Below are 135417 nucleotides of genomic sequence, written 5' to 3'. Positions count from 1 at the left end.
AAAGATGTACCTAATTGAGCTTTATATTTGCAAATACGAGAGCTTGAACTGATTTGAGAAAGAGAACTTGAAAAATCACTTCTTAGTTAAAATGACTTGAATTGAGTTGTTTAGAGCAGGTTTTTGACTCAATTTAGTTTTTAACAAGTCTTAAATCTGCTCCAAACCACACACTTTTTTACTGATGGAGAATCGACTTTGACAATTGGGAATGACGGAATCTCGGTCTCAATTAAGGTTTGATTCATTACAGAGCCCTTAAAAGCCCTGCATCACCTCGTAAACGACTACGGCCAAAGATCTGCCACATTTTAGACGACTTTAACCACAGTTTTGATGTGGCTTAAACAAAAGAAGAGGAGTTTGACATACGCACATTGCACTTAACCACTCAGGAGTAAAGGGCATGATTTATATGGGTTTAGTACTGCAGTTAGACCTTAAAGTATTGCTTTTGTATCATCTGATGTTGCGGGCACGCTGCAGTATCGTCCGGGTTTAAGGTTTTACTATGAATATTTGCGTCGTTATGACATATTCATAAGTATTGTTGGTTTTATGTCCTTCTGTCATAATAAAGCCATGACGTGTCCCGTGGTACGTGCCATTGACTGGTGCAATCGACTGAAATGAGAGTATTGTTTGTAATGTTATTTATTTGTTTTTATAAATGTGATGTACTTGAAGCTGACGAGCCGGAGACTCTCTGGTAACAGGGTGACTTAACATGTGAAACACTACCAGCGTTTGACTCTTGTGGACGGATTATCGACCTCACGACGCTTGTATGCTACAGAAGACTTCAAACTGAAAATAAAAACAAAGAAAAGCCTAGATTTTGTGTTGTGGATGTGTGTTCTTTTTGCACAATCTGACAATTTGCTGAATGTCTGCTCTCACCCTCGTTACACTCTACTCTGTCCTGTCTAGAAAAGCCACAAAATCCTTTCAAATGTGTTGATTGTAGTTTATTTAAATGTAATAAAACCCCATTTCGTGCTTAAAACAAATCATTTGACTAGTTTTACCAGTCAAAAAATAGTATCAAACAATAGTTTTGGATTAGATTTGTATATTTGTCCTGCATAATCACTCCATCCATCCATCCATTTTCTACCGCTTGTTCCCTTTCGGGGTCGCGGGTGACTGGAGCCTATCCCAGTGACTTCGGGCCTTAGGCGGGGTACACCCTGGACAGTGGCCAACTTGTCGCAGTAATAATCACTCCATTGAGCCAAAATATAGCCAATTGGATATATTTCTGATAATATAGAGGTGTGCTGGAGAAAATGGTCTTCAAAATGTGCCACAAAAACTGCATTAAAGTTGAGGCGTTTACGTAAGTTGCAGCTTTTACTGGCTCTTCAACAATAACTACTGTATTATAATGTTACTGCAAATCCTGAGTCTATTGACCCCATTGTTGATGCCGTACGCCGTATACATATTATACCTTTTACTTCTCAAATGAAAACTGCCTCAGTCTTTCTGTAGTTTAATCCACGGCTCATCATCTGTGTTTTGATGTGTTTTCTTATGTGTCTCTGGTCCCTTTGATCCATCTCCTCCTCGTCAGAACCACATCTCACATTCAAATCGTGCTGCATTTATTTTTCCCCTTTCTTTTTTCTAATAGAAAACCATTCGTGCAGCACGTGGACAGCTTGTTTTGATCGAGGAGGTTACAACTGTTGTCAAAGTAGTGAAGCAACAGAACAGAGAAAGAATAAAAGCGGTGTGATTTTGACTTGTGAACTGTGAGCAACGAACAACAAACAATTCACAGCCGTTTAAAACAGGATTTATCCCTTTCCCGCTAAGAAGAAGAAGTAGAAGAACTAATCTCATAGTGTTACACATAGTTGATCAGCGGGACGCGGCACTCGTCAAAACCCCTCGTCGCCTCTGCACTTGCTCCCGTTTCACCCCGTTTCACCCCGAGGATGTGGAGTTCAAAGGGTCAAACTCACTCATGTCCAGGATGATGATATGGAATAAAGTTGTAAATAAGGCTCTGACCTGGTGTTAATTTGTTCAACAAATAATTTTATTTGCAAATATTTTAAGTGTTTAAAAGTTAATCTGTTAAAGTATTTTTTTAAATAGAATATTTACAAATACATTTGAAATAAATAATCTTGTTGGATCAATGGAAAATATTGATTGTTAGTCACTTTTGTATTTTGCTATCAAATTGCTATACAAATTTGAAAAAAAATGATGGATTGTTTTGCAACGCCGCTATACAAGTGAACATCCTTAATCTGAGCCCTGCATTTATTACGTTATTTAGTTTTTCAGGCATAAACATGTCAAGACATTGCTTCTGAGCAGTAGATTATTAGTGATCATTAGTTTGATCTGTTCAGTTATTAAACCTATGGATCCATAGTTTTACGCCTGCAGTTCGTTCACATCACCTACACGCGCTGATTGGTTCAGACGGTCACCGTTCTGACCAATCAGCGCACGAGCTGAGCTAGAGCTCACAGCTTAAAATGTGTTTTAAAGACAACTGAAGAATCTTAAAATTATCAAAAGTCAATGACCCAAAAATAGGTAAGAATTGCTGCTATATCCGACATTTCTGAAAGCTCAGGTGCTCTTTCAGCCGAACACCAGCAGTTTTTTGTTACATTGCTCTCTATGGGATAAAAAAATCTTTCTGGGCTGCGTCATTCCTTTGGCTGCAGTACCAATGGAGTGGCCACTGGGGGAGTCTGCATCATGCTAGCCACACCCTATCCAGATATTATAGATCCATGGCTGTGACATGATGCTGTTGTGGGCTCACTCTGGTCCCGGGTTAAATTCCTACAGTGTCCGATATGTTCATGACGTTCTTTTCATGTTTACATTTTTTAATGTGACACATGTCTTCATGGTCATGGAGATTGAATAATGTAATGTCACACTGTGGAACATTTCAGACAAAGCAATAACATCTTCACAGAGACAAACGGCTAGTGGACCCTCCACCCGAAAAGGTACATAGTACACCTTTGAAAACAATACCGCACCTTATCCTTTAGAGTAGACTATAGGTCAATATTTAAAAAGACTATAAAGGTTTAAGTTCATCCGAGACCTTACTCATTACTAACTCTTTCACTAAATTAGTTTAACAAACTCCAGTAAATGTAAATGTTCCCACCATGACCTGTGCTTCTTTTACTACTGTATTATGTGCTTTCCATTAAATGTAGTGTGGGAGAGTCTGAAAACAATTAAGCTATTCAAAAAATGTATTACAAATGACAACACATTTGTGCTTGTTGTATGAACATAACAGACATGATTTGAATCTTTATTCAGGTTTATCTTGGTCAATAAAAGCAATGATTTGATTTAACTTAAAGATGGGCTGCAAAGTTATTTGTAATTGTGCTTTCAAGTCGTTGTCGGCCTTTAGTATCCAAGTCTTAATAAAGTCAGTTACTCTGCTTAAAAAAATAAACTATTATTTTAAAGAATTATGCGCTTCAGCTGCTTCATGTTTTTGCCTTCACCTAAATGTGTCGTCACAGCGGGACATTAGACAACACTGAGGCTATTCACACTGAAGTGAAGCGAGAGCAGCAAAATACAAGTGAATCCTCGTCAAGTGAGCGGATTTCAACAGATGATGAACAGCACATTATGATGAACACGTCCTGCAGCTGCTCCTCATATATTTGAGCCTGAGCCTCGTCAGACCATGAAAATAGAGCGGATGAGAATGACGTTGATGAGGAGACGAGAACGTGTTGCTGCTCACCGATGTGGATGATGGAGCGCTTGCATCAGAATATCAGCCCGGTGTTCGCCGCACTGTGGATCCACAGGAGGACGTGCTGCGAAAGAGCCAAGTGTTCACAGCAACTTACTTTTTCACATATCCAAGTAGATACTTCGCGAGGTTTTGGAAATTGTCTTATGTGAAATGTCGGCAGCACTGGACCAGACTTTCCATACAATTGTGTCCAAAGACGTCCTCTACTCTTCGCTTTGGGGCCCTCAAAGAGCCCATCTCCCTCTTTAGAGCCGGACAGTGCTTCACATCTGTTATTGCAAGATTCATCGTGTAAAACGTAAAGTTCCGCTCTGTTTAGCACATTTCAGACGAGAACAACGAGGGTCGGCTACAGCGTGTTCCCGATGTGACGACACCGATTTTGCGACAGCTCTTAAAGCATTCGGTTACCAAGGCGGTTGCTATGGCGCGTTCTCGGGTTTGGACGAATGAACTCACTGAAATGTTCAAGTCATTTGTTAAAACTAACCGTCCAGACTTCGTTGTGAAAACATGATAGCTATATTCCACTTATTAAAAAACGTTGCAGTCCATCTTTAAAGATCAACTGGAGGCCACTTCACTAGAGTCTCTGTAAAAAACATTAATAAGGCTTAAACCATTTGGCTACTACTATAATCACTAGATTCTGATACATTTGAATAAAAGTAGATTATACTCCAGAAACTTAGCTGCATCACACATCTTTTCTAGCCACATATAGACATGGACCAAAAAACAAAACAAGTACAATCACGGCAAGTACAGTACTAACCCTAATTCACCCTGGAGAGACAAAGAGACCACGAGAATGGACTGTTTAGCAAGCTTTATTCGTGAGTTATTTGGCGCTCAGACCCCGGCGGAAGACGTTGCAATCATGGGCACTCCATGATCTATTTGTATTAGATGTCTCCCCCTGGAGCCTGGAGACTGGTGGTGGTAGATGTGAAGAGAAGGTAGAGGATGAGGGGAATGTAGAGGAGGAGCTGGGGAGGTGGTGGGTCGCAGTACGGTTTGAGCGGCCGAGCCATCTGCCTGAGGGCTTAAATCGACCGCCTGGTGCTGATTGGGAGCGGGGAGGAGTCACTTGAGAGCGTTGATTGGTGATGAGGAGCAGGTGCGAGGGCCATGGTGCAGACGCCCCCTGACCTTTCAGCCTCCTTCTTGGCCAGGAAAAACTGCATAACCTCTTTGGGATAAGCGCAGAAACCTGGGAGAGTCCATGGTGAAGTGAGGGATCTGACTCTCACAGACGGACAGGCGGGCGCCCGCTTGAGTGCGATGATGGCGCTGGGGAGAGGGGTCCTTCCATGGTGGCCTTGACGCAGATGGGTGGAGTTAGGTCTTCCAGGCTGAATTTACGCAGGCTTCATTACTATGTGGATAGAGTTATAATATACACACAGAGAACCTCACAAAGGACACAAAGAATTGCCCCGACTGCTGTATCTTCTAACTCTAGTGCCTCTTCATCCCTCTGTGGGCCTCGGGTGCTTGAGCCCTCTCGGGTGCTGTACAGATTATCTTAGAGAAAAAAGAGGAGAAAGAAAACAGCGTGAGAATAATAAAACTGCAGAAAACAATAAATACAGCACGTGAATGTGTGAGATGTGGTTCTGACGAGATGGATCAAAGGGACGAGAGACACATAAGAAAAACCTCCTAAAGCACAATGTTTGGAAAAGTGAGTGAAGTCGGGAACACATCAAAACACAGATAATGAGCCGTGGATTAAGCTACACAAAGACTGAGGCAGAAAAGTCAATAATGATATGCTATTTAAAGAATACATCCACATTTTAACTTTGCATGTTGACATTATTCTCACTAGATTCATACTTCATTCATTGGTGACACGTTTTCCACATTTGACTGTTTGAACCAACTTGGAAAAGGTCCTTCTGTCCAGAGTTTGGTCCACGTACTCTCCTCACTCTCCTCTCTCTCCTCTCTCCCCTCGCTCTCCACACTCTCCTCGCTCTCCTCACTCTCCTCGCTCTCCACACTCTCCTCTCTCACCACACTCTCCTCACTTTCCTTTCTCCTCGCTCTCCACACTCTCCTCTCCACACTCTCCTCTCTCGCCTCACTCTCCTCACTCTCCTCGCCCTCCTCTCTCTACTCTCTCTCTCCACTCTCCACATTCTCCACACTTTCCTCATTCTCCTCACTCTCCTCGCTCTCTTCACTCTCTTCTTCTTCTTCATCGTCATCTTCCTCATCACCCTCATCCTCCTCTTCCTCTTCTGAGCTTTCCTCTGGAGACTCCGTAGCCGTTTTACTGCATGAAGGTTGCTCAGACAGGGCACTTTTCCCCTTCTTATCTCTACTTCCTGTTAGTTTAAACGCTTCAGAAAAAGAGAGAAGACACACTTTAGGATTAAAACACATATTACCTGATTGTCGTCGTACAGAGGGGAGGAGCTCATCTGTGGGGGATCTAAAGGGTTGGCCTGGGCGCTGGTGGAGGGTGAGGTCTTAGGGAGACGAGGAGCGGTCTGGGGAACTAGTTCAGGCTCTGGGTCGGACTCTACACCGCTCAGAGACGTGTCGAGCTGCACAGAAGCTACAGGTACAAAAGGGAATTACAGCAAGAGGAGTAGACAGAAATATGGAAAAGACTGATCATGTTAGTACTTTTACTATCCATATAAGACAGTAGGTAATCCAATATTTTTACCAAACAACAGAATATCCTGACAGTTCAAACTGTGATTTAAGTTCTATTGTGATCCATTGTGTGATTTAAGTTCTATTGTGATCCATTGTGCAGGCCTTGTATGCATGTTAAATATCAGCAAAACTGCATGTTAGGGAAAGAACGGCTCTAAAAGCCATCGGAATCTCATGACCAAAATGTACTGATAACAACACAATTTATATGAAAGGTTTAATTATTTCTACCATAAACAAATACTGTACATCAACACATGCATGTACAGTATATTAATGTTACCATCCACCTATTCCCCATCCCTGTGCACAATGGTTGGACATACCCAAATGGCATTGCTTATTAAAAGAGGATCTTATGTTCCACCTGCAAGTGTGACGCATCATTAGAAAGCCTTCTAGTTTCTTCAGATGTGCACATGAACACTGTCAGGGCTTCAGAACTTACACTACAGAAGCCTAAACATAAACAAAACATCCTTTTTTTAGTCTCGCCTGAATATTGTTAATTTGTAATGGTCCTGAGCATGACATACTTCATTGTGTGCATATGCTGTTCACTGTACATGATGTTTATCTTGTTGACAACAACTGTGTAAGGTTTCAGATCTCTAGGAACAGGCATTTTGGTGCTGTTGACCTTTTTGTATCAAAAAGTATATTCGGAACAAGTGATCCAAATATGTGCCAACTGTGCCAAACTGTTTTATTACAATTTTAGCTCCTCTATGATCATAAAACATACATTTTAATGTTTTGTTGGCCACTAATACCTATTATAACTGCTAAATACAATGTATGTGAAAATGTGTAAATATGAGTCCATCCATCCATCCATCTTCTGCCGCTTTATCCGGGGCCGGGTCGCGGGGGCAGCAGTCTGAGCAGGGACTCCCAGACTTCCTTCTCCCCAGACACTTCCTCTAACTCCTCCGGGGGGATCCCGAGGCGTTCCCAGGCCAGCCGAGAGACATAGTCTCTCCAGCGTGTCCTGGGTCTTCCCCGGGGCCTCTTCCCGGTGGGACATGCCTGAAACACCTCCCGAGGGAGGCGACCAGGAGGCATCCGGAACAGATGCCCGAGCCACCTCAGCTGGCTCCTCTCGACGTGGAGGAGCAGCGGCTCTACTCCGAGCTCCCCCCGTGTGGCCGAGCTCCTCACCTTATCTCTAAGGGAGCGCCCAGCCACACGGCGGAGGAAACTCATTTCGACCGCTTGTATCCGCGATCTTGTTCTTTCGGTCACTACCCAAAGCTCATGACCATAGGTGAGGGTAGGAACGTAGACCGACCGGTAAATAGAGAGCTTTGCCTTTCGGCTCAGCTCCCCCTTTACCACAACGGTCCGATGCAGCGACTGCATCACTGCAGCCACTGCACCGATCCGCCTGTCGATCTCACGCTCCATCCTTCCCTCACTCGTGAACAAGACCCCGAGATACTTGAACTCCTCCACTTGGGGCAAGGACACCCCACCCACCTGGAGAGGGCAAGCCACCTTTTTCCGGTCGAGAACCATGGCCTCGGATTTGGAGGTGCTGATTCTCATCCCAGCCGCTTCACACTCGGCTGCAAACCGTCCCAGTGCATGTTGCAGGTCCGGGTTTGATGGAGCCATCAGGACAACATCGTCTGCAAACAGCAGAGATGAGATCCTGTGGTCCCCAAACCGGACACCCTCCGACCCCTGACTGCGCCTAGAAATTCTGTCCATAAAAATTATGAACAGAACCGGTGACAAAGGGCAGCCCTGGCGGAGTCCAACATGCACTGGGAACAGGTCTGACTTACTGCCGGCAATGCGAACACAGCTCCTGCTCCGGTCATACAGGGACCGGACAGCCCTGAGCAAAGGGCCCCGGACCCCGTACTCCCGGAGCACCCCCCAAAGGACACCCCGAGGGACACGGTCGAAAGCCTTCTCCAGATCCACAAAACACATATGGACTGGTTGGGCAAACTCCCATGAACCCTCGAGCACCCGATGGAGGGTATAGAGCTGGTCCAGTGTTCCACGACTGGGACGAAAACCACTCTGCTCCTCCTGAATCCGAGGTTCGACTATCGGTCGGATTCTCCTCTCCAGTACCTTGGAATAGACCTTACCCGGGAGGCTGAGGAGTGTGATCCCTCTGTAGTTGGAACACACCCTCCGGTCCCCCTTCTTGAACAGAGGGACCACCACCCCGGTCTGCCAGTCCAGAGGCACGGTCCCCGAACGCCACGCGATGTTGCAGAGACGTGTCAACCAAGACAGTCCTACAACATCCAGATACTTTAGGTACTCAGGGCGGATCTCATCCACCCCCGGAGCCCTGCCACCGAGGAGTTTGCGAACAACCTCAGTGACTTCAGCTTGGGTGATGGATGAGCCAGCCACCGAGTCCCTGGTCTCCACTTCCTCTTCGGAAGACGTGACTGAGGGATTAAGGAGATCCTCAAAGTATTCCTTCCACCGTCCGACGACATCCCCAGTTGAGGTCAGCAGGCCTCCACCCGCACCGTAAACGGTGTTGGTGAGACACTGCTTCCCCCTCCTGAGGCGCCGGACGGTTTGCCAGAATTTCTTTGGTGCCGACCGATAGTCCTCCTCCATGGCCTCCCCGAACTCCTCCCAGGCCCGGGTTTTTGCCTCTGCGACAGCACGAGCCGCGGCTCGCTTGGCCTGCCGATACCCGTCGATGACCTCCGGAGACCTACAAGCCAGAGTGGCCTGATAGGCCTCCTTCTTCAGTCTGACGGCATCCCTTACTTCCGGTGTCCACCACCGGGTTCGGGGGTTGCCGCCACGACAGGCACCGGAGACCTTGCGACCACAGCTCCGAGCAGCCGCATCAACAATGGAGGCGGAGAACATGGTCCACTCGGACTCAATGTCCCCAACCTCCCCCGGGACATGGGAGAAGCTCTCCCGGAGGTGCGAGTTGAATACCCTACTGACAGAGGGCTCCACTAGACGTTCCCAACAGACCCTCACAATGCGCTTGGGTCTGCCAAGTCCGTCCGGCTTCCTCCTCTGCCAGCGGATCCAACTCACCACCAGGTGGTGATCGGTTGACAACTCTGCCCCTCTCTTCACCCGAGTGTCCAAGACACGCGGCCGGATGTCAGATGACACGACAACAAAGTCGATCATTGACCTCCGGCCTAGGGTGTCCTGGTGCCATGTGCACTGATGGACACCCTTGTGCTTGAACATGGTGTTCGTTATGGACAATCCGTGGCTAGCACAGAAGTCCAATAACTGAACACCGCTCGGGTTCAGATCGGGGAAGCCGTTCTTCCCGATCACCCCTCTCCAGGTGTCACTGTCATTGCCCACGTGGGCGTTGAAGTCCCCCAGTAGAACAACGGAGTCCCCGGTCGGTGCACTGTCCAGTACCCCTCCCAAGGACTCCAAGAAGGCCGGGTACTCTGCACTGCTGTTCGGCCCGTAGGCCGCCACAACAGTGAGAGACCTGTCCCCCACCCGAAGGCGGAGGGACGCGACCCTCTCGTTCACCGGGGTAAACTCCAACACGTGGCGGCTGAGCTGAGGGGCTATCAGCAAGCCCACACCAGCCCGCCGCCTCTCCCCGCGGGCAACACCAGAGAAGTGGAGCGTCCAGCCCCTCTCGAGGAGATGGGTTCCAGAGCCCAAACTGTGCGTGGAGGTGAGGCCGACTATATCTAGTCGGTATCGCTCAACCTCCCGCACAAGCTCAGGCTCTTTCCCCCCCAGCGAGGTGACATTCCATGTCCCCAGAGTTAGTCTCTGTGTCTGGAGATCTGGTCGCCGAGGCCCCTGCCGTCGACTGCCGCCCAGATCTCTCTGCACCGGCCCCTTATGGATCCTCCTGCGGGTGGTGGGCCCACGGGAGGGCGGCCCCACGTCGCTCTTTTGGGCTGTGCCCGGCCGGGCCCCGTGGGGTAAGACCCGGCCACCAGGCGCTCGCCATGGAGCACCCATCCCAGGCCTGGCTCCAGGATGGGGCCCCGGTGACGCCGATCCGGGCGACGTAAACGGCCTTGTTCGTGTCGTCGTCATAAGAGGCTTCTGAACCGATCTTTGTCTGACCCGTCACCTAGGACCTGTTTGCCTTGAGTTTACCCATGAATTTCCAATATAGAGGTGAAAAAAAAAACAATGATAATATTTTTATTTTATTTTTGTATTGGTATAATAATTCATATATCTAACAAAATGCGCGGCCAAAAGGCTAATAAAATCAGAAAACGTGATGCGTAAAATCTAGTCCCTCCTGCCGAAAAATCTAGGCTCTTTACAGCCGTTATGCACGTGAATAGAGAGGATTCTGTGTGTGGGACCCCTAAGTCCCGCCCCGCATTCTAAAGCTGTTCTTATTGGCTAGAATAATATGTCAATCAAAGTTTGCTACGTGACGGCTTGCTAGCGCTAAGTGGATATCAACAACAAACCATGTGCGTTGGAAGCGGCGAATTTTTTTCGTCCGGAGACTGTAGAAAACAAACCCGTGGACAGACAAATTGGTGGATGGTCTCATTCTGTAGGTAACAGTCTGAAGAAAAGATCGATGCCAAACACCACCTCATAAGTCAAACTGGTCATTTGTTATGGACGGAGAAATGCGTCGGACAAGCCTTAATCCTGACTATTGTCAAAGAAGAAAACTTTGTTTACTTGACAATATCTCGAAATCGGATAACTTCAGGAAAAATACAAGTAGATATTGTTGTTCAATGGTTCCTTATGGACAGACTGAGTACAAGGATGTACAGAATTAAAGCCTTTTCGTCCGTCATAAACAGCAAACAGGACATGCGTTTGTAAAAGTTGACACTTTCTCACAAACTATTGGCAATTGCTTCTTGGGGCATATTATTCAATGTAAATCAATGACATATTCGTTTTGTTGAGAAAATAAGCTTTAAAATGATGTATTGGCCACGGAAATAAAAGTGATGATGTAAGATAATATTTGAGATATGGAAAATGCGCACTGGCGAGCAGGTGGATGGTAACAGTTAAGATATTGTGTGTCCACTACCTCCTCCCGCTTTAGATGCAAACATTTGCCTTAGGTTGTACTTCTTGGCTTTCTGAAGAACGCATTAAGAGAAGTGGTTAGGGCAGAAACAACACTGAAGCACACGCCAGTAACAAACGATCAGGACCGACCTTTTGAATCATGGGCGATTCGTCGTCATTATCTGAGGGCCAATCATCACCGCCACTTTTTGAAATCTTGAAAGAGAAGAGGAGAGTTTTTAGCTTGTGCAATCAATAATAGAGTACAAAAAAATTATAGCGCAAAGGAATAACTTACCGACATTGAATGGGAGTCGTCCTCAAGATCTATAAAAGCATGTGGAATTAGTGCTGAGTTTGTAAAAAACAAAAAAAGACAAAATGAAAATGCACTTTTATCTGATATTATGTATCTGATGTATTATGTTTTGAAGTCTTACAATTGGGAATGGATTTTTGTTTAAAATATAATATATGTTTGTTTACATGTTTGTGGAGGTCTAAACTACAACTATAACAGAATATTTTAATAAAAAACACAGGATATGTATTTCTTTGCAGAAGCCATTCCCTGAAGTAGTAGCAGCCTTTACGATTTGACCATTGCGCCTTCTCAAATTGCGATATCGATTCGATCACGACATATAGTGCGGCCCCAAATATCATGCTCTATGTGGGGTTGCCTAGTAACAGAACGTAACTTGGCTCCACACTGCGTCCGCTCACAAATCAAACACTTTGTGCACAAATTAGGCCAAATTTAGAGTTCATATTTGGTAAGTTGAGGGGAAAGGTAAGAAAAGTAGACACAAAACACTAAATGAAGGGAAGGAAACTCGCACACACCGCGCACATTTCGTGTATGTGTGCAGTTACGTGTGTATTGTACATATACAATATACACGTACATTGTAAACTTAATCACTGACCTGTTGATTGTCAAATTCACGCCATACACATTCACAGCGCTAAAGCTAAGTTCTTCTTCTCCTTCTCCTTCTCCTTCTCCTTCTCCTTCTCCTTCTCCTTCTCCTTCTTCTTCTCCTTCTCCTTCTTCTTCTTCTTCTTCTTCTTCTTCTTCTTCTTCTTCTTCTTCTTCTTCTTCTTCTTCTTCTTTTTCTTCTTCTTCTTTTTCTTTTTCTTCTTCTTCTTTTTCTTCTTCTTCTTCTTCTTCCTCTTCTTCTCCCTCTTCTTCTCCCTCTCCCTCTTCTTCTTCTTCTTCTTCTTCTTCTTCTTCTTCTTCTTCTTCTTCTTCTTCTTCTTCTTCTTCTTCTTCTTCTTCTTCTTCTCCTTCTCCTTCTCCTTCTCCTTCTCCTTCTTCTTCTCCTTCTTCTCCTTCTTCTCCTTCTTCTCCTTCTCCTTCTTCTCCTTCTCCTTCTTCTCCTCCTTCTCCTCCTTCTCCTCCTTCTCCTTCTTCTTCTTCTTCTTCTTCTTCTTCTTCTCCTTCTTCTTCTCCTTCTTCTTCTTCTTCTCCTTCTTCTTCTCCTTCTTCCACTTCTTCCTCTTCTTCTTCCACTTCTTCCACTTCTTCCACTTCTTCCTCTTCTTCTTCTTCTTCTTCTTCTTCTTCTTCTTCTTCTTCTTCTTCTTCTTCTTCATCTTCATCTTCATCTTCTTCCTCTTCTCCTTCTTCCTCTTCTTCTTCTTCTTCTTCTTCTTCTCCTTCTTCTTCTTCTCCTTCTCCTTCTCCTTCTCCTTCTCCTTCTCCTTCTCCTTCTCCTTCTCCTTCTTGCAGTGGGGATCCAAGTGTTACATTACCGCCAGACTTTATTCTTTAGACTTTATTCTTTTCTTTAGACTTCATCTTTCAGAGTCCGACTGACTTTATTCCAGAGCCGACTCTTCTTCATCTTCCACACCTTCTTTGGTGTTTGGACTTTGATATTTCCACTGATGTTGTTGCTTGGAAGCCATGCATCTACTAGATTGGACGCACCGCCACCCACTGTAGGTGTACGTTGTTGTTGTTGTTGTTGTTGTTTTATGGCGGTTGGCATCCAATTGTTACATTACCGCCAGACTTTATGACACTTTATTCCTTAGAGTCCTCAGACTCTGTCGTAGTCCGTAAAAGTACTCCTTCCATTGCTTTGGTGTTACAAAGCCCATGAGGTCATGATATGTCTTTGTGACTAGAATAGTTGTTGTTGTTTCAGAGACCAACCGGCTTTATGTGAAGCCCTGGACTAAAACTGTGAGGAGACCTTGCTCAACACCCGGTCTGGAGAGACGGGAGATGGCGGAGGAGAGTGGATCGGGGATGGAAGACGTTCTGGACGGCGTGGAGGAGCAGCCTTTTCTGCCTGCACGTGCCCGGAAACGTAAAAAGTCCCTTAGCTCGTCCGAGGGTTCTGGGAATGAGCAGCAGGATGAGGCTGAAGCTATTGATATCCGGGGTGAGAGCAGAGACTGTAAGGTGATCATAAAGCTTGCACAGGATAGTGCATCCTTTAAGGAGTGGAATTCAGTGGCATTGTCAAAGAGCCTAACTGTAGCTGTGGGAGTGATCAAGAGTGCGAGTGTCCTTAGAGATGGCTCGCTGCTGGTCGTGTGCAAGGACGCGGCTCAGCAACGGAAGGCGATTGGAACTAAACGTCTGGGTGGAAAGGACATTCTTGTGTCTGATGCTGAAAGAAACACGGTCAGAGGAGTTATCGTATCCCTACGTGTCCCTACGGCGACGTCTGTGGATGAAGTTAAGGAGAATTTGACTGGAGTTACGGTGGTGGACGCTAGGCGTTTGAAGGTGACCCGGTTTGGGGTAAGATGTGACAGCTTGTCGGTAATGGTAACACTTGAAGGGAGGTGCCTGCCTAGTAAGGTGTTCATTGGGTACATGTGCTATAGCGTCAGGCCATATGTTCCGCCGCCCCTGCGTTGCTTTAAGTGCCAGCGCTTTGGGCATATTGCAGCGGTCTGTAGAGGGAAGCAAAGATGTGGTAAATGTGCAGGAGATCATGAGTATGGGAAGTGTGACGTGGGTGCAAAACTGAAGTGCTGTAACTGTGGGGAAGAACATAGCTCTGCCTACGGGGGATGCAGGTTTAGCAAAAGAGCTGCTGAGGTGCAGAAAATAAAGGTCTCTCAAGATATATCCTATGCAGATGCAGTCAAGAAAGTTTCAAGTAACGAGTTTAGAGTAAATACAGAGAGAGGAGCCAGCGCTGCTCCCAGCCAGGGCGAAATGAGAAAGGCCAGCGTGGCTCCCAAGAAGTGTGAAGGTTTCAAGAGTGGAGGTCCCAAGTGTGCAGGTTCCAGAATTAATGAGAATACCCTGGTTGTGGATAGAGAGGATTTTGTACTCTTTATGGTGGATGTTGTAAACTGTGCTGCTCAGACTCAAAGCAGAACTGAAAGGATCAGGATCATTGCTAAAGCTGCAGGGAGATTCCTTGGAACAAAGGAGCTTGATTGGGCAGATATAGAAAACAGGCTAAAGGCGCTAAATGGGAGTCGGAGTGATGGGGGTCTGCTTTTGGGGAGTCAGAGTGATCAGAGTGACGAGATGGGGGTGGGGGTGGTCTCCTGTCCTCGTCCAGTCTCGTAGACGCACGGCTACCAAGCAGCGACATCAGTGGAAATATTAAAGCCTGTAGAATGAAGCCTAAAGAATAAAGCTGTACGGTGGAAGCACCGAACTTCAAAGAAGGAGAGGAAGATGAAGAAGAGTCTCCCTGGAATAAAGCCGGTTGTTGTCTGAAACAACAACAACTATTCTAGTCACAAAGACATATCATGACCTCATGGGCTTTGTAACACCAAAGCAATGGAAGGAGTACTTTTACGGACTACGACAGAGTCTGAGGACTACGACAAAGTCTGAGGAATAAAGTCTGGCGGTAATGCAACACTTGGATGCCAACCGCCATAACAACAACAACAACAACAACAACAACAACCGGCTTTATTCCAGGGAGACTCTTCTTCATCTTCCTCTCCTTCTTTGACGTTCGGTGCTTCCACCGTACAGCTTTATTCTTCAGGCTTCATTCTATAGGCTTTAATAGACTTAAGACTTTATCCTTTAGACTTTATTCTTTACCTTTTTTTCTTCAGAAGCGCACTTCAAAGCCCACGAGTTCCAAGGTCTCCTCTGAAACAACTATTCTAGTCACAAAGACATATCATGACCTCATGGGCTTTGTAACACCAAAGCAATGGAAGGAGTACTTTTACGGACTACGACAGTCTGAAGACTACGAAAAGTCTGAGGAATAAAGTCTGGCGGTAATGCAACACTTGGATGCCAACCGCCATAAAACAACAACAACAACAACAACAACAACAACAACATATGAGGTCTTCTTCTTCCTCCTCCTTGGCGCTCCACGGCAGCCGGCATCCTAGTGCCACGCCACCTCCACCCACCACAGTCGTGTAACACACCCTAACTCTATAATCTCCCGCTTAACCCTGTGTTGTATAAATAAGTTACTACAGCCTTACACAATCCCTGTGACTGGAATGTAAGAATGTTCCGCAGATTGAATTCCTGCCTCGTATTCTGAAACTATAAAGTCAACCCGGCCGTGCGTCAACTGTGTTGAGCGTGGACAGGAGACCAGCGACGCCCCTACCTCCATTTATTTACTCTGATTACTGAGACTTCCTTTACTCGAGCTCCCATTTAGCGCCTTTAGTGTGTTTTCTATTTCTGCCCATTCAAGCTCTTTTGTTCACAAGGTAGATTTACAAGAAACGGCAAAGAAAGCATGTAATGGCCCAAAAATAACACACGATGGTGCTCTCTCTCTCTCTCTCTCTCTCTCTCTCTCTCTCTCTCTCTCTCTCTCTCTCTTTCTCTCTCTCTCTCTCCCTCTCTCTTTCTCTCTATCTATCTCTCTCTCTCTTTCTTTCTTTCTTGTAATTTGTCTTTTTATGGTATAGTGTAAAACCATGCGTAAAAAAAATGCTTTGAAGATGTTCAACTACAGTTAGTGGCCAACTAGCCAACAGCGCACAATTGCAGCCCAATGTAGGTACATCAGAAAAAAAATTCAAAAGGGTCAGATTTACAATTCCATCAGAACGGTCATGTCAAGCAGAGTGTAATACTTTTGGAATGAGTCAATTATCCCAAAAAACAAGGGAGATATTCACGTTTTAAGAGTGTCAAAATGAGGCAAAAGTGTCTACGCATTTAAGCCAAAAAGCTGTGACCTCTGACCTCTGCTGGCCAGTGGTCAGTACTGCTGCTGTCACCTGTGTGTACACAACCACCACGGAAACACTCTGGATTCATGCATCTAACCACATCATATTTTCTGATAATATCATATTATGTCAAAAAGTGGTTTCATTAAATGCTGATATTCCAATAAATGTATTAATTAAGGTCATATATCTGAACTTTCTTGGCACGTGTTTTCACCACCTGTATAATTTCGTACAGTTAAGGCAAGACCTGGTTTATCCAAGCGATGGCAGAGTGCTCATCCAAGGAAGAATACTGTTGTTGTGCCCTTGGGCAAGACACTTAACCCGCTTTCCCCCCGAGGGTACGTGAACTCTAGTGTGTGAATGGGATGTAAAGTAGAAAAATGCCTGTCTGTTGTCGTGTTGTCATGGTTGTCCCTATTTGCGGCGTGCGTGGCTCGGGTGTAAAGGGTCGAACAAATTGCGCAGGACAAAGTGGAACAAACCCATATTTATTTGTCGTGCGCCGATATCTCCCGCGCTGTAAATTACCCGTCGCCGCCGCTTCTTGTCACGCCTGAATCTAAGCATGTTCAAATAACACACTTAAATTCAATTCACTCACTTCACCTGACAGCGCGTTTTATTTTCGGCTGTTTACTCTGCCTCCTCTCAGCGACTTCTAAGCAAAAATCGGCCTTCAGTCTCGGAGATGAAGAGAAATAAAGCCGCTTTCATGTCGTTTTATATGACAAATGGGAAAAAAGGCCGGGGGGAGGAGATGACAGCGTTGTGGCGCGCTCCGTTTCTCTGCAGAAAACGTCGAAAAGTCAAAGCAACGCTCTCGCAAAACATCAGAACTGAGCGTGCGAGACCTGCGTGCGCGAGGCTCCAAAGGTCAAAGGGTAACGTGTAAAACAAAAGGCTTTTTAAAGAAGGAAAAAAGTGCAACATTTTCAATAGAAACATGATATTACTTGTACTTTAAAACGGTCTACTCAGGAGTCTGTCCATCCAGATTGTCCACAGTAGTTTTGAGCCTGAAAACATAGGCTGAATAAATATAATATATGCATAATTTATGACATCCGGGTCCAATTTTACCTTCTTTTTAGTGTTTGTTCTGTAAGTTTTTTGGACAGGGCAATAGTGACAATGCAGCAGTGAATCGACTAATTGTAACGAGGCTACTATAGAAAATAATTGTAGTCGTGTAATTGTTTGATAATTGTTCTTGTTATATCGAGCAAATGACTCTAAAACACACATGAAAATACCTTTTTTTATAAGATAAGATATGATAAGATAAGATATTCCTTTATTGTCCACACATGGGGAAATTTCATTGTTGCAACACAGGTAGATACAGAGGAAAGGACAGATAACTTATAGGAAGTTTAAAAAACACTCTTGATAGAAGAACTCTTTTATTAATCTAACAAAACTCTTGTAAAAACACTCTTATAACAAAGACAGCGGAATTATTAAATCAAGAAAGTAAAGAATCAACACAATCTGATTTTTATATAGAACACACTTTATTCATAAATAATCTCTGTTCAGTCACCACAATTTCAACTTTTATTTGGTCAATAAAGCATTTAAAAAGTCTTAACATACAATAGAAAATACTTTCACGTGTCGACTAATCAATGAAATATCTACCGTATTTTCCTGACAATAAGTCGCATCTTTTTTCATAGTTTTGGCCAGGGTGCGACTTATACTTTTTTGTTTTGTTTTTGTTTTTCAGACTTCCTATAAGTGATCTGTTCTTCTGTATCTACCTCTGTATCTACCTGTGTTGCACCAATGAAATTTCCCCATGTGGGACAATAAAGGAATATCTTATATCTTACTTATATTTATACTTATATACATATACGTAGGAGTATAAGTCGCTGGTGCGACTTATACTCCGGTGTAACTTATAGTCCTGAAAATACGGTATTGTTATTGTAGCTATACAGGACAATAAAAGCACAATTGTTTTTACGTTTGTTTCTTGTTTTAAAAAAATAAAAAATCCCCAGTTTCCTCAGCTCCTGTGGCAGATCTGGCAACACTCGAGGCAGAACTCCAGGAACTCCACTGGCTCGCAGCACTGGACCACGACCGACTGACAGTGTGTGTGACAGCTCTGCTCCTCCTCCTCCTCCTCCGTGACGTCCCGTACCGAGGAGGAGGAGGAGGAGCAGCAGCACCCCTCCCCGCACCCGAAACAGAGGGCGGAGAACCCCGAGGAGCACAGGTCCAACAGGCCGAGGAGCAGAGCCGAGCAGTGGCAGAAGAGGCACGACAGCAGCAAGTCCAAACACACGTCTGAGGGACAAAATGTGGACAAAGATGACAAAAACAATGGACAAAATGGGACGATGATCTGATTCTTCATTTTCCTGATGCTGCTCCCTTATTCTCTATTTTTACTCATTTACTTGCCTTATGTTCTCCCTGTTTCAGCTTGTTTTTTGGGCTTTTTTCTGTTGTTATTGTGTTGTTGCTTTGTTTTTGTTGTTCTATGTTCCAATAAAAAGATTTTCCGCTATGGGTCCTTTCCTCTTAAATTGGCACTTTTCTGTCAATATTTTTAGGCCGATTTTGGGGCTGATTTCAATAATTTTCCCCGTAATAAATGATTTAGAATGAGTACTAACTTAAAGGCGGTATGGACGATTTTTGGGTGATTTGAGAACGCAGGTGGAAGTGCACATGCCACTCCCCGTGTGGACTGATACAACACACACGTGCGTTTGTTTATTAGCGCAACGGAGCGCAGCGCATCTCTCGTCTCCCGTAGATTTCTGTCCACTTCTGCGTCAGCTCGAACTGTCTTTCTCCGTCTTCATTTTGCCCCGTACACTGAGGGAACTATATTATGATAGATCCATGCGCTTAGGCACGCGGAAACGTGGGGACGAGCCTGACGCGGCTGCAGGTGAGCGGTAGGTGCGTTTTATGATTGATACGTGACAGGACAAATGATTTATCCACGCCACGAAGAAATATGATACAAAATTTGCTGAAAAAAATCGTCCATACCACCTTTAAATACTGTCTATGCTTTCAGCTGCTCTTCATAATCAGCGTGGGCCTTCGCAAATTGTTTCCATTCTACCGTATTTTCCGGACTATAAGTCGCACCGGGGTATAAGTCGCACGAGCCAAAAAATGCATATTTGAGAATAAAAAAAACATATAAGTTGCACTGGAGTATGAAATGCGGTTGCAAGTGTGAAAATAACAAATAATATCACATATAAGTCCCTCTGGAGTATAAGTATATAAGTATTAAATCGCATCCTGGCCAAAACTATGAAAAAAGGTGCGACTTATTTTGCGCAGTGATATTTGCATTGTGGTAATAAAAAGCTTTATGTCTTTCCTTTTAACAGCCCGTTATACTGTATGGACGAACCAATATCCGTCTATCTCTACGATTTATTATAATATTTTCTATAAAACCCCATCATCATTCCACAGTCAAGCCAAGTTACAGGTCAGATTTGTGGAGAGGCGACCCCGCTCACGCTTGGAATAATGCAGTGTTTTTTAGCCATACAACGCGTGTAATTGAGTGTAAAATCAAGGAGTTCAATGCCGTACCGTGGAACATTCAAGGCAAAACTATTTCCCTTTTAACTTGGAGGGTCCGCCACCTCCTAACCTGTTTTTTTTTGGACCTCTATAAATTCAGATTCCAGTCTCAATGGATCCTGGATGTGTTTAAAATAAGCACTCACAGGATCACAGAGCACAGAATCCTACTTTTAATACATAAAGCTGCAAATCTATTCGCAATAGCAGTACTTCAGTCAAAAAAGTTGCAATTTTTTGTTTTTGTGTTGTTTTTTCTAAAATTGTGCATCCCAAGTTTAAAATGTCAATGCAGATGTTTGGACATGGTTTGAAGTGCGTATGACAGGTTTTTTATTTTATTTTTTATGATGTTCTCATTTTGACTTTAATGTTGATGTATGAGTCAAGAAGCTATTTGCGGAAAAAAGTTGAAAAATCTGTAGAAAATTACAGGAAGTGACATCACACCAGGGACACTAGTTCCATCCAAAGTTTATGCAGATTTTACACAAAAAAAAGTCTACTGACCCTCTAAAGTAAAAGTAATTCACCGTAATAAAGGTGCTCTCGTGTATTTTTATTTGACAAAAAAAAAGTCCTTGTGTGATATCATCGATTACAAACAGGAAATAACATTATAAACTTAAAAAAAATGATTTTCTGGTTTAAAATGTGTTTAATTTCTAGCAAATTTTTAAATGTATTTATCTTAACTGCATTTTAATCCAATGAGTGGTCCATCCTGTCATATACAGGCAATTTAAGGCTAATATCTCATATATATATATATATATATATATATATATATATATATCATATATAATTAATGGGCCTATCCACAAGATAGGCCCATTAATCAGAGACCTTCTTCCTGAGATGTGACCTGTAACACAAATATGGCGACAAATACCTGTGTTTGTTTCACTATAACGAGATCTGAGCTTCCATCTCTCTCATGATGAAAACACTGTCAAAAAAACGCTTCAAACGCCGGATTAACAACGCGATTAACCCTAAATTAACCTCCCGCACCGCGCGTTTATTTGCGGTGCCGAAACCTAACAGAGCTTTGTCGTGTTGATCAAATGCAACGGTGTTTACTTAATCACGGCGTGTTCGTTCCTCGGGGAGCTTAAAAAGGTCCGCCGAGGCAAACAATGACGAAACAACATCTGGGGACGACGCTGTCAAGGCGATAATTGCACCGAATTAGTCGCACATGAAATTGCATACATTAACCCCGGTGCGATGCTAAAGTGCGCGCGTTACAATCGTGAGCGCCGCCTTGTTTTTTTCCCGGGTTTTTCATCCTCGCGTGGGACGGAAGCGTGTGGCGAGCGCATGCAAATGGGGCCGTTTTATCCTGTTTACTCCAAGAAAGTAAACGAAGGAAACGGCACTATCCCCCGGGGAGTGGGGTCCGGTGTATTCCGCCACCCACCCCCCGGTGCACATAACATATGCTAATGCCTTTGCGGTAGATGAAAACGGCGTTATTATTATGATATGATGCGTCTGTTTTTTATTTTCACGCCCAACTTCACAGGGATAACAACACGGACGCAGTGGTAAACAAGAAGCGGTCCTCACGCTTTGATCAAACTAGAACAAAAGTGCACGTTCAAAGTCTCCCCCCGATGGAAACTTTACAGAGACTGATTCACTTTCATTTGTGTTTGTTTTTACTTTTTATTTGGTCCGAACGACGACGCCGTGTTATACTGACCGTGGTTTGACAAAGAGCTGGAGAACAGGTCACAAGTTTGTCGTGAAACTGTCAAGAGCAGATGTTTGTGCCCAGTAATTAATTACCGTATTTTCCTGACTATAAGTTACACCTGTTTTCATGGTTTTGGCCGGGGTGCAACTTATACTTATAGTTATACTTATATACTTATACTTATACTCCGGAGAGACTTTTATGTGATATTATTTGTTATTTTCACACCGCATTTCATACTCCAGTGCAACTTATGTATGTATTTTCCTCTCTATTATGCATTTTTTTGGCTTCTTATACTCCGGCGACTTTATACTCCAAAATACGGTACTTCTACAAACCATAAAGTTAAACATCAGCCGTCGCAGTCAGCACAAGTTAAAGTGGGGTTATTTTTCACTAAAGTGTCAGTTATTCAACACTTTAAAGATGAGATTGTTGTTGGTCGGAAGCACTTTAAGATATGAGACTAATGTGGTACATTTGTGGAGCCGATTCCAAACAAGTAATGATAAGGTTAATTTGTAGATTGCTATTTTGGAAATGGATTTTAAAAAACTGTAAATAGAGTTATATATATAGAGCGAGAGAGTTGAAGTAACCGAACAAATTCAGAAATTGTAACCATATGGTCACTCTTGATGCTTTGTTCTTTACATTACAAAATTATTGAATGTGTTTTTTTTGTTTTTCTTTTGTAACGAGTCACTATTTTTCCAGTGTATTTTCCCTTTTATTTGATCTTTCATTGCTAACATGTTATGATGCCTTGTGGGTCCTGGAGCAGCACCTTTGTCCTCAAATAACAATCATAACTACACCTTAATTAGCCTTAATCAATCATGAACACTGATTTAATTCATAATGAGCAAATCATTTTCTTAAGGGATTAGTATTTAGTAGTTGCGTAGTTGTAATTATTTTTGATAAACTATTTGTTCATTGTGAATTACGGTACATCTTTGTTATTAGGGCTTTTAATGTTGTAGTTACTGTTTATGAGCGTTACCAAACGTATTACCATTAATATTCTGTTTTATAATAGAGGACTTGGCACGAAAATAACGTTCAATTAGCAGTGTAACTCGGAAAACTCGCTGCTTTGGTTTGAGGGAGCACATGTGTGGACATGTGTAGACACGCCGCTCAATGGGACAAGGATCTATGGGTTTTGGCTCTATCCCTCGACTGAAAAAGTGCTTCAAAAGGAGTTTTAATTGAGACTGCCTTAGCTTCCCTTACATCCTGCCATATTACAGTTGTATGAGTATGACAGGTTTTTCTTTATTTGGTGTGTTTATATCTGTTGTACATATGAATTATGTTTCACACCAATCAAGTAGGTTTTTGTAGAGAAAACGTAGAAAAATGACAGAAAGTGACATCACACTAGGAACACTCATTCCAATCCAAGTTTATGCATAATTTAAACAAAGAAACTACTTTTCTTATGCTCTAAACATCCATTCAACAAAATGAAGCTGCTTCTCATTGTTTTTATTTGTTGAATAAAAGAAATTGTGACATTAAATGAGTTTTTGCCCAGTGTTTTGCTGGGTAATTTCCTAATGTAATGTCATCAGAAAGTAAAATTACAAACCTTAAAATGTGCATTTCTGAGAGATTTTTTTAAATAATGTTTTAGCTAAATTAACCACCCGACCTACATTTATATTTAATTATTTCAATACACTCTCTTGTCAAGGTGAATCAAACTGAAAAATGTGTGACCTCTGGCTTTATAGACTAAGGTAAACGTACCACCGGGTGTGTCATCAGCAGGTTGGTCCAGAGTGGCCTTGCTGCCTCCTTTGCTCCGACTCTTCTGGCTGGTCCTGCTGTGGACAGACAGGCTGGAGCCCCCTGGTCCTCTCAGCTTCTGGGACTCTGGGATCTGCCGGCCACACTGGGGACAGCCAGGCCTCGTCTGGGACCTGGACTGGATTCTCTGGGGTCTCAATGGTCCCTCTGCAGCGGCCGGGACGGCAGCAGGTACAGGCTGGGCTGGAGACGAGGGCGCCAAGGAGTGAGTAAGTCATGGAATGTAAGTTTTGGCATGTTTCCAAAAGAGGGATTTATTTATTTTTATTTTTTTTTTATTTAGATTTAGTTAAAATAATCACAACATCAAATTATTTTTTTTCTGCAAACAGTTGCCAAAAATAGCCAACATTGTGCATAAATAGTCAGCCTTTGTCGCAATTTTAAACGCAGAAGACACTGTATAAATGGTTAAATGGATCTCCAAATAAGATCCATTTATATCTATTCCTTACTTAACACTGAGAGATTCTCTTTGCTAATGCTAACTAAAGTTTGCTAACTAATTCTCTCATGAGTGCGTAGCTATATGCTCCCAGTGCATGTGTTTTTATTTGATAGGAAATGGTCCATTGTCCAAAGGTACCTATGTTCCCCGGGGAGCTGCTGGGGAACATAGTAGATACCAAAAACAGGCCTTTATCAAACTAACTTAGCTGGTTGATTATAGAAAACAGCTTAAAAATCCATTGGCTATATAACTTACAATAAAATGATGAAAATTAGTAATAGTGACAATAACCTTATGCATAACCACTTGCCCACTACCAGTTAACCTTGTGGTCGTTTTAAAAGCCACTGAACATGAAACTTGGTCTTTATCATAATAATCCCCCTGTATAATGTCTTATCTGAGCCGTCATCACATTGAACTCACAGTTGATGAGGTCAGGGTCGATGGCATTTCCTCCACAAACAGGGACAGGCTGAGGAAGTCGCTCTGGCTTTAAACTCGAGCTCCCTTTAATCAAAAGAAATGTGCACTCACATTGATAAACAGACCACATCACAACTCTTTTTGTCTATAGTATCCCCTAACATTACATTAATCCCAAATACATTCATTTACTGCAGTAGAGAATGTCAGTTATTACTGTATTTTCTTGTTTTAATTATATTGATGTCCAAAACATCCTCCAAAACATTCTTAAGTCAAATACTGTTCATATTTATCATCTTTTTGAAATGTGAAGCTATTCCAAGTAAGCCCAGGAGTCCCCGTACCCCTGGTTGGGAAACACTGATTTAAGCTAGTTCAGATAAAGCTTGTTTAGGATATGACTCTTAAACACTGATATGCATTAATGCTACGAATGCTCACCTCTCAATAAAGAAGCACATTCATTTTATCATTTTATTTTTATTTATACATTAATTTTAAGCTAATTCTTTATTTAACTACAGGCTATAAATATATTTATTTACCACTGACTAATAAACCAGCATGTAAGTATATATTTGACTATTTCTGTTTTTCAAAATAAAGACGCTCTATAATATTGCATATGCATGTCTACTCGGTACGGATTTTGTGCTTTTAAGAAAAACCGTGCCAGCCAAAAAATGCATAATAGAGAAGAAAAAAACACATATGAGTTGCACTGGAGTATAAAATGCGGTTGCAAGTGTGAAAATAACAAATAATAAATAAATAAATAAAATAATCACATATAAGTCGCTCCGGAGTATAAGTATATAAGTATTAATATAAGTTTAAGTCTTTGTGATTTGAATGCATTTTTCCTGCTGTGAAGCACTTTGAATTGCCTTGTGTATGAAATGTGCTCTACAAATAAACTTGCCTTGCCTTGCCTAAGTCGCACCCCGGCCAAAACTTTGAAAAACGGTGCGACTTATAGTCCAGAAAATACGGTACATCTTTGCAAAATGAGACTCTAAACTATGACATTGAAATGAATTAGACTTCTTGGACTTGCCTTCAGTTTGGCCGATCTCCGCCCTCAGCCCGTGTGCCGGGAAACCTCGTCCTGGCACCATCTCTCAATCTCATATTCGTTACCTCGTTACCCAGGCGTTTCCAGTCACTCCTCTCTCTCTCCCTCTCTCTCTCTCTCCCTCTCTCCCTTTCTCTCTCTCATCGCCCCGGGACAGTGCACGGACACGGCGGCCGGGAAACCTCCGCCCCGCGACGCCCGTCCTCCTGAGTCACCGCTCTGCTGACCGCGCGCCGGACCTGGCTGCGTTGTTGTTGTTGTTGTTGTTGTTGTTGTTGTTTTATGGCGGTTGGCATCCGAGTGTTGCATTACCGCCAGACTTTATTCCTCAGACTTGTTGTTGTTGTTCAGACCATATGACTCCTGACACCTGGCTGCGTTGCGTCGTCCGGTGACTAAAATACCCCCGTGTCCCTCCCTCTTAAGAATGCCCCCCTGACACAGCACAGACACATGCCCCATCAGCGTGTGAGGGGAAGAGCGACGCACGCGGCCGCCGGCTTTAAAGGCACCGACAGTCTTTGAGGGGGGAATGAATGTGACAGAGAGCGCCACATCACATTTTGTATTTGTATTTGTATTTTTTTTATTTAGTTTTTTATTTTTTTATTTATTTTTATTTATTATGCAATTGCAAATATTTGACTGCCAATTCCAATCATTTGTCACAAGCACAATAGCAATAGTCTCATGATTGTGAGTAATTCATACATTTGGAGGAGCATTGATGAAACAGAGGAGGGAAAATCATTATTATTTTTTCTCTTTCTTTTTTTTTCATTTTGAATAATTTTCTGAGCGTCAGTTTGAAACTAGGAGATTTTAACCTCCCGAGTGACACACGCAACGCCACACAAAACACTTGAATCACACAACACACACACAGCACATACAACACTTGAATCACACACAACACACACACACACACACACACACACACACACACACACAGCACATACAACTCTTGAATCACACACACACACACAGCACATACAACTCCTGAATCACAACACACACACAGCACATACAACTCTTGAATCACACACAACACACACAACACATACAACTCTTGAATCACACACACACACAGCACATACAACTCTTGAATCACACACAACACACACAACACATACAACTCTTGAATCACACACACACACACATAGCACATACAACTCCTGAATCACAACACACACACAGCACATACAACTCTTGAATCACACACAACACACACAACACATACAACTCTTGAATCACACACAACACACACAGCACAAACAACACTTGAATCACATACAACACACACACAACACATACAACACTTGAATCACACACAACACACACACACACACACACAGCACATACAACTCCTGAATCACACACACACACACAGCACATACAACTCTTGAATCACACACAACACACACAACACATACAACTCTTGAATCACACACAACACACACAGCACAAACAACACTTGAATCACATACAACACACACACAACACATACAACACTTGAATCACACACAACACACACACACACACACAGCACATACAACTCCTGAATCACAACACACACACAACACATACAACACTTGAATCACACACAACACACACACACACACACAGCACATACAACTCCTGAATCACACACACACACACAGCACATACAACTCTTGAATCACAACACACACACAGCACATACAACTCTTGAATCACACACACACACACAGCACATACAACTCTTGAATCACAACACACACACAGCACATACAACTCTTGAATCACACACAACACACACAAGACAGAAAATAGGTTATAGACTATAGAGTAATTGAAAACAAAGCTGTTATTCAAGTTGCAAAGTTACAGGTAACAGCAGTTATTAAGCAGTAAAGTTGACTAGATTCTTGTCCATTCAAAATGTTTTGGGTCTCAATCTGTGTCAGTCCCTGTCGGTCCGTGTCGGTCCCTGTCGGTCCGTGTCGGTCCCTGTCGGTCCGTGTCGGTCCCTGTCGGTCCGTGTCGGTCCCTGTCGGTCCGTGTCGGTCCCTGTCGGTCCGTGTCGGTCAGTGTCGGTCAGTGTCAGTCCCTGTCGGTCCGTGTCGGTCAGTGTCGGTCCGTGTCAGTCCCTGTCTGTCTCTGTCGGTCCCTGTCGGTCCCTGTCGGTTCTTCTCGGTCTGTGTCGATCTGTGTCGGTCCGTGTCGGTCCCTGTCGGTCTGTCTCGGTCCGTGTCGGTCCCTGTTGGTCCGTGTCGGTCCCTGTCGGTTTGTGTCGGTCCGTGTTGGTCCCTGTTGGTCCGTGTCGGTCCCTGTCGGTTTGTGTCGGTCCGTGTTGGTCCCTGTCGGTCTGTCTCGGTCCGTGTCGGTCCCTGTTGGTCCGTGTCGGTCCCTGTCGGTTTGTGTCGGTCCGTGTTGGTCCCTGTTGGTCCGTGTCGGTCCCTGTCGGTTTGTGTCGGTCCGTGTTGGTCCCTGTCGGTCCGTGTCGGTCCCTGTTGGTCCGTGTCGGTCCCTGTCGGTTTGTGTCGGTCCGTGTTGGTCCCTGTCGGTCCGTGTCGGTCCCTGTCGGTTCTTCTCGGTCTGTGTCGGTCTCTGTCGGTCTGTGGGCTGCATGAGCTTCTGCAGGTGACGCCTCGTTTAGATCTATTTTATCCCTTATTTACACCAGCAGCAGTCTTTTGTTGTAGACCTGGTTTAGGTATTAAAGCAACTTTGCAATTATTTATTGAACATAGAGTTTTTGACAATTCTACACACTGTAACTGATTATAATACCCACTAAAAACTATATAAAGCATGTGATTGTCATTGAGGTCAACATTACTAATAAAATGCATAGATAATCAACGAATTTACATTAAAAAAAAGAAATGTAATGTAATTCTTATAATAGCTGATAATAAGGTAGAATTATTGTATCAGAGAACATGATTTCTGCAGTTCAGACATACTGCGATACAAAGGAACTACTCGAACCATTAAATGACAATGAAACTGCTCTTTATTTTGCGATTTGATCTCCTTGTTTGCCTCGCCGCAGACAGGAGGCCCTCTTTTACACACTGTTGACTGTCAAAATATCCACTTGAAGAGAGAACACGCCGTAAAGTACACTTCACTTCAAAGCCGAGCGTAAATGACTCGCGGGCTGATGTCGCCGAGCTCCGCGCCAAACTCGCTCGGTAAACAAGACAATCAGCAGAAGGCGTCGTCTAATGGCCTGACAGCGAATCAAAGCACGCCACCGGAGGCAGAGCTAAAGTCGTTATCAGCCGCGACAATGGCTGACATTAGTCAAAACAAGCATGGAGGAACTGGGCCCTTTGTTCTGCGTTTGAGAGAGACGCCCGAAGTAAGAGATCCACTTTGGGCTGTCTGTCAGAGCAGCCTGAGCTCGTGCCGGCGCTTTTAAAAATATTTATTTGTGAGAGTAAGAGTTGTATTTACATATACGGGAGACGGGGCAATGTGCGCTTTTTATTCCCGCAATCCATGGATTTCAGAATGAGAAGAAATAGCGCAAGGACAAGTTGAAAAAGGGGCTGAAAACACACAGTTGCTCTTCTTTCTGCTCCTTCTCAGTTCGTATACTGATATTAAATATTTTTGGGGATTTTTTTTTAAATCAAAGAACATGTAAAAACATGACTAAAGAGAAATCAGGATAAAAAAATAAAATAAATAATAATCAAATAAACAATACACATTAAATAAATACAAATAAAAGCATAAGACATCTAACAAATACCGTATTTTCCGGACTATAAGTTGCACCAGCCAAAAAATGCATAATGGAGAAGAAAAAAACATATGTAAGTTGCACTGGAGTATGAAATGCAGTTGCAAGTGTGAAAATAACAAATAATATCACATATAAGTCGCTCCGGAGTATAAGTATATAAGTTTAAATATAAGTATAAGTCGCACCCCGGCCAAAACTATGAAAAAAGGTGCGAGTTATAGTCCGGAAAATACGGTAAAAGGAAAAATTATCAATTTTTTTTTTATCATGGCCTAGAGAACCTTAAAAAAAAAAAGTCCCATTTTGCCCAAAGTCTGTCAAATTTGATAATTTTCAATTGAAGACTGATAATGTATTATGTCTGTTATGAGTGAAATAAACAAATAAATACAAAAATTATCAGAAATTAGGACTTCTACCACAGTGATTAACAATAACTATGTGACTATTAAAATAGCAGTTGACTATTTTCATTTGAACTATTTGGACTTTAGAGAGTCTAAAACACATGGCCAAAGACGTTTTTTACAAAGATTCGGCATTATCAAATCAAAATGTGACAAAAAAGAAGAAACAATATTTAATTTTCATAGATATTACACATTATTTCAAAGTATTCTCTCACTAAAAGCCTTCAGTTATTATGTATCTATCTGGTTGCAAATGCATATAGAACAATTAATATTTGACTGGTCGTCCTAATAGATTATACTTGAATATTTCCAAAACAACTACCGTATTTTCCGGACTATAAGTCGCACCTTTTTTCATAGTTTTGGCCGGGGTGCGACTTATACTTATATTTATACTTATATACTTATACTTATACTCTGGAGCGACTTATATGTGATATCATTTGTTATTTTCACACTTGCAACAGCATTTCATACTCTAGTGCAACTTACATATGTTTTTTTCTTCTCTATTATGCATTTTTTGGCTGGTGCGACTTATACTCCAGTGCAACTTATAGTCCGGAAAATACGGTACTGAGATATTGTTGTTTTTTTTCAATAGCTCCCACCTCTAATAATATAATCTACATACAACTAAATCTCCATTGGGTCTGTATAGGTCTGTAAAGCTTCTATTTACACCTGAAACATTCACCAAAACCGTGTTCAGTTTGAGTGGAAAGTTTTAATTGTGTCCATCGCTTGGTAACAATAGCAAAGTCACTCCAAATCATATTTTCCAGACCTACTTCTGTATCAGTTAAAACAGTGTCCTTCCTTTTCCTTCTGCAAATAGATGTCATAATAACAGGATCGGTGATTGTTCATTTCAGCCTCTTCATTGTCCCACATGGAAACAGGAATATCGTTTATAAAAGTGTAGGTTTAGGGTCCCGGCAGTTGACAGGGTTTTGGAGGCCTGGGATAAGAAGCCTTACATGAACATAAATATAATATCAACAATATAATATACCGTATTTTTCGGACTATAAGTCGCACCAGCCAAAAAATGCATAATAGAGAAGAAAAAAACATATATAAGTTGCACTGGAGTATGAAATGCAGTTGCAAGTGTGAAAATAACAAATAATATCACATATAAGTCGCTCCGGAGTATAAGTATATAAGTATAAATATAAGTACAAGTCGCACCCCGGCCAAAACTATGAAAAAAGGTGCGACTTATAGTTCAGAAAATATGTTAACATTTCTCCTAGGAGCGTGACCCGACCAAACTGGCTGCGAATACAACCAGGTTTCACAAACGATTCTCTTCCATTTAGTGTCATTATTTAAGTCACCTCTAATGAGATCAGTCAAACAAACAAACAAACAAACAAAACTTTTACTAACTACAATATACACAATTTCTATGATTAGACCAAATACAATACATTTTTTGATTTATTTGAGTTCAAACACAACTCTGAATGTGTTTTAATGCCATTTATTGTGACTTTTACATACAATGCAATGACACAAGTAAGAGAAGTACAATAAACGATTGATCTTTCTTTTATCTACACAGTCAGAAGTCTATGAACGCTGGGGTTCCTGAATGAAAGGAGGACGTTACCAGCAGCTCTAACGTGTCTCACACAACTCAAAGACAGGACGATGCAGGAGACAATAAACCTCTTATACACGTGAACAAAACATATGGCTTTTCTTCATACACGATACACTTAGTTCATGTGCACATTTTATGGAACCAATGTAGGCTTAACTCGGTACATATCATATTTGAACATAACACACTGTATGTCACTGTCAGATCACTGTAGGTCAACAAAGGAGTCGTCCATTTCAGTCGTGTGGAAATGTATTTCCGACAACAGGGAATTTGGATCTGTGGAACTGAGGCACCTGGAGATAAAGCATATCATAAATGGGAATGACAAGATTATTTGGTTTATTGAAGTTTTCTCGTGGAAAGTCTGTCACCGACTTTTCTCATGAATTTGTTGTTCCTTTACCTGGAATATTCCACAGTATAAACATAGCTTTATTTGATTTATTCAATTTCAGGTGTTTTTCTTGCCAAATACTGCTTGTTTCCATGGGTGGTTTTATTTCATCCCTTCTGTACTGAAACACTGAATGTTTCCTTCACACATGGAACACTCAGGAGGAGTCATAGCACCGTAGTTACGTACATAACTCTCATTTTACAGGTTTCTGATGCGCCACCTAAAAATTCTCCGTATAATATTAATCTATTGACAATTACTTCCAAAAAGTATACATATAAATACACATATCTTGCACCCGCTGAAGCCCCACATGAACAAACAACATTATAACTGACAATGGATCATTTTAATGTTTTAAAAATCATATATTTAACTCACTCTTGAACTTGTGCAGTTGGGTCTTGGTTTATTTTCTCCAATGCGCTTCCTAATTTTCTATTTGAGAATCCATGTTTCAGTCTTGCAGCTTCAGCCAGTGCCGTCTAAAATCAAATGAAATGTTGCATTCAGTGAGACATTTGTTTATTCATAGACGTGCTTTTGTGTATTGTAAAATAAAGTAAGTGCAGGCCTCACCTGCAGGCTGGAGGTCATATGAGCCCCAAATCCATTTTTTGTCACTGATGTACTGCAAAGTTAATAAAATACACAATTTTGCTTTACAACTAGTTGAGTGAATCAACCTTTGACAATATTGTAAACATCTTTAGTCAGAGTCAAGGATTTTGCCACAGAAAGGTAACAGTTCTACCATATTGTTAACAAATACAGTATTGGTCAACTCCATAATGCATTCATAAGGCTTTCTAAACTACCTTTGGATAAATTAACACAATTTTCCATCTCTCAAATATTTTTAAATGATAATATGAACACAAATCTAGAATGAAAAGATAAATTGGATATGTAATTGGAACGCTTGTTAGATAAATGGCAATTAGACATTATTCTAGAATGATTCAGCTCTAATATTAAGCTCATATATAGTCTCCATTCCCGTCTTTACCCTGGGACCTTCTGGGACCTCCTCCTCTGGTACTCGGCCTCGTCCACCGTCCACACTGCTCCTTTCACATTCTCAACTCGAACAAAACACTTGTGCAGGCTCAGGTTGTGCCGCACGGCGTTCTGAAACGGCACAAATAAAACCATGAGTAAATAAAACCGTACATCCACGCACTGATGAGTCAAATACCTTCCAAGTGGCCGCATTGCGTCTGAAATAAGCAAATGTTCGAGTGAACCAGTTGTAAATCTCATTCAGGGTGAGCTGCATGTCTGCCGCCTCCATGATGGCCTAAAGAAGGAGAAGGCCGACGCAAAGACATCAACGCACACGTTTTAGCCGCTCATTTACTGTAGTTTTAGTGTTTGATACCTGTCTGATGAGCGTGGCGTAGGTAAAAGGAGGTCTTATGTCCGTGTTCTTGTAGAGCTCATATTCTCTCTCTGAAGAAACAAGTAAGCGAAGAACAAATATCTGTTTAGTAAATGTGAGAAATAGGACTGAATTTGACACGTTTATTCTCAGCCAGGGCTACGAACGACTATCGCTGTCAACCACCCCCGAAATTCTAACGGACAGCTTTCTTCTGTTGCCATGGATCAAAATGACACAAGGAGAATAGGAGAAAGTGAAAGTAATCCGACCTGAAGGCAGAGAGTAGATCAGCGGGTGTTGAGGTGGTATTGCTCCGGTGCAGGTGATGTCGGTGGTCTCCTCCTCGCTGCTCTCAGATGAAACGCTCCCATGGTCCGGAGCCCGTGTCGGGTCCGGTGCCCGTGCCGGGTCCAGACTGACAGAGGTGAAGTTGTGTGTGACCAGCACTGAGCCGACCTGAGGTTGAGACAAAAAGAAAGGACATCCACATTAAGTGTGACGTAACACAACCACATTTCACATGCAGCTGGTAAACTGGGCAGTGCCTGGAGGGTTTGAACAGTTGCAAGTGAGTACAGGGCTGTGGGTGGGGGTAGGGGGTAGGGGGAAACAGACATTTCCTTAGTAGGCAAGGCAAGTTTATTTGTAGAGCACAATTTGTACACAAGGCATCTCATAGTGCTTCACACGACACACGACCCCAATCACAAAGACAGAAATCACAAATCCTTAAATTCTAGTCATTCAATTTAACAATTTTGTCTGACATTGCCAGCGTGATAGGCGTCTCTTAGATTGATTCTTTCCAATGTTTAACTGTCCCTAGACGTCAACGCGCTATCTCCCTCTGCACACGTCCATAGTGTACTCTAAGGTACCGTGGTTAAAAGTCTTAAAAGTCAACAAACATGTTTAAGCCCATCCGATGGAGTGGATTTAGTTGTGTCACTATTGCCCTCACTTGTTGTGTTACCGTGGGTTCTCCGGCTCCTCCCACCATCCAAAGACATGCATGTGTTAGGTAAGATTGGCGACTCTTAATTGGCCCTAGTGAATGAATGTGAGAGTGAACTGTCTGTAATGTCTATGTCTCTTGTGTTGGCCCTGTGACAAGTTGGCCACTGTCCAGGGTGTACCCCGCCTAAGGCCCGAAGTCACTGGGATAGGCTCCAGTCACCCGCGACCCCAAAAGGGAACAAGCGGTAGAAAATGGATGGATGGATGATTCTGATTTTGCCCATCTTCTGAGCCACTATTTCAGTTTCATCTCAAAATATCGCTCACCTCTAACAATTTACTCCTGTGTGTGTTTTGGTAAGTCTAATTTATACCTACGAAAAAGTTATTCATATTGCGTCAACTCGATATTAAATGCACTTATTCAAATGTTCAAATCTCATTGACTACAAAGCCCCAGACTTCAGCCTTGGACATTGAGTTGACATTCGATAATCCCGGACAAATGAGGACTTTTTCATTTAGCTTTGTTTAGTTCCCGTCAGCTACAATATTGAGTTGAAATAAACTATGGCGAGACGTATCAGACGACAAATGAACACATTAACAAAGGGCTCGCGATCCCCGACACTCAGACAGACGTATCGGACCGCATCAAAACGATCGGACTCGCTCTTCAAACGGCGAGCCCTCCGAATCACCAGGGGAAGAAGACAATTACGGCTAATTAAAGGGTGAAATTGTTTGCGGAGTGTCATGATTACGGAGCGGCATTCGCGGGATTTACTGCTGATTAGTTTGCATGTTAAACAGAGCGTGTCTCAGACTGAAAACATAATGGATCCATCTGCAGCCACACCTGGACCCGTGAGCGAGAAGGACCCAACGCACGAACGTCCACTCCCGATGTGCGAAGTTACTCATAGAACTGTGCGATTAATCAAAAGTGAGGTTAGTGTTGTCATGATACCGACTTTTCAAACTTGGCACTTGGGACGATGCACACAAACAAATACGCTTATAAAAAAGAAAATATGTCACGTGCGTGGTTTTAGAAAAAGAAAAGCTACCGTATTTTCCGGACTATAAGTCATAGTTTTGGCCGGGGTAAGACTAATACTTATACTCCGGAGCAACTTATATGTGATATTATTTGTTATTTTCACACTTGCAACTGCATTTTATACTCCAGTGCAACTTTTTTTTCTTCTCTATTATGCATTTTTTGGCTGGTGCAACTTATAGTCCGCAAAATACGGTAGTTTCCATCCGTTGTCCGTTGACAGGCTGAAGATAAAACAAACTTTATCATGTGTTTTCATGTGTCAAGACCATTAAAAAAAAAAAAAAAAAAAAATCAGGAAAGCCAACTTTTGTTCTTTTTATGCTAGCTCTTCTTTCTGTATAACTTTAAGATAGAAAGCCATATTTGTTTTTTTTAATACAAAAAAATAAATAAACATATCTTTGCTTGACCAGTATATCAGAAAACATTTGAAATAAAGATTCAGCCTTGTTTCTTTCACAATAGCTGCTTATGACCTGCTGTATTTTGTGTTTGGTCTGTACCTGTGGAGAGGGAGGGTCCAACAGAGTGGGAGGAGCCTCTAAAGGCGGCAAACGCAGGTGAGACATCATGGCCTGGAGACGCTTCTTCTCCTTACACAGCTGTGCAAACACAAGTCACAAGCACTGTCAACTGTACTGTTCAGTGTTCATCAATTAAAAGCATAAAGAATCTTAAAGTAATCGTGTGTTTCATTTTTGTCTTGTGATCTATATTGTATTTTTTTATGTATTTCTATCATTGTAAAGCACTTTCTCATCTATTCAATATATTGATTTTTAATTTTTTTTTTATTTTTTTGTGTGCAAAAGAGATCTAACTGTGATTTTTCTAACAAAATGTTTTAATAGTTGGATTATGTTAAAGTTTTTTTTTTTATCATTTTAAACAACTGAAAGAAGACAGAAATATAACCAAAATATAAAAACGTCTAAATTAATACAAGAATAACAGGCATTTCAGAACACGTTTGTGGAGATTTAACCACACCATTTGCAGGTTTTATACAGAATAAGACAGAGTATTTGTAAAGGACTTAAAGTTTAAGTCCTTAAGTTGTTTAAGTCTTAAACCACTGCAGTCTTTGACCGTTGGGCCTGTCGATATCACCTGGACGTGGAGCTGCTGCACCACCTGCCGCTGGACCCTGCACTGGGCCGTGCTTTTATCGTCCAGGTTGTGCTCGCTGTCCATGTGCCTGCGACAAAAGGCTCGGCGTGAGTGAGGAAACAAACACGGCGGCGAGTCGAGCTGAGACTTACTTGATGAACCGCCTGGAGTCGTCGCAGACGGCGTCGCAGCCGGGCCACAGACACACGCCGTGACTGAACAGTGTGTGCGCGGCGTCTGCTTTAGCGACACTGAGAACCACAAAACAACGGCACGTCATCCAAAAGTAGCGATCGAACATGGCACGCATTTTGGGAAGCTAATTACTTGTGATTTTGGGACGTGTACTTTTAGAGTTTAAAGGGCGAAACAAACAAAGCGTGTAATCCCCAGCGGGACGGCGCTACAAAGGACCGCGCGAGGCAAGAAATGTGTTTGATGCTTCCCAAAAATATTACAGCATGTTTTTGGTTTGCCGTTTCAGAGGGAAGTGTACCTTTTTGGATCAGGAGGGGGCGACATCTGCTCACCGCCCCGTTTCTCCGGTGAGACTTTAGGTTCCGTCAGTCCACTGAGAAGCTCCTTCCAAATGTGCTGAATTTCTGCAACAATAAAGATGCAGTTTGCCTTAACATCGCTGCAGGACTTTCATGTGAATAATGTTTAGCTGAGGCTTTGTTTGGGTGCGCACGAGTCCAGCAGGGGGCGCAAGTCAACCAGCTGCAGACGCGTCGAGGAGTAAAGCAGTTTTAATCTGGAAATGGTAAAGCTGCTGTATTATCACGGTTGAAAAGCATTTGTGGAAAAATAATTACAAATACTCACATTAGAGTAATTAAGTCGCTTTTCTGCATTTTTTTGTTGTTGTTATTGAGTAGATTTAAGTCATTTAAAGTTTTAAACACAAAAATAAAAGATAGAAATGATACTAAAATTATGTTAAGAGGTAGTTTTGAGTGGTTTTGTTTTTCATGTTTCTTTTTATTTAAGTACTATTTTGGCAGTTTTTCTTGCGGTAAGTACAATTTTGGCAGCAGTACTTGTATTGTAATTGAGTACATTTTAACCGTGTGACTACTTTTACAGAAGTACAAATATTCAGCACACGCACGTGATATGTTTTTGAGGGAACAACATTATAATTTGTGTCTTAACATGTGTCTAAACCAAAGGTAAGAGGTGTATCAGTGAGTGTAGTGTTTGTTTGAGCAGACAGTGGGAGTTCAGACCTTGAGGGAGCGCGGAGGAGGAAACTGGCCTCTGCACCTGGAGGAGCTGCTGCTGCTGGAGCTGAAGGAGCTGCTGGAAAACCCACTGCTGAGAACCGGGGCCCTGAGCGAGGGGACGCAGAGGGGCCGGTAAATGAGTCAGTGTGAGACGGTCGACAGTCGTGAGGCCCAGTGAGGCCTGGTGCAAATGGCTGCACGGGAAATGCTACCTTTTCCCTATTTTCACACATTTTCTGGTGAATCGTGTGTATTTTAGGCACAAATAAATTAATTTAAGTCTTAAATGACGTTGTTGACATAGTGTTACTACCTCCAGAAAAGTGGATTGTTCTACCACCTTATTTTCCTGATTAAAAGTCGCACCTTTTTTCATAGTTTTGTCCGGGGTGCGACATATACTCCAGTGTGACTTATATGTGATATTATTTGTGGGCGCTCTAAGCTCTAAGCGAAACAGAAGAAGAATCTGCACTTCCTCTACCTCTGGAGTTTGTGGAGTTGTTTAGAAGTGACACAGAGGAAGAAGAATTCAATGGATTTAGTGATTTGGGGTAAAACTGATGCTTTGGTAAACTTGTTAGCATGTTCTTTATGCTATAGTTATCTGAATAACTGTTAATATGTTACGTTAACATACCAGACACTTACCACAGTTCTGTCTGTGCCTCATGTAGCTGAAGGTGTTAGCGTTAGCATACGTACACCTATTCACCATGTTCTCTCATCTGTTATTATTTTAAGTTACATTTCAAAATGAAATGTACGTTCTTGGTCTTGGATTTTATAAAATAAATTTCCCCCAAACTTATACGACTTATTGTCCGGACAATACGGTAATGCGGGACTCCGTAAATGTATATAATTTTCTAAAGAGTAAAACTAAAAAGGACTCACATCTTTGAGTTTCCTCCCCTGATGCTGTTTGAGGAGCTGCAGGTGGATTTGCTGTTGTTGCTTCTTATAAAAGTCTTTGAGATGTTGCTGGTAAAAACAAGAAAAACAGAGGGATAAAGGTTTCAACGTGACGCCGTTTGACCTTGTGGTGATTCTTGTGGTGCATTAAAAGAATAAAACAAAGCATTATGATGTGCCAAACAAAGCTCTTATCAATCACCATTTTAGTTAAAAAAGTGTCCCCCAAATGGCCCAGGGCTGACACAACACTTAGAAGCCCTGTTTTATTGTCTATGATGAGAGAAATATCAAAAAGATGGAACACTCTAGAGATTAGAGATGATTTTGCACTGTTGTAGTACATCACACAGTTGTATCCATGGTTCACCTGCTGTAGTAGTAGCGCCTGCTGTTTGTGCTGGAGCAGAGCCTGGAGCTGGTTTGGGGTCAGAAGCTGCTGCGGCGACATCATGGCCATCACCAGCTGCAGGGAAACAAGAATAATCATCACGCAACAAACAAACAAACAAACAAAATTATACAAAAAGAAGACCTGATGAATTTGGATAATGGAATGATAATTATAATGATCATATGAAAGGCTGTGTTTATGTGACATCACAACATCAGAATATTTTGAATATTGCAGATTCACAAAGAAGATTTAAATGTATGAATTCAAATGTATTTTTTATTTTTTAATCAAATTAACAAAATAATGGAATAAAATAAGAAAACAGAAACAGTTATTACGACAGCAAACTAGTTTAAATAAAAACTAGGGCTGCACAATAATGGAAATTATATGACAATCGATATTATTTAAATATACTTTTTAACACAATATTTTTTTAACTTGTATTATTACAAATGAGTTGATGCCTCAATATATCAGACAAACAGTGTTGAAATAAAAACATAAAAACAAAACTAATAAAGCATAAATTAGCCTTGAATCCTTAAATCAAGGCTAATTTAGACTGAATAATTGAATTGTATAATGATTTATCTCTTTTATTTACACAAAACTGGTGAGTCTGGAATTCCCAAGCAAACTGAATTATGAAATGGATGGAGGGCCTTGGTGTTATATATTTAATGTGTTGATTATTGTGTCGTGCGCTGTGCCAATATTGCATTATATTAATAATTGTACGATATATTGTGCTGTTATAGACATAAATGAAAGCTGTCCTATTGTTCAGTAAACCTTAAGATACATCTGTGGATATTTAGTTGGTTATTTCTGTCAAAAACAGTCCATCTCCTGTAGTGTTCCACAGACCCTTGTCGTTCACATTCTACAACGGCGTAAGTGAAAATAAACGCGACAACGGGCGACGCGGGAGACAAGGTTAAACCACATCGATGGAAGCGTCCTGAGTCCAATCGCCTCAGTGTTCACCTCTGCAGAACATCTTCACCACGGATTGTGTCGTGACCCTGAGCCGGAGCCCACCACATAATTAGGAGCACAATTACACGCGTGTTGTGGCCCCTAATAGAAGTGTATGCGTATTAATAAAGTCAAACACTCGCTGAATAATAACACTGCCATTACCAGCCTTTGTTCGGAGCCGGCTTACATTTACAGGCAACAGACTTTACAGAAATATTTACAAAAAATCACGTCTTCATGTATTTATTTTTACTTTTTTTTTTTTACCTCAAATCTTAAATAAAAATGTAATTATTTTTTTATTTTTTATTTTATTTTTCTTTACTAGGTATGTGTGATTTTGTTTTCAGCCAATACCAATATTTGTCTTGGATGTTGTGACCAATAACCTATTTAATTATTAACCTATTTAATCACAAATTGATAATGAAGTTTAACAAAATGTATTTATCTTATATTATATGCTTGTTGTATTTTCTGTGATAATTGTGTAAACATTGACTCACTTCAACACAGTTATAATTGTCTCTGCTATTATTAATTAAGGTATTTTATTCATTTAGCATTTGTACAGTAGTATATTTACTTGCGTAGAAGTATCAGTACAACTCGGGATACAAAATTGTCAAACAATCAAGACTTTTTTTGGCTAATCAAAATGACATTCCTTTCTAAAACATAAGTTGTAAATAGAAGTTTAGGCACAATCAAACAAATGTGTGCGTTTGTTGTTCTTAATGGATAATAAATTAAGTTGTTTAAGCAGTTTAAGCCGCTCTAAAGCATTAAAAACATTAAAAACACAAGTGTCATCCTGGTGTAGGGCCTGCTAACTTGTCTCCATGGAGATGTGATTTCTTTGCAGGACGTTCCACAGCACTGTCTCCATGGATACAAACAGCTGTGCATACTGTGGAACATTAGAGGCAGCGCACAGTGCAGCACATGGCGGACCCCCTCACCAAAAAAGTGACATAGTGCACCTTTAAAAACATGTGAAAATGCACTAGAAACGTGTACCGTATTTTCGCATCTTTTTTCATAGTTTTGGCCGGGGTGCGACTTATACTTATATTTATACTTATATACTTATACTCCGGAACGACTTATATGTGATATTATTTGTTATTTTCACACTTGCAACTGCATTTCATACTCCAGTGCGACTTATATATGTTTTTTTCTTCTCTATTATGCATTTTTTGGCTGGTGCGACTTATACTCCGGTGCAACTCATAGTCCAGAAAATACGGTAATATTTGATAAAAACATTCAACGTGTTCAAGGTGTCATCGGTTTGCCTTGCATGTTGCATCGTATGGCATTAAACCGCTCTATAAAGCTTCTTACTGTGAGCGGGCTCGCCTCTCCACAGATCTGACCCGTAACTGGACCTGGTGACATTCTTCTGAGCAGTAAGCTTGTGATTGAGATTTAAGTTTGAATCAAATTTCTCTTGTTCAGTGTTTATTGTGTAAATGTTTTTATGACGGCCCAGGTCGCCCTTGAAGAAAAAGGTTATGATGTCATTTTTATTTTGTTTGTTTAGCTGGTTAAATAAAGGTTAATACAGTTTTAATCGCAGCGTTAACGTTTAGAGAAGACAGAAATATGAAAGGATAAACTAATGCAAAGAACAATCCAATGCATTTCATTTGATAAAAAGACAGAATATTTTGTTCTTTGCAGAGAACTTTTTGCTATATTTGCAGCCGGAGTGTGATATATTGAAGCCCTGATGGAGGTAGAGACGTTGCATGCCATATTGTTGTTTGTACTGTTGATATTTGGTGTATTTGAGGAAGGTCTACGGGAAATACAGCTGGACAAGAAGTGTAATTATCTGCTCTCTCCAAGAAAAAGGAAATAAAAAACATCCATCCAAACCATTTTTACACATTTTTAAAAATGTTTACAAATTTTTTACACATTTTTACAGGCCGTATCTGCCCCGTCCATTATCTGCTCCACGACTAAATAAGCAGGTAACCTTTTGTGTAAATGCAAAACGACATTACACAGGAGCTGCCGGTCTTTCATCACGAGAGAAAGCCTGCCTCTGCCGCCGCCGGACGTCTTCATTTCAAATACTTTTGGACTTTTCTGTGTGTTTTTTATATATATCTATGATTTTTTGGGAAGTTTGGAGAAGTCTCACATCACGAGCTGTAATTGTGTTTTTAGGTTGGAAACATCACACTCCTGGATTCGGTGGCGTTCTGACACTGACACTTCATTATAGACGCTGAGAAATGCCAGGGGCCTCAAAGAGAAGGGGCCGGATCTGCAGCCGCGATTTCTGTCTTCTGCAGAGTTTCAGCCGGGATTGAGGTATTCGTGCCGTGGTTTCAGTCACACACGCAACATGAGTACTTTTTCTTATTCAAAAGACGTGATATTTTTTGTTTTTAAATTGGTAATCGCCATGGCAACGGCCCCACTGTATGTTCTTATCCTTCTGAAAAACATGGGTAGCAGTTATTTAGATTTCACTGCGGCGTGTGAGTGATTGACATTTCGGCGTGTGAGTGATTGATAGCGTCTGCCTATGAAAATGTATGTTCCTTTGTATGTTAAAATTATCAATATGTGCTGTAAATGTTTGTTTGATTTTCCCCCCTCATCGTGAATTGTCTTGATTGGTGTTTGTCTTATTTAAAAAAAGAAAAAGTGTTAATTAGCTGAACATAAACTGGGGATGTCACAATATCAAATTTTAGCGGTACAATTATTGCAAGGAAAAACATCCAGAATTAATGATTATTGGCGATTATTGAGACTGTGACAGAGTGAAATCTTTTAAAAAAAAAAAAATTCGCGTGGCTTTTCCTCAAGTCAAGTTGTTTAATAACTTGAACTAAAAAGACGTACGTTTGCTTCTAAAACGTTTACGATCATTGTTTCTTTGTTCTTATCGTTGTATTGTGATGATTATCGTTTGAACAGAATAATCTTGACATCGCTATCAGTGCCATTTAAGATAAAAAAAAATACCGTATTTTCCGGACTATAAGTTGCACCTTTTTTCATAGTTTTGGCCGGGGTGCGACTTATACTTATATTTATACTTCTATACTTATACTACGGAGCGACTTATATGTGATATTATTTGTTATTTTCACACTTGCAACTGCATTTCATACTCCAGTGCAACTTATATATGTTTTTTTCGTCTCTATTATGCATTTTTTGGCTGGTGCGACTTATAGTCCGGAAAATACGGTAGTCATTTCACAAATTTCCTTTTACTGACATGACACAGTTGGCTGATAACGCTCTTGTAGTTTGAGAGTTTCAGCTCGTACGGGGGAGAGTAAGCTCTACACGGGGCTCACTGTCCGTTGACACGTTTTACATTTGTCGTTCATTTTGATCAGATTTGACAGTCGCGCTCTCGTAACTCAGAACAGACTTTACATAATCGTTTTCCGTGTCGCACACACACCGTTCGATGAAAAGCCGACTTCAGTTCTGATCTGATTTTTCTTGCCATGAAGAAGTGTCCGTTCAGCGCCGCTTTTGGAACATTTTTGTATGAGAAATGACTTCACAGTTATCAGAGTGACACCGTAAAGTCATTCAGGGATCACCAGTTTATTAAAAGCATATGTAACGATGAAATCCCTTATAGGTTTTCCCTTCTCCACCTCAAGCCTGAAGCATTTACCTCGATTTTAGTCCAGTTTTGTTTAGTCGAGTTTAACTTGGAAAAGAAAAACCCTCTAAATTAATCAGATTTTTCTTTTATTTATTTCAAGTATGTGACTTCTTTCGTTGCTACATCTTTTTTCCACACAAGATCTAATGCCATCAATTGCCAGGTTTCATTAGACAGCTCATACACTGGAAAAATACCATCTCAAATGAGACAATCATTTAAAAAGACGAAGTAGTATTTATGTTGTTTTGGGTATATTTATGACTATGTTAAAGCATAAAATATCAAGTTTTTCTCTTATTTTAAGCATTTTCTCACGTGAAATGAGAAAATATTTCTACTGCACTTGAAATAATGACATAAAATAAAGTACAAAAGTCAAAATATACTAAAATCAAGTAGTATATTAAATCTTAAATCGTAAATAAGACAATACATTAAAAAGTGATCAAGTTAAGTCATAACTTGATCACTTTTTAATGTATTGTCTTATTTAAGATTTTGCCAGTATAATAATAATTTGTCCAGGAAACATTTTTACAGAGCACAACGCATAAGAAAAATGTTAAGCGCAATAAACGATCACCAAAATGTGCTGTGTGTGTATTTTTAGTTTACCTCGTATGTTCATGAGGGATTTACGACTCAACTCGAGATAAACACCGCTTACCGTATTTTCCAGAATATAAATCGCACCTTTTTTCATAGTTGTGGCCGGGGTGCGACTTTGTACTTATATTTATACTTGTATACTTATACTCCGGAGAGACTTATATGTGATATTATTTGTTATTTTCACACTTACAACCGCATTTCATACTCCAGTGCAACTTATATATGCTTTTTTTCTTCTTTATTATGCCTTTTTTGGCTGGTGCGACTTATACTCCGGAAAATACTGTAATTAAAATGACATGGAACTCATTTGAGCTCGTGACTGTCGCCCCTCTGCTCCTGTGGGTCCGGGATGCTCACCTGTCTGTGCTGGACGCCGTGCCAGTCGTGAGCGCTGCTAGTTTGGCGGCGGGACGCCCCGTTAGCCGCGCTCCCGCTCGCCCCGGCGCGGGAGTGAGAGAGGAGCGAGCTGACGGAGCTTTGACGAGCTGCGGCGGGACTGAGCGGGGACTCGGGCATCGCTGGCACTCGCACCGCAAACTGCAAACACGCCAAATCCACGTCACTGCGAGGGGACGAGGTACTTATACATCAAAACTGAACCGTCTCATCATCAGTACATGTTTTTTTATCACTTACATCTTCAAATCAGAATCAGAAAGGGTTTATTGCCATTGTCATTGAGCAAAATTGACACACATAGAAACTTGTCTTGGCGATTCTGTGCATTTAAGTCTGCTATGGGATGAAGATAACAATAAGCTATCAGATAAAAAATAAGAATAAGAAACAGGCTTAATATGTACACAAATTTACAGTTGAGTTTACATATTTAGTGCAGAAAGTGAACAGTGCAGTGAGTGATTAAATGACTATGTAGTACCCATCACCATTGAATGTTAAAGACTGTTAAAAAGTATGTGTTCAGGTGTAAAGTGTTAAAAAGTATCACTTCTGAAAATGAGCAAAGATCGAATAAAACAGTGAACGCTGATTTATTTGTCTTTTCTGTAGTAGAAGTAGTAGTTCTAATGATGAAAATGATTGTAGTCTTTCAAAAATATTTATTAATTTAATTTTTTCTGTATAAGAAGTAAATGTATAGATATTTGTTTGGTATAAGCAAAAGACAAACAAACAAACAAACAAACAAACACTATATTGTAGCATCTCAGAACTTAAGCATTAGTGATATTTGTAGTTTTGTCACAATGATCTTACAATTAAAGGGTTGAATCTTTGGCATCTCATAATCTCAGAAGATTTAGCTAAAATATGTCTTCAAATGTATAAATTAAGGTTTAAGTATCAGACAAAAGTGAAAGATCTGTAAATTTACACCACAAAAAGTGCATAAATATTGCATTATAAGAGTATGAAGTGATCTTTATGTTTTTCAGAATATTTAGTATTTATTTTGATGACAAAAATGTTTCCATTTTTATTTTTAGTAAGCTCCTTTTGCAGCATTTTGAGGTAGTTATTTACTGATAATAAATTTTTTGCATTTCTTCAAAACAACATTCACAATTTAATCAATAATACAACATACTGTATCGCCCACTTTTTCAATCGATAACAGAACGTTTTCAACTCTTCACAAAACTTAAACTGAACAAAATATGCATAGAATTTCCAAATAACAAGCACATGTCATTATTTTTTGCTCCAGAGTAAAATGATAAGTTGGTTTATAGTGGTATTAATGGTGTTTCTTACCTGTAAATCTTGATGTGGTGCCGAGAGCAGAGCTGAAGTCTGAGTCGCTGGAGCGACGATCTGAAGACTCTTCTTTTACCTGAGGAGGAGGAGCCTCTGTCACTCACACACAGAAAACATCCCCCAATAATGACGTTTCCATGACGCTTGTGTGCCATTAATCAGATGACTTCACTCCAAAACACACGCCACCTCTTTCGTTACATGGCAGCGATTAAACGTCTGTGTTGTTTGTGTTCAGGAAGATGATTTTTAAAAGGCATTTTATGTGTATTTTATATTTTATATTGTTGGTGGTGGATTTGAGCCTTTGTGAATGTCGTGTGGGAGATTTGACTGAATGAAACAAGTTTGTCGAGTTTGGAAAAAAGGTAGAGAATTCAAAAAATGTACACAAGTAGAGTAACAATAATATTACAGTACAATGTGGTCCGAGAAATTACTCAAGTGAGGGTAATTGTGATGTATTTGGAAGGTAATTAATGCTCAAAACGTGATATTTTTAAAGGATATACCACAATATACACAATATACCACATTGGAAAGAGACACAAATGTTGTAATTGTAAGAGTATTATTACTTCAAACTAAATGTTACTTTAATAGGAGTGAAGTGTGGCGTCCGAGAACGATTAATGTACCATTTCTGCTAAAAAATTCTCTAGTAAATGTAACTTAGTGATGTAAAAAGTGCAAAAATGATTAAATGAAAGCTATTATTATCCGTCCTTTGTACCGTATTTTCCGCACTATAAGGCGCACCGGATTATAAGGCGCACCGTCAATGAATGGTCTATTTTCGATAATCTTTCATATATAAAGTGCGAAACAAAACGTGTACCACACAAAATCGCTTCGAGGTCAGTAATCACAACCAGAATTAATCCATATATAAGGCGCACCGGATTATAAGGCGCACTGTCGTTTTTTGAGAAGATTAAAGGCTTTTAAGTGCGTTTTATAGTGCACAAAATACAGTTAGTATTGCCTAATTTAATGAGCACAAGCAGTGATTAGCATAATGTGATATTTGTAGTTTTGTTTGAATTTATTTAGTTCGGGAATAGTGCAAAGAACTATATTAAGGGCTGTGCAATGTGGTTCAGATTTTGCAGAAATAACTTTTTTTGATTTTGTTTTAAATGGCATTGTCAGTGTTCATTATTTAAAGGGATAATAAATTATCTTTAATTATCAATACAAGGTCAAATATTTCACAGACTTTTTTGCTGGGTTTTTCAGTCTTTCCGCTTTATTTTGTGGCCGTGTATGAGACTTTATTTAGCGTTGCTGTATCTAAGAACAACAACAAAGCAGAATCAAAGTGCTATTTACGGCCCTGTCTTAAGTCTTATTTATCAGCCAAAACAAACACAAGGTTAAACGCTTGTGATGAACGCCGCAATCCAGATTATACAGATTTAACACCAGCAGAAATAGAGCAACTTTATTTTAGAGTAACTTTGTAGAGGACGTGTCAGCACTGTGGAGAGTTATTTTAATATTTAATTATTTAAGATCAGTTTGTTTGTTTTTTTTGTGGCAAATTTGAGACTTTTTGGGTTTGTTCACGTTTGTCCTGGTTTGATTCTATTCTAGTCTTGGTCAGTGGTGGAAAGTACACAAGTAAAAGTGCACTGTACTTTTGTAAAAATATTAGGTTTCTGCACTTTACGTGAGTACACTTTACAGTAGATCCTGTTTACCTTTACTTCACTACATTTCAGAGCAAGTATCTGTATTTCTACTCTACACTTCGAACTTGAGTGAAAAGTAAAAGTATATATTTTTTAAAGCTAAAATGGCTGAGTGGTTTATTTTTCAGCACATTTATGGGGACATCTTGCCTAGATGTATTTGAGTTCCCTTTGAGCAATTTTTTTTTTTTAAATTGGCTATATAGAGAAAAAAAAAATTGCAAAATTCTTTATCAATTTGATGCTTTAATAGTTCTCAAAATCCAAAACAGGTCATAAGTAAGTACATTTTTGCTCCTGTATCTGTACTTTAGTCAATTCCAGGTTTAGTTCCAGTTTAGGCCCAGTTTAGTCCCAGTTTAGTTCCAGTTAAATCCCGGTTTAGTCCCAGTTTATTCCCAGTTCAGGCCTAGTTTAGTCCCAGTTTAGTCCCAGTTTATTCCCAGTTTAGGCCCAGTTTAGGCCCAGTTTAGTTCCAGTTAAATCCCGGTTTAGTCCCAGTTTATTCCCAGTTTAGTCCAGGTTTAGTCCCAGTTTAGTCCCAGTTTAGTCCCAGTTTAGTCCCAGTTCAGGCCTAGTTTAGTCCCAGTTTAGTCCCAGTTTATTCCCAGTTTAGGCCCAGTTTAGGCCCAGTTTAGGCCTAGTTTTGCCCTAGTTTAGGCCCAGTTTAGGCCCAGTTTAGTCCCAGTTTATTCCCAGTTTAGGCCCAGTTAAGGCCTAGTTTAGGCCCAGTTTAGTCCCAGTTTAGTCCCAGTTAAATCCCAGTTAAGTCCTGGTTTATTCCCAGTTTAGTCCCAGTTTAGTCCCAGTTTATTTCTGTCTTATTATGTTTTAAGTTCCTGGTTCAAAACAAGCTCATCTACTTTATACTACTACTATACTACTATAAAATGTATTATTATTTATATTATTCGATTTTAATGGAGCTAAAGTCGTGATGTCTGATGTATGATTGTCGTGGCATTTGTTCTCATAAACACTGTGAATTATTTTTTTAAATATGACCCTATTATATCGTATATCGTATTTATGAAACTTTACAAACATAAATATAATGTAAATTACTTTTCAACTTTTTTGGGGGGGAGATTAAATATGATTGTTTTATCTACTAATAACTCACCAGCCTTAAAACTCTAGTATTTTATTTATCTTAAAATTGATGGGGAAACAAGATGAGAAAGAATGCTGCTTCCAAAACCAACATGCTGATTCACTTACTTCTCCTCCTCTTGTGCTTTTCAGTAACAGTTTGTCATTGTGGAAGGTCATAGGTCAAAGGTCAAATGGCAGTTCTGATCCTGGCATGTGGACTGGAACGCGATCTCTCTTTGTTCCAGCAGAGGGCGTCAAAAAATTCTTTATCAAGATTATTATTTGATGCTTTAATAGTTCTCAAAATCCAAAATAGGTCGTAAGTAAGTACATTTTTGCTCCTGTATCTGTACTTTAGTCAATTCCAGGTTTAGTCCTAATTTAGATCCAGTTTAGTCCCAGTTTGTTCCCAGTTTAGTCCCAGTTTGGTCCCAGTTTATTCCCAGTTCAGGCCCAGTTTAGTCCCAGTTTAGTTCCAGTTAGTTCCATACCTAAATATTTAGATTTCGATACGCAGATTGATATACTTCATGTGACCAACTCTGCTGTAAATTATTCAACTAAACTGTTATATACAAAGAACAAACATATCTACCGTATTTTCTGGACTATAAGTCGCACCAGCCAAAAAATGCATAATAGAGAAGAAAAAAACATATATAAGTCGGTCGCACTGTTTGAAATCCGGTTGCAAGTGTTAAAATAACAAAAATATCACATATAAGTCGCTTCGGAGTATAAGTATAAGTATATAAGTATAAATATGAGTACAAGTCGCACCCCGGCCACAACTATGAAAAAAGGTGCAACTTATAGTCCGGAAAATACGATATTTGCCTCTTGCATTTCGGTGCATGAATTTTCACCCAATCAGCTAGAAAGGACTCAAAATATAAACATGACTTATGAGTGCGATGGCAAAAACACAGAACCCGCTTGACTCTGTGTTGATTGAGAAACATAAATGGCCTTGTCACGTTCTGTTTCACCGCAAAGTTTTATGTGAACGATTGCGGCCCCAAAGCCACAGATTATAAATAACCTGCGTGGATCCCATGCTCTTGACATTTCAACTCATCTCTGAGGAATAATTCATTTAAAGACGTAACAGACCGGGGGCCAAAACAAATGCCTGTGGATTAGAATGATATTATAATTCGGTTTATTTGTATTTAACATGGGACAGAGTAAATGTGCCAGAGTGAGCCGTGCTGTGGTGAGTGATGGAGACAGAAAACAGGCACAAAACCTCTTTAGGATCCAAGTAAATGGTGTTTTAGGATTGTATTTCACACACTCAAATTGGGGCAGATCATTTGTGGACATTTCTGGTGCTTATCTATCTCCATGGAGACTAGCAGGTGACTCCACCAGCCCCAGTTCTAGATCAGTTGAAATGAGTTTAAGCCACAGCCTTAGGTCAAATATGGCATGTTTTTCGTGACCAACCCCTGATGAAAAATGATAATGGAAATATTTGGATTCTTCATTTCAATCATAAACAGTGAATTGTTCTTGGAGTTGTCGGCTCTCTGCCCTCCATCTGAAATGATGCCAACTTTACAGCACATTTACAACGGACACATACTGTATAATGCATCATTTCCTTCATCACAAACATACCTGGAGTTGTATTTAGCTTCATTCATGCTTGTTTCACACATCTGCAAGTCCTCTCCGTCTGAGCCTCAGGAAAAACTCTGAACGCTCCAGTTTTGTGACATCATAGGTAAAGCTCCAAAATCATCTGCTCTGTTTTAAAACTGAACCGTCGCCAGACTCGTTTTTGAGCATTTCTGCCGTCAAATCTCGTTCATTAGGCACGTCGGGGGCAAACTAGTCTAGTATAATTCCCCCTGCAGCCAGTAGATGGAGAGATAACTCAATTTCTGACGTGAGAAACGCCTGACTGATACGAAGTAAGCACGATTAAAGGACAATTACAACACAATTTAATGCAGAATACGTAAAAAATGCTTAAAAATCATGAGCCCAACCTATTGTCCCACTTTTTCTGGCCCGAATTCAAAGTAGGAGGAGCGACAGGGGGCATGATCTTTTCTGCTCCCGATTTGAGACGACGTTGTACATAGCTGAAGTCCTTTCCCGCCTATTTTTAGTCCTGGCCCTTGCAACAATGTCATCTGTAACTCTACTCCATCCGTTAAGTCGGTCCCAGCTTGTTGAATGTCAGTTGCATGAGACCGGAGTGAAGTTCTGGCCCGAGCTCACAGCCCGGAGAGGAGCAGCCGCATGGAGTTTGTGGGACGTCAAGGCTCCTCTGCCATGGCCGCCGGGCTCCTGGTGGTCCCCGGTCCGACCTACCCGGACTTCGACGTGGATCTGGACGACGACGATGACGAGGTCGTGTTTGGAATACGACCGAAATCTTCCCCGCAGCCCAGGAGGAAGACATCGGTCAGCGACGACGAGTCAGATATTTCGGAACCTCCCTCGTCGAGCGGGTCCCGCCGAGTGTCGTTCGCGGACGCCGTGGGCTTGAATCTGGTGCAAGTCAAGGAGTTCGACAAATGGGACCTGCCACAGCTGCCCGGCGCCCTGGACGACGCCAACGCGGACGGCGACGCGTATTTCATCTCGCCCGTCGGCTTTCCACTCTCGCTGCCGTCCGAGAAGATCTCCGCAAAGGTTTTGGATCAAAAGGTTGAGCTGGAAAGCGTCGAGCTGCTCCCCGGGACCACTATTTTGAGAGGCGTGATCCGCGTCCTCAACGTCTCCTTCACGAAAGCGGTCTACGTGCGCACCTCTCTGGACAACTGGGTCAGCCACTTTGACCTGCTCTCAGAATATGTCCCCGGAGCGAGCGAGGGGCATTTGGACAGGTTTGCGTTCAGGCTCACGTTGGTGCCTCCGTTCGCAGAGCAGGGGGCCCGAGTGGACTTTTGTCTGCGGTACGAGACGCCCAACGGAACGTTCTGGGACAACAATAGCGACAAGAACTACGTGCTGTTTTGTCATAAGAGGAAGGAGGTTCAGGACAAGTCGCAGAAGGAAAGCGCGAACAAGAAGAGCTGCCTCAAGAGTGTCAGGTGAGAATAATTAACAATGCATGTTTTAATGAATGGTTAATTCACTAAGTCATTCATTGTTATTGCCCTGGTTTTGGCAACTTTGCGAGGCTAAAGTGTGATCATGATCTGATTTCTGGAGTTGATGAATTATTTAATTGACATGCAAACAGTGAAAGGTGATTTTTGTTTTTTTTTCTGATTGTTCACATCTGAGCAGGTTTTGACAAGGAAAATATTTGCCAAAAAGTAATGTGGCAAAGACATAAATGAAAGTGTTTCAGATTTATTTTGTGCATGTAAATAAACACCTGGCTGACAATATATTGAAATTGAGATGATATCATTAATGTTGTTTTGAAAAGATGTGAAATTTGAATATCGAGTTCATTGTTTATAGAATCAAAATCAAATATTAATTTAAAAATGGCCACAAAAATGTACTATCTTTCTTTTGTAATCATTAACTGTGTTTTAATTGCTGTGTTTTAATGACAAAGTGCATCGGATTGTCTTGAATATTTGCACATAACTAAAACTAAACGTGGTTGTACAAATCCCTCATAACACTCTGACTAATTCACAGTCGGAGCTTCTTTGTGGAAGAAAGCATGTCTTCTCTGGAGCAAGAAAACCTTGCAGCAGGTGATTCTCCCATTTACACTGAATGTTACTGTAAAAGCTTCTGAGATGCAGAAATGTTAGATATACTGTGAAATAATGTAAACCCACTCGTCTTAGATTTGACACCGCAGCAGAACAACACCAATGGAACTCAGTGTAACCAAAGCGACGACGGCCCAGTGAAATGTGAAGAAGATGCAAACACATTACAGGTGAATGAAGCTGACGGTTTTGTATTTTTGTTTTATGCACGTCCAACGTATTAAAATTGACTTACTAACATCATTTACCTCAGTATATTTTAAAAGTGTTTTGTCTTTGAATCTACCGTATTTTCCGGAGTATAAGTCGCACCAGCCAAAACATGCATAATAGAGAAGAAGAAAACATATATAAGTCACATTGGAGTATGAAATGTGTTTGTGAAAATAACAAACAATATCACATATAAGTCGCTCCGGAGTATAAGTATAAGCATAAGTATATTATAAGTATAAGTATAAATATAAGTTGCACCCTGGCCAAAACTATGAAAAAAGGTGCGAGTTATAGTCCGGAAAATACGGTATATGAAATACATGCTGGTTTAATGGTTTTAACTGGTTTTAACCGGAGTTGAAGCAGCATTAAAAAGAGAAGAAAACAAACAAAAAAGCATTTACGTTTGAGATTTTTTACTTCTGAACATAATAAACACTGCATTAAATATGTAAATCTTTAAATTGTGCACGTTATAGCGTCACCAAGCACCAAACAGGCAAAAGAATAATATAAAGATACATATATATGAAACATAATCACTAAAAAATGTGTGAAACGGTCAATTATTTGTAAGATTTAGTTATGTACTCTCTAAAATCTTTATAGGAGGTACTAATTATATTTGATAGTATTGTTTTGTGACACATGCTCGATGATTTCAAAGCTATTGTTGATTAGACGAGTTGGTTTTGCTCTAGTTTTTAGGGACAGATCTAGTGTCTATCATGTCTTTCTCATTCACACCATTTTAATTGCTGGTTTGAGCAGTAATTGTGATTAAAATGTGATTGAATTGTAGATTGCAGAGGTAACATAGATCTCGCCTGACCCTGGTTGACACGTGACACCTGAGTCCAGTCACATCATGTCCTCAACAAACTCTGATCTGCACAGCCTCAGTTAGTCAGCTTTTTACTTCTGATCCGAAAATACTCCTGATTAAACCTACCATTTTATTACACATTTATCTTGCATTTAACACTGTAATACTATTTTGTACTTGTGAAGATACATAATCCATATGGTATGAACGTTATCCTTTGTTCTAACATATGCTAGGATTTTTTACTAAATAAGAGGAACAAATGCAGTGTCACAACAAATTATTCTAACAAAAAACAACCAAAAAGGAAAAATTGTTTTTGTTTAATAGCAGCAATTTAGTATGCGTATAAGGAACTATTTCTTGTTAATTGATTATATGAATAATTAAATATAAGCAAATGTATGTACTGAACAAGAGGGGTGTGTTAAAAGTTCATTTCAAATTACAATACAATTATTACAAGTAAATTAAATCAATAAAACACAAGTAATTGTGATCAAATATAATTAATATATTCATATAATATATGATTCATATAATCATATATATTATAATTGTGATCAAATATAATTCAAAAGACATGAGTGCTGATCAAAACCTTTCATCTGTCATATAGGCACAGCTAAACAAAACCTTTTTGAGGTGTTAATGTACAAAAAGATTCAGTTGTAGTCATTCTTCTGCTGATCTAGTCTGAGAACATGGATAGTTATCCTCCTCGGAGTAGGCCCCGCCCACAGGGCAGAGCCTCCTGATAATAACCTGTCATGTTTGTCTATTCTTAACCTAACCCTAACTGTTTTTAAGTTTCACCTGAAACTAATTTTCTTTGTGACCCCAACAGCCATGTAATGTGACATAGAAATCCTATTGTTAGCTGGCTTTAACTCCCTCATCACTGATGAGTACCTGATTAGCATCAGAATGGCCAGGGCTGATGATGCCTCATCGCTTCAAAATACCTAAAAACGTTTTGTTTTTCTACAATTGAAGACTCACACATAACGAATGAACTATTACACTGACTCTTTTCTATATGTTGTCATAATAACATTTTGTAAAATTGAAAAACCATCACATGTTAATAACCTTTGTTGTTTTGAACAATTGAACAGGTTGAGAACAGAAAAAACCGCAGTCGTCGTAATCGCAGAAAAGCTGCACGTATGGCCCAGGTCAGGGATCACTTCACTCAAAAGGACTTGACAACACAAGACAGTGACACTCAAGCATCTTCGGAAAAACACATCACAACAGCACAGCAGCAGAACCAAACAACAAACTATCCAAATCCTAAAGGAAGCGTTCAGTTAGAGGACTCTGCTAACGGCTCACTGTCAAAGGGCTCAAATAGCAAGACACATGAGAACTTCAATCCAGCTGATGCTGCAACTTTGGCAAATGATGGTCACGATGAGAGCAAAGACGTGCCAAGCGTCGCCACTGCACTGCTTCAGAATACCAACAACTTTGTCTCCAGCAGCGAGGCAGCAAGTCCGGAGGCGGCAAGTTACTGTGGCCGTCCTTCAGCGGAGAGAGGTGACAGCGAAAGGCTTGTTAGCGACTCCAGCGGCTTTGCATTCGGCACTGTGGTCGCGCCACTTTACCATGAGGTGTCCGGGAGACGAGTGGGGAGGCAGTCATGCAGTGAAATATGCAACTCTAGGTCAACGAAAGAAGAGCAAGAGACAGAGATGCGGAGAAGCAGTGCGGATGGAAATGTATGTGAAGATAGTAGATGTTGTTACAGTGACGGGACGGTTGAAGGTTGTGAACAAAGTGGGGCTGCTTCAAGCATTGATGAAACGCTGAAGGTCGATAATGCCTTTGAAAAGCGTATCACGGTTCAAGAGTTGACAGAGGTGCAAACAAATACAATATCAGATCCAGAATATCCAGTAGACAGTTTAGATTGCGATGTAGAGAATGCATCTGAGCAGATTTTGGACCACGAAAAAACAATCGGAAATAGCTATTTGAGTTTAGAGCGCCAAGAAACCCTTCCAAACGAATCTGTTCAGACTCAATTGTTGGAAAATGACGATTCAAACTGTTTGAAAATAAAAAGGCATGAAACAGTATTGACAACTGAAGACCAAGATTGTCAATTTGTAAAACGGCCCGGCCAGTCTAGCAGCATTACTGATATAGACGGGCCAGGTCTTGAAAATAGCACTACAAATTTAGCTTTGCCGCCGAGCAACGTATTGTTTCAAGGGGAAAATACACCTTTGTCTTTTGAACTTTCTCAAAATGAGTTGGCAAGCTTATGCGATGTTACAGTTGGGGCTGGTTTAGAAACAGTTGACGAAACATTGGATATAACATCAAAAGATTTCAAATGTGAAGAAAATGCATTGTCGCCATTTCAACCTTCACAAAATGAGGGTTTGGTTGACCAGTTTGCCAGAGTTAACGATATGACTGTTCTCCCAAGTTTAGACACTGAAGCCTGCAACACAACTGTGCCAAGCCACGTGTCCAAAACAGTTACAGAAAACTCACAACTTTTGATAGACTTTCCTACCAAAACTATGGGTGAAAGTAGTCTAGAATCTGAAGACCAAACTAGCGATGTATCACCAAAGCATGTGTCAGAAACACCCTTAGACGCAGATAAATCTTTAACGTTTGAGCAAACTTTGGCAGAACGTTTGTCCAACCAACCCACAAACACCAGTGATCTTATCAGTGAGCAAAGTCCAGACAGTAGTACAAGTATTTTAACGGAATCACCAATAACTGACGAAGAAAATGCACAATTGGGCTCTCAACTTTCGCAAAACGTTGATTGGTCATTGAGCGATCGTAACGAGGGCATCGTTTTTGAAGACCAAAGTATGGCCTTAACACCGACATGTACCTTTGAAAGTCCAGAGACAGAGAATGACTTTTTGGTAGACCAGCCCAATGAAACTCTTACCCTTGCAGATTTAACAGGTGAAGAAAGCCTTGACGATGAAGGTCCTCGAATCAAAGCAACCAATTTATCTGGGGATGAAAACCATGCTGATGTCACAGCGGCGACGGCACAAAACGCTGGAATACTTGACGGAGGAAATGTAACTTTATTACTCGAACAAAATTTGGGAAACAAGTCAAGCACAGAACATAACAACTCTACAACAACAACAACAACAACAACAACAACAACAAGAACAACAACAACAACAACAACAACTCCAAGACAAGAATCGGATGAAAACGTTGAAGAAAATGCATGTTGGTTACTGGAAAGGAATAGTTGCTCGCGAGATCGTTCAACTGACCACGGAAACCTTTTAGACAACAGATATGATGGCGAAGCTGGATCTGTGGCTGTAACATCAAGCCTTGTGTCGGAATTGCTTGAGGAAAATCCAGATGTGTCTCTTCAGTCATCTCAAAATGACCAGCTCAGCCGTCCAGATGAGCTTAACACCGAAAATGATGAGCAAACATTGGCGATATCGTCAAATCCTGAACTATCGAAAGGCGAAAATCTATGTCTGTCCATGCAACAAAACGACAATAGCGGTGACTCTGTAATTAATCTCGAACTAGATCACAAATTGAGCGAAACTGTGAATATATTGCCATGCCAAGACTCAGCCGTGGAGCATTTGCTTATTCAAGTTTCTAAATGCAACTCTATAGGTTTGGTTAATCAGCCGTCGCACGCTAATAGCCTTTTAGCTCAGTCAGGCTTGGCGCAGGATCTTACCAAAACTGTGGCTGTCTTAGAAACAGAAGATTCAAAATGTTGTACGGACGTTGAATTAGCTGGCCGTGAAGTCGTAGCACATTCTGGCATTTGTTTCGAAAAGCTGGAAGTGGCTAAAAGTTGTGAAAAGATTGAGCGAAAAGAAACAAGCGAGCGCAATGAAGAAGAATTAACCGAAGCCATTACTACAGGTCGTGTCGAGGATGCGGTTGAGTCCAAAACAAATATTGATTGTGATGAACCTGCCAGAATTTCAAGATCTGGAAATGTAGGGAATTTTGAAACGTTACCCCAGATTGAAACAATGGGTGTTACTTTGGAAGATTGCGTGAAAACCTGGGAAGTTATGGTTGATGAGGAGCAAGAAGACCTATGCATTCAAGCCACGAATCCAGATATTGCGGATGTTGCGTCAAATTTGGCGGAAAACGACAAATTGGAGAGTTTGGATTCCAAAATGGACGATGTTGAACTCGCAGAAATGGCAGGCTCACAAAGATTTGCTTTTGAATTTGTTAGAGAAGATATTGACAAGACACAGAACAAACTGGAAGAACTTTACCCAGTTGCACAAGTAAATGATGAAACATATTTTGCGCCTGTATTTGAAGACGGAATTCCAAATTTACACACTCGTTATGAGGAAAATGTGAAGGATTGCGCAAGTGTGAGTAGCAACGCAAATGAGAAACAAATGTATGATTGTATTGGAAGCAAAATAATGGATTCTGTGGACAAAATGCCAGGATGTAGAAACGCAGATGTTGACGAAATGGAAACGGTGAAAACGCAATTGAAAACGAATGAAGAGGAAAGGTTTAAAATACCTCCTCGCCGGGTCAAGAGTAGGTCATTTGCGCCAGTTGACAAGGTTCAAGAAGGCATTCAAAGTAGCCCGGACAAAATAGCGGAAGAAGCAACATCTATGCCAATGGAAATAGACAAAACAGATTCAAAAGACACCAACGATGACACTTTTGCAGGAGATTTGAAAAGCAGCGACAACGACGACGAAGAAGGCCGCTCCGAGTCAGAATCTGGTTCGGAGGACGAGATGGAGCTGTACATGCACTGTCTACGGGCGGTTTATGGGCAACAGAGCTCCCCAAAAGCCACGGAACCCGCACGGAACCGAGACGAAGGGTTCAAAAGGCTCCCCGCGACCAGGAGTAAACGCCTGTCAACGTCGCTGCCGTCCATCAGCGAATCTTTTGACGAGGAGCAGGTGACGGATGCGAGGCACGCACGGGAACAGGAAATCGAGACGGTTCAAGGCGTTGCTCCAGCTCTGCCTGATTCGAGTCTCGAAGAAGAAGAAGAAGAAGAAGAAGAAGAAGAAGAAGAAGAAGAAGAGCATCTGTGGTGGAAGCAGAGTTCTTCTTGCAGGAATATCCTAAAATCGCTGCTCTTCGCCACATTGGGAGTTATATTTTTGGCAGTGGCGTACCATTATGATTTTATAGCCTGCTTTGGGCTGTACATGATGTCATTGATCTGGCTCTTTTTTCAGAGGGATGGACAGGCAGGAAAAAACAAGAGTTAGTAGATTTATGATAAACGACTGGCAGAACATTTAGAGCGGTGAATAACTTATGTTCAACAAAATTGTGACTAAAGCTAAACTAGGTCTAGAACAGAGCCAAACCATGTAAATCGGGACATATATATGAACATGCAATTGGACTGAATTCACGTTGGTTTCGATTTGATCCCGGTCTCGTCTCGATGAAGGGAGTGTGACAAATGCGATCATCTCCAAAACTGCAGCTCTTGTTTCCCGGTCTGTGGAGGTCAATGTCTTTCAACTGTGGTTCCATGAAAAAATATAGTAAGCTGGTGATATAAGTGATCTGCTTCTTTTTTTCAAGGGGATAGAAAGACACATATAAAAAGAGTTAGCTGAATTATGATGAATGACAGAATAGTAAGACCAGTAAATAACACAATGCATTCACAAACAGTAAAAAAAAAACTGAACTAAACCAGGACAAATATGGACACACCCTTAAGACTGAATTCACATTGGCCTCAATTTGATCCCGGTTTTGTCCCGATGTAGAAGTCGCAGTATCGTTGCAGTTATAGTCCTGGTTTGGTTCCAGGAAGTTTACGCACAACCTTTATTGATCCAGAAGGGGAATTGCTAGTTCAATCGTGCAATAAATACATACGTAAGATGTCCACATGTAGTGAGTGGCATGGATTATTCAACAGATTTTGTTCAAGTCCGAGTGAGTCTGACAATGGACAGATTGTGATGTTAAGACAACTGGTTCCTGGTCTACAGTGTTCAGTGTTCAAAAGTGGTCCCACAAAGAAATATTTATGTTTAATTATCTAAAACTTTGGTTGTAATTGATCTTGATGCTATGCCCGGCTGTATTATTGCCTTTTTAATTCACTTTATGTCAGAGCTGTGATTACATGACAGATGTTTTCTGAAAGACCTTGTGTATTCCCTATGGGAGGAAGAGAGCTATTTTTGCATTCTTATAAATGTACTTTATGCCAGCAAACTATGGACCATGGCTGTAGTTTATAAAATATATGTTTTTTGAAATGTGGTGGTGATTGATAGTGTACTTTGTGAACCTAAACAACAAATAAAGAGTAATAATAAAATGGTCTCGTTTCAATTTTTTTGAAAGTTTAACATTAATTTGTTGGTGACATCTTGTGGCAATATTATAAAACTGCACCTTTCACTATTTAAAGGCAAAGTAGAAGACGGTAGAAGACTCAATTCTGTTTTGATAAAGTAGACACTTTCTGCAAAAGAAAATAATAACCAAACAAAAAAATATATACATTAGCTGATAACTACTTTATGTTTGAGTATGTTCATTCTTTTTATTCTATATGTGTCTTTTATAGTAATAGTTGTATCATAGTATAGACATGTTTTTATTTATTATTCATTATTATATTTATATATTTTTATTTATTAGATTCCAAATGCAGCACTGTTGAGTATAATTCTTATAATGGCATACATACATATACATACATACATACATACATAGATACATACATACAAACGAACAATAACAATTAAGTCATATATATAATACATTTATATATTATATCTTGCCATTACTTTTATGATTTTATTGGTCTTGTTGTGTCTGTTAAACGGTCGTATCCTGAGGCTCGTGGCAACAGAACCCCGTTTCCTGCGCTCTGATTGGCTACGGAGCTGTCACTTCCAGAACGTACTCGTCACCGCGGACCAATGAGCGTCCGCGTTGTTGCGCTTCACGCTCTTCTTTCGCCGGTGGCGGAGCAGCAGCGGCAGCGGCGGCGGCAGGGAGACGGAGAGAAGCGGCTCGAGCTGCTCCTGTCGGCGGCCTCGGTGCGATGGACCCCGGGGGCAACGTCGAGACCGGGGAGACGGAGTGGGACCACCGGGAGCTGTTCTACGTGCCCATCCCGCAGCCGGAGCCGTGCAAGCGGGAGCAGGAGAAGCTGTCCGGGCTGGTGAAAAATGTGCACCGCAAACTGCGTAGGAAATACAGAGAGGGTAAGAGCCGCGGCTGTGGGGGCCCCTCACTCCGCTCCCGCTGCACCGACGCCGAGTTAGCTTTAGCCAGACACTGTCACAAATGATTTAAATGTACATGCTAACCGTGCTAAAGCTGCAAATACACATGCTAACCGCGCTAAAGCTTCTGCACGGATGTTGTTTACTGCAGAGACGAAGCCTTCTTTACCGTTAAGCTTTATGTCCTGTTGATCGATCTCACTTTTGTCATGCGCCATAGTCCGTTTTCTTTGCCTTATTCTGACAAAAGTCTCACTCTAAATGCTTGAATCTGTCAACATGAAGTTCTTTAAGGCTTTTTATCTTGACAGTGGCTTGGATTGATAACACTTTTGTCATGCACCATAATCTTTACATTATTCCTTCATAAATCTCAATCTTAATGCTGGATTTTGCCACTTTTTAATGCAAACATGAAGTTCTTTAGGCTAAATAAGAAAACATCGATTCTTCTGCATTTTACCCTCATGAATAGAAGACTATTAATCTCAGTCTAGATGCTGAAATCTGACACTTTTATGTAAACATGAATTACTGCGTTTTAACTTTTCTATTTGCTGATGTGTGTGTTTGATTTAAAGACAATAAGCTGAACCTACACACTAGTGCTGCAAAGAAAATGGGAATCAAACTATAAAACGTCTCTAGTTTTGAAAGCTGAATCAAACGGAAGCTAACATTGAGCTCGGGAACTTGAAATGTTCCCAAATCTACGTCGAGAACATTCCTCGTTCTGCTTGTTGAACACTTAAAGCTTCATTATGTAACTCTGTAACTATGCAAATATTCACCATCCTTTAAAGCTCTGGAGCATCGCTGAACTATAGTGTTACAAAGGCATTTCTTCTTCTTTTTTTCACCAGGGAACTACTTATAGATTGTATTTTTACATCTGCACCTGCTGACAGTACTTCAATATATTTATATATATTTAAATTTAAATATCCATAATGTATAGGGTTGTAAAAGTGTTTTGATTTTGATACTTGGGAAACGGCTCGACACTCAATAACACAATGATGATAAAAGACATTAGAGATTTTTAGACATTTTTTAAACATCATTTTAAACTCAAAATAATAGTACCGTATTTTCTGGACTATAAGTCGCACACCGGAGTATAAGTCGCACACCGGAGTATAAGTCGCACACCGGAGTATAAGTCGCACACCGGAGTATAAGTCGCACACCGGAGTATAAGTCGCACACCGGAGTATAAGTCGCACACCGGAGTATAAGTCGCACACCGGAGTATAAGTCGCACACCGGAGTATAAGTCGCACACCGGAGTATAAGTCGCACACCGGAGTATAAGTTGCACCAGCCAAAAAATGCATAATAGACAAGAAAAAAACGTATATAAGTTGCACTGGAGTATGAAATGCGGTTGCAAGTGTAAAAATAACAACTCGTATCACATAAGTCGCTCCGGAGTATAAGTATAAATATAAGTATGAGTCTCACCCAGGCCAAAACTATGAAAAAAGGTGTGACTTATAGTCCAGAAAGATACATAATATTAATCGTCAAAAAGTACATCTGTTGAGTAAGATTATAAAACGTTACAAAGGATGAGACTTGACCGAACGCTTCATCTGCCTCTGTCGCTTCAGTGTTGTTGTGTACCGTCTTGAGTTGTGTTTGTGTCGGTAATCTTTTATATTATTTGTGTAAAACGTTACTTAAAGCACTGGCGATATTAAACCCAGACACAGGAAACGGGAGGACGAGAGGCTCAGGGTCTCGGGAGATGTTTGTGATGTTTAAATTTAATGATTAGAGTTACACTTGCCGAAGTCTGCACAAGGCCACAGTGGCTTCTTTGTGAGGACTGTTCTTGTTGTCATGGGAAAATCCCCTCTTCCTTCGAACAAACTGCAATAGTAAAAGTTTATGGCGCTGTTTTTTTCACACGGTACAAAAGAGAATTGAAAGTGCTTTACTGAGAAATGGACAAATGAGCACTGCATGTATGGTACATGTCATTTCAGTCAAATCGTGTCCGGCTTAACCAGACTTCTACTCCGTTTCAGAAGTAGGATTTTGTGAAGGCCTATTGCCTATAAAGCAGGAATAATTATTTGTATAAGTTGCACCAGCCAAAAAATGTGTGAAAATAACAAATAATATCACATAAGTCGCTCTGGAGTATAAGTATAAAAGTATAAGTATTAAGTTGCACCCCGGCCAAAACTATGAAAAAAGGTGCGAAAAAGTCCGGAAAATACAGTAACTATAAACCTATCTATCTTGCATTTATATTGCCACAAATTTTTAGGTCTATAGCAACATTCAGAAGATATTTTAACATGCATCAGACGTGTGCTAAACTGTGCCTGTGAATGTCTTTGTTGACGTTCAGGCATCGATTTTAAAACATAAATGGATCATAAAATCAACCACAAAATGGAAGACGTGTCACTTTATTCCCTTGTTTGGAAGATTACAGCAGATGTTTATTTTTGAAGTCATTTTTGATAGTTTTAATAATAGACGCTACACTCAACGTTCTGATTTTGCTCTATTTTTATTTATTTTATTTATTATTTATTGTATTGTATTTTATTTATTTAAGCTCCAGTCTCGGGCTGCAGCCAATTAATCGCAACTAATCGATTTACTAAATCAGAATAATCACATGATGGTTAACTTGTCTGTACATGTTCCAGAACATAAGGTCATAAGGTCGTGAGCTGAGAAAAGTAGTTTTGTGACTCAAATTGAGCTGTAATTCTGTGAAAACACAAATTTAGTCTATAAATGTGCTCTACCAGGATTCACTTCAGCGTCATCTGGGTCAAAGTTAGTCCACATATTTTCATTGCGTGACGTTTGCGCTCTAAACGACTAATACGTTAAATCAAGAGAATCATTGCTGGCGAAACCAAACACACATTAAACAAACAACAAGTTGCTATTGATGAGCTGTAGACAGTGAAAAACAGGAAGCTGACTGAAATGATTAGTTGTAGTTTTAAATGGTCAGTTTGTTTTTCCCAGACCAAAACATCTCGATTAGAAAGTGGATTCCTCCTCATGATTGGTTAATAGTTCAGGCATGATGTGGAGTTTGATTACTGGTCATGCTGCTCAGTTTCCGCTCGTCTGCCGCGCCTCCTCTCGTCTGCCGCGCCTCCTCTCGTCTGCCGGGCCTCCTCTCGTCTGCCGGGCCTCCTCTCGCCTGCCCTGCCTCCTCTCGCCTGCCCTGCCTCCTCTCGCCTGCCCTGCCTCCTCTCGCCTGCCCTGCCTCCTCTCGCCTGCCCTGCCTCCTCTCGCCTGCCGCGCCTCCCCTCGCCTGCCGCGCCTCCCCTCGTCTGCCGCGCCTCCCCTCGTCTGCCGCGCCTCCCCTCGTCTGCCGCGCCTCCCCTCGTCTGCCGCGCCTCCTCTCGCTAGCTGCGCCTCCTCTCGCTAGCCGCGCCTCCTCTCGCTAGCCGCGCCTCCTCTCGCTAGCCGCGCCTCCTCTCGTCTGCCCCGCCTCCCCTCGTCTGCCGCGCCTCCTCTCGTCTGCCGCGCCTCCTCTCGTCTGCCGCGCCTCCTCTCGCTAGCCGCGCCTCCTCTCGTCTGCCGCGCCTCCTCTCGCTAGCCGCGCCTCCTCTCGTCTGCCGCGCCTCCTCTCGCTAGCCGCGCCTCCTCTCGTCTGCCCCGCCTCCTCTCGTCTGCCCCGCCTCCTCTCGTCTACCCTCCTTTTCGTTTCTGCAAATCTGATATCCCGTTTGTTTTTTCTTTTTTTACATTGTTCATTCACGGTCATGGGATTGTGCTGTTGTTTTCGAGGAGTTTGCCTCTGGACCGTGAACGCCACGGCAACGAGGCGGAGCTGAACCCAGTTCAATGGGAACTGTGTTTGTTTTTGTAACTTTAGAAAGAGGAAGTCTGTTTTGCCTAGATCTGGTTTTGGATGAACAGCGTGAAAAAGTAGGTGCAGTAGATGTTTGTGATGGTTTTAGTATTTTATTGTAGTTTAGTATAATTTTATTGTTGTTTAGTATAATTTTATTGTTTAGTATAATTTGATTGTAGTTTATTATTTAATTGTTGTGCATTATTATTTTATTGTAGTCTTTGATGATACAAAGGTGTTATTTCTTTGGTAAGTTGTTTTCCATTGCAGTTTGTGAGTAATTGTTCAAAAGTTACTTGTATATTTGAATGTCTATTTTAGAAATACAATGGCTTTAAAAAGAAGACATTGCAACTTTTTGATTTGAACCTTTTGAGAGTTCCACAAATAATCAATTGAATATTAAATTATTGATGTTTTAAGGACGTTTAACCAGTTGAAACCACATTTTCTTCTTAAAGTTTGTAACTTTTCTGGTAAAGTGTCTGTCACCTGCTCGTCTCCACAGGCATTAAACTCGTCCTCTCCAGACAAGTTACAGTGTGTATTTTTAAACAATTACTGCAATATAGTTTCAAAGAAGGACAAAATAAGTTGATTTAAGACTGAAACGAGCCGAACAACAAAATGTCACTTGTTTCCTCCGTATTTATCAGTCTCGATTTGATTTAGGAACAAATACAAATAAAATATCCTGATATTTTACACCAAAAATAGTCAAAATCTCAATCAAAATTCCATCAAACGCACAGCTCTTCTTAAATACCGTATTTTCTGGACTATAAGACGCACCCTTTTTCATAGTTTTAGCCGGGGTGCGACTTATACTTATATTTATACTTGTATACTCCCTAGCAACTTATATGTGATATTATTTTTGGCTGGTGCGACTTATAGTCCGGAAAATACGGTAATGATGTTAAAGATCTGTCGCTGTAACTCTCCTCTCGAGGTAAATTGTCTGCAATACGATGTTTTTTCTGGTGTTTTTTTTTAGTGGGCGACTTCGATAAGATCTGGCGCGAGCACTGCGAGGACGAGCAGACGCTGAGCGAATACGCCAACGCCATGAAGAACCTCGCCGACCACCACTGGACCAAGAAGTGCGAAGGAGAAGGACGCATCGAGTGGTGCCGCAGGTGAAAACCCGCGTGTGGCGCTTTCGGACTGTGGGGGATTTTGTTTGTAGCGATGTCACCATTTCAGATTTGAGTCTTAACCGTTATTGTGAGGATAAACATCGCCATTATTCGCGATTAAGAACATCCAAATAAAGTCCCACATGTTCTTTCCTTCCTGTTTTCTGAACACATTACCGCTCATCACTGACCTGCGTTATGAAATCCAACTCTGAATGATTCATTTGACAAACGACACGATGAAAAAAGCACTATTTAAGGAAAGGCTTAAGTAAAAGACTTCAGACAAATTTAATTGAACTAAAAAATACTTAATTTAGTTTGAAAATTTACACTTTTCTATACATTGAATTAAAAAAAAACATATTTTTTCTTCTAAAAATGTCACAATTATGATTTTTTTATCATTTTATATATATATATAAAAATTTACCGAAATAATCACGATTATCCATTTAACCTAATAATCCTGACATCCCCAGTTTGTTGTTTCGGGCTGCATAATCAATATTGCGACAAACTGAATGTATGCAAATCAAATGTACTGTATTTAATATTCTATATTTGGCTCTGTAAAGTCTTTGTTTTTCTTTTGGCAGATTAAATACATTAAGGCCGGGACATTATAATATTGTGAATTGTTAATGCTTAAGAAAAAAAAGTGTTGGAAAAAAAAATAACTCAAACTTGCAGTGAAATCTTCAAAAATCTTAGAAACTCAAAACATATTAGAGCAATATTTCTGTGCAGTTACGGTTCATTTTTACCATTGTTTTTCTTTCTTTTTGTGTCATAATTCAACCTCAACCAAGACATTTACTGGCACAGTTCTGATTAATTGTAGAATTGTTTAATTACTTAGATAATAGATGTAAACAATTGAATCAAAGTTAGAGTTTTCAGAGTTTAAAATGTGATCATGTCTGTGAAAGCCTGTATTCCTTTGATTTTTATTAGAGCTGGGTTGAAATAATCTATTTTCCGATTTTTAATCGATTCGCATATTAATGACCGATTATCGATTCGTACGTCCAAAGATCGATTTTTTTTTTTTTTTTTTTTTTTTTTTTTATTTAAATTATTTTCTACATTTCCCTCAGTGAACTTCAATCTACCTTCTAGAAAGATAATTCAGGACTCCTGGATTATCTTTCTTGAAGGTAGATTGACCCTTAACTTTTTCATCAGTCTTCTATCAGTAACTACCAATACTTGTAAGATGTTGCTGTTTAATATTGATATAATACTAGTTTTAATATGTTGCTTATATGTTACGGTCATGAAGTGAAGGAAACGGTTCAAATACATTTTTAATAACATTAACCCCCGGATCGAATCGAAATCGGATTGAATCGGAAATCAGATCGAAATCAGAGCGAATCGGATGGGATCTGAGAAATCGAAAAAAAAAACGATTTTGAAACGTAAAAATCGGAATCGAATCGATTCTTGAAATTTGAATCGAAAAACACTTTCAGTAGAAGATCTCCTATAAATAAAAACTCCCATAGACAAATAAATAAATAAATGCATAAATACCATTGCATGTGATCACGACAGTAATTGCACATGAATAGGTGTCACGACGGCACATGGATTGCACATGAATTTCACAGTAATTGCACCTGAATTCCAACAGTAATTGCACATATGACGGAATTGCACATATGACAGAATTGCACATCAGTAATAGGTTAGGTCAGTATTGCGAGTGTTCAGGACTAACAGTGTTTGTTATAAAGTCTGACAGCAGCAGGAAGGAAAGACCTACGAAAACCTTGATTGAGCATCAAGAGTGTTAAAACACCTCTTATATATAATGTGTTTGTTTTGTGTGACTTGTTTTCCCTGCAGTGTGTGTCAGGAGTACTTTTTGGATGGAGGGATGAAAAGGATGATTGTGAAGGACGAGAAAAGTGCAGCTGCTTCTCTGGGACTGACCTCGGCGACGGACAACGCCCCGAGTCACAGCTCTGTCCCCAGGTACGAGTTATCATGCGTTATCATGCGTTATCATGCGTTATCATGCGTTATCATGCGTTATCATGCGTTATCATGCGTTATCATGCGTTATCATGCGTTATCATGCGTTATCATGCGTTATCATGCGTTATCATGCGTTTTCACACTTCAGGAGTTCCCGGGACTGTTCCTGGTTCTTAAAAGTCCTGGTTTAGTCCTCCTGGTTTGGTCCTGGTTTAGTCCTCCTGGTTTGGTTCTGGTTTAGTCATCCTGGTTTGGTTCTGGTTTAGTCCTCCTGGTTTGGTCCTGGTTTGGTCTTGGTTTGGTCCTGGTTTAGTCCTCCTGGTTTGGTCCTGGTTTGGTCTTGGTTTAGTCCTCCTGGTTTGGTCCTGGTTTAGTCCTCCTGGTTTGGTCTTGGTTTAGTCCTCCTGGTTTGGTCTTGGTTTAGTCCTCCTGGTTTGGTCTTGGTTTAGTCCTCCTGGTTTGGTCTTGGTTTAGTCCTCCTGGTTTGGTTCTGGTTTAGTCCTAGTTTAGTCCTCCTGGTTCGGTCCTGGTTTGGTCCTGGTTTAGTCCTCCTGGTTTGGTCCTGGTTTAGTCCTCCTGGTTTGGTCCTGGTTTAGTCCTCCTGGTTTGGTCCTGGTTTAGTCCTCCTGGTTTGGACCTGGTTTAGTCCTCCTGGTTTGGACCTGGTTTAGACCTGGTTTAGTCCTCCTGGTTTAGTCCTCCTGGTTTGGTCCTGGTTCAGTCCTCCTGCTTTAGTCCTTCTGGTTGGTCCTAGTTCTGTCCTAGTTCTGTCCTAGTTCTGTCCTAGTTCTGTCCTAGTTCTGTCCTAGGTCTGTCCTAGGTCTGTACTGGTTCGGTCCCGGTCTGGTCCTGGTCTGGTCCTGGTTTAGTCCTGGTTTAGTCCTGGTTTAGTCCTGGTTTAGTCCTGGTTTAGTCCTGGTTTAGTCCTGGTTTAGTCCTGGTTTAGTCCTGGTTTAGTCCTGGTTCAGTGTTCCTAGTTTAGTCGTCCTGGTTCTGTCCTAGTTCTGTCCTAGTTCTGTCCTGGTTGGGTCCTGGTTGGATCTACCAGGATCCTGGTTGGATCCTAGTTCTGTCCTGGTTGGGTCCTGGTTGGGTCCTGGTTGGGTCCTAGTTCTGTCCTGGTTGGGTCCTGGTTGGGTCCTGGTTGGGTCCTGGTTCGTTCATGGATCGTAGAGTTCATAGATTCACACGTGGGCTTAAGTGAATGATTTACAGTTTTGGTGTGTCCCGAGCAAAATTTTGCTCCAAAAAACACCATTGCCAAATTGCACAGACCGAGGCAGACGAGGCACGGACATTACTCTCCTCATTCAGTACCACATTCAGTACCACATCTTTAGGCGCTATGCATCTTAAACTTAAAAAGTGTGCCACGACTCAAAACAAGGGGAAAAAAACTGGAATAATCGATGTGGAAGTTAATAACACGTGATGGCGAATGAATAAAATACCCCTTTTATAAAGCTTGTGTGTTCAATGCATTGTCTTGGTTCTAAATGCCTTGTATTGTGTCCAGTCGAGCCGCTCCGATCGGGAGGATGCGCCTGCTGGACGTGGGCAGCTGCTTTAACCCTTTCCTCAAGTTTGACGAGTTCCTCACAGTCGGGATCGACATTGTGCCAGCCGTCGAGGTGCGTTTTTACATTCCTCATTATATTCATTAGATACTCATTTAAAACATTATACTATTAAGATGTTTTTTTCACATTCAAGAAACCTATCTGCCAATTTTACCAAACAATACAACTATACTACAACTTTTAACTTGAAGCGTTTTTTGCTGAAGTTGTTGATAGGGAGGTTTCCTGTGCAGCGGATGACTCTGTGCCTTTGAGCAAACACACGGTCGAGTGTGACTCACATGTGGGTGAAACCGCGTGGGGAAAAAAAGAGGATCAGAAAGTTTCAGTTTTGTGCAGCAGAGATTTAGAAACGCTGACTTGACGGCTTGTTTGGTTTACTGGGCGAGCATAACTGCATAATAAAACTGCTTCAAATAAAAAGAAGAAGAATACCCTTGTTTGAAAAGAATATTGCAGTGCTCCTTATGTTGTCTTCCTTACTCCGATATAAGAATTGGAATTATTTCTTATCCACTACATACATTTCTGCTCAGTTTAATTTAAACCGTACCGTAAAATTCGGACTATTGAGCGCACCTGAATATAAGCAGCAGGTACTTCTACAATCACAATTACTTTTATGTAGTACTTTTTATTTAGTTGTTTGGTTATTTGTGCTTCCCCCTTGAATATTTTAAACACAGCAGATGTAATGGCCTGTAATTTGGAGCGAGAGCGCGAGAGCTCGAGAGTCCTAATTACAGGCCATTACAGAGAGAGAGCGAGAGAGAGCGAGAGAGAGCGAGAGAGAGCACGAGAGAGCGAGAGAGAGCACGAGAGAGCGAGAGAGAGCGAGAGAGAGCACGAGAGAGCACGAGAGAGCACGAGAGAGCACGAGAGAGCACGAGAGAGCACGAGAGAGCACGAGAGAGCACGAGAGAGCACGAGAGAGCACGAGAGAGCACGAGAGAGCACGAGAGAGCACGAGAGAGCGAGAGAAAGAATATATATTATGGCACCTTTTATAAAGAAAATCAATAATTGAATTAATAAAATAAAAAAAGATTTAAAAATAATACGGACCTGTAGGACTAATGGAGTTCACACCAGTTGTGATTGTAGATTTAGTAAAGGTATATTACTTTCTCTCTTTCTCCAGAGCGTTCACAAGTGCGACTTCCTGAACCTCCAGCTGCAGCCTCCGCTGCAGTTGTCCCGGGACGCGGTGGAGGCGTTCCTGCGTCAGCTCCACAGCCCCATCGACTCGCTCCCCGCTCAGCTCTTCCACGTGGTCGTCTTCTCGCTGCTCCTGTCCTACTTCCCCTCGCCGTACCAGCGCTGGATCTGCTGCAAAAAGGCGCACGAGTTGCTGGAGCTGCACGGCCTCCTCCTGATCATCACGCCCGATTCGTCCCACCAAAACCGCCACGCGCTCATGATGCGGAGCTGGCGCGTCGCGGTCGAATCCCTCGGCTTCAAGCGCTACAAGTACGTCAAGTATTCGCACATGCACCTCATAGCGTTCCGGAAGGTCGCCGTCGCGACCACCAGCGATTTAGTGTCACGAAATTACCCGGAAATGCTCTACATCCCGCAAGACTTTAACGCGAACGAGGAGGAAGAAGGCTCTGACGTCCCCGTCTACGCTCGCTCCGAGTTCGAGGACGATCAGGTGGCGTGGGGATTTAGCGAACTGCCGGAGACGCCGTACGATTCGGACTCGGGGGAGAGCCAGAGCAGCTCCGTGCCCGGGTTTCACGAGTTCGAAGACCCGGTTTTGCTCCAAAGCTAAAGCGGATGCTGGCCGTTGTCTGTGCGTGAAGCTAAAGGCAGGTTTTCATTAGTCGAGATGGTACGGGTTGGGTCAACGAAGTAGGTTTTTATGTTTTTTTTTATAACCAACTAACCTTCGCACATATTCAACCAGTTTTGTTTGATAATTATTTATACTGGGCAAGTGAAAGTACTTATTTATTTTACAATGGAACATACTAAGTATAACTTGGGAAAACATGCTTGCTAAATTATTACGTTTGCCAAAAATGTAGTTGGAAAAGGGGAAAAAACATAAAATTGTGTTCTTCATGAGCAAATTTTATTCTCGCTTGCTTTCATTTGTCAGTTCATATTTCAGGCTTTTGGGCGATTCTCCTGGACACGTTTAAAATGCCAACTTTGAACAGAATCCTCATATCAAAACAAAAATAGAAAAATCACAATCAGACCCACATTTAGTTGCTTTATTGGAAAATCATTTGAACCTTTTACCTTTACAGAATGCCAGGGTTAAGATGTACTTAATTGATCCTGTTCCTGAATATTTTAATCACAACTTATTTCACAGTAAAACTCCCCGACTAAAACAACAGAACAATTACTGACAGAAAAAAAAGGTTTATTCATATTCTAAAACTTAACCTGTCGCAATAAGTACTTTATCGACTCATCGTTCAATAAATAATATCATATATTTTGGGGCCCAGTGTCTATCCCATGTACTTGGCAATAGTGGGGATTTCTTTGTGTTATTTTAATGTAGCCGCAAGGAAATGTGAGCAGATTATTAACGTCGGTGACAATTTTCAGATCCCAACTCGCGATTAAGCGTTTGACTCAACCATTTTGCGGCTTTAGAGTTCCTGAGTCGGTGGCGTAAAGTAGTTTAATCTTATCGTAGACTGTAATTATTTGATGGGGCCATATATGGACCACAAACTACACTTTTTTTTCCAACGGGACATTTCGTACCCTTCTACCCACGACCCGACCCGTGCCGTCCTGCACCAATGAAGAACCACCAAACTCTCGTCTGCTGCGCTGCCAAATCTACTGCTGCATCTATCCGACTGCTCCGGCTCCTAAACGCGATGCAGTTTGCACAAAGAAAAAAAAAAAAAAAGACATTTACAGTAGTTTTTCCTCATATCAAAAGCCCACACACGTCACCAAGCAGTTACCACTTAAGATGGATATATTTTGATAAATAACTAGTTTTTTGTAAAGAGTTTGGGGGGGGGGGGGGGGGACAAACGTCGTACACTCTGCTCTTAACGAAAGCCTGTCTACAATGTGTATTCAGATGATTTTAATATAAGCTAAAGTGACAGGCGCTCACTATAGGCCTTTTTAGTGTCTGTAAACAAAATGGCTGTGCACACCGACTGTTGGAATGAGGGCCAGATCACAACCCGAGGGGTTTTGTCGACCGATCGGATAAAGTTTATACCACAGCGGCGTTTCTCACAGGTTTGTACGAGGTTGAGTTAATACAATACTTACTGAATACAATTTTGGAAGTAAATATGTCACTTATTGCCTCGATTAATCACCAAAGGACTGATTTGACAAATTAAATGTTAAAAAGTTAAAAAACAATACTCGAGAGCACTTCAGGGTCCAGAAATCGTAAAAGATGCAACAAACACTTACTTTAAAATACCAAAAAACATCTTTCTCTGTTGTGTGTCAAAGAGGGTCTGATACAAATGAACATCCTTTATCTTTAATTTGCAAGGACTTTTAATTCAACCAGAATGCTTTAGATTCTACCCTCTTCTACACGCTACAACCGGCTGTTTACGGCGTATTAAATAAAGTAACTTCTTTTAATATTTATGATACTGTGTCAAGCAAAAAGCATGAATTGTAATAACGCTTTATTATTACTGTTTGTTTTAGTCTGTACAAGCTAAATTTAGGCTTTGGCGTCCACCGTTTTCCTCTGTTCATGGGAAACTATTGCATTAAACGTCTCCGTCTCGCATAGAAACGTAAAAGTACTAGCACGTGTCTTACTGTCGTCACGGAGATGTGAACGCTTAATGGCGAACGACACGAGGCGCAATGTTGGGTCCACAAGACTGGGAAACGTGATTTAACATCAGCGATCATTTGCAAAAACAAAAGGGCCACTGGGGGGGGGGGAATAAGCTTCTCTCAACTATTCTGTTAATTTATGTAGATGATGATGATGATGATGATGATGATGATGATGATGATGATGATGATGATGATGATGATGATGATGATGATGATGATGATATCAAAAGGAAAAACCTCAGCTTCGGTTTTGCCAATCAACTCCAACATCTGCGATTAGTTCAAAGTAAATGACCTTATTCCAGTCGTGTGCACAGCGTTTTGCGCGAGACTAAAAGGTCGTTAAAAGCCACATCTCGCTGGATTGCACTGGAGCAACTCGAATGAAACGCATTACTAGCTTCTTTCATGCAACTCCTCGACACCTCCTGAACTCTGGTCGTGCTTTGAGTTTACAAAGAAAAGCCTCTCTCTTTCTCTCTTTCTCTCTCCTTCTCTTTCCTCTGAAAAACGTAGTGTCGTCGGGTGTAGCCATTTGATCTCTTCGGCATCTTGATTGCTTTGTGCGTATTATTTTTGATCAGATTAACTGTGATGATTGTAGCATTTTCAGTAGAAGAAATACGACTTGTTTTTAAACATTACTAATTTGCGCATTGGTACAGTGTTGACTAGGTGTTGTTGTCTTTTCATATATTAAAACCTCAGCATTTTGAACTTTTTATCACGTATCTATCTCTCTATTCAACTTTTTTAAACTCTGATTCGCAGATATATTCATCATTTACACATTTGAAACTGTAAAAACACGATTGGTAAAACGTTTTTTAGGTAGAAGATATGATCCCTTGTAATCAAAGATGCACTATGTAACTTTTCTGGACGGTTTGGGGAAGGGGTGTCGAACTAATTTTGGGCCGCGGGCCGAACATAACGTAAAAAATAAAGCCATAAATAGCTTTATATAGCGTAGTAAAAGTTCTATGGACACTGTTGCACAAATCTGCAGCAAGTGAAAGTCCATATTCATGCATCCGCAGCAGGAATAGAAACATGGACTTGTGATATTATTTCTGATATGAAATGATAACACACACTATGAGCTCACTATTTTTTACAGTTTAAGCTTATCTTGGTGACAAATTATTCATGTAGTGAATGAAATGAGTGCTCACAGCAGCTTCACTCACTCTGTCATGGTCATACTTTATTACACTCTGACCTGTGTTTTTACCTGTGGCTCCGGATCTTTCCAAGTTTTGCACTGGTTTGGATGTTTGTTTGTTTCCTTGTTGTTAGCTTCACATTATCGCCACTTTTAGCGCTGCTCTAACATCCACAAAACCGTCTCCTTTCTTTCTTCCACTGTTTCCCAAAACCACACGTCTCTTTCCTCGCTCAGACCTCTGCACTTGCGCTGGGGGGGTGCTGCAATCCGGATGCTACAAAGCTGCTGCAAAAGATTGTGGGACTTGTAGTTTTAGCGATTAAAACTCGTATCTATAGGAAATTAATGAATATAAATAAGAAATGTTCGGCTGGCGGGATGCACATGTTTGACACCCCTGGTTTACTCGGTATGGCATTAAACTAATCTTATCTTACATTTATTTGGGTGTTTTTATTGGTCAAAAACACCTTGAAAAACCATGCATCTTAAAGTTTTTGTCAGTACATTTTATTAACGTAGCACTTTTCCCAGACTGAATTCACAAAGTTCGTCACAGGCTACGATTTAAAAACTGTACAAATATAACAAAATTACGTACGTAGGGCTGGGATGCTGTGAGCGTGGTTGCCTCTCCACAGATCTGACCTGTAACTTGGCCTAGCGGTGCCACCTGCTTGTCTCCAGAAAGGTTACATCATGCAACTTTAAGGAAATGCACTTTAAAAGTCATGTCGAAAGCAAAAGATGCACAATAACCCATGATTATTATTGTAAAAGAGCTCCATTTCTGACTGTGACATTCTTTGTAGGTGCTCTGCCTCCATTTAAATGATTTGGATGAACATCATTATTAACTATTAGGGGTAATATTGGGTATATTGTTGGGATTATGTCATAATAATGTAATAGGAATCTTGTTGCCTTTTAGTGGTTGATGGTCGGCATCGGTTTGTGTGCGTGCCAATGTCCGGATTAAGTTATCAAATGTATCAGTAATTTACACACACTAAAAATAACAACTACATGCCAACATTTTGAACTTTCCTTTTCTCCCCCTTTTGATGTAACCTCCCCAAACCAAAAATGCAATAAAAAGCTTATTCCAGCTTATTCACATTAGCAGCGGACCATAATCGGTGACATAACTGAATAAACAGTGCAAATGCGTGAAATAGTGCAGTCTTTTTCTTTTCTTTTTTTCTGAGTCTGATCATCTTCCATCTTCCTAAATTGTGCTGTGTTCCGGTCGTACTCGGAAACGCTGTTGATGGGGCGGGGGATACATTGAAGATGTCTTGAATTTTTAACCGTAACAACTCAATTTTGGTCAATCGAGATGGATCCTCTACAGTTCACGTCTCCTTTTTGCACAACTTTAGCTCAAAAAGTTATAGATTGCACGTTATAGTCTCCGGTGGTGCACGAAAACACAAATATTCACAGGTCCATTTCGCTTTTGTAATATACAGCCACATCAAAACAACCAAGACACAATAGTTCTCCACCTGGGCTATCCAGGGGAAGATGTTGTAGTGCTTTTTCAGGGGCGACTGTGTGGAAAGTGTCTTCATTCATTACATTTACATCGGCTTCTCTGACGATTTTACATTCAACCTGGGCAGAATCTACATGGAGAAGTACAGTCCACTCATTTTTCTCTCTCATTTTGCTGACTGAGCCTAGGAAGATGGTCCGTTCACTATTTTCGTTCTCTGTGACTTAATTCACTGACCTGCCCCTACGACACACTCTGGCCCAGTGTCTCATTTTGTGACAATTATGACATGTAGCATTTGAAGCTGGGCACATGTTTTAAGAGCCCACATGTGCCACACTTTTTGTCATTGGCCCATTTCCTTCCCACCTTTTGACTTGCCTTGTCTTTGTGCCGCGCCCCCTGTACAGCCGCTGCTGCGTCTCCTTGCAGGCTTACTTGAGCTGCGACCTCCTTCGACTGCCTCACATTTTGTATCGTGAGTGGTAATGTGAGGTCTGACTTCGGCTGCACTTCGCGTGAGATTTCTTTATCTAAAATTCCCGCCACGAGCTCGGAACACGCTGGTGAAAACACGCTCTCTCGTGTATCACTTTCCTCTGGGGGAAGAAGTACTCCTCAAACTTCGCCAATAGAATCTTAATGTCATCACGGTCCTCGTCTGCAGCGAACGTGAATGACTTGAAAATATTCTCTGCTTCAGCGCCCATGGCATAGATCAGGCCGCTCACCTGCACTGCTCCCTCTTCTTTATTAAGTTCAGTGGCGATCCTGTATCGCTCAAACCGCTGTTTCCAGTCCGGCCATTCCGTAGGCTTATCAAAGGAAAAGTTTGCGGGTGGATCAAACTTAGCCATGGCGCCGGATCCTCTTCAAACGTCTCGTTGCACGGCGATAGTCCGGGTCACTTCTGACACCATGTAGAATGACGAGCGGTAGTTTACTTTTATGAACGTGCCTTTATTCGGAATGCGTGCATGGACGAGGTAGTTGTTGTTACTGAGGCTATCACACTCCCGTACTACAGTGTGTCGCAATACATGAGCACATATGACAGACTCCCTTCCTGCTCTTTTTACATGTCTGCTCTCTCTTGACTGAAGACTTTTGCACCGGTGAATGTGTTTGTGACTAAAACGGTTGTAGATAACGTGAAGCATAGTGTGTTCAAAACGCAGGGGCTCTCAAACCGATCACGGCAAGTACTATCTTTTAAATGTACAGTATTATTGGGCTGTTTATAGACAAAAAACGCAGCACATTAACCAGGAATTTGCCAAGTAACGGACACACAGGAATCTGAATTTTGCCTAAACTAGGTCCAGACTTAAGCCGTGTTGTTCAAACTTGCGCCACATGTTTGACACCATCAAAACTGGGGCTGAATTTGTGATTAAACCCGGAAATAAACCAGGAACCGGGATCGAACCAAGTCTACACCAGGATTAAACTGGGCATAAAACACTGCGTGACTTCAATAAAGTTTAAAAAGAACTGAAACGGGATCAATTCAATGTACCGTCTATACAATTACATATATTTAATCAGTGCACTTAATCAAAGTTGTTATATTTTATGAAGACCAATCTCCAGATCTTGGTCTCAGCTTGGTCTGGACCTTAGCTGGAGGGAATAATGGCAAAATAACAAATTAGCAACCTCTAATAATAGTCCAATAAACTCAAACCGGGACTAAATTGGATTAAAGATCTAAAGCTGTGTTCAAAGAGCCCAGTTTGGTCCGTCTGTAAACCCGTTCTGAACATGTTCTGGTCCTGGTTTGGAGACGTGTCTAGGACTCAACCGGGTCTAAACCAATACGCGTCTTTCCGGACCGCTTGACCACACTTTCGACTACCGCAAGCTGTACTTGAGCCACAGTTTGAGAACCCCTGCAACATTGGGCATCCGCTCGAAAACAAAACAAAAACGCCGCCTGCCCAAACGATGTCGGCGTGTGAATCGGACCCGAGTGAGTGAAGGAAGACGGCACTTTAACCCGTCGATCCCAGATTGTTTTCTTACGTTGAAACGGTCGTACGAAGGTGCCTTGATAGTCGTACTCAATGTTGCTAACGGGCTTGTCACGTTTCAGTTCACGTACGGTGGCGGCGTGCTTTGGGCATCGCCAAGTTTAACTCGAGGCCATTTTGAAATGCACTGCCTTCCACTAATAACAGAGACTTTGGTACATTTTGTGGAGACTTTTAGATCCCGGAGACTGCGCCAAATTCTGTTCTCCATCAGCGATTCACACATTTTTGAACTACTCGCACAATCTTTCTAAATGTTTCTTTCGACGAGATATTGAAATGGGTTGTTTATATCTTATCTTATCTTATCTTTCCACACTTTTGCATTTCCTGTTTTTGTTTAACCATATTTAGCTTCTTACAGAAAGCATAAACATGATCTCAATTGTATCTCTTGTGAATTCATCGGGCGCTTGACATTATTTTCAGCAATATTCTTTGTTTGTGTTTAGGGTAAAACGTGTAAATGTATTTCTAGATAGTGCAATAGTAGTGAAAGGTGCTAGAAATATTAGCGTTTGGTCTTTATACCTCACAATGGGTCTCTTCAAACACTCCTGGTTCCACGTCACAAGATCTGATGACGATCTATAGCATCCTCTGTGATTCCCTGGCTCTGGTTTGTCTTACGGTAGCGACACAAAGCATTTCTTACTTGACGTTGCCATAGTACATTTCAATTCAAAGTGTTCAATTAGGTTTTTGGTGATCATCTGGTGCATTGTCTTCCACTGTTTCTTTAGTCCATGGCATGAAATGGTTTTGTCACTCACCAGCGCAGAACAATGTGTGCTTTTAGGATGGTTGTATTTCTCTATTTTATAAATGAATGTAATCAAAATCTTGTCTCTTGTGTGTTTTATTTAATGTATTATGACTGAACCAGCTGCTTTGGGGAAATGGCAGAGTCGACTTTCACTGACACTAACTGCCAGGAAGTGAAAGCCGCCTGCATAAGTATTAAATCTGTATTCATTTTCTAAACCGTATTTCCGTGTAGTGGAGCGGAGCACATAAAGGAGATACATCTTAATTCACTCTTAAATCTTCTTTAATTCTTTGCGCAGAAGAGATATGAAAAAAGGGCGGTGCCAATCCTGCCTGTATGTATGTGGTGCAGCCTCTCTTCTGTCAGTTTTACCCCAGGGCAGCTGTGGCTTCTGGCTACAGTGTGAAAGGTGGAGTGTCCAAAAAGTGCTACATAAATCCAATCTATTATTATGAATTGGTATATTGACAATGGGCTGGTAGTGTCTGTAGAAGAGAACTGCATTATGACATTAGATAACTTTGTACACATATTTAGCTCTTTTTTTTTTTTAAAGGCGCAATGGACGATTTTTCGGCAATTTGAGAACGCAGGCGGAAGTGCGCATGCGCACACCCCCGTGCGGACTGATACAACACACACGTGCGTTTGTTTAATAGCGCGACGGATCCATCGCATCTCTCGTCTCCCGTAGATTTCTGTCCACTTCTGCGTCAGCTCGAACTGTCTTTCTCCGTCTTCATTTTGTCCCGTACACTGAGGGAACTATATTATGATAGATCCATGCGCTTAGGCACGCAGAAACGTGGGGACGAACCGCACGCGGCTGCAGGTGAGCGGTAGGTGCGTTTTATGATTGATACGTGGCAGGACTAATGATTTATCCACGCCACGAGGAAATATGATAAAAAAAATTGCTGAAAAAATCGTCCATTCCACCTTTAATTATGTAAAAAGTCCGCATCCAAGTGCCACGCCACCGCCACCCACTCCTCCTTCCTCTTCGGTGCGGCCCCCCATGTCAGATCGTAGTGTAACAACCATTACCTTTTTAATTTTTTAATTTTTTTTATAGTCAAAAATCTTTAACAAGACATTTATAACAAACAAAACAGGTAAAGTAATGCCGGGGGGGGGGCATATTGCAATTATAATCACAGTTCATACATCAAAAACATTTAGAGACATACAATTTTCAGAAGTAAAAATGGCTTTTTGGTTTAAACTTTTGGAAATGGTGAGCAAATATGATTCGATTTGTTTAATAAGAAGGGGGGGAAAGGGATACTGATGGTGAAAATTTAAATTGACATTTTCTTACTATAGTCCACCTTTGTGTCATGAAAACCAAAAATGATATGTTCAAATTTTAACCTAAAGTTGGATTTGATACAATTATAAAATATTATTGAATTATTTCCAAAAGGTTTTTATAATAGTGCAATTCCAATCAAGATTACTAATTGTTAATCAGTTTATGCTAAGATATATCAAAACAATTGACCCTACTGTACTTTTTGTAAATACCCTGAAACCCACAATCCATGAACCTCGGCGCCTTCTGACGTCACCCGCACTCCGGCGCCTTCGCGTTTCCTCACCCATTTTTACCCTTCTCTCTCCCCGTAGACGCTCCGCCGGAAAACATGGCGCCGACATCTGCCTCAAAACTTTTATCAGGCGCAGTTTTCTGATTGATATGCAATTCCCGCCTCTGTCAGCGGGTCACGCGGCTTTAGGACGATCAATGCCAACACTTCCCATTGAACCGAGACGAAAAGAAGTCGAGGAACGACGCCAAAACATGTAACTCGAGCCGTGTTCCCCTGCGTTAGCCCACGGGAGCTAACGGCTAACCGCGTCAACAAGTGAGCGGCTTCACGCTTTCCAAACTAACGTCTACGGTGTCGATCGCGCCGTTATGTCGCCGCACGCCTTTCGCTTCCATCCCACTCGCATTTGTGCCTCTGCGGACACTGTTTAGACTCGTAAACCGTCTTTAAAAAATAGTTTCTAAAAATGTTGCGTTTTCTGCGTTACTGCGTGAGCCACTGCCTCCACGCCGCGATGACCCGGCTGGAGGAGGTCAACGCCGGGGAAGTGAGCGTCTGGTCCTCGGTCCGGTGCCTGGGCTATTTATCCGGGATCAACCTGCTCATCGCGCTGTTCCTGGGCCTCTACGTGCGATGGGAGACGACGGAGGGCTCCACGATACTCGCCGTTTTGATTTTGGCGCTGCTGGTGCTGGTGATCGCGTGTGTTTTGCACTATTTCTTCAACATGGAACGCATGAGCTTGAGCTTGTTGCATTTGTGGTTCGGGTTTTTGCTCGGGCTCCTCTGCTTTGTCAACCCTCCCGCCGCTGTGAGGACGGACGTGAAGGAGTTGGCGGTGAATTACATGATGCTGGCGAGTATGGCGCTGCGGACGCTGTGGGCACTGCTGGAGAGGATGTTCGGCCGCACCAGGCAAGTGTATTTACGTAGTTATGAAGTTGTATTACACGTTTATCTTCTTCTTTTGTGTTTTATGGCGGCTGGTATCCAAGTGTTAAGACTTTATTCTTTAGGCTTCACTCTTTTAGTTCCTGTGCTTTGTGTGTTTGTGGCAATGATTGAATGAGAGGTAAAGCTGATGATGATCTTTGTTTATTACAGTTGCACTATGTAACTATTATTGATTTGATTTGACTTTTTCATTTCAAAAACAAAACACAAATGGCTTTCAGTGTTGATTCCGCAACATAAAGACATACTTTCAGTCTGTGCCATTTAACAAAATAAATTACCCAATGTCTTTTTCCTCCGAAGTTCAAACTCTTCTCCAAACCACATGTTTTTGATTATAATCTGATTAATTTCCCAGTTCAACAATCAATTCAAAACTAAATGTATCTTTTGAATGGGGACAATTCCTCAACATTGCCTATAAACAAGAGCACTGCTTTGCCTATACTGTTCCAAAGAATGGCATTCATTTAATCAATCTCCAGTTAGACAAACATTATTTTAGTTTAAATGCAGCAAAAGAAATGGAGTCACCAAAAAGGAAGTTCAACTTAAAAAAATAAATCTTGAAATGTATGTCTTACGAGGTTTGCTACTTCTGGGCATGGAGACGAGCAGATGGCAAAACCTCGACCAGAAAAGTTACATAGTGCATCTTTAGGATTGATAGGATTAAGAATCAAATGGACAGTTCATGTAAAAATGTCCTTTAGAATCTTCCACTTCTTCTAACCACAACAATTAACTTTATGTTGATCTCCAAAATCCATGTTATTGTTGATTATTGTCAAATGAATTCCCTTTCGGTTTGTGGTATTTCAAATGTTTTAAACGCATGTCGCATTCTGCATGTACATTAGTGAAAGTATAATAGTCGTAAAACTGTCATTATGGTTTTTGTAGGAGCCGTTTTTAAATTTGTAATGGTAAAAGTAGATAATCTGTAGATGTAGAGGCTCAATGAAAAAACAACAACTAAGGCATTAGATAAAACTATATCTGCCAACTGTTTTGTGGGGTAAATATCCGTTTTGTTGCAGGTACCGCCCGGCCTTCCTGACCTCTGCCGAGCGCCTGGAGCTGGCGGGCTTCGCAGTGGCCAGTACGGCTCTGCTCATCCACAAGTCCCTCTCCGTCATGGTGCTGCTCGTCTCCCTGGGCACCGTCATGGTCGCCCTGAGAATGAAAGCTCTTCTGTCGCTGCCGAACCTCGTCTTCTTCGCCGTCGTCACCGAAGTGGCGTTTTTTCAGTCCCTCCATTTGGACATAAACGCGTTTGCGCTGGCCTGTTTCTTCTCTCAGCTCCTCTGTGACCCGCTGCTGGACCTGTACTTCAGCGGACTCTCCGTGACTGAGCGCTGGCAGCCGTTTCTGATCTGGAGAGGCCTGTGGAGGAGGCTGTCGCTGCTGCCTCTGCTGCTGGTAATGGGCTTTTCAGTACAAGTAAACATGCAGTATGTACATTTTCCTGCCACCGGAAGCCCGTTTCCTAAAAGTTAATTGCTTACGTAATAAACTTAACTAAAGCGGTTTTGGTGGAGGTGGGTGTATCTTAAAGGGGTTGTGGTGGAGATGAGCGTGTCTTAAAGGGGTTTTGGTGGAGATGGGCGTGTCCTAAAGGGGTTGTGGTGGAGATGGGCGTGTCTTAAAGGGGTTTTGGTGGAGATGGGCGTGTCCTAAAGGGGTTGTGGTGGAGATGGGCGTGTCTTAAAGGGGTTTTGGTGGAGATGGGCGTGTCTTAAAGGGGTTTGGTGGAGATGGGCGTATCTTAAAGGGGTTTTGATGGAGGTGGGCATGTCTTAAAGGGGTTTTGGTAGAGGACAGGGGTTTTGGTGGAGGTGGGCGTAGCTTAAAGGGGTTTTAGTGGAGGTGGGTGTGTCTTATAGAGGTCGGTCTGTATCTTTGCTCCTCGTGGCCGGTCAGAGCTGCTCTTATTACGTGAAACTGGGCTGAGTGCGGCTGATGAAACAGATTAAGACTGAACTCCTGTGTTTATGCTCGGTCAAGAGAGAAGTCCTGCAGAAAGTCTAGCTTTACTGAACGCGTTTTATGAAACAGCCCCTGCTTGTCTACAATTAGAAGAGATAAAAGAACCTTTCTTTGTCCCACGGTGGGGAAATTCCAGTGTTGGAAGAACAGTATAAATATAAAAAAGATGGACTTACAATAGACTTAAATCTAACCATTTAACTGAGCTAGAGGTGGGCAATGTATCAAAATGTAGATACTATTGTGAATGATCTTTTTAAAATCATGTAATATTTGTGTATAGGGTAAAATACTACAAAAAGAGCTGAATAAAAATCAAAGTTCTGTTATAAACTTTAAAATCATGGTATAAATTGTTATTTTAATTTCACATTTCACCGTCTGATGATTACTCCTCAACTAATACGTTTAAAGACAAGTTTTAACATATTTCTGTTGGATTTATAGAATATTGTCTGAATAACATGATCAAAATAATTTTTTTTTAGAATTCTGACATACATAATGAATACATATATAAAATAGAGTGACTTAAGTATATTGTACTGGTGGTGACTCGCATTATGATACAGTATTGCATTTATTACTGTAGAGAATATTCCACAGTATGGCATTAAACAAGTATGCAATAACGGTCAGAATACACGTTTTGACATGTATTTCTTTGCAATAAAACCACCTGTAACTAAAGATGCACTTGTTTAATGACACAAACACAAATGTTTTCAGTGTTTGACTTAAAATGGAAACCAAACTGAAATGGCAGTTTGGCTCCTGGACGTGAACGATCCTTTGCACGTTTCCAGAGGCGTAATGTCAGTATGCTGCTTTCATGTGTCGTCCTGAAAGTCTTAAGATCCCACATACGAAACCAGGAATAAACTAGACGCAGCTGTACTTTGTTCTGAACGCCCCGGTAGCTTCTTCACAGCTTTGGTCTGTGACTGTGACGCCCACCACACGTCTTTCACACGGTTCTGTCCGAGGTGTGGGAGAGCTGGAGGTCCTCGTGTCTTTCCTGCTCAGACAACAAGGACTCTGCTTCTGAAATTGTGTTATTCGTTTATACATTTCAGATACCGTATTTCCCGGACTATAAGTCGCACCGGGGTATAAGTCGCACCAGCCAAAAAATGCACAATAGAGAAGAAAAAACATATATAAGTTGCACTGGAGCATAAAATGCTGTTGCAAGTGTTGTCCATCCATCCATCCATTTTCTACCGCTTGTTCCCTTTCGGGGTCGCGGGTGACTGGAGCCTATCCCAGTGACTTCGGGCCTTAGGCGGGGTACATCCCGGACAGTGGCCAACTCATCGCAGGGCCAACACAGAGACATAGACATTACAGACATTACATCCACTCTCACATTCTGTTGCAAGTGTGAAAATAAAAAATAATATCACATATAAGTCGCTCCGGAGTATAAGTATATAAGTATGAGTCGCACCCCGGCCAAAACTATGAAAAAATGCGACTTATAGTCTGGAAAATACGGTATAAACAATGTGTTCATTGGTCAAAGTCCAAGCGCTATATTAGATTTTTGACCGTTTTCTTGGCTCCTCTGTGTATATAATTGGCACCTTTTTGTGGTGAATTGCATTGCACTTATCAAAGGTCTTTATTGTTTTTGTTCAGGAAATCTTGAAATGTTTTTTTATTTGTTTTCAATAATAAAAAAGTTAAATATTGCAGTTCATCAATCAAATGCAGTCGAACTTTTTCAAAACAGTCACGACTTTGCCGCTTCAACCTATTCAAGCCTGTCTTATCTTGCAGCTAATTGAGTGTTTATTTCCTCATCAGTGCGTTAGCCTTATTGTAGTTTGTTTGTTCGTAGTCGCTCAGGTTTAGTTGGTTTGCGTTCACTGGAGCGTGAACGGAGCGTAGGCCGTTTTCAATTTATGAACTACTAGAACAGTTGAGAGGAAAAATGTGGGCAAAGCAAGTTTTAGCTAATCATTAACTCCACGGTCTTTGTATTTGACATCTTGAGAGAGTCGCCTGAAGGGTTTATGTAACTGTACTCACAACCACACAGCTACAGAAAGTTCACCTCAGCTACAGGAACACTATGAAAAATAATATTCTTGAATAACAAATTACCGTATTTTTCGGACTATAAGTAGCATTTTTTTCTCATAGTTTTAGCCGGGGTGCGACTTATACTTATATACTTATACTCCGGAGCGACTTATATGTGATATTATCTGTTATTTTCACACTTGCAACCTTCATACTACCTTTCATACTCCAGTGCAATTTTTTCTTCTCTAGTATGCATTTTTTGGCTGGTGCGACTTATAGTCCGGAAAATACGGTAAAACATTTCTGTTGTTAGTTTATCATGTATAGTCTGTCATACGTGTTAATAATTCAATCCCACAGCTCAAATGTACCGTGTAAAGTTTATTCTTACAGTACAAAATGGAGCCAGACTTACTGTATTTTCTGGACTATAAGTTGCACCTTTTTTCACAGTTTTGGCCAGGGTGCGACTTATACTTATATTTATACTTATATACTTCGGAGCGACTTATATGTGATATTATTTGTTATTTTCACACTTGCAACCTTACTTCATACTCCAGTGCAACTTATATATGTTTTTTTCTTCTCTATTATGCGTTTTTTTGGCTGGTGCGACTTATACTCCAGTGCCACTTATACTTCGGAAAATATGGTACTGAAAATAAATTGTACAGAATCCCACTGTGACATGATAAGTCGAGTACCTCGGCTGTAATTGTTGGGACCGGCCTAAATCATCCTAAACTTATGAAATGTGAAGTCCCTGAGGTGGTTTCTCTCTGCGTCCAGGTGGAGGCGCTGTTCCTGGCTCTGTCGGCTCGTAAACTGCTGCACTTGGACTCGTGGTACCTCCTGGTCCCGGGCTTCATCGTGGCCTCCCTCTTCTGGAGCATCTCTCACCTGGTCTTCGTCGTGACCGTTTGGGGCTTTCACACCAAACTCAGCGACTGTCAGCGGCTCAGCTGGTCCCAGGGGCCCGACCTCAGCGGACTGGACAAGATCATGGCCTCCAAAGGGATGAGACACTTCTGCCTCATCTCGGAGCGCCTCCTGCTGTTCACACTGGGGTCCACGGTGGCGGTGGGGGCTCTGTGCTGGCAGGTCAGGCTCCACATGACATGGGTTTTAGGAGTATCACCGGGCTAAACTAGAGGGCTGTTTCATGTTTTTACGATTTTGACTGCTTTACAGTTCTAATCTACACATGTGAATCTTTATTTGCAGTTTTGAAACGGTTTGAGATCAATATTGCAATTCAAACCATCTCAGAGAACCTCACAACATGCTCTGAGTAGCCGCAGTCCGTGGGAACAAGCAGCTGATTAAAAAAAACTCACTTTTTACATCAAACGGAGACGTGCGGAGCAGTGAGGCTGTTTGGGGGATTGGAAAAACAACAAAAAGCTGTCTTGACTCGAGTAAAGTAAAGACTACTCAAGATCTCGCTCTAGATACAGCTTTGAGAGGGGAAATACTTCTACCTTTGAGGCACTTTTCCTTGTAAACTAAGCGCCCTGTGTTGTTACGGAAATTCAAGTTCTTAGCCGAGTCTGGACCAAGTTAACTCTGCTTATTTCTTACATTCAGGGAAATGAAAGGGCCTTAGTCTTGCCCTTGTGCAAATATATATTATAAAACCAGCTCTTGGGGTCAAAATGAGACCGCTGTAATTGTCTGCAATTAATACGCTTTAGAATACAGCTTTTTTTTTATCCTCTGTGAACCCAAAGGCAACACTGGTCCGCTGTTAGCATGCTAGATGTCGGAAGCAGTGGAAAACTCCGCTCTGGCCTCTAAAAGCTGTGTAATAGTTTGTAATAAATAACGATGATGAAGGATTAGGATGTTCTGGATCCGTTAGGAAGAAGTGAGGACTAAAAGTGTTCTCCTCGTTCCCTCAGAGCTCGAGCAGCCTGTTCCTGAGCGTGTTTGTCCTGGTTCTGCCGCTGGAGTCTCTGTTCCACGGGCTCTTTTACGAGCTGGGCCGCAGCCTCGGAGGAACCTGCGTGGGCTACGCCGTGGTCATCCCGACCAACTACTGCAGGTAACGCCACCACTCCGCCCGACACGCACTGAACCAGAACCTTCTCTCTCCAACACTTTAAGGAAACTAGAACTAAGCCGGCGCCGGAAGAACGTGCGAACGATCAACATTTCTGACTATTTCAACATGTTACGACAGTGTGCTCAGAAACAGCTTGAAGTGAAGATGAATGAGTAGCTTTTATGCAGTAATCTGGTGGTATAATTGGCAATAATGTCTTGTTTTAGCGGTATTATTGTTTATTGTCTCATAAGTTGTCTCAGAGTATGAAATGCGGTTGCAAGTGTGAAAATAACAAATAATATCACATATAAGTCACTCCGGAGTATAAGTATAAGTCGCACCCTGGCCAAAACCTATGGTGGCTTGATTGTGGAAAAAATAAAGATGAACTTTTAAGTAATAATTGAAATCACGGGTATTCAAACAGTCAGAGAGAAGGCGGGGCATCAGTGCGTCTGAAATGAGGTGAACAAACGGATACAAACGGAGATAAACTGCACTAAACTCTAGTAAAAGACAATGAAAACGCACATTGAAGACACTTAAAAGTTCATGTTAAGCATTTCTATTGTTTTACACCATTCTTTAATCGATTAGACCAATTGAGAATGGGACAGCCCCAACTAAAACAACGATATTTTCAGTCTCTCTCCTCGTCTCTTCAGTCCAGACGGACAGCCCACTCTGCTGCCTCCGGACGCCGTGCAGGACTTGAACCTCCGCTCGACCGCGATGCTGAACAACGTGCAGAGGTTCTTCGCCCATCACCTCATCGAGTCGTTCGGCTGCGACTACTCCACCAGCGGAGTCACCCTGGAGGCTCTTCAGGCCAAAGTCCGCTCCTTCTTAGACCTGAGGACCCCGGACGGACCCCGGCACGACACCTACATCATCTACTACAGCGGCCACACGCATCGCTCCGGGGACTGGGCTCTGTCCGGTAAAAGAGACCACTCAGATCATCCACCTCGAACACATGCCGCAGATGTACCGTATTTTCCGGACTATAAGTTGCAGCCGAGTATAAGTCGCACCAGCCAAAAAAATGCATAATAGAGAAGAAAAAAACCTATATAAGTCACACTGGAGTATGAAATGCAGTTGCAAGTGTGAAAATAACAAATAATATCACATATAAGTCGCTCCGGAGTTTACGTATATAAGTATAAGTCGCACCCCAGCCGAAACTATGGTGCAACTTATAGTCCGGAAAATACGGTAATAACATGTTTGATAAATCCAGTTGAGAAAAAAGTACACATTTTTCCCATTCACAAATGCACACATCGTTTCCCTCTGCACATTTAAAAAAAGAAAGAAAATTATCTGTATTTCCCGCTAAAATTGTGTTTCAACAAGTCCGTCGACGTCACCGTGTTTGTTTTGGCCGCTTCAGGCTCGGCAACAGCAGAAGCCTAATATTTTCAGCAGACGGTTAAATGTATTCTGTGGCTCCAAGTGCTGTAAACGAGTCCCATTTCCAGGTGGAGACACTCTCGGTCTGGAGCAGGTGGTGGACTGGTGGAGGGACAAGAACGGTGACTTTTGCTCTCGCCTGATCCTGGTGCTGGACTGCGAGGACTCGGGCCCCTGGGTGAGGGAGGTGCGGCGAGCGGAGGGCGTCTACGTGGCCGTGCAGGGGGCCACGCTGTCGAAAACCATGACGACAGCGGCACAAAAGGTGGGTTCAAATATGTGCGAGAGAACGAGCCGGACCAAACCGAGTATGAGTCCGAATCGCTTATCAATGATCAGCCTGGGGATTTTTAGACATGAACTCTGCGAATTTTCTCCTGGAGAGTCGGTTGCTCGTCGCCACGGAGATGTCGTTGCTTTGACCGAAATGTTCCACAGTAAAAGGCTTTAAAAGGATACATCAAAATACGCCTGAATATGGGATGTCACGATGTCAAGTTATAGTGCTAAAAAACGTCACGATTTAACGACTACCGTATTTTCGGGACTATAAGTGGCACCGGAGTATAAGTCGCACCAGCCAAAAAATGCATAATAGAGAAGAAAAAACATATAAGTCACACTGGAGTATGAAGTGCTGTTGCAAGTGTGAAAATAACAAATAATATCACATATAAGTCGCTCCGGGGTATAAGTATATAAGTATAAATATAAATATAAGTTGAAACCGGCCAAAACTATGAAAAAAGGTGCGACTTATAGTCCGGAAAATGCCGTATTCGCGATTTTGACTGTGTGACATCTCGTCCAACACGTTCATATTTCTCAAGTTTGTGAGCAGCTTTATGAGATGTAACAGTTTGAATGACAAAATACACTAAATGTGACAAAAAGATAAAAGTACTTTACTTTACTTTACTACACTTACTTTTGCTTCTAAAATTGTCACCATAATATTTTGTTGTTACGATTATGAGACCTGAATTATCACGTTTATGGATGATATAATATGAATACAACGCAGGTGATGGTGGCGGTGTCCTTTGTCTTTCTCCGTGGAGATGAAGCGGTTTGACGTACTGTGGAACATTTCCGGCAAAGCAAATGGCATCGCCATAGAGACGAGCAAGTGGTATTTGAAAATGTAAATTCCAAACTTGTGATGGATAAATATAGATTTCAATAGATTTATTTTGTTTTTAGTTTAGGATTATGTCAGAGAATATTTGCTGTATAAATACTTCACTCTTCTAAATCGAAGTGATTTAAAAGTATTTCAAATATTATAAGTGATTAAGTAAGTAAAGCAACATTTCAAAGTCAGAATAAACATTAGAATATTACAATTTTTAAAAAGTGTACATTAGAATAGGTATATTTTAGTATTTTTATGCAATTTCGATATGCTACAAATGTTTTTATTATTTGGGTGCAAAATATGTGAAAAAGACGATCACAGCCAAAATAATGCCTAGTATGTGAAATAAATTTAATAAAATGTTCACTAGTTGTATTATAGTTTATAATATTCAAATTTCGTACTCAAAACTACAACTGAAATATAATTTATTCAAAAACTACCAGATGTAGTAAAATGCCCGTGTCCCCCTCTGCCCAGGACGTCCCGCAGCTCGGAGACTTCACCTCCCAATGGGTCGAGTACAACTGCAACCCCCACAGCGACATCCGGTGGTCGGAGCGGGGAAGCGCGGTCCACGCCGTCTACGGCCTGTCCAAGCAGTGGGGCGACTACACGCTGCACTTGCCCACCGACAGCGACGTGACAAGCCACTGGGGGGCGTACTTCCCGCGCGTCACGTACCCCGTGGTGCAGTTGGCGCTGTGGTGCAGCCGGCTGGACGTTTTGTGGCTCTGCGGCGTGTGTTTGAGGTGTTTAAAGAGGCTGAAACTGACCTGGTTCCCTCCGGCCATTCTCGACACCGGGCAGGGCTTCAAACTCGTGCGGTCGTAGGGCAAAAAAGCGCGGCACATACGGTTTCCTCGGCTCGTGTCGGCGCTCTCGCTGAAGGTCAGGGTCATCGCCGCGTAGTTTGGACATTTTCTGAGCCCAAAGAACTTCGCTTAACGGACACATATTATGCAAAATTGGCTTTTTCTATAGCTTTTGACCATATTGTTATATTGTTCCCTCATCTAGAACATACCTGGAGTTATACCGTATTTTCCAGACAATAAGTCGCATTGGAGTATAAGTCGCACCCGCCAAAAAATGGATAATGGAGAAGAAAAACATATATAAGTAGCACTGGAGTATGAAATGCGGTTGCAAGTGTGAAAATAACAAATAATATCACATAAGTCGCTCCGGAGTATAAGTATATAAGTATAAATATTAGTATAAGTCGCACCCCGGCAAAAACTATGGAAAAAGGTGCCACTTATAGTCCGGAAAATACGGTATTTAGTTTCATTCACGCTTGTTTTATGAATCATGTTCACGGTGTCGCTCCTTCTGAGCTTCACAAAACACTCTGGTTTCAAATTTCCCAGATTTGTAACGCTATTAGTCTCTTGTGCCGGTTTTGAAGTCCATAAATTAACTCCAAAAAAATGACTCAAACCTGTCCCAAAGCCCAAACCTAAACTGTAAAACAAATAATCAAATAGACATTAGCTAGTTTAGCCGCTGATGCAAAGTAGTGGCTGTGAAGCATAACTGGTTTGGGGGTGAAGAAATTCTTGCATTTGTCCTGTCAAAGTGCGTTAATGGAAACTGTGCCTGCATCAGCGCCTTTAGTTCTCCACGTAAAGTCCCTCTGCTGCCAGTAGAGGGCGCGCAAACACCAAATCCTGATGAGGGAACACTCAACAGTCAGTAATGCGTGCTCTGCAACACACGCATTATCTGAAGCTATGAAACGTGAGATGTTGAAGTAAAGATTTGGTTTGAAAGATGGTAATAATACAAAAAGAATGGATGACGTGCCCTTTTCACACTTCAAACCGGGGACAGCGCTCTCAAACTAAACGCTCTGATGTGTCGACAAAAGTACCCCATCTTTTATGAACAGTTTGAGCTAAAGGTGTACGTTTTCCACCGATACAAACCATTTTTCTTGTTCCAATGCGCTCTTAAGTCGTCACGAGCGCCGACGCGAGCGGAGGGGAAACTGCGGCGCGAGTATTTGGACGGGCAGCTACTGTATTAACCGAGTACATAATATACGACGGGTTCACACCGGAGTCGAAACAAAGGGTCCTGAAGGTTCGTGGTCAAGTCTGAACCGTGTAGAAGCGAGTATGACGACTGCCACACAAACCACTCATATCTGTTTGAAATGATCTTTAATCCATATTCAAAAGCACCTCCTGGTCTCACTTTTGTTGAACCTTATTTCTGCCGTTGTGATCAAACTGTATAGAACTCTAAAACGGATGTGGCCTTTGTGGTGTTATGCAGCTTTTCTCGCTTTACAAAATGATCTAGAGACGATTTTAGGATTGATTTGGATCATTTCCCCCAAAGAAAAGTATAATAAAGCAAAAAATAAGATCTCGAGTCATAATATTTAGATCTAACGGTTTAGACGGCAGCGTGTTGTTTGCAGCGCCCTCTAGTGTTATGTTTAGGCAGGTGTTTTGAACAAATGAAATCCAAAAGACTGGCTCAATATTTCAGTCTTTTTCTCCAATTTACGGACTTATGTGAGAACTATAGAATTAAAACTGGAGCAAACGTGTTGGTTGTACTAATATCTGATGCATTTTGCTTTTATGGTTTGCCTTTATTGATAAATTCCTACATGGGATGTGGTTTTTTTGTGTAATTATATTTTATCGGTCCTTTTTTCCCTCCAATGTGAACCCAACCGTAGAAAGTTACTGATTTAAGCCTTTTTTTTTATAACAATTTGCAATGACTCTTATCATTTCCTTCATTGTATTGACAAACCTTTAATATTTGTCCGACTGAGGATGACGTAAAGCACATTGAGATCGTTTGCACACGGGACAGTATTTTGTGTAAATATGTGCCTTAAATGTTGACCACCAAAGCCCAACGTGAATTTAGGGTTTTTGCAAAACTAAACGACAATCGTAAAACTAATTTATTCCCGCTTTTCGCTATGCAATTTCTGATTCACTTAATTTTATATATATAGTTTTTTTTTTTAAAGGAATTCTCTATTTTCCTCCTGATTTTGTGACGACTCCAGTTAATTATGACTCCAGAAAAATACACTTTTTTTACAATTTGTGATAACTTATAACTATGCAAGTCGAGCCTGTTTGTTTTTTTTATATTATGCAAAATGTAAAACAGCTATGCAATAAAGCAGCGTTCACGGATGTTATTTTGCCGTATGTGTTTTTTGTTCTAATTTACACCGTGTCCAGTTCAAGGTGTTGAAATGTAGATAATCATGCGTAAGGGGAAACTTATTGTAAAGAGCTAAACCTTCAGTAATTGTTCAAACAAGAAAATGTATTTCATATCAGCACTAAAGCGTTAAATCTGATCATTGATTATTTTATCATTATCGGATCTGATGTGAGCAATCTTATTCATTTGTGATTGTTTTAATACTTAACGTTTGACGAAAATATGCAAAAAGGGGAAAAAACTAACGTGAGAAAGAAAACATGTTTATGATCGTTATTTTAGTCTTCCGGGTCCATTAACTGACATGTCATTCATTATGTGTTCTTAATTATCACATTTCTCCAAAACCAAAAATCAGACCTAATTCTTGTGTATTTGTTGATGTAATTTAAACTATTTTTAAGAGCTAAACCTCCAGTAATCGTTGGATCTTGTGCGACGTTTGACAAAAATATGCAAAAAGGGGAAAACTAATGTGAGAAAAAAGACATTTAAAATAAACTGCTTTGTCTTCCGGGTCCATTAAGTGACATGTCATGTGTTTTTATTTATCACATTTCTCCAAACGTAAACCAAAAATCAGACTTAATTCTTGCCTTGTCTGATTCTTTTTGTTACAGTATATATGTAAATGTCCCCAAAATGTCCTAAATCAAAGTAGACATTTGCACACACGATGTCATAATTAGAAAACTGACAGGTAAATACTAATTGTTATTGCTTATAATCGCATCAGTCCAATTATTGCTCGTTTCCAGGCTCCACACTCGCTACATCTGCCCCGAGACAGACTGATGGACTTGAGGCTGCCAATCTGCGCCATTTCCACCACCAACCACGCCCACGTTTTGCATAATTTTATTGAAAACTTTATAAAATCATGAGATACAGCAGCATGTTTTTAAGTGTTTTTTTGGTTGATCTTCTACAAGTCTTTACATTGACACAACATGGCTTTTGTCAAACGAGGACCGCCCCCTAGTGGCTGCAGCTATGAACCACAAGCAGCCCATTCACTTCACAATGAGACCCAACTATTGGCTTTACCTTTTACAAACAGGAAATCTATTATGAACAAATAAAACTCTTTAAATTCTATAGCGTTCAACAAATGACAGATACCAGCTCTTTGCATTTTCAAAAGAAAAGAGCAAAATATACAAATTAGCAAAAAATACAGCTAAATAATACAAAAATACTGAAACTTCACATGGCAGTTGTCTAGGTTACAATATATTGCGATAGAATTTTAAAGTTTTTTACATACGAGAGGAAGTCGATGGCATGAGCTCAAATTTGCCAGACATTTAAATATTAATTACACTAAATCTGGTCAAATTTACATAATTTTTAATAATTATTTATCATGTTTAAGAATATTCCCCAAAATGTCTTCATCCAAAAGAACAGCATCTTGAAATAAAAACACAATTTCAAAGAAGCAATATGAAACCTTTCTGTAAAAAAAAAAAAGCTAAACTTTGGCTGAATTGCAAAAAAAAATTAAATATTGCCAGCTTTCGATGCATTTTACGATTGTCCAACAGCTGCAGATTTCTCTTTTTAACATCATACGACTTACTTTAGGCGCCAAGTCTGCTTTACACATCAAGAGAGACGTTAAATATCCACCCGAACAGAACTATTTTACAGATCGTCGCTATAATCCAACTTTGAAAACCTACAATATGATACAACCTTTGCATTTTTGTACAAACTTCACGCAAACTGAACTGTGGATCGTCAAAGTACCAACTACTGCGAAATGAAAACACTATATCAAAGTATTTTGAGTCAATCATCACTTATCCTGGTTTAGTTTGGAGTTTAATCCAAATGTGACTGATTTAAAACAAAATATAGTTTCTATTGTATCAAAGTAAGACTATAGTGTGTTGATGTATAGAACTTTATCGACAAAAGATCGACAAAATGAGTAAAATAAATTACTTTGAGCTGGTGAAATAGTGTTTTGTGGGACTATGAAGTGCAGACAAATTCACGCATCATCAGGTTTTTACCGAGATAAGAATGACATCGTTACGTTTTAACTTAAAGGTGCACTGCGGCACTTTTCTGCCACGCTCTCCGCTCCGGGGAAATGCCGTTGCGTCGCCGGGAACGTTTCACAGTATGGCATTAAATATTGCTAGTAAAACAAAAAACAAACGACATGGAAAAACCTGTAACCTTGACTGACTCGAGGCGACGCGACGACATCTCCATGGAGACGAAAAAGCTTCACAGTGCACCTTTAATGTACAAGATACTAGAACAATATTAATTTCATATCTTGATGCAGCTGAAATAACAATAACCTCGACCAGATGAGTCAATTTTAACAATCAAAATGTGAATTAAACGCTCCCTTTTCTCATCTGCAGTCTTTATCTAAATTAAGGTTTTAAAATGTAGTGTTGTCAAGGAGACGCGCCACATCTTTTCACGTTTCGCAGACCAAATTCAGTGCTTTTGTCAAACAACACAGCTTAAAACTAGTATTTATTTGGCATTCGTCCCATTAAAATCCAGATTCCCCTTTACGTACGTTTTTGGTGTCGACAAAAATGTGTTAAATTTCCCGTTTCTGGCTGTGCAAAAATAACAAATCGTCCGTCGCGGCGTAACGTTCCAACAAAAAAAAAAATTTGGAAATGCGCGTACGTTCTTGATTGTTTCAATAAAAATACCTTAAACCCACGAAAAACAAAATATTTAAAAGACTATGAGGTAAATCGCTGTGGCACTACTACGGTAAGTCTCTCCTACGAACTACGCTCATCAGCCAAAACATTACGATATGTTGACACCAATGTCTCTATCTGTGTTGTCCCGGCAACAGTGATGTCATGAAATGTGCCTTTAAATGTGTTTGTGAGCGTCAAGCATCGCACGAAAAGGACTGTCAAATGAACCCCAAAAGAGCCGGAAATCACTCTTTTATTCCATTTTAAAAAGGTGCACTGCTCGTCCAGAATGTCCCAAAGTGTGGCATTAAACTTAACCATCTTCCCTGTCAGATCTGCGAAGGGGCAAGCCCAGTTGCAGTGAGAATTGATGTTTTTCTGTTATTAAATCAAAGCAAGATTCATGAAGTTTCATCTTCAGACAAACTTTTATTCATCATTTTTATTCTTCTTTGTACTGTTTTTTATGCATTTGTTTAATTGTTTCCACTCATTTGATCAGTTCCATGTGTTCTAAATGTATTTCTGCCGACTTTTAGAGCTAAAGGTTTGTTTTCTTTATCCATTATGTGCTGCGTTTTAGTGGTTTAATGCCATACAGTGGAACATTTCAGGTAAAGCAAGGTCTCTTCATGAAGACAAGTAGGTGGCGCACACCCGAAACCCAAATGTTCCGTGCTGCACCTTTAACCGGCTCTTTTAGCACCGTTTTTAACAATCCTATCGACTCCTTCTCTTGTCATAATGTTTTGGCTGATTTTCTACTCGACTCGTTGGGTCTGGCGCTTTATTCCACCGGTGCGTTTAGTGTCCGTACATCCATCTTTACTGTCATTTACGATCCACTATGAGTTTAACCATAGTCCTCTGTCCTGGTCCGGTCCCTGGTCCGGTCCCTGGTCCTGGTCCTGGTCCCGGTCCCGGTCCCGGTCCCGGTCCCGGTCCCTGGTCCTGGTCCCGGTCCCGGTCCCTGGTCCTGGTCCCGGTCCCGGTCCCTGGTCCTGGTCCCGGTCCCGGTCCCGGTCCCTGGTCCTGGTCCCGGTCCCGGTCCCTGGTCCTGGTCCTGGTCCCGGTCCCGGTCCCAGGACTCGTCTCAGGACTTCCTTTGCCTGACGGTGTCCGAGCTGCCGCCGCCGTTGAGCTTGCTGCGTCCGGTCGGGGTCGAGCCGTTGCCGAGGGGAACTTCCTGTTTGAGTTTTCGCGTCTCTTTGTATCTGAGGGTGATGTCGCTGCGGGGACAAAGGAGAGAGTTGTGAACGGGGGGGCCGAAAGTGTACAAATACATCGTACAAATACATTGTACAAATACATCGAGAAAAGCCTCCGAGATCCAGAACAAATGACTCTCGTTACCAACTGGACCGCCTGACTTAAATACTGTGCAAATATTTATCCAACTAATCTCCGAAATGATAGATTAATCTGCTTTTGCCAAAACAAAGAGGAAAAAATCAAACATATTCAAGTGTAAACCTGGTTGTGACTTCTGGGAACAGTGAAAAACAAGGTCCTTCACGACTCGATAACCACAATATTGATCCCGTCTCACCGTCTTTAGAGATAACTTACATTCGTGTGCTCGTTCTGCTTTATAAATGTACTTTTAAACGTGTAATCGTCTCAAGTGGAATGTCCTCTACATTACACTGCTCTCGCCGTTGTGGCTTTTATAACCTCAGATTCTGTCCGTACTGAAGCACAAGGAAAACTGGATCATTTAGTTTCACCGTTTGGCTATTTTCATAAACAAAGCCAGACTTGTTCTTCTCGAAAAGTTTGTTACGGGAAAAATGTGGCTTCTGCAGTCACTTTTCTTCACTTGAATAATAAGCGCTGCAAATAACCAGTATTTCTATTGTACATCCAGACGTTTTAAATACATTATCAACCAAACAAAGGTTAACGCGTTTAGAATTGTTTATATTTATATTCACAAATGGTGTATTATTGAGGAACATTTGATTTTTTTGGTCTTAACAATTTAATTTAGAAACGCTGCTGTTCCTGTTTGAGTTTCAGAGTCTGTATAGTTCAGATTACTATTACAATGATCAAAATACTTTATGTTTTCAGCAACTAGTCATCGATATATTGTTACCTCAGAAGAGTAACTACTACCACTTCAAATGAAAAGTAATAGTGCCTTATACTGACTGGGTGTAATGTCTTAATCAAGGGGATGGATACAGTACTTTACGTTTAGTTTAGTAAAGTACTTTCAGTGGTGGTGCTGCATATAAAATGAAAACGTCACAGCCAAATGTAATAATCGTCGCTTCTACTCAAAAATGCATCTTTAGATTGACACGTCATGAGAACAAAATGCTATATTCAATAACTATACTTTACATTTCCATAGTATAGTAATGATTAACCATCTATAATCCTCAGGTAATATCCAATAAGGTTCTTCATTTGACTAACAGTCTGCAGCTCTAAACATACTCTGAAAAATACGGTATATATTTGGAAAGTTCATTATAAGTCGCACTGGCCAAAAAATGCATAATAGAGAAGAAAAAAACATATATAAGTTGCACTGGAGTATGAAATGCGGTTACAAGTATGAAAATAACAAATAATATCACATAAGTCGCTCCGGAGTATAAGTATAAATATAAATATAAGTATAAGTCGCACCCCGGCCAAAACTATGAAAAAAGGTGCGACTTATAGTCCGGAAAATACGGTAATCACATCAGAAATCGCAGCTCAGATTCAGAAAAAAAAAAGGTCAATTAAACTGACGATTCACTCCCAAATCTACTACATTCCTTCTCTTTTCTGAGGTCCTCGAAAATTCCACCATTGTCACCAATTAATCAACTCAAAAGGTCTAAAGCCCGAGTAGTTTGCACTGAACGTGAAAGAAACTAAACCACAGTGAAAGAAAGCTACTAAAGTACTGGTTATGTCCCCTTCAAACCCACGACTGCCCCGTCCTCGTCCTCGTCCTCGTCCTCGTCCTCACCGTATGAAGAACCTCCAGAGCGTCCAGGACACGATGAGGATGAAGCCCAGGATCCAGCAGTGGATGATGGACAGTGGGATGGGCAGCGTCAGCGTGATGGGGTCGTACTTCAGCACGATGAGGAACTCCGTCACCGTGATGGCCGCCACGATCCAGGCCTGCTGACCCAGCTTCTTGTGGAACTTACTGAGAGCGGCAAGAGACGTGCAGTGAGGCCAGGAGGTGTAGACACACAACATAAACCTAACAATCTAACAAGTTATTAGAATGATATATTATACTCAATATTCATACATGATACTGATTTTAATGCCACATTGATGATAAAAATCAACAGAATTTACTTGCTTATTCTAAATGGTTTTAACGCTGTCCCAGATGGTCAGTTGTGATGCTAGCTCCTGCGTCGGATTAGCCTCTGCTTTCTGACGCTCCTGACGCGCTCCCCTGACGCGCTCCCCTGACGCGCTCCCCTGACGCGCTCCCCTGACGCGCTCCCCTGACGCGCTCCCCTGACGCGCTCCCCTGACGCGCTCCTGACGCGCTCCTGACGCGCTCCTGACGCGCTCCTGACGCGCTCCTGACGCTCTCCTGACGCTCTCCTGACGCTCTCCTGACGCGCTCCTGACGGCTGTGTTACTCACGGATGGTCCATGAAGTCGTAGATCTCCCTCATGGCGACTCCGCCCACGTTGACAAAGAACACGAGCCGGAGCAGCACCAGGTAATGCTCCGGCGGCATCCACAGGACGAACTTCAGGTAAAACGTGTTCATCTCCGCCAACAGGAACTGCACGGACACAAGAGGAGGAACATGTCAGTGATGCACCGGATCAGATCGTCAGGGGCAACGGCGACACATCGATGTACAGGGAGAACGTGCACGCCCCAAAAATCCACGGAGCCAAGATCACAATTTAACGACCGATGAATATTTTGGTAATGGATGAGATGTTTAGAATGTGGAAAGAGAACGAGATGTTTTTACTCAATTTGACCCAGATAAAGCTGAACTGAAGCAGTTTGAGGACGTCCTGGTGAAGAATAAGAGCGTTTTCACCAAATACACATACAGCATAATTTACACAAAGAAACATTATTTGATTACAGAATTACTCGACAACCATCCAAATGTATATACTGATGTGAATGTATATACTGTATATACTGATGTGAATGTATATACTGATGTGAATGTATATACTGTATATACGGATGTGAATGTATATACTGTATATAATGATGTGAATGTATATACGGATGTGAATGTATATACTGTATACACTGATGTGAATGTATATACTGTATATACTGATGTGAATGTATATACTGTATATACGGATGTGAATGTATATACTGTATATACTGATGTGAATGTATATACTGTATACACTGATGTGAATGTATATACTGTATATACTGATGTGAATGTATATACTGTATATACGGATGTGAATGTATATACTGTATATACTGATGTGAATGTATATACTGTATACACTGATGTGAATGTATATACTGTATATACTGATGTGAATGTATATACTGTATATACGGATGTGAATGTATATACTGATGTGAATGTATATACGGATGTGAATGTATATACTGTATATACTGATGTGAATGTATATACTGATGTGAATGTATATACGGATGTGAATGTATATACTGTATATACTGATGTGAATGTATATACTGTATATACGGATGTGAATGTATATACTGATGTGAATGTATATACTGTATATACTGATGTGAATGTATATACTGTATATACTGATGTGAATGTCGTTTTGAAGATATTTGGAAAAAACACTTGGATGTTTCATATTTTGTGACTTTTAGAGGTTCATCCCAGTTTCCCCATATTTCTTTACATTATGTTCCACTTCACTTTCACTGCTGTTTATGAACCTTTAAAAGGATCTATACTTTGCAATTATCGTTAAATAATAAATCTTCTTCCCCCTTTCCAGCGTTATCTTGATCATTTTCTTCTCGATTTCCCTTGTGAGGCAAATAAATGCTCAGGTCTTTTCTCCTCTCAGCTGAAGACGCTCCCGTTTGTCCGGTTACTATTCCGTTTGTTTTGGAAAGTCTCGTGGGACAAAAGGGTTCAGCTCCAGGAACAGGCTAAGAGCATTTACGCCGCGAGCTTAAAGAGCTAATCCCGGCGACGACACGATTAACGAACCTGAAACGAGCCGCACGTTGTCTGAAGGTGAACGGCCCTAAAGTCACACGTGAACCGAGTCCGAGACGCGGAACACGCAACATGGAGAAGGTCGTGTCTTTCATTCATGTTGTGAAGGTGGAAAACGGCTCTTTTTTTTGCACTGCGTAAGAAATGTGCTAAAATGTGTCAAATAAAGCTCAAACGTGAATAGACTGTTAAATTAACCACAAAAATATCACTTTGAAATCAGTCGTTTGTCGTAAAAGAGGACACTGTTTTTGTCACTTTCATGTTTTTTTCTTTAAATAACATCATATTCTAATCATGCAAAACAACATGTTCAATATCATCTTATATTGTCACTTCTATATTTACCATGAGAGTTTGTTTGGAGGCACAAAGTCAGCCACAGGGGGCAGTAAATGAGCACATTATTTTAGGTGTTTAGTTCATTCGTTGAGCGCGGTTCTCACCATGACGATGATGCCCAGCACGGCGAGCCAGCGGCGCAGATTCGACGCGGGTTTCCACTCGAACTTGACCCAGCTGTAGGGAGTGAACTGGAACGCGATGCGCTTGATTTTACCCCTGGAAAAAACAACAGATTGACATATTGAGAAAACACTACGCGATTGGTTTGTCTTGGCTTTGCTCACGGATAAATAATGAACTGCAGATGATTAAAGACTGAATGCAAAGTGGAGCAGAAATACAAGGGAATACAGTACTGGATTTACACATGAATCTGGAGACAGCCTTTTCCTAAAGAGCAGGATATTCTAAGGTTTTTTGAGAGAAATTGTGTATTTATAGCGAAAAACAAACTTTTTTCTCTAAAAGTAAACATTTTAACATGTGCTGCAATACAGTAGATAAAGTATTGCATAGAAAAATGTACTAAAGTATTTGGATGTAGCTTTTTTACTTAACAAAAATGAGTACTTCTTCCACCACTGCAGACATTTTTTAATTTTTTTGTGTGGTTTTAGCTGTAAATATTTTTCCAATGGGCTGAGTACAGGACCAAAGACGCAGGGGGGTCCGGAGAGCAGACCGGGGCCCTCGATATACACATCTAAAATGGCCGCTCCGTACTTGTAAGAGTGAATGTTCCAGAGTCCCTGCCACTGATAAGGCTTCATGGAGAGCCAGGCCAGGGTCTTCATCCCGCAGTAGATCCCCAAACCGTTACACACCAGCACGTCCATGATCCACTGCAAGAGTCACAAGGTACAAAAGTATAAGTAACATGTTTACATATCTGTACGTTTTAAGTTTTCACCATATTTGAGACAGAGTATAGTGTACTTTTTACTCTACTACTTTTGAACTGGACTGAAAAGTAGAAGGTGCTTTTCTTTAGGTTTGAGGGGTCGTTTTAAGCACGTCGACGGTGACATTTTGCCTGAAGGTTTTGAGTTCAAGTCCCAGCTTTGAGCAAACAAAAATATATACATGCAATTCAAAACAAAAATTAGGAAATTGATTTGACTTAAACTTTCTTGACCAAAGATTTTCACAAAGCACTACATAGAAACTGTGTAGTACTCAACATTTTTTGAACTTTACTCTATAAAATGTACTTTAAGAGGTACTTCAAAACTTTTCCTGAGGTAGTTCTTATTGATGTGTACAGTGTACTTTTACTTAAAGGTGGAATGGACGATTTTTTTGGCATAAATCTAAGTCTTATTTCCTTGTGGCGTGGACTGCCGATTAGTCCTGCCACGTATCAATCATAAAACGAACCTACCGCTCACCTGCAGCCGCGTGCGGCTCGTCCCACATTTCCGCGTGTCTAAGCGCATTGATCTATCATAATATAGTTCCCTCAGTGTACGGGACAAAATGAAGACAGAGAAAGACTGTTCGAGCTGACGCAGAAGTGGACAGAAATCTACGGGAGACGAGAGATGCGATGCGATCCGTTGGGCTAATAAACAAACGCACGTGTGTGTTGTATCAGAATCGCCAAAAAATCATCCATTGCGCCTTTAACAAAAACTAAGTACTTCTTCCGCCACTGCAGAGGTGTAAGACTGAGCAGATATCAAAAGGAAGAACTTGACTTTTAACAGTCATATTGCAGATGTTTTGACCTGGTTTATGGTTTATCTCTGTAATAACTGGAACTATCCTCATGAAACAAAAACTGGCACAAAGCTCAGTGTCTTCTCTCTCAGCACAAAGTATCACAGAGGAATAATACTTTTTCTTTGTTTCATTACAGTCTGAAGAAGTGGCGGCATTACTGAAACATTCAGGTGTGAAAAGGATTTTAAGCGACAAAACGAACTCTTTACTCGTGAAAATTTCAACACAAAATCGTATTTTCATTCATATTTTCATACTTATACTGGTCTTACGCTAGTTCAAATAATAAAGAGCAAGATCATTTTAAACCTATTCAGGAGATCTACTGTTATAGCAATACTTTTTAATGTTAATTCGGGATTCAAGATTATTTGGTTCATTATTATTCAGTCAAAATATCATAATAAAGAACAAGAAAATGTATAAAAATATATTATATAAATAATTTTGTCATTCATTAATTTCTTAAAACTGGCCACAAACTTAAGGAGTAAAAAATTAGATACCGTATTTTCTGTAATATAAGTTGCACCTTTTTTAAACGTTTTGGCCGGGGTGTGACTTATTTGATACTATACTATATTTATACTTATATACTTATAATCCGGAGCGACTTATATGTGATATTGTTTGTTATTTTCACACTTGCAACTGCATTTCATACTCCAGTGCAACTTATATATGTTTTTTCTTCTCCATTATGCATTTTTTGGCTGGTTCGACTCCGGAAAATACGATAATTCAAAATTGCATGTCACGTGTCGTTTTCCCTCTTAACAACATTTGCTCTCGCCACATCCCGAGCGTCACTTTTTTACATCTGGGAATCGCTGCGTTGGACCGGCCACATCCAGACAAACGTTGACATTTGCTTCGTGTGGTTCTGGCTCACAGGAGAACACACCGAGAGACAGAGGGGACAGAGGGGACAGAGGGGACAGAGCGGGCAGAGGGGACAGAGCGGACAGAGGGGACAGAGGGGACAGAGCGGACAGAGGGGACAGAGGGGACAGAGCGGGCAGAGCGGACAGAGGGGACAGAGCGGGCAGAGGGGACCGGGCAGAGGGGACAGAGCGGGCAGAGGGGACAGAGGGGACAGAGCGGAGAGAGGGGACAGAGCGGGCAGAGAGGAAAGAGGGGGCAGAGCGGGCAGAGGGGGCAGAGCGGGCAGAGGGGACAGAGGGGACAGAGCGGGCAGAGCGGGCAGAGGGGACAGAGCGGGCAGAGCGGGCAGAGGGGACAGAGCGGGCAGAGCGGGCAGAGCGGGCAGAGGGGACAGAGGGGGCAGAGGGGACAGAGCGGGGGTACGTACGTGGTCCCACCAGCACTCGGAGAAGTTTGGCAGCTGGTGCTCCAGGCTGTACTCCAGGAACTCGAACATGACGCTGATGATCATGCACATCCACCAATCACGGATCATCAGCGTCTGAGAGAGAGAGAACACAACTTTACAAAGAGCACACGTGTTGTTTTGTCACGCTCTCGAATTAGTATTTTGGCAATTAAAATAACGACTGGAAAACACATTATTTGGAAGTAGTAAGAAAGTAGTACGTGTGAGCGACATTGACAAAAATGTGCATCGAAACAATTTTGAATCAAACGATATTATGCCAAACCAGCAGAAACCTGTTCAAACATGTCTTTGAAAGTATTAGTGGAGGTTTAATTATCAGAAATGACGGTAAAATGACCAACAAAATGCAGAAATATGCAGAAATATCACTTTGTACTCTTATTTTCAAGTTTACAACATCACTTTCTTTGCATTTTCCGTTTTAATCATTTTCTTTGCAGCATTCCTTGTTATAAACGACATTCTCAAATAATAGTAGGTATTGAAAATGTGCATATTCTGCTATAACAATTAAAACATTGCATCTGGTTCGTCCAATGCAGATGCTATGTCCATAAATAAAAAAATGTAAAACAAAAAAACAAAAGCAGTAGTAGTAGTCGTCGTAATTACCTTGATGTACCATCCCAAGAAGTGAGCTGGGACAAATCCGTCCATCTTGTCCTGAAATCAACATCAAACGTTTCCTGTTACATGTTTGTGCCTCAGTATCAACAGGAAAGAGCGCTTAAAGAAGGAAGAAGAAGAAACAAACGTTATAATGGAGTCAAAGCGGTCCATCTTCCTGAAACTGAATATATATACTGAATATAATTGAATGTAATCCAGCTAATGTATCTGAATTTGAGTTCCGATAGTTTGTTAGGCAATTTCAATACATTTGATTTGTAGGTCTTGACTCTTGAACGTGTCTTTGTGTATTTCTGAATCCTTTCAATATTTACTTATACAGTGATCCCTCGCTATATCGCGGTTCACTTTTCGCGGTCTCGCTGCTTCACGGATTTGCATCATGCATTGTGTTCTGCATTCTGATTGGCTAAACAGTCTCATGCGTCTTCTCTACCTGTGTGTCAATAACGTTATGGATTAATATGTACACGTACATAAAACCGCTTGCCAAATTGAAGTTTGCGAGGCCGGTGAGAGCGGCCCGTGTGAGCTACGGGAGACGCTGGAGAGCGGCGCGTGTGAGCTTCAATGTTTTATGGAGTATTTCATTCTATAATAACTGTAAAAAAATAAAAAGGTTCCTACTTCACGGATTTCGCCTATTGCGGGTTCTTTTTGGAACGTAACCCCCGCGATAAACGAGGGTTCACTGTATATTTATTGAGAGAGAGATAAATATACATCTTAAAACCAGTCTGAAATACCTTGAAATCCAAATATCTCGAACCAGGACTAATACGGGACTAATCCAGGTCTAGACTCGGACTAAACCTGGTCTACAAACGGGACGACGCTGAAAATATAAAGGAATACAGAGGAATCCTACAATAACTTTACTTTTACTGCGAGTGACTTTGCGTTTGAGTGGCGGTCGGTTCGTGCGTGAAGCGCGCCTCACCCAGATGTTGTGGAACGGGTCCGTAGCGTTGTCGGGGTCGTAGATCAGACAGTTACCTCCGTAGCCTCGCTCCGGGAGAGGGACCCCGAGTTTGGGATCGATGTACTTCATGAAGATCCGGCCATCGTGAACCGTCTGACCAAAACAGAGAAATATATTCACTTTTTGTCACGTATTAAGAGTAATATCTGGATAAAGGAGGATAATGTCTTCTTATTTTCACATAGTTTAGTTGTTTCTTTCTACATTGTACAGCTCGAGTCATTTTTTACACCTCTTGTATTTTGGAGCAGAGTTTGATGGAATAAATTCAACTATTTTTGTTAAATGCCAATTATTCTAAGCTTGTATTGTTTATGAAAATAGTATTGAAAGCCATGTTTAATTTGACTAAGAAACTATTTAATTAAACTTTAGATTAATCCATATGAGGAACATCGTGATGCATTTATCTTCTCGTTAATAAGTTATAGAGCAGTATTAATATATACCGTATTTTCTGGAGTATAAGTCGCACCAGCCAAAAAATGCATAATAGAGAAGAAAAAACATATATAAGTCACAAGAGTATGAAATGCGGTTGCAAGGATGAAAATAACAAATAATATCACATATAAGTCGCTTCGGAGTATAAGTATATAAGTATAAATATAAGTAGAAGTCGCATCCCGGCCAAAACTATGAAAAAAGGTGCTACTTATAGTCCGGAAAATACGGTATACTTTATAGACTAAATTAACATGGCTTGATTGAACTGCTAATAGTTTAAAATGACAAAATAACTAAAAACTGCTCCATATATGCCATGTAACTGTTATTTACTCCATCCTTCTGGGAACAGACGGAGAATAAACACAAGAGATTTAGCAGCTTGTTTACGCTCACACGAGGCAGGTCCAAGCACATATTTTAGCGTTTGTCTTGCAACAACTGTGTTCTGCTTTGTGTATTCCACCAACGCGACGCAGATTCACAGAACACAGAGATGTACTCGTCTAATCATCTATAAACTGCTCCAGGTTGCCGCGCCGACGTCAGGGGACAACCGACTCCTTGCGGCGAACAGCATCTCCAAAAGTGATACAGATGTGTGTCATGTTGTGCTTGGGCGTCACCTGAAAGAGGATGAAGATGAGGAAGAGCTCGTAGACCACACTGACGCAGAGCCAGAACCTCCAGTACGCTGCGGGGAAAACGCCACAGATCGGATTCAAAAGTGTTGCACACGAAACGGCAAAAGTGCATCTCTAACAGGTTCTGCCACGCGCCTCGTGATCCAGGCACAAAGACTATCCTCTGTTTCTGCTCCAAAAGCCTGAACCACCACGTTATACACTTCATTTAATCTGATCTGTGTGTCACATTACAGCATTCGTTCAACAGTAGTTTTAACTAGACAGAAAAGGCACTGAAGGACAGAGAAAATATTTGATTATACGTTTTATAACCTTATTGATGGGGCTGCGAGAAAAAACTTAAATCTAAGCATAATGTCCTGATGTCTTAGTGTGAAAGTCCAGCAGTAATAGATTCATCTCAGTGGTTCCTAAACTTTTCCAGCACCAAAGGTAATATTCAGCTTTCCCAGTGCCACCAGATCTAAACAGATTTTTGTGAGTCCTAAATTGGGGCTTAACCAGGTCTAAAATGAGACTAAACCATGGATATGATTAACACAAAAAGGAGGACAAAAACATGAGTAGATTTGACTCGAAATAAAACAAACACTCAAACTGTAGTGGCCCCCACGCACCACCAGAGGCAGCCCACAGTTTGAGAAACATTGATTTATTTCTGTCAGAGCAAACCTTTGGCCAACGATTCCAAATACAAAGTGAACAAGAGGAGGGACCAGGCACAGCCCTGTCTCATCCCTCTTTCAAAGTCAATGGATGCAGTTACACTGCAGTTTATATGGACTAATATTAAGGGTTAATTTAACTTTCATGTTAGTGAAGACAGCGTGGGCCTGTTGCTAGAATCCGGTTGAATTTACTCAGAGTTTTGCAGGACATAAAATATTTGTCTTGAGTGAAACCTGAGTGAACCTGAGCCACTGATGGCTGATGCTGCAGCACAGATCAAGCAGAGACTGGCACAGCTCAGCCAATAGGAGTCAGGCAGGAGTGAAGGGGGCGGAGCTATCTCAGGAGCACAGGAAGAGGTGACTACAGCGTTTAAATAAGTTCTCATGCAGATGAATTTAAAACTAAAGTGAAATAAAACTGGTTCTGGTTCTGCCCCAGTAGGTGAAAACTAAAATGACCTGTATGAGTCTCCATGGCGATTCAGCGCTTCTGTTCGACCTGCTGCAGCAGACTGCAAGTTCTGTCAGGTCCACTCTTTACAAAGAGGGCACAAAACACTGGAGCTCCTGTGCACCTCAGACAAATTGAGTCACATTCGGTTTAAGTCTAATTTAAAAACCGTGTTAGTAATAATCAGTTGTTTTACGTTGTCTTGTGTTAATTTGTGTGTTAAGCACGTTGGTTGAATAACGTTACATTCTTTTAATTTGATGAATGCGTAAATATATATGAGAATAAACATATTCAAATGCATTTACGTGTAACTCTAAACCAGATCTGAGCCTGTTACTGGGAAGATTTACACTAAACCAAACCAAAGTTCTTTTCTGTGACAGTTTGATCCAACTAAACCTGAACTTATCCCAAACACAAACTAAACCAGAACTTATCCCAAACTCAAACTAAACCAGAACTTATCCCAAACTCAAACTAAACCAGAACTTATCCCAAACTCAAACTAAACCAGAACTTATCCCAAACTCAAACTAAACCAGAACTTATCCCAAACTCAAACTAACCCAGAACTTATCTGGTCTGACATATTCATGTATAACACTCTGACATAATGTCAATGATATTGGTGCAATATTCTCCGTCCATATAACTGCTGCAAACAAGAGTGTTAATAGTGTAACTATCGTTACTATTATACATTTTTACTTTTTATTAAGAATATAAGAGCTTTTTTATAAGAGCTTTTCTATTAAGTGTTTTTTTTAAAGCTTTCTATAAGTTCATCTGTTCTTTTACTTCTGTACCTAATTGTGTTGCAACACTGAAATTTTCACATTGTGTGGACAAATAAAGGCTTATCTTATCTTAGCCCAATCTAAACTGGCTTCAAGCAACAGGCCTCATGACTCTTGAAGGTTTATTCATAACCAGGACTAAACAGTGTAATAAAACTGCATGTATAAGTTCAAAGACTGTCTCACTGCTCTGCTCAGTCTCCCACAATGCATCGTGGTCTATAATGAGCCGTCCAGTGACACGAAAAGCCCCACATTAACGTAATCGATTCATTAGTTGGAGCCTTGAGCTTTCAATAACGGTTTAAAGAATCATATTATTAACACATGCAAGAACGTTTCAGGAACATTTGCCGGTACATCTGTCGAGTTTGCCTCCACACCTTAATCCTCCACGGATCTGCTCCCAGGAAACCACCTCCACCCTCAACAAACCGAGCAACACCGGAGCCGCCCGTCTGGTTCTACAGGTCGAGCGGAGACGCAATTCTACAAACTACCAACCTCAGCCTCAGCTTTAGACGTTACGCAAACACAAAGACCTGACCGAACCAGAACGGCCTAAATCTCGCCCGTTCACTTCATGCATCAAACGTCTGTCACGAAGTGTCGCGGGCCGCACCTTCCCTTCCTTCCTTCCCCCTCTCCCTCGAGTAAATGCGGTGTCGTGACGATAACCACAAACACCACTGCCACGGAGACGCGCGAGAAGCGAGTGACATGCGGAAAAAACATTGCGTCGTCAAGAATTAGAGACGCTAATTGACTGCGCGTGCCTCTGGTGCGATTAGTTTAACACAAAAAACAAATGGACAAACATTTACGCTTCGAATTGTGACGTATACAACTATAATAAAAGTCAATACTGTTAAATTCCAAATAGTTTTGGATGTTTTGGGCAGCTACGTTCATTTGAAAAGTGGAAAAAGCCTTTGTGTTTGGGTTACAGGGCTGATCAAAATCGCTGTGGACGTGTTTTGGTCATCGTTCCCTGGACTAAACGGACCTTTTAAAAGAAAGACGGCTGCATTATTAAATCAAAAGGTCAAACGAGATTAAACCATTACAGATTTTCATCAATAATACACTCATAAATATCCTCTATATAGAAGCCTTACAGCCCGATATTTCAACCTTTATTAGGTTTATAATGCCTCTAGCTTCCTGCACACACATATTTAGACTGTGATTCTGCAGAAAAACAAAAGGATATGGATTTTATTTGTTTGTTTTCCAATTTATCCTTCAACGCCGTTTGGCCAGAACTATAAAGCCGAAGGATTAGCCAAAAGTAAACGGCAGCGCGTGAGCATGTGACGGGGAAACTACAGTAGAACAGCTGAATATTTAGGCGTTTGAATTTCCTCTGCAAACACCACAAGCTCCAGGTTCCGCGGGGCCTTTTCCCCCACAAACCTTTCCTGAAATGTGCGCCCCCCCCGACTCTGCTCTTGGAGGTGTAAATAATACTTGTGAGAAATTTCACTTTCCGAAATGCGCGGCGGCGTCGGGCGTTTATCGACGTAAACCTCAGGGGTCCGCGTCTGTAACAGAACAAGACTCAAGTGCATTTTTCTATCGATCGGCAGCACTCGGGACATCAGCGTTGCGTTTTCCACCGTCGTATTGATCCTCAGAATGCGCCCGGGTCTATTTTCCCATCCGCACATCCTCTGTCAGCGCCCGAGTATCGACAAGTGATGTTACTGCAAAAATATCTCTCCTTGTCCCCTTCTCCGACTCGTTCCTCGCCCCTCGACAAGTCGGTTTAAGATAAAAAAAATAAAACTTTAAAAACGATGACCGCGGTTGTGTTTTCGTACCTGGATGTGGTCTGGTGAACGGTCCATCTTTGGCTTGAGTGACTCCGAAACAAAGAAACACCAAAATACTGGCTACGATCCCCCTGAAAGAGCAAAAATATAGCAAAAATATCAACATACAGTGTGTAAAAAGTGCGGTAGTCGCGGTTACAGCAGTTAGCAGTTGGCTAGTCGACTCTAACGAGAAGCGAAGTTGTATTCAGAGTGTCATGAACGTGCTTCTATCGCAAAAAAGAAAAGCAAAACCATCACTATGCCAACAGTAAACAACCAGACAGTGGCAAGGACATCGTTTGCCACATTTTATACCACTTTTTTTTAATAAAAGGCTTGATTTGGACATGTTTTGGGAGGTCGTATGTGGTGTTAGCCAACCAAAGAGAGCAGCGACTCAAAAAAGGTGGAAACACATGGATTTGAGTCTAAAACATGTACAAAAAAAAAACAACTTCTGTGTGAGTGACACTATTCCATCAAATTGTCAAAAAGAGAATACTGTTTCTTCTTTACTGGTTGATAATGCATTAAAAAAAAGTCTCCATGTGCAAGAGAAACGATTAAAAAAAATGAGAAATACCATATTTTCCGGCCAAAAAATGCATAATAGAGAAGAAAAAACATATAAGTCGCACTGGAGAATGAAATGCAGTTGCAAGTGTGAAAATAACAAATAATATCACATATAAGTCGCTCCGGAGTACAAGTATAAGTATATAAGTATAAATATAAGTATAAGTCGCACCCCGGCCAAAACTATGAAAAAAGGTGTGACTTGTAGTCCGGAAAATACGGTAGCCATTTGACTCAAAAAGAAAGCCAAATACTCAAATGATTGTTAGTTGTCGCCCTGACTTTATTTGTGAAAGCAGAACGTGTCACTTAAACAGCCCAAACAAGTACAATTATTATAGAAGCCGTCGTTAAGGAGCCTTCTGCATATCGTCCATTACATCATCATCATTATCTTCTGCTCTCAAAGGCCTGGACCACACGGATGCTGAGCACTCGTGTGACCTTCTCACTGGAGGGCGGAGGTGTGGATGGAGACAGAGGTTTGGGCTATTCTTAGCTCCGGCACATTCTACACAGAACAATGGAGCGAATGAGGGTGAAGCCAGGAGTGAGGCCAGCGCCATATGAAGTGTACGATCTGGCCCTCGCACCTGCCGCAAGGATCACCTGCCGCAAGGATCACCTGCCTTCAGAGCATAAATCGTACCTGAACCAAGTCTGACTGAACTGTTCCAGGTCTGAAATAGAACTTAACAAAGATGAGGAGGGAAATAGAACCTGGGTGAGCGTATTACCGTATTTTTCGGACTATAAGTCTCACTTTTTTTCATAGTTTTGGCCGGGGTGCGACTTATATTTGTATTTATACTTGTATACTTATATTTCGGAGCGACTTATATATGATATTATTTGTTATTTTCACACTTACGACTGCATTTCATACTCCAGTGCACTTATATATGTGTTTTCTTCTCTATTATGCATTTTTTGGCTGGAAAATATGGTATTTCTCTTTTTTTGGCTGGTGCGACTTATAGTGTGAGTGCGACTTATAGTGTGAGTGCGCCCAGTGTGCGCGCCCCAAGTGCGCGCCCCAAGAGTGTGGACTGACCGTTTGGTGTTATAGGTGGTGTCCTGAGGCGTCTCCTCCAGCAGAGTGACGTAAACCAGGGCACAGGTCAAAATGAACAGCACCGTCACTGTGTGTGCCCGCCTGCAGAGAGAGGGAAGGAGGGAGGAGAGGGAAAAGAAGGAGTAGAGGAGGGTGGGGGAGACGAGGGGGATGGAGAGTGAGGGGAAGAAGAGGGAGAATGGGTGGTGGGTGGAGGGAGAAAGGAGAGAGAGGGAAAAGGGTTAGATGGAGGGGAGAGAGGAGAGTGAGTACAGAGGAAAAGTGGGAGGTGAAAAAGAAGGCAAGGAAGGGAGGGAAAGACAAAAGAGAGAAAAGGAGGAGATGGGGAGAAAAGAAGATTGTGAAGGAGAAAAGGGAGACAAAGTTGAGGGGAGGAGTAAGGTTTGGGGAAGTGACAGATTGTGAGGAGGAGATGGAGGAGGGGAAATCAGAGAAACAAACACAATTAGTACAAAAATACTCAAATGAAATCCACAAAAATCAATTCCTTTACAGCAAAACGCTCTTTTGCGAACTGAATTAAGTCGTCCAGATATGAACCAAATATTGATAAATAGCAACAAATTTGACTTATTGTTGCACGAATTTGGGAAACAAATCGAAAGGCAGTTTTACCAACGGCGCTGCGATTAGATTTATGACACCTTAAACTAATGAACGGATAAACTAATACGTTAAGTTATGGGGAAATGTTGTGTTATTTGTTGTTTAGATTTCTACAAAGAGCATATTCTTTTTTAGTTTTTCACAATTAAAACAAACAGCAAAACAGAACTAAGACCAGAGAGAAAATAAAAGACAAACGTCAAAAAACAGTAGCCAACAAAGAGCATATTATATCATGGAAATAACAACTAGAACCTTTAAAACCGACTCAAATTGTGCTCTTAACACTCAGTTAAACCAACACACAAACTCAACTTGAGCATTGTTGTTTTTCATGTCATGTTTTATTGGCGTGTGCGTTTCCTGTTAAGATATTGTAGAGGAAATAGTGTGAACAGGAGACAGGGAAGAGGCTCAAGTTACATCATGTTACTGGAGATTTGATTAAGACGACAACGGCCGAGATAATGAAACGTTATTGAACGACATCAGACGCGACGATATTAAGAGAGTGGTCCACCGGGTTTTAAGCAGGACATAATTTTTCAACTATATATTCTTAACATTTTGGGCAAGATCTGCTGCAAGATCTTTTTTTTGTATTTGTTTGTTTTCCCACTGGGCTTAAAACCGTGTGTTACATCAGGGCCTGTCACAACAATATGAAGGGAACGATGCAACGCAGTGGAAAATATCATGAGCAACAACTGCTTACACAACACGGGTGCAACCTATATTCCCCGGTCGCCGCCCCGTGTTCCCCGGTCGCCGCCCCGTGTTCCCCGGTCGCCGCCCCGTGTTCCCCGGTCGCCGCCCCGTGTTCCTCGGTCGCCGCCCCGTGTTCCTCGGTGGCCGCCCCGTGTTCCCCGGTCGCCCCGTGTTCCCCGGTCGCCCCGTGTTCCCCGGTCGCCCCGTGTTCCCCGGTCGCCCCATGTATATGTTCCCCCCGTACCCATGTATATGTTCCCCCCGTACCCATGTATACCCATGTATATGTTCCCCCCGTACCCATGTATATGTTCCCCCCGTACCCATGTATATGTTCCCCCCGTACCCATGTATATGTTCCCCCCGTACCCATGTATATGTTCCCCCCATACCCATGTATATGTTCCCCCCGTACCCATGTATACCCATGTATATGTTCCCCCCATACCCATGTATATGTTCCCCCCATACCCATGTATATGTTCCCCCCGTACCCATGTATACCCATGTATATGTTCCCCCCATACCCATGTATATGTTCCCCCCGTACCCATGTATATGTTCCCCCCGTACCCATGTATATGTTCCCCCCGTACCCATGTATATGTTCCCCCCATACCCATGTATATGTTCCCCCCGTACCCATGTATACCCATGTATATGTTCCCCCCATACCCATGTATATGTTCCCCCGTACCCATGTATATGTTCCCCCCGTACCCATGTATATGTTCCCCCCGTACCCATGTATACCCATGTATATGTTCCCCCCATACCCATGTATATGTTCCCCCCGTACCCATGTATACCCATGTATATGTTCCCCCCATACCCATGTATATGTTCCCCCCGTACCCATGTATACCCATGTATATGTTCCCCCCGTACCCATGTATATGTTCCCCCCGTACCCATGTATATGTTCCCCCCATACCCATGTATATGTTCCCCCCGTACCCATGTATACCCATGTATATGTTCCCCCCGTACCCATGTATATGTTCCCCCCGTACCCATGTATATGTTCCCCCCGTACCCATGTATATGTTCCCCCCGTACCCATGTATATGTTCCCCCCGTACCCATGTATATGTTCCCCCCCCGTACCTATGTTCCCCCCATACCTATAAGTTCCCCAATACCTATAAGTTCCCCCTTTTCTATGAACTCGTAATAAAGTAATTAAGTCATTTTCCCCGTTATAGCTAAAATGAAAAGGTTTGGGACACTCCAGGACAAATGAGCTTCCCCAGAGAAAAACAAACAAACATTGTGGCACAGAAATGGCACAAATGTGATGACTATATAAAATTCTTCCTCTGTTCACTGTGTTCAGGAAGTGAACACAGGCGTAATCCGTGTTGTCTGATTTTTGCATAGCTCTGCTGAAAACAAATCAGTTCCAGACTACAAAGCAGTTCAAGTCGCCCAGAGCAATGTCAAATTGGACATTTAAGTGCGCCGATTTGTCCAAAATGTTCAAAGTGACTGGAACCAATTCAATTCACCGTCATTCACCAAAGTAAAATCTGTTTTGTATTGTAAAAGACTCTATTAGGGTGAAAATGAGTCCACGGTGCTTTCTTTAAATCAAATTACTCTTCGAGGGCGGGAAGTGCACCGTTAGCATGCTAATGTTTGTTAGCTTTACCGGGACGACCAAAACTCTGCTTTTAACTAATCGTGGTGAATGTTTCAGATGCTGGGAACACGTTAGGCGAGCGAGCAAACAGTTTAAAAGTTCTGTTTTTGATGTTTAAGAACAGTAAAAATCAAGACTTTTTTCTATTGAAATAAAAGTTAATTCCTGCTTAACTGGAACGACAAAATCACAACAGAAGTGTGGGTCGGTCAAGAAGGCGACATTGAACGAAAAGGTGTCAAGTAATTATTGTGACAGGTCAAGTTATTTGGTTAATCGATACTTGTGATTATTCAGGTCACAATATAATCGTAAGAAGTCGTCTTTTTTGTTCAATATATCATCCAAAAAATACACCTAATGTAAAGAAATTTGTTTATCTGCCTTTTTTATGGTCAAATTTAACTTTATTTTGTCAATTTTAGTTCAATTGTGTAAAGTCGGTCACAAACTCGACAAACAGAAGCATGTCAGACCACGGGAATGAAAGAAATGTAAAGATTTCACTGTTGTTCGGTCACAATATCAATAGTAATCGTGAATAATAATTCAATCGTGATGTTTTTTCTCACAACAATCGCAACACTAACATTTAATATGGTGACATGCCCGTTCACATTAGCCTCATCGTCACAATAACGTGGTTTTTCACAGTGTTTTCACATTAAATATGGGCCAAACCTACATCAGTGGAATAAAACCATAGTTTCACTGATTTTACCAATAGAATATGTCACTTTTCTGACCTGGTTTAGCCTCGACGCCTCAGTTCACTTCAGATTATTGCTTTTTATTTGCCGCTTATGAGCGTCCATGGCATGTGCTGCTCTTAATCTAAGCATCTTGACTGACTGATGGGACGGGACTCGAAACCAAGAAACCACTAAATGTCATGTGACTTCAGGCCAGTCCGGATAATTACCAACTACTTTTGAGCTCAGCGTTTATTGCCCGCCATCTTCGATCTTCACTCGTGGGGAATTTTTGAGCTGTAGAACGTCAAAATACTTTACATTTATAACAATGTGACACGAGGCACTTACAGACTAAATTGACAAAAATGAATAACTCAGTATTTTTTGGAGTTTCCCGCAACAGAAATGTGTCAAAACATGTCTTTAAACGCATTAGTTGAGGTTTAATTATCAGACAAATGGGAAATGTCACAAAAAGGTGCAGAAATATCACCTTAAACCTTCATTTTTATCTTTAATCAGCTCTTTTTGTAGCGTTTTTAACTATAAATGACATAGTCCATATAAACATTTTATTTTCAAAAAAACATTCAAAATATTATTAAAATTAAATATATTGCCCACCTCTAGAGACTATTAGGCCATTCTGGATAATTACCATCTACCTTTGGCTGAATAAATGCAGGATTATTGATTTATTTCCCATTTCATTTGCAGTAGTTTTATTTGCTTTAAGTTTATGGCATAAGATTTGGTCTCATTTATTTTCGTGACGCAACAAGTCCAACCGGACAACAGCTTCTTCTTTTTGTACAGTTTTATAAATCCAACTTAAATATCTCTTCTAATTCTTCTGTTATGTCGTGCCAAAAGATCCATTTGCGATTTATGATTTGAGTCAGCTCACAGTGCACGTTTACCAGGAGCATCAACGTTTCAGAGAAGACGAAAATATGAAATGCTGAACAAAAAGAAGAATCATGTACGTTTCAGAACATTAGAGGAAATGATATTACTCAAACAACTGCATCGCGTGATTGGACAAGATTAGAGGGACTGTGACTCTTTATTACGTTCATAAATAATGTGCAGCTACTTTATTGCTATCATTTCATTCTAGTTTGTTTTCATTTAATTTAATTTCATACAGATAAGAGGTTGATACTTCTACTGCATCTGCATTTATTCTGGCTTAAATCATTCATCAGTCGTGCTAATTTACTAATATATGTTTTTCAGAGAAGTGTTTACCACAAATATATGACGTAAAAGGCACATATTAAACAAAATTGAGCTTTCAAACCACGTTATATCATTATTCCCACATCAAAAACATTCCTGGAGTAGCATTTAGCTTCATTCACGCTAGTTTGACGAATCCTAGTGAGAAACTCCTCTCCCTCCGTCGAAAACGCTCTGAATCTGATGAACCCGAGACGCTTTTCTACCCTTTTCCATTCGTCAGCGGCAGACTTGTTCTGTGAATTTGCCCTTATAATCACGATCAGTGCAACTGTGCTGAGACAAGGACGTGTGGCCTGACATGCTGATATGTGAACCGCTGAATTGGCATATATTAAATTGTGTGTAATTCCCTCTGCAGCAGTTAGATGGCGTCAAAACTCAGCAGATACATGAGGAAACAGCAGAGATCCACATGTCATTTTGTTCTAAACATTTTTTTTAGCTCTAAAACATAAGATGCTAAACTTAAAGTACTCAAAAGCATGTTAAAAGGCTGATTACAGTACAAATAGTGAATCATGTGGGTTCTTTAACATGCGTTTCTATTGGACCACTTAACAAAACGGGGCCAAAGTCATTCTTCACTATCAGCTCTGAAATTAACCTGGGAGTGTCTAAGTCTATTAGGTTGCTCTCGGACGACTGTGGCGTGATTCTGTGCGGCAAATCCAACGTCCGACTTTAGCTCTACTAAACGACGTTCTACATCAGGATACTCAGGAAAGAACAGGCACATTCACTTTGTCAATATTGCCCAATGCACACACCCTTTACTCTTTTGCCCATGCCAACTGTTCAATACGTGTTCTGACTTCTTAAAGATAAGATTAAAAACAAGCTAAAATACTTTGCTCAGTCAGACAGACATTTTTAAAAAGGCCGGATTTTATTGATCGTTTATGCAAGTCCTAACCCTTTAAATATCGGAATACGATCGATATTGCAGTACCAATATCGTGCATTTCTTCCATTATTGTTTCTCTGGTCAGGAGAGGCACAGTAATGAACATACACGACACACGTCCAGTAAAAATGCCAGATTGTCATGGGATTTCCAGCTTTATTGCATGAAATAAAGTCAAATCAGTTTTGCCCATGTACATAACTAAAATGTAAAAGCATGTGCCTGTATTTTCCGGAATATAAGTCGCACCAGCCAAAAAATGCATAATAGAAAAGAAAAAAAACATATGTTGCACTGGAGTATGAAATTCGCAAGTGTGAAAATATCAAATAATATCACATAAGTCGCTCCGGATAGTACTCCGGAAGTATAAATATAAGTATAAGTCGCACAGTCGCCAAAACTATGAAAGCTATGAAAAAAGGTGCAACTTTAGTCCGGAAAATACGGTATTTGGGTGAAAATGAGACCACAGCGCTTTCTCTGCATCTGAATATAAAGCGTTTTGAGGATTTAGCGTGCTCAGAAGACATTGGGTAAGTGAGCGATACATGTGGACTGTTGTGAAGGGTTTCAAAAGGGCAAAAAACAGGTCCGTGAATACAGAAAACAAGAAGGAAACGGATACTCAGGATTCACTCCTGAATTGTCAGGCAACTCACTCCATATCTTTACCATTCCGTTGTCCCATTTAAATCCTTATAAATCGAGATTAAATAACTGGTCGACTGAATACAAATGTTGTCCGATTAAGACCGATTAATCGACAAAACAACTACAGGCGTAGCTTCTGAGGTCAGACTAGATCGAGCTTCTCAAAGTGCTGTGTCCAGATAAGATAGAGATAGGATAAGATAAGAGTTAGAGAGTGCATCAGCCCCTTGATTGTTAATCTTTATTCTGAATAGACTATGCAGCCCCTTTGGACTTTTGTGTAATTGAAAACTGACTTTTTGAGTATATGTTGTGTTCAAAAATGCAACGTGAAGTTTAACTGTGTACGACAGGTTTTTGATTCTCAAATTTTGACTTTATTTTGTGTCATTATATCTGTTGTAAATAAAAATGACGGTTTTACACCAATCAAGTAGCTATTTGTGGAGAAATTACAGGAAGTGACATCACACCGGTGACACTGACTCTATCCATCACGTTTATGCAAGATTTACACAAAAGAAACAAACTTTTGACCCTCCAAACTTGAATTAAAATAAATAAAATTGTGACACGTGGCGAGTTTTGGCCCGGTGGTTGCTGGGTAATTTCATACTGCGATGTCATCAATTACAAACAGGAAGTAAAAATATAAAACTACCAAAAAAAAGCTATTCTGGGATAATTTCAAAATGTATTTATCTTAACTGCATTTTAGTGCGATGAGTAGTCCAACCCGTGGGCACTTTGTATGCACTTTAAGGTGGTCATATTTTTAAAAAAAATGCTATTAGCACGTTTGAAAAGACAGGAAGTAACTATGGACACAACCGTCTTTCAGCTCATTTTGAAACATGAGAACAGCTAATTAAGAAAAAGTACAAACAGGATTTCTATTTTGTATCACATTTATTCTATTTATTATGAGTGTACCGTGCTAAAAGGATGGAAAGTGCAAAGAATTGGGTTTAATAGGAGCGTTTATCAATTGAAATGTATCTTGGGTAATTAATTATTCGAGCCGCAGTAAGAAAAAGTGCACCTTTGTCTGTAATTCGATATATAACTGCACATTACTAAGTCAATCGTTTGCTGCGATGAACCACAAAAAAGTAATAAATAACCAACTTCGGGTAATGAATGATAAGAATGAGTGAACGGGGAAAAACAGGGCTGCATTTATTACACAAGTTTGGTTTGTATTTCTTTTTTTATTAATTTCTAGTACGGATAAACTACACTACCTTAAATCAAATCAGGCATTAATAACTGCTTGAATCAAGTCATATTCAAGTCAGATCTTAAGGGCTTGAATTTAGTAGTATTTATCTTGATTTAAGTTTATTTTGACTGTCTTATCTTATTTGCCATACTTTTCGGACCCAATATATGTACAATTTCTATTTTCTTTGTACATTTATTCAGGTTTTCAGTCTTCACTCAAATGTTACACACACAAGTTTAAAAATGCACTTCTTTGAGCAGACATAAATACATGAATTGCACATTTAATGAACATCTGGTGTTGGGGGAAACTGCTCGATTGTACCAAGGACACCTCCTGCTCAGCCCTCGTCCTCAAACTCTCCTACAACGGAAGCGTAGCCCGGCGTTTATTACCGATAGCATTTTATTCATCCCAAATGGAGGACACATTTCGCAGGTTACGATGGCAGTTGGTATTGCACAACCTCAGTAACACGATGTGGTGGCACCAACAATCCATATTTCAATCATTTTATTTGAAACATTTTAGAGGTTACGTGCCACTTACGGCCTCGGCTCGGACTGTACAAGTTTGGCAAAAACACAGTCCAATTGTGACTTTTACCACAAACATGGCGACTACGGTTAGATTTCCCTTTACGGTTTCATTTTAAACACATCCAGGAGCAACATTTGAGAGAAGACGAAATCTAAACTGCTTAACACATCCAGAAGAGGAAGTCTTAGGAGATTTTTAATTATTTTTTACAGAATAAGTCTGGATATTTTGTCATTTGCTAAAAAAAAAAAATCATTGCAGTCTTTACGATTCGCTCATTGCCATCCGATTACAATATATCTGACATACTGATGAAAAGACTACAATTACAGATTAAATACACTAAACTACAAGCATAAAGTATCATGTGTTTGACTGACTTTGTGTCCAGCTCGTTTGTAGACCAACATTACAACAGTCTCCTCCATCAAAACTATCATTCACAACTATTACATACACACCTTTATAATAACTGCCAAAGTAACGCCTCATAATTCAATGCATGACGTGATTCAAGCTCTGGACGGTGCGACTTTTGCCGTGACCCGCGTTTAACCTTGACCATTCACACAAACACACACAAAAAAACACGCGCACTTTTTTTTGTCTCACCAGAAGAACGTGTTGGTCCCGTCGTCGTACACCTCGCACTCCTCCGTGTCCCTCCGGTGCAGCAGGCTCTCCCGGGACGCCTGCCTCATCATCCCCTTGGCTCGGGCGCCCGGTTCGGCACCGCTCGGCTCCGCGGGGCCGTCGCTGCCGCTGACCCGCTGCTGCTCCCGCTCCAACGCCGCGCTCACGCCGGTCACGACGGGCGGGGAGGACGACGCGGCGGCGGTTCCCTTCCTGGACTCGGCTTTGGTCATGATGGTCAACGGACGTGTGTGTGTCCGGTGTCCCGTGTCCCGTGTCCTTGCGCTTTATCCCGCGTGTGTCATCCGCCGCGGCACCACCCCGGCGCCGTTAACATCCTAAAAGGGTTTGATCATTAGACGCAACCGGATTTACGAGTTGGGCAGGTGCTTTTTTTTGTGTGTGTGTTTTTTTTGCGTTCACCACCCGCGTCTCGCCCGTGCAGCGTCTCCCGATAAGCGCACACGAGCCCCGCGGGGTCACTCGAGCAGCACCGGGGACTGTCCGGTTCACAGCGGACGCCGGGGATGCAATGAATCACTGCGTAGGTGTAGTGGGGAATTGCGTACCCCCGTCTACTTTGCGTGTCGTTTTTGCCGATGCGTAACAAAAATGCTCTTCAATAACGCGCAAAAGGTGGGTATTTGATGTCTCTGTGATAGGCTAAAACGTGTCCAGGTTAAAAATGTATTGGAAAGCTACTTTACAATCGCAGCTACTGAGAAAATGAACCCAAAAGTTCAAAAGCCATTCCCATTACGCGCACGGTGGGCTGTTAGACGACCTCTGTGACACGTTACACACGTCCAAGCCCCAAATCGATACTGTGCTCGTGTTTTATTGCTACTTTAAATCACTTTGTATTCACAGTATTTGGACATGATTCGTGCAAATCAACCCAAATGCAACAAAAACGATCAACTTCGCGCGTGTCGAGCTTCATTTGACGCGTGAAGTTTACATTTTGGAACATTTTTTAAAAACTTGGTTCAATCGTCAGTTACTTTTGTGAACGAAAATACACTCCGAGGGTTAAGCAAATATCTTGGAAACGGGTCAATTCTTCCACTTTTAGTCAAACGGGCGCACCATTTGCCGTGGGGGTGCAGCTTCGCCCGTAACATCGGCGCTCTGACACAGCTCGGCTAAATGCGTTAGCTATTCGTAGCAGCCCTAGTTTCGCCTGTCCGACCTTGCGCCGCGAACGGGGCTGAGATCGATGGACGCGGGCACAACAATCCTCACTAATCCACCCCGTTATTCCCCGTAAACAATGCAAACTGGCCCCAGACTTCCAGGTGGGTGTGTTAAAATACAAAGCTAACGTTACTCACCAGATGAAGTGGGAGGATTACGGCTTCAGTCCGAGCGCACGCTTTACCCGCGTCACCGCGTGATATTGGCTCAGAACGTGTGCGGGATCGGTTGTAGTTTGGTCCCGTTTCGTCCCCAGCCCCGGTAACTACAGACAAACAACTCCGGACTGAACATCACATGCGGCAACACTGGTTTGGGCAAGTGTACGCAGAGAAGAACGGGGGACATCCGGTTACGTTTCTTCAAAATAAAAGAGGTCAAAACTTTTTTCCGTTATGACATTTTCGTTCTAGTAGAGGTGGAATCTTTTTTTTTTACTGGAGGTGAAAAATAATAATAAAAATGCACATCTATTTTTTACGACGGAGTACAAGGGCCAACCAAAAAAAATAAAAATGCGCTGCACTACGAGAATAATGTCATTAATTTATGAGAAAAAAGACGTTAATTAATGAGAAAAAAGTCGAAGTCAGAAAAAAGTCGTAAATTAACGACAATAAACTCATTAAATAACGAGGAAAAAGTCATTAATTAATTACTTTATTCTCGTAGTGCCCCGGATTTTTTATTCTTTTCGGTTGGCCCTTATGCTCCGTCGCTTTTATGGTATTTTTGGTTGAGCTCAATGTTTGCTGCACGTGTTATATTAGGACATTCAACACTTAATTGTATAGATACAGTCCACCTAATTGATAATGTGTTTCACCACTGCGTTACTGGGCGTATTCAATATTAAGATAAAATAAAATAAGATAAGCATTTTATTTGTCCACACAATGGGGAAATTTCGGTGTTGCAACGCAAATAGATACAGGAGTAAAAGAACAGATAACTTGTATAAAGCTTTAAAAAAAAAACACTTTTAATAGAAAAACTCGTATTAACAACACTCTTATAGACAAAACCTCTCATATTCTTAATAAGAAATAGAAATAAAATAAATAAATACAAGACAAAAATATTCAATAATTTTATGTCAAATTCTGGACTTTGACTCTGGCATTATTATACCTGATGCATTTTGTGACACAGATGCACGTATGTGGAGTATGTGGGGCATGTGAACTGTGCTTGGGCAGGATTAAAACAGTTCTGACTTATTTCCGCTCCCTTTTTGAACAAATACAAATGTATCAACTGCATCGCCAATATATTGTCTATGTTACTGCTGCGTCATAGTTTATCATGTCACAAAACATGTTATGTGTCCGAAATAAACATGATCAAGTCATATATTTCAATCATTTCATTTAACGCCATTTTTGGAGTATCAGCTAAACTTTGCTTATTGCCTCTACTCAAAAAGGCAAAGATTACAGATTAAATATAGTTACTTCTGTCGATCTGATGCAATGCCAGTAACGCAAATGAATATATTCTGATGTGGATTCAAAGCGTTTCTCAACCAAGACAAACCACAACCACAGATTTACATCTGAAATAGCAGGCCTAATAATGAAAAAACAAAACTTTCTCATAAGCTGTTTATCCATTTTAATTAATATATGACCATACAAAAATAAAGAAATATATAAATAAATGTACTGCATTTTCTTCTGGGGGAAACAAGTGACCAAAATGTATTTATAAAGAAAGGTTGAGCAAAATAAAATGTGCTGACATGAGTTTACACATGGGACAACCTGTCATTTTGAACTAGAATCAAAACAAATGCAGAAGAAAAAAAAGAGGTGTTTTATTTTGAAACGCAATTTCCGCGCGCATCTACGCGACGCGTGACGGTTGTAAATAACCACTTGCGCTGTAAATAAATACATTCAACCCATGGATCTATTATATCACATTCAAACACGTGACACAGAAACACCGCGGCATCATTTATGGTTTCACGCGCGTAGGGACGAGGCTGGATTTGTAATTAATGCCCTGCCGTCATTTCCGGTTCGCCTGAGCGCAAGAGGTCACCGTCTGGACCAGCGTCAGATCTATTTGAACTGCCCGCAGCAAAACAAACACAACGGGCCACTCAGTTCACGCGCGGGTCTTTTGTGACAGGACTAAACACAGGCGTAAACACTATTACTATAACCTATAAATGAAGGAGCTTTTATTTGTTTTGCATATTTTATTTAAATTAAATCGACTTTGCTATGAACATGCAAATAATTGAGCAAACATCACAGGCTAATAATAAACTTGTTGTCCCTGTATGGAAATGTGTCCTCTTCCTTAAATGTCAACACGTGAACTAAAGACGGAGGATCAGTTTAGGATGCTTATTATTTAATCCAATACATTTCTTTGTCCAATCCTCCAAGGGAAGAAAAGTACCGTATTTTCCGGACTATAAGTCGCATAGGTTTTTTCATAGTTTTGGCCGGGGTGCGACTTATACTTATATTTATACTTGTATACTTATACTCCAGAGCGACTTATATGTGATATTACGAATTATTTTTGTTTGTTTTTAATGGCTGGCGTTTTAACAATGTCCCTTTATATATTGACCTAAAGAGATAAGACAGAAAATACATTTTTTTCTAAATTGACCTTTTATGCCACAAGTTAAATCCCACGTATATTATAATCTTGCTACAGCAAGTTCAACGCAAATTCACTTCAACGTTTTTCAACGTTTTGGCCGGGGTGCGACTTATACTTATATTTATATACTTATACTCCGGAGAGATTTATATGTGATATTATTTGTTATTTTCACATTTGCAACTGCATTTCATACTCCAGTGCAACTTATATATGTTTTTTTCTTCTCTATTATGCATTTTTTAGCTGGTGCGACTTATACTCCGGTGTAACTTATAGTCCGGAAATTACGGTAACAATATATGATAACTTTAGCTGTAATAAACAGATAATGTTCCCATTGAGAAATGACAAAAATCCTGAAATACTTGACATATTTGAGTGGTATTTAACTCTTTATGACAGCGCTTTTGTCGACTCGGCAGGTGGAACGTCTGGAGTGTAAATGTTACTGGTGAAAGCAGACGTCCCGGGGGATTGTGGAGCTTTGAAGAGCGTTTAACCCTTTAACCTGCAGTTTCCGTAAGATAATAGTTATTTGTTTGTGAGTGCTGAAGCATGTCATCGAGCTACACCAACAAAGATGAAACGGTCAAGTGTTTTGGATCAAATACGAGGTAAATCACGTTAAGAGCGACGGATGTCGGCAGTTACTTCTTCATGTGGTGGTGTTCGGATACAATGGGAAAACACTGTGGCTTTGATTATGACATTTAAGCTTTGAACTTCATTGAATTTGTGCAAAAAGTAGAAAACGCAGCTCTTATTAGTTTATAGGTTTGTATGTTTGTTTGTTTCATAAATGAATAACAAACGGCACGTCGTTCATGAAGCTGTTCTAACAATCTGCCACATTTCTACATTACTTTAATATAATGCAACTTGAAGTACTCAGAATGCAGTACTCTGTATGGGGCATGTAAGAGAAAATACATGCGCGTTATAGAAGACCACCTCCTCCTCCTACTCCTCCTCCTGCTCCTCCTCCTGCTCCTGTTCCGCTCCACCTCCTCCTGCTCCTCGTCCTCCTCCTCCAGCTACTCCTCCTCCAGCTGCTCCTCCTCCTCCTCCAGCTGCTCCTCCTGCTCCTCCTCCTTCTCCTCCTCCTTCTGCTCCTCCTCCTCCTGCTCCTCCTTCTCCTCCTCCTCTTCCTCCTGCTCCTCCATCTCCTCCTGCTCCTCCTCCAGCTCGTCTTCCCCTGGTCCCGTGTGTTTGCGTCATCATGGGCTCGGGGCCACTCTTTTGGGCCCAGAGCAGCGCCACAGCGTCTCCTCCGCCATCTTTTCATCTGTGAAGCTGAGGAAAACCACTAAAGATGGAGGAGATTTCAAGTTAACAATCAAACTTCTGACACATATGAAATTGGCTTTCTCTTGCTTTTGTTTTTGAGAGTCAAGCAAACACGCTCTTCACTTCTTATCTAATCTTTTACTTCATTTATACCACTTTTACAGGGTTGTAGAAACAGGAAATGACCAAAACACCATTTGCATATAGTAAGAATTAGCCTTAGAACATTTTAGAACAGAAAACAGTCATTTCGCAAAACACTATTTCCAATTATTAGAATTGTTTTCTTTTATAAAACAAATCCGTTGAATATTTCCACAGTACAGCAAATACTTCATTACTTTAACTTGGAATGTTTTTGTTGTAATTGTCTATATTTGGAGTTTTTCACCATGAGTATGTTGTAAAAGCTAATTACGGCTAATAGTAAAGCATTTTATTTCTCCTTAACCCGGAAATAAGAGCTGAAAGCAGCGCTCTGATTGGCTGTGCTTGAGCGGACCGCCCCAGTTTCCCACGCCATCTGAAAAAAGCAGTTTCAAAGCCGTGCCTCAGCCTTAAAAACCTTAAAATGAAAGCGTGATGCGAATATTGACGAGATGCCAAAGGGTTTGTACATGTACGAGTTTGACGGATTTGAATTTTTCCGGTTTCGTGGTGTGAAAACCAAGTACTTCGGCTTTAAGTGTCCTTTAATGTATTTGTACTTCTACTCGAAATGCAGCGCTTTAACCATCTCTGTGACTGTATTTATATAGACATTATTTATACGATACACATTACGGTACATAACATGCTTCTGTTCTCACGCTCAATCGATCAAAGTTTATAACACATTTGACTTGTTTTTTATCGTCAAAAGTACAGTATGATTGGCGGTTGATCTTCAGGTTTCTATGGCTCTGCAGTAATCGCTTTAAGCTTCTTGTTCATGAGGACGTTTGCATTCAAAGGATATTTGGTTGTAAATAGTTAATTGCCAGATTTTCATCACATTGAAAACCACGAATAGAATGTAATAGATATAATTATATACTTTTAAAGGTGTGTTAAGTCATTGGGTCGGATTGGGGCTTTTGGATACCTCAGAATCTCATTGAAAATACCGTATTTTCCGGAGTATAAGTAAATAACCAGACAAAAAATGCATACTAGAGAAGAAAAAAACATATATAAGTTGCACTGGAGTATGAAATGCAGTTGCAAGTGTGAAAATAACAAATAATATCACATATAAGTCGCTCCGGAGTATAAGTATATAAGTATGAATATAAGTATAAGTCGCACCGTGGCCAAAACTATGAAAAAAGGTGCGACTTATAGTCCGGAAAATACGGTATTGTTTTATCTTTTTATTGTGAACAAGAGAGTTTGTAGCATCAGAGTGGCTTATTGTTACTTTCAAAAAGGTAAAACAAAATATGTCAAAGTTTTGGTCGTAAAACAGTGTCTTCTCTCCAAGCAAAACTGTACAACTGTTTTGTATAAATGTAGTAACAGTGTAAATAGTGTGCTTCTTGGAGTGGGACTAGTTTTACTAAAGGCATGACCGGCTGAGCGACTGATATTTGTACAGTTTGCGTCCGTATATATTATATTTTACCAGCACGTACGCCATTTTTACATCAACCCATCAGGGACTGCAAGCGGAAATTAATCAGCGTCTTAACCTCTTTATTCATCAAGGACTGTGCACGTAAAACACACACAAACTAATAAACTAAACTCTTCCCGCTGTGAGTAAAAGTGTGACAAATGCCAAACCTTTAAAAACACCAGATTGTGTGCATTATTTCATGTTTTGTCCCTTTAAATTGCAGTAACTCAGATGTTTCTCTACTTGAATAATATTAAGTTTTATGTTGTTTTTGTCTGCTCTGGCTTCTCCAAAAGTGTCTTGCTCAAGAGATTACATCAGCGTAACAGCTTCATTTACTCCCCCAGTAAATGAGGCTGTTACGCTGATGAAATCTCTGTGTTGATTACAGCGACGTCATCAACACAAGCGTTAAAAAGGGAATTATGTCGTTACGTTGTTATGGTTTCACTGTATTCAACAGACCCTTTGTCATTTGGTGTCATTTTGAACGTTTAAAGGTGTCTAAAGTGTAGTTGTTGTTGCTTTTCCTGGAATGTTCCACAAAAGAGCATTAAACTTGTCTATGAGCGGGACAAGTTAGAGGTCAGATCTGTGGAGAGGCGACCCCGCTCACAAAAAGAATGCATGTTTTTTATTGTATTTCTTATCAATAAAAATACCAATTGAATGAATGCACGATAGAACTGTGTAATGCTATAGTTTGGAACATTTCAAGCAAAGCAATGACATCTTCATGAGAAAAGCGAATGTCGGACCGTCCATCATCGACACAACAATATAACGTCATAACAGCCTATTCTCACCCACACAAGATGATATATTTGTGCACACACTTACACATTACTAATACATAAATGCAAATAAATATACTGAAATGAATAATCGCATTTTTTTATACCTTTAAGGGAGAAATCTGTCATTCCGATGCGTTATCATATCCATTATCATTCACTAGAGGGCGCCATTGTACAGTAACCCAGCCCGTAGTCTGCAGCCACATCAGTAATTCTCAATTAATATAAAGCAACATATCAATATTATTTCATTGTGTCAATAGCTCATAGAACCTTTATTACTCTCTTTATTTTTTATGGCAAAAATCAGTCAAGGTATAAAAATGTTGACCTGCTTTCTTTCATACAATTGAAGTGTTTTACACATTTATTTTGAATTGACTTCAATATATTTATTTATTTAAAATTCAATATATTAATAAAATATATATGTAACCGAGTCATCCAAAGAAACCGTTTTTTGGGGGGGGGCTCTAAAAATAATGATAACCTTTCTACATAAAATCAGAAGATTTTTTTTTCAACAAATGGCATATATTTTACTTTGGTAATTAAATCAAGAAAAGCAAATAAACCTATTACTCTTTTCTGCTATCACGCAGTGAAGTGATTTACAGAATGTTTAGCACATTTGTCACTGTGTACGTGTGTTTGACATGATCATCCACAGCCTCAGCTCCAGTTACACAGAAGGTGACAGAGCTTTCAACTCTTTTACAACAGATGCCCTTCCACTCTTCACACCTGTCACTCGCCTCAGAAATATGATATCCAAGCACAATGTTATGTCATAAAATTGGTTTTAAAATAACCATTTCAAATAATCTCCGTGATGCTACAAAAGTTCAATTTCAAACTCAAATTTACGGAGGAGACATTATATTTTTGTTCAATCTAATGTAATTTTCAGTGCAATGCAATAACAGTAGCCAAATTAATTTAATATTGTACGTGTTTTTTTACAAGTTCTGATTCTGACAATTTCGAAGTTCTATTTATGTGATTTTTTAAAACATATATAGCTTTCATACATGATTTTAGGATGGAATTCTGACTTGGTCCTGATTCAGCCCTGACTCAGTCTTTGATGCGGTGTGTGTGCTGTGCAAGTGTGAACGTGAACAAACCCTTACCATTGATGACCACTGAGGGGCGCTCTGCATCCGTGTCGTTCTGCATGTGGACTTTGTCTCTTGACTCTGAAAACTACAAGTGAAGCCCATCATAGATCCATGTGAAGCCCATCATAGATCCATGTGAAGCTCATCATAGATCCATGTGAAGCCCATCATAGATCCATGTGAAGCCCATCATAGATCCATGTGAAGCCCATCATAGATCCATGTGAAGCCCATCATAGATCCATGTGAAGCCCATCATAGATCCATGTGAAGCCCATCATAGATCCATGTGAAGCCCATCATAGATCCATGTGAAGCTCATCATAGATCCATGTGAAGCTCATCATAGATCCACGTGAAGCCCATCATAGATCCACGTGAAGCCCATCATAGATCCACGTGAAGCCCATCATAGATCCACGTGAAGCTCATCATAGATCCATGTGAAGCCCATCATAGATCCATGTGAAGCCCATCATAGATCCATGTGAAGCCCATCATAGATCCATGTGAAGCTCATCATAGATCCATGTGAAGCCCATCATAGATCCATGTGAAGCCCATCATAGATCCATGTGAAGCCCATCATAGATCCATGTGAAGCTCATCATAGATCCATGTGAAGCCCATCATAGATCCACGTGAAGCTCATCATAGATCCATGTGAAGCCCATCATAGATCCATGTGAAGCCCATCATAGATCCATGTGAAGCCCATCATAGATCCATGTGAAGCTCATCATAGATCCATGTGAAGCCCATCATAGATCCATGTGAAGCCCATCATAGATCCATGTGAAGCCCATCATAGATCCATGTGAAGCTCATCATAGATCCACGTGAAGCCCATCATAGATCCACGTGAAGCCCATCATAGATCCACGTGAAGCCCATCATAGATCCACGTGAAGCTCATCATAGATCCATGTGAAGCCCATCATAGATCCACGTGAAGCCCATCATAGATCCATGTGAAGCCCATCATAGATCCATGTGAAGCTCATCATAGATCCATGTGAAGCCCATCATAGATCCACGTGAAGCCCATCATAGATCCATGTGAAGCCCATCATAGATCCATGTGAAGCCCATCATAGATCCATGTGAAGCCCATCATAGATCCATGTGAAGCCCATCATAGATCCATGTGAAGCTCATCATAGATCCACGTGAAGCCCATCATAGATCCACGTGAAGCCCATCATAGATCCACGTGAAGCCCATCATAGATCCAATAGATCCATGTGAAGCCCATCATAGATCCATGTGAAGCCCATCATAGATCCATGTGAAGCTCATCATAGATCCATGTGAAGCCCATCATAGATCCATGTGAAGCCCATCATAGATCCATGTGAAGCTCATCATAGATCCATGTGAAGCTCATCATAGATCCATGTGAAGCCCATCATAGATCCATGTGAAGCCCATCATAGATCCATGTGAAGCTCATCATAGATCCATGTGAAGCCCATCATAGATCCACCTGAAGCCCATCATAGATCCACCTGAAGCCCATCATAGATCCATGTGAAGCCCATCATAGATCCACGTGAAGCCCATCATAGATCCACGTGAAGCCCATCATAGATCCATGTGAAGCCCATCATAGATCCACGTGAAGCCCATCATAGATCCATGTGAAGCCCTGAGATGACACGTTATAGAGCGTGAGTAAATACATAACGGACAAGTAAAAAGGTATAAGATAACATAACATAAGAGTCTAATACAAGAAGATAACATAAGACATTTATTTGTTCCAAAATTGGCGAAAAATGCAACTTTTTACACTTCTAGAAAACTAATAATTGATACTGAAAATCAAATTGTAATTTTAATACAGTTAAGAAACCAAATTGAGTCAAAATAATACAGGGCTTACTTAATAAATACTTAAATAAAATACAACTCTGTGCAATCAAACTAAGGCTAAAACTATATGATCCTTTCAATCACAAACTCAGTTCGGTGTTGCGCTGTTGGCTCTTGTTTGCTGTGTTTCTGTGCTTTGTGTTTGTGTCCGCGCGCACACGACACAGGCTCGTGTGTTTGGCGTGTGTTTACATGACTGTAGAGCGCGTTTATTGGGAAGAACGGATGAAAGGAATTAAACACGACGAGCTGCCCGAAACTGCATCTATTTCAGGCCAGATGTTGGGTTAGATTGGTCCTAAATAACCGACCGAATTTGTGCCGTGTCAGCATTTTCCGTGCGTAAAGACGTGTGCGTAAACCCGCGTGACCCGCAGACACCGGGACGCACGGGGTTTACGCTGACTCCGCTCACTCCAATCCACATCAACAGAGGAAAAAATCAAAACGCTGCGCTCTGTTTTGGCACAAAGCCAAGGGGGGGGGGGGGGGGGGGAAGAGGAGGAGCCGGTCTCTGTGGGGGGAGGGACGGACACTGAGCGGCCAATCAGGAGGCGGCGCGGAGGTTTATATGCCTCAGAGAGCTGACGAAAGGTACATTTAAACCCAAGTGAGCAGAGCACGAGACGCTCCAACGCAACAGCCAAATCCACCCTCAGGAATATCGGACTCTTTCACCTTCTGTTGTTGTTGTTGCTGTTGTTGTTGTCTGGACATATTTGGAGATGTCGAGTGTGCAGCTGTCGAACAGCGCCCTGGAGCGGCTGGTGGCGCGGAAGACCTTCCCTCTGCAGAAGCGCACCTCTGTTTGCCGAAACCTCTTCGGCCCCGTGGACCATGACGAGCTCCACCAGGACATGAAGGACAAGCTCCGGGAGATCTCCGAGCGGGACCAGGAGAGGTGGAACTTTAACTTCGAGGTCAACTCTCCGCTGGACGGAGTTTACGAGTGGGAGGAGGTGTCCGTGGATGAGACCCCGGTGTTTTACCAGGATTCTGTCCAGTGTGGCAGGACGTGCGTCCCGGCTACGCCCGTGCAGAGGAGGCCGGCTGAGGAGCCGGGGCTGGACGTGATGGAGCGTCTGTCTGCTCCTGAAAGCACCAGCGCTCCTTCTACCACCGAGATCAACCAGGAGAACCGCACAGACAAGCTCAACTCAGGGAGACAGACGCGCAGACTCGTCCCCAGCGTCAAACGCAGAAGGACGGACACAACTGACAACAACACGCACATCACCGGTAAGACGCGCTCTGAGCCTTCAGTCTACTCTAAATACTGCCACTTTAATGCTTTATTGTACATTTCCTTGGTTTTAATTTGATTTGATTTGTTTTTTCAGACTTCTTCGTAAAACGCAAGAAGCTTGTAGACAGAAAGTCCTCTGATGTAAGCTCGTGCCACCAGTCCTCAAAGTCCCCCATCCCGCTGGAGCAGACCCCGAGGAAGAGGATCCGCTGAAGGTAAATGGTGAAAACTGATTTCTGACTTATAATTAAGCTGTATAAATATTGTGTTTATATAAAAAGCGTGTATCATTAAGATGACCTTATATTGAATGTGTGTAATGTCCAGTGTTAGTCAGTTTGGGTGAGGCACAAGTCTGGGGCTGTTTGCGGAGGGGGAGGGCGCTGCGCTGGAGACAGCGGTGCACGGCGGCTGTAGTGGGACCAGGGGTGTATTGAGTAACACTGGGGGAGGGGAGAGTGCGTCACAAAGTGGCGGGAAAAGGCTTGTGTAAAGTGGGCGACGCCTGCTGCGGCTCCAGTTTCCTCAGAGCTGGTCTTTTCACACAAAGAAAGTGCGTCTGTTCCACGAGAGACTGACGGGTTTCTTCTCTTCTCCAGGTGATTTTGCACTACTTTCTTCTGAGCATTTGGACGACCTCAAGGAGCACTCTTCTTCCTGTCAAACGGTGGAGATGGGACTTTTGGAGAGCGGGGCGTGAGTGGATGAGCAGACCGAGCAGTCGCTGCTTTCTCCGGCGCGCGGCTCCGCGGCGCAGTGCGCAACGAGCTGGACTCAGGGCCGGGACACGGGAGGGACCGGTTTCACTAAAGTAGCAACATTTTGGACTGATTTTTGTTTCATAATAGTCTGAAATGTGTTTTTGACCAGTTCACAACAGCAACGACTGGCTCAAAGTTGGTGCTCCAAAGGCAACGCGGAGTTGAAACCAGTTTGCCTCATTTCTTATTTAAGCTTGTTCGTGGAAATTGTTTTGTGAGTATAATATTAAGCCTAAGTCTAAGACTCTTTGTGAAACCATCCTGATGTGAGAGGACTCTATCCAGTACAAATGTAGCATTCAGCCACTCGACAGTGTTAAATGTTTAACATCTGTGCAATCCTAAATTACTTTTAAATGTCTACACTGGCCAAAAGTGTACAGCTTTATAGAGACAATAATGTTTATTCTGTTCTTTTATCTGTAAATGTATATTTTTCTATTCTATTCTAACTTATAATTTATTTATGTCTCTTTGTTGACGCCTTGTTGTTTTAGCCAAAGGGCATAATTTTATTACGTTATTTTATTCATTTGTTGTGATATTTTGCAATCATGTAGCTTCATAGTTGACACTTGAAGATAGTTTCTTTGTGTTCTGAGCCGTTTTGTGACTTTGCAAATGGTGAAAATAAAATATTTTTTCACTTGAACATATATATGTTTTTGGTGTGAATTTATAGGCCTATTATTTTATATTTAAACCTTTATTACATACGAGGACACATCCATAAACATTTACATACAGGAAAAGAAGGCTGGATCTGTTCACATAATTATTTGCCATTAAAACGGTTGATGCGACACACACACACGCACACACACAACACACACAACACACACACACACACACACACACACACCACTTAAGCTTTGGCCAAACAGCAAATGGCCCCTGAGAGTGATCAGAGAAGACAGGTGTCCCTCCTTCTCCCCGCGGCACAGGTAACACTCTGCTCTGCGCGTCCTGGGGCCTTTTACGCACGGAGCGCACAGGGACGTGAGCAGCTGCGGGACACGGGCAGGATTTAAAGGGCCTTTCGCCTCTTTAAAGAAGCAGCAGCTGCCTTTGGATCCCCGCTTTGTCCCCCGAAGACACCCCCATCCTCCCGCACTCAAGCCCCTCTAAAGACCCACTCACACAGTGTTTACCCGGGCCTGGATACACCGGGCGTGGAGGCCACCTGCCAGAGCCGCAGAAAGAAAACTACGTGTCTTTGTAATTGTACAGCTCTATTGAAACAAACCATTCAGTGGGTCAGACTTGCAAGTTTACTCTTAATTGAAAGAAGCCTGAAAGCACAGGCCTTCTCCGCCTGCGCCTCACAATAACCGCACCCACGTCGCATTGTCATATTCCACATATTCCCGCATCCCTTGATTAAGCTTGGCCCATATCTGCTTTTCTGTTTTGATAAATGAGACTCTTGACGGCCACGATGACTTTGGCAGATCCGCGCAGCCATAAGCTCTGACGGCCTTGTTCTGAGTCCCGGCACAAAGCTCTGTGCGGCTCCATTCTTTCCTTTTTGTTGCCATATGGCAAATCCATGTAGACATGGCCAAGACCCATTCAGTCAGCCGCAGAATGTCCCGCATCACAGAACAAAAGCCACTTTGTCTGGCTGCTCTATTGAAACCAATGGCTGAAAAAAATATTATAATTAATCTATGGCTATATCCAGCTAATTAACGCCCATATGCCCAGGGGGAGCCAAGAGGCCTTTGAGAGGACTTTTACAATCTCAATAGTTTACATGTTAAAGACAACAGCTGCGCATGAGTTACTTTAATGAAGTCCGTCTCTGTCTGGACTGGACACATTCAAGTCCACCTCGAGTTAAAGGGTCATATTCCTTTATTTGTCTGCGCCGCTGTTTAAACTGTGTCCCGATAAATACAAC

General features: G+C 41.3%; 7 protein-coding genes and 1 long non-coding RNA gene across 9 annotated transcripts; 4 read left to right on the top strand and 4 right to left on the bottom strand.

Moving 5' to 3' along the window:
* Positions 1-18162: 18162 nt before the first annotated feature.
* Positions 18163-26003, bottom strand: LOC140349173 (uncharacterized). The gene is made up of 4 exons (XM_072435414.1): positions 25624-26003; positions 24568-24647; positions 23631-23873; positions 18163-18895 (listed from the first exon to the last, which is right to left on the bottom strand). Exons 1-4 carry the CDS (start codon positions 25686-25688, stop codon positions 18612-18614), a joined length of 672 nt encoding a protein of 223 aa, XP_072291515.1. The 5' UTR covers positions 25689-26003; the 3' UTR covers positions 18163-18611.
* A 5598-nt stretch (positions 26004-31601) lies between these two features.
* On the bottom strand, positions 31602-32442 carry LOC140348729 (uncharacterized). Its single transcript, XR_011924511.1, has 3 exons — positions 32389-32442; positions 32191-32294; positions 31602-31705 (listed from the first exon to the last, which is right to left on the bottom strand). It is a non-coding gene; the product is annotated as an uncharacterized lncRNA (long non-coding RNA).
* Positions 32443-32671: 229 nt separating this feature from the next.
* LOC140348469 (forkhead box protein P1-like) lies at positions 32672-44640 on the bottom strand. The gene is made up of 12 exons (XM_072434411.1): positions 44482-44640; positions 38838-38933; positions 38450-38536; positions 37556-37658; positions 36823-36928; positions 36479-36577; positions 36327-36414; positions 35720-35818; positions 33463-33649; positions 33191-33261; positions 33008-33109; positions 32672-32940 (listed from the first exon to the last, which is right to left on the bottom strand). Exons 1-12 carry the CDS (start codon positions 44638-44640, stop codon positions 32815-32817), a joined length of 1323 nt encoding a protein of 440 aa, XP_072290512.1. The 3' UTR covers positions 32672-32814.
* A 6119-nt stretch (positions 44641-50759) lies between these two features.
* ppp1r3ab (protein phosphatase 1, regulatory subunit 3Ab) lies at positions 50760-59695 on the top strand. Its single transcript, XM_072435630.1, has 4 exons — positions 50760-51682; positions 52248-52306; positions 52403-52497; positions 54488-59695. The coding sequence occupies exons 1-4, from the start codon at positions 50886-50888 to the stop codon at positions 58616-58618; spliced, it is 5082 nt and encodes a 1693-aa protein (XP_072291731.1). The 5' UTR covers positions 50760-50885; the 3' UTR covers positions 58619-59695.
* A 664-nt stretch (positions 59696-60359) lies between these two features.
* Positions 60360-78503, top strand: samtor (S-adenosylmethionine sensor upstream of mTORC1). Its single transcript, XM_072435190.1, has 5 exons — positions 60360-60595; positions 65455-65596; positions 67451-67579; positions 69099-69213; positions 70304-78503. The coding sequence occupies exons 1-5, from the start codon at positions 60433-60435 to the stop codon at positions 70934-70936; spliced, it is 1182 nt and encodes a 393-aa protein (XP_072291291.1). The 5' UTR covers positions 60360-60432; the 3' UTR covers positions 70937-78503.
* Positions 78504-80069: 1566 nt separating this feature from the next.
* LOC140349078 (transmembrane protein 168-like) lies at positions 80070-92736 on the top strand. The gene is made up of 7 exons (XM_072435295.1): positions 80070-80899; positions 81979-82360; positions 85751-86062; positions 86863-87005; positions 87674-87948; positions 88493-88689; positions 90043-92736. Exons 1-7 carry the CDS (start codon positions 80451-80453, stop codon positions 90394-90396), a joined length of 2112 nt encoding a protein of 703 aa, XP_072291396.1. The 5' UTR covers positions 80070-80450; the 3' UTR covers positions 90397-92736.
* Positions 92737-93738: 1002 nt separating this feature from the next.
* On the bottom strand, positions 93739-121319 carry ptdss2 (phosphatidylserine synthase 2). Its single transcript, XM_072435413.1, has 12 exons — positions 120985-121319; positions 112133-112234; positions 110509-110591; positions 106743-106810; positions 105628-105762; positions 104670-104720; positions 104013-104126; positions 101702-101820; positions 101080-101194; positions 99072-99217; positions 98428-98613; positions 93739-96685 (listed from the first exon to the last, which is right to left on the bottom strand). Exons 1-12 carry the CDS (start codon positions 121236-121238, stop codon positions 96550-96552), a joined length of 1509 nt encoding a protein of 502 aa, XP_072291514.1. The 5' UTR covers positions 121239-121319; the 3' UTR covers positions 93739-96549.
* A 10819-nt stretch (positions 121320-132138) lies between these two features.
* Positions 132139-134170, top strand: LOC140349029 (uncharacterized). Of its 2 annotated transcripts, none has more exons than XM_072435225.1 (3): positions 132139-132746; positions 132848-132962; positions 133333-134170. In XM_072435225.1, exons 1-3 carry the CDS (start codon positions 132233-132235, stop codon positions 133451-133453), a joined length of 750 nt encoding a protein of 249 aa, XP_072291326.1. In that variant the 5' UTR covers positions 132139-132232; the 3' UTR covers positions 133454-134170. The 2 variants fall into 2 exon arrangements, with proteins under 2 accessions (XP_072291326.1, XP_072291327.1); XM_072435226.1 differs by having other exon boundaries at positions 132143-132746; positions 132848-132968; positions 133353-134170.
* The last annotated feature ends 1247 nt before the right edge of the window (positions 134171-135417 follow it).

Source organism: Eucyclogobius newberryi, unplaced genomic scaffold, assembly GCF_026437365.1.
Source record: "Eucyclogobius newberryi isolate DKJ021-1_F unplaced genomic scaffold, fEucNew1.0.hap1 SCAF_7, whole genome shotgun sequence".
In the NCBI taxonomy this organism is placed as follows: Eukaryota; Metazoa; Chordata; class Actinopteri; order Gobiiformes; family Gobiidae; genus Eucyclogobius; species Eucyclogobius newberryi.
The sequence above is the reverse complement of the archived record's forward strand: the minus strand, read 5'-3'. Positions and strand labels throughout refer to the sequence as shown.

What these genes read in the sequence shown, in the direction of transcription:
- ptdss2 (XM_072435413.1), bottom strand. Translation starts at nt 121,238, where the DNA reads ATGACCAAAGCCGAGTCCAGGAAGGGAACCGCCGCCGCGTCGTCCTCC. An exon ending in ACCCGTTCCACAACATCTGG is followed by an intron (nt 104,721 to 105,627) that starts GTGAGGCGCGCT and finishes TGTTGATTTCAG; the next exon opens with GACAAGATGGACGGATTTGT. An exon ending in CCGAGTGCTGGTGGGACCAC is followed by an intron (nt 101,821 to 104,012) that starts GTACGTACCCCC and finishes TGACTCTTGCAG; the next exon opens with TGGATCATGGACGTGCTGGT.
- ppp1r3ab (XM_072435630.1), top strand. Translation starts at nt 50,886, where the DNA reads ATGGAGTTTGTGGGACGTCAAGGCTCCTCTGCCATGGCCGCCGGGCTC. An exon ending in AGCTGCCTCAAGAGTGTCAG is followed by an intron (nt 51,683 to 52,247) that starts GTGAGAATAATT and finishes ACTAATTCACAG; the next exon opens with TCGGAGCTTCTTTGTGGAAG. An exon ending in AAGATGCAAACACATTACAG is followed by an intron (nt 52,498 to 54,487) that starts GTGAATGAAGCT and finishes ACAATTGAACAG; the next exon opens with GTTGAGAACAGAAAAAACCG.
- LOC140349173 (XM_072435414.1), bottom strand. Translation starts at nt 25,688, where the DNA reads ATGGTGCCAGGACGAGGTTTCCCGGCACACGGGCTGAGGGCGGAGATC. An exon ending in ATCGGCCAAACTGAAGGCAA is followed by an intron (nt 24,648 to 25,623) that starts GTCCAAGAAGTC and finishes GATTAAAGGGAG; the next exon opens with CTCGAGTTTAAAGCCAGAGC. An exon ending in CGACCCTGACCTCATCAACT is followed by an intron (nt 23,874 to 24,567) that starts GTGAGTTCAATG and finishes CCTCGTCTCCAG; the next exon opens with CCCAGCCTGTACCTGCTGCC.
- LOC140349078 (XM_072435295.1), top strand. Translation starts at nt 80,451, where the DNA reads ATGTTGCGTTTTCTGCGTTACTGCGTGAGCCACTGCCTCCACGCCGCG. An exon ending in CGCTGCTGCCTCTGCTGCTG is followed by an intron (nt 82,361 to 85,750) that starts GTAATGGGCTTT and finishes CTCTGCGTCCAG; the next exon opens with GTGGAGGCGCTGTTCCTGGC. An exon ending in TGGGGGCTCTGTGCTGGCAG is followed by an intron (nt 86,063 to 86,862) that starts GTCAGGCTCCAC and finishes TCGTTCCCTCAG; the next exon opens with AGCTCGAGCAGCCTGTTCCT.
- samtor (XM_072435190.1), top strand. Translation starts at nt 60,433, where the DNA reads ATGGACCCCGGGGGCAACGTCGAGACCGGGGAGACGGAGTGGGACCAC. An exon ending in GCGTAGGAAATACAGAGAGG is followed by an intron (nt 60,596 to 65,454) that starts GTAAGAGCCGCG and finishes GTTTTTTTTTAG; the next exon opens with TGGGCGACTTCGATAAGATC. An exon ending in ACATTGTGCCAGCCGTCGAG is followed by an intron (nt 69,214 to 70,303) that starts GTGCGTTTTTAC and finishes CTCTTTCTCCAG; the next exon opens with AGCGTTCACAAGTGCGACTT.
- LOC140348469 (XM_072434411.1), bottom strand. Translation starts at nt 44,640, where the DNA reads ATGCCCGAGTCCCCGCTCAGTCCCGCCGCAGCTCGTCAAAGCTCCGTC. An exon ending in CCCCCTCCTGATCCAAAAAG is followed by an intron (nt 36,578 to 36,822) that starts GTACACTTCCCT and finishes TGTGGTTCTCAG; the next exon opens with TGTCGCTAAAGCAGACGCCG. An exon ending in GCAATGCGGCCACTTGGAAG is followed by an intron (nt 32,941 to 33,007) that starts GTATTTGACTCA and finishes GTGCCGTTTCAG; the next exon opens with AACGCCGTGCGGCACAACCT.
- LOC140349029 (XM_072435225.1), top strand. Translation starts at nt 132,233, where the DNA reads ATGTCGAGTGTGCAGCTGTCGAACAGCGCCCTGGAGCGGCTGGTGGCG. An exon ending in CAACAACACGCACATCACCG is followed by an intron (nt 132,747 to 132,847) that starts GTAAGACGCGCT and finishes TTGTTTTTTCAG; the next exon opens with ACTTCTTCGTAAAACGCAAG. An exon ending in ACCCCGAGGAAGAGGATCCG is followed by an intron (nt 132,963 to 133,332) that starts CTGAAGGTAAAT and finishes CGAGAGACTGAC; the next exon opens with GGGTTTCTTCTCTTCTCCAG.